We start from the raw sequence: 118662 nt of genomic DNA on the forward strand, positions 1-118662 counted from the left end.
AATATTGAAATACTTGCCCTCGGACGCGCCCTGGTTGTAACCGGGAGCCTTCCTTCCTAAGAATGAGCGCCTGAAGGGCCTTCGATGACGTCGCGGCTTGTGATTGGTCGCGTGAGCGGTCCAATGGGCGTCACACGACCAATCACAAGCCGCGACGTCATCTAAGGTCCTTCAAGCGCTGATTCTTAGGAAGGAAGGCTGCGGGTTAGAACCAGAGCGCGTCCGAGGGTGAGTATATTCCTAATAGGTATATACTCACCCTCGGACGCGCCCTGGTTCTAACCCGCAGCCTTCCTTCCTAAGAATCAGCGCTTGAAGGACCTTAGATGACATCGCGGCTTGTGATTGGTCGCGTGACGCCCATGTGATTGCTCACGTGACCAATCACAAGCCTTGACGTCATCGAAGGCCCTTCAGGCGCTCATTCTTAGGAAGGAAGGCTCCCGGTTACAACCAGGGCGCGTCCGAGGGTAAGTATTTCAAAATTTTTTATTTTGATTCTTTATTTTGCACATTAATATGGATCCCAGGGCCCGAAGGAGAGTTTCCTCTCCTTCAGACCCTGGGAACCATTAGAAACCCAATGCACTGCATTGGGTTTCGTGTTTCGGCCGACCCCGACTTTTCTATAGGATCGGCCGATTTCACTTGACCCGACTTTTGAAAAAGTCGGGTTTCGTGAAATCCGACCCGATCCTATAAAAACAAAAGTCGCTCAACCCTAGTTATAGCTGTTAAAAATATATTTCTTACCGATAGCGGTATTACTCTGAACCCATGACGGCACCACGGAGAGAGGGGATCCGCCCACCAAGGACAGGAAACCTACAGATAAAAAGGTGGTACCTCTCTCCCGCATCAGTTGTTTACTAGAGCATGATGGGAGCTTAACCCCTTAGCGACCGCCGATACGGCGGCCGCTAAGGGTACTTAAACCACAGCGCCGTTAATTAACGGTGCTGTGGAAAAAGTCAATAGCGCCCCCCAGAGGCCGATTTTGTCCGGGGTCTCGGCTTCCGGGGGTAGCCGAGACCCCAGAGAACATGATTCAGGGTTGTTTTAACCCACCCCGCATTTGCGATCGCCGGTAATTAACCGTTTACCGGCGATCGCAAAAAAAAAAAAAAAAAAAGCGATCTCTTTTTAATTTCTCTGTCCTCCAATGTGATCGCACATCGGAGGACAGAGAAAAGGGGTCCCAGGTGGCCCCCCAATACTCACCTAGCTCCCCCGATGCTCCTCGTGTCTCCCGATGGGCGCCGCCATCTTCAAAATGGCGGGCGCATGCGCAGTGCGCCCGCCACCGGGAAAATCTTTGGGGGTCTCGGCTGCCGGGGGTAGCCGAGACCCCAAAGAGCATGATCGGGGTCGGTTTTACCGACCCCTGTTTTGCGATCGCCGGTAATTAACTGTTTACCGGCGACCGCAAAAAAAAAAAAAAAGTAAAGTGTAATTCTCTGTCCTCTGATGTGATCGCACATCAGAGGACAGGGAAATAGGGGGATTCGGGGACCCTACAATACTCACCTGTGTCCCTGGATCCTCTTGCTGCTCCTCCTGGCCGCCGGCAGAAGAACATGGCGGACGCATGCCCAGTGCGCAGGAAAACAGCAGTTGGGGCTAAAATTAGGGTTAGGGGTAGGGTTAGGGTTAGGGGTAGGGTTAGGTTAGGGGTAGGGTTAGGTTAGGGGTAGTGTTAGGTTAGGGTTAGGGGTAGGGGTAGGGTTAGGTTAGGGGTAGTGTTAGGTTAGGGTTAGGGGTAGGGGTAGGGTTAGGTTAGGGGTAGGGTTAGGGGTAGTGTTAGGTTAGGGTTAGGGGTAGGGGTAGGGTTAGGTTAGGGGTAGGGTTAGGGCTAGGGTTAGGGCTAGGGTTAGGGCTAGGGTTAGGGCTAGGGTTAGGGCTAGGGTTGGGGCTAAATATAGGGTTTGGGTTGGGGCTAAATTTAGGGTTAGGGTTGGGGCTAAATTTAGGGTTAGGCTTCTTTCACACTTACGTCGGTACGGGGCCGTCGCAATGCGTCGGCCCGACATACCGACGCACGTTGTGAAAATTGTGCACAACGTGGGCAGTAGCTGTAGTTTTTCAACGCATCCGCTGCCCAATCTATGTCCTGGGGAGGAGGGGGCGGAGTTATGGCCACGCATGTGCGGTCAGAAATGGCGGATGCGACGTACAAAAAAACGTTTCATTGAACGTTTTTTTGTGCCGACGCTCCGCCAAAACACAACTGATCCAGTGCACGACGGACGCGACGTGTGGCCATCCGTCACGATCCATCGGCAATACAAGTCTATGGGCAAAAAACACATCCTGCGGGCACATTTGCAGGATCCGTTTCTTGTCCAAAACGACGGATTGCGACGGAATGCCAAACGACGCAAGTGTGAAAGTAGCCTTAGGGCTAGGGTTAGGGTTGGGGCTAAAGTTAGGGCTAGGGTTGGGGCTAAAGTTTAGGGTTAGAGCTGGGATTAGGGTTAGGGTTTGGATTAGGGTTGGTATTAGGGTTAGGGTTGGCATTAGGGTTACGCTTGGGATTAGGGTTAGGTTTGGGATTAGGGTTAAGGTTAGGGTTGTGATTAGGGGTGTATTGGGATTAGGGTTAGGTTTGAGGTTAGGGTTGAGATTAGGATTAGGGGTGTGTTGGATTTAGGGTTTTGATTAGGGTTATGGTTAGGGTTGACATTAGGGTTGTTTTGGGGTAAGGGTTGTGATTATGGTTAGGGTTAGTGATTAGGATTATGGATCAGGTTGGGATTAGGGTTAGGGGTGTGTTGGGGTTAGGGTTGGAGCTAGAATTGGGGGGTTTCCACTGTTTAGGTACATCAGGGGGTCTCCAAACACGACAGCCAATTTTGCGCTCAAAAAGTCAAATGGTGCTCCCTCCCTTCTGAGCTCTGCCGTGCGCCCAAACAGTGGGTTACCCCCACATATGGGGCATCAGCGTACTCGGGATAAATTGGACAACAACTTCTGGGGTCCAATTTCTCTTGTTACCCTTGTGAAAATAAAAACTTGGGGGCTACAATATCTTTTTTGTGGAAAAAAAAATATTTTTTATTTTCACGGCTCTGCATTATAAACTTCTGTGAAGCACTTGGGCATTCAAGGTTCTCACCACACATCTAGATAAGTTCCATGGGTGGTCTAGTTTCCAAAATGGGGTCACTTGTGGGGGATTTCTACTGTTTAGGCACATCAGGGGCTCTCCAAACGCGACATGGCATCCGATTTCAATTCCAGCCAATTCTACATTGAAAAAGTAAAACGGCACTCTTTCTCTTCAAAGCTCTGCGGTGCGCCCAAACAGTGGTTTACCCCCACATATTGGGTATCAGCATACTCAGGAGAAATTGCACAACAACTTTTGTGGTCTAATTTCTCCTGTTACCCTTGTGAAAATAAAAGTTTGTGGGCAAAAAGATCATTTTTGTAGAAAAAATGCGATTTTTTTTTTCACGGCTCTACATTATAAACTTCTGTGAAGCACATGGGGGTTCAAAGTGCTCACCACACATCTAGATAAGTTCCTTAAGGGGTCTAGTTTCCAAAATGGTGTCACTTGTGGGGAGTTTCCACTGTTTAGGCACATCAGGGGCTCTCTAAACGTGACATGGCGTCCGATCTCAATTCCAGCCAATTCTGCATTGAAAAAGTCAAACGGCGCTCCTTCACTTCTAAGTTCCGCGGTGCACCCAAAAAGTGGTTTACCCCCACATATGGGGTATTGGCGTATTCAGGAGAAATTGCATAACAAAATTTATGGTTAAATTTCTGTTTTTACACTTGTGAAAATAAAAAAAATGGTTCTGAATTAAGATGTTTGCAAAAAAAAGTTAAATGTTCATTTTTTCCTTCCACATTGTTTCAGTTCCTGTGAAGCACGTAAAGGGTTAATAAACTTCTTGAATGTGGTTTTGAGAACCTTGAGGGGTGTAGTTTTTAGAATGGTGTCACACTTCATTATTTTCTATCATATAGACCCCTCAAAATGACTTCAAATGTGATGTGGTCCCTAAAAAAAAATGGTGTTGTAAAAATGAGAAATTGCTGGTCAACTTTTAACCCTTATAACTCCCTAACAAAAAAAAAATTTTGTTTCCAAAATTGTGCTGATGTAAAGTAGACATGTGGGAAGTTATTTATTAACTATTTTTTTGTGACATATCTCTCTGATTTAAGGGCATAAAAATACAAAGTTTGAAAATTGCAAAATTTTAAAAATTTTCGCCATATTTCCGTTTTTTTCATAAATAATCGCAAGTAATATCAAAGAAATGTTACCACTAACATGAAGTACAGTATGTCACGAAAAAACAATCTCAGAATCAGCGGGATCCGTTGAAGCGTTCCAGAGTTATAACCTCATAAAGTGACAGTGGTCAGAATTGCAAAAATTGGCCTGGTCATTAAGTACCAAATTGGCTCTGTCACTAAGGGGTTAAAGAATAGAATCTAAGTTTATCATTACTTGAAGTCTTAATCGAGATACCGCGTGCTATTATTTAGGTATTTACCCTTGACATTTTATTAATGTGCACACCCATATGTGAAGGGAGGGACTGTACGGGTGCAGTCATGGGCTCAGAGAAATACCGTTATCGGTAAGAACTATATTTTTCTCTGACGCCCATGACGGCACCACGGAAAGAATTGCAGAGATTGTACATTCAGGGAGGGGCCACCGCTTCCAGAACCCTTTTACCAAAGGTAAGGTGCGAAGAGGAAATAAGGTCCAATCTATAGTGCTTACAGAATGTAGACGGTGAAGACCAGGTAGCGGCTCTACATATCTGATCAATGGAAGCTCCGGCCTTCTCCGCCCAGGAGGCTGCTACTGCTCTCGTTGAGTGTGCTTTGACATTTCCCGGGACAGGTACCCCACTTGGCGAGTATGACAGGTTGATGGTGTCCGTGATCCATCTTGCCAGAGTACCCTTGCAGGCCTTCTTCCCCTTCCGGGGACTCTGGAAGCATACCAAAAGAGAGCCATCCTCCCTACTTTCTCTGGTGGCTTCTATGTAATGCATCACACATCTCCTAACATTCAATGTATGTAAGGACTCTTCCTCGTTTTTGGGGGCTAGGGCAAAAGGAAGGGAGAGATATCTCTTGTGTCCTATGAAATCGGGATGTTACTTTTGGGAGGTAGGCCAGGTCTGTTTTAAGAACAACCCTATCATCCAGGAATTGAGTGAAAGGTGGGGTAGCAGATAGAGCTTGTATGTCGCTAACTTTACGTGCAGAGGTTCGAGCAACCAGCAGAGATGTTTTGAGGGATAAGATTTTTAATGGTACATCTGCCAAGGGTTCGAATGGAGGTTTAGTCAGAGCTTTAAGGACTAAATTTAAATCCCACTGAGGGGTGTTTTGTACAGGAAGAGGTCTGGATCTCCCGGCTGCTCTGATGAACCTGGAAACCCACAGATTCACTCCAAATCGTAGTTGAATAGAGCCCCCAACGCTGCTACATGGAATTTTAGGGTACTTGTGGCGAGACCTATTTCTAACCCCTTTTGTAGAAATTCTAGTATGGCATTAAGAGGGGGTCCGTCACCTATTTTGGCGCCTGAGGACGAGAGGAATTTTTTCCATATTTTCTCGTATTGTCTGGTCATAATCTGTTTTCTACTCTGTAGAAGGATAGTTACCAGCCCTGGAAAAAAAAACATTTTCTAATAGCTCCCTCTCAAATGCCAGGCTGTCAAGTGGAAACTTGCAACCTGCGGATGTTGAACTGGACCCTGGGAGAGGAGGTTTGGGAGATCCGGGAATACCCAGGGATCGGAGATAGACAATCTCATCATCCAGGAAAACCATGCCCTCTTCGGCCAGAACGGAGCTATTAATATTCCATGAGCCCCGTCTTTCCGAATCTTTCTCAGAACTGCTGGAATTAGAGCAATTGGGGGAAAGGCATACGTTAGCTGATGGTGCCAAGGAATCAGAAATGCATGCAGTGATACGGGACTACCTGATGGTGTTATGGAGCAAAAAGTGTCTACTTTTTTGTTTAAAGTTGTTGGCGAAGAGGTCTATGCTTGGTACCCCCCACCTTTGTGAGATCTGGATGAACACTGCCTGATTTAATTCCCATTCCCCTTTTTTTTTTTTAGGCGAGAACGACTCAGAAAATCCGCTCTGTAATTGTCTACCCCCTTTATATAAAGGCCTGATAGAGAGTGAAGATTGTTTTCGGCTATGTAGAAGATTGATGTGGTTACTTCCATCAGACTCAGAGCGGGTACCCCTTGGTGATTCAGGTGCGCTACCACTACTCTGTTGTCTGACATAACTCTGACATGGTGGGAGCGAAGGGAATCTAGGAACTCTAGGAGTGCAAACTTGACCGCAAGTAGTTCCTTCATGTTGGAATATACATTCTCCAGGCTCGGTGTCCCAGTCCCTTGAGCTAATAGGTCGTTCAGATGTGCCCCCCACCTGCTGGGGCTCGCGCCTGTAGTTACTACTTTTGAGACCGGGGTTACCCAGGGGACTCCTTGAGAGAGATTGTTTTGCGACATCCACCAATCTAGCGAGAGAGCCGTGTTTGGAGATAAACTGAACCAACCTTCTAAATTTCCTTCTAGAGAGACTTCTTCCGACAAAATTTGCCATTGAAGGTCCCTCCAATGAAGCGGAGCCCATTGGACTACAGGGATGCAAGCCGTCATGGATCCCAAGAGGGACATAGCTTGACGGAGAGTTATGAGGGGGGAATCCCTTATTCTGGATACTAGGCCCACCATCTTTTGCACTTTTTCTGATGGAAGGTGGCACTCCTGCAAAGTAAGACCCAGATACTCCTGGGATTTGGCAGGCCAACAGTCTGGATTTTGTTAAGTTTACTAACCAGCCCAGGTTTTTTAATGAGCACATGATTCTTTCTAGCTGACTTTCGCAATGTTGGGGAGAATTGCTGATTACCAGGAAGTCGTCGACATATGGCACTGCCAGGGTGTCTTGTCTCTCAGGTGGGCCATCACCTCTGCAACTAATTTGGTGAAGATTCGTGGAGCTATGGCTAGCCCGAAGGGAAGGGCTGAGAATTGAAAATTACATGTCACCCCCCCGATGAGGACTGCTATCCTGAGAAATTTTTGGTTGTCTTCGTGAATAGGGACGTGATAGTAGGTGTCCTTCAGATCCAGGACTGCCATAAAACAAAGTGGAAACAGCATTTTCTAATGCTAGTTGTCTTCCTCCGAAGACCTCAGTGATGTCATCATGAAGGAGGGACGAGGAAGTTTGTGAAATCTCAATTTTAGTCCTGATTTTATTATGTTCAAAATCCATGGGCTGCTGGTAATTTTCTCCCAGGCCGAGAGAAAGAGGGACAGTCTTCCCCCCACCTGGAGCAAACATTCATTGGGCGGGCTTTTTGTTGTCAGTGGGGCTCTTATTGAACAAAAATCCCTTGTTCTTGTTTCTCTTATCTTCCCATTTATCTTGGTTTTTCCCCGGCTTCCTCCAGAAGAACCTCTTGCTCCGAAAGGGCCTCTTATAGAAAGGAAACCCAAGGGAGGGAAATTATTTCTTTTTATCCCCTGCCTTCACTAAGATGTCATCTAAAGTGGGTCCGAATAAGAATTCTCCTTCACAGGGGATGGTACAAAATTTAGGTTTTGTTTGGAGATCCCCTGGCCAACATTTCAGCCAAAGGGCTCACCTGGCCGCATTAGAGAAAGCTGCTGACCTAGCAGCTAGTCTGATTGAATCAGTGGAGGCATCAGCTAAGGAAGCGGCAGCTCCTCGCATTACTGGCAAGGTGTTTAAGATTGAGTCCCGAGATGACCTATTTTTCAGCTGGATTTCTAGTTGGTCTAACCAGACCATTAGGGACCGGGATGTACATGCGGCGGCAACCGCCGGTTTTAGCCCTCCCCCAGCTGCTTCCCATGAACTTTTGAGAAAAGCATCTGCCTTTTTGTCCTTGGGGTCTTTCAGGACCCCCATGTCCTCAAATGTAAGGGCATATTTTTTGATGCCTTAGCGATGGCAACATCTAGTTTAGGGGCTTTTCCCCAGAAGGAGCAAGATTAGTCATCAAAAGGGTATTTTCTTTTTGGGGTTAGTAACGCTTTCCTTATAGGTTTTTTCCACTCCTTTTTAATCAATGCTAATATTTTCTCTTTAAGAGGAAATACTCTCCTCTTTTTTTGCTCGAGACCCCCAAACATAATGTCCTGTACTGATCTTTTTGGGTGAGTGTCTGCTAGCCCCATAGTGCTCCTAACTGCTTTCCCGAGGCTGTCTGTCTTTTCTAGAGGAAACCAGCTACGACCCCCAGAGGAAGAAGATGATGAAGAGGAAGAATTAGATGTATCCGAGTCCACATCTTCGCTATTCGTATCACTGGACTCAGGAGATGGGGGATCTGTGCCTGGTCTTTCTCCACTTCCTCCCCCCCCTTTAGTGATTTAAGGGTATGTGCACACTTTGCAGATTCCACTGCGGATTTTTCCGCAGCAGAATTCCTAAATCCGCAGTGAAAACCCGTCGCGGTTTTTACTGCGGATTTATCGCGGTTTTAACTGCGTTTTCTTCTGTGGATTTTCATCTGCAGTTTTCTATTGGAGCAGGTGAAAATCCGCAGAAAAGAAGTGACATGTTGCGGAATGTAATCCGCAGCGTTTCCGCGCGTTTTTTTCCGCATGTGCACTACGTTTTTTGTTTCCCATAGGTTTACATTGTTCTGCAAACTCATGGGAAACTGTTGCGGATCCGCAGCGGTCAAATCCGCTGCGGATCTGCAGCAAAATCCGCAAAGTGTGAATATAGGGGAAATTTCTAGCTCCACATAGAAAAAAATCCCATAAAAACAATCAGAGCAAGGATGTGGTCATAAAAATTGCTTTATTAATTACATAAAACTCAGACTATACCATACAATAACAAAAAATGCATATATATAAAAAAATGTATCACAATTATATATAAAAAAATGTATAAGTGCCTGTAGTTAACTGATGTCCATATATGTAAATCCTGTGTCCGTTATAACATGTCAATATGGCCCATAAAAAATACAAAAGATGAGAGGAAAAACAACTATGAAAAAAAGTGTCAGATAAAAGCAGAAATCTGCGATAATGGGAGTGTAAACGATACTCAATCTAATGTGCAAATAGTGCATATATGTGAAGCAACCAAACACTGCAAGCGGCAGCAAACAATAAAGTGCATGAGCCAATGGGCAATATAAGGGGACACTTACTATATATATAAATCCGATTCCAGGGACCACCAGTCACTATCCAGGGCACCCCGACGCGCGTTTCGGACGCACAATCCTTCGTCAGGATTGTGCGTCCGAAACGCGCGTCGGGGTGCCCTGGATAGTGACTGGTGGTCCCTGGAATCGGATTTATATATATAGTAAGTGTCCCCTTATATTGCCCATTGGCTCATGCACTTTATTGTTTGCTGCCGCTTGCAGTGTTTGGTTGCTTCACATATATGCACTATTTGCACATTAGATTGAGTATCGTTTACACTCCCATTATCGCAGATTTCTGCTTTTATCTGACACTTTTTTTCATAGTTGTTTTTCCTCTCATCTTTTGTATTTTTTATGGGCCATATTGACATGTTATAACGGACACAGGATTTACATATATGGACATCAGTTAACTACAGGCACTTATACATTTTTTTATATATAATTGTGATACATTTTTTTATATATATGCATTTTTTGTTATTGTATGGTATAGTCTGAGTTTTATGTAATTAATAAAGCAATTTTTATGACCACATCCTTGCTCTGATTGTTTTTATGGGATTTTTTTCTATGTGGAGCTAGAAATTTCCTCTTTATATGTAGTGTCCCACTGCGATACTTACACACTGGATGTCCTTGGGGTAGTTTTATTTATTTATTAATATATATATATATATATATATATATATATATATATATTTTGGTTAATTTTTACCCTGTGTGCACTAGTGTGTTTTTTAATTGTTATAAAAAAAGTGTGAATATAGCCTAAAAGTATCTTCCACCTGATTTTTTATCAGGGTTTTGAGGTCTTCTGCGAACCCGGGAAGCCCTTCGGACACGGTCTGTTGTATACATGTGCAACAAAGCCTCTTCTCCCATGTAGAAGGAAAATCCTCTCTACAAAGGGCGCATACTCTATGCTTAGATTTGCCTAAGCTTTTCTTCCCCTATAGTAAGGCTTCTTTCACACTTCCGTCGGTACGGGGCCATCACGAAGTGTCAGCGCGACATACTGATGGAAGTGTTTGCTTTCACTTCCGTCTGCGTTGCCGAGCAGGAAAGATCGTGAGAGCGATATTTCCTGCTGGGCATGCACAGTCTGAAACACTGGATGCGACGTACAGAAAAACGTTCCCTTGAACGTTTTTCTGTGACGAAGGGCTGCCAAAACCCGACGCATCCAGTGCACGACGGACGTGACGTGTGGCCATACGTTGCGATCCGTCGGCAATACAAGTCTATGGGAAAATGTAAATTTTTTTGCAGGATCCTGCATTTTCAAAAATCGACGGATTGTGGCGTAAGCAGTAAGACCGAAGTGTGAAAGAGGCCTAAGAAGAGCAGATATATATCCTTACTATCACTGACTTTCACGAAGATCACTTACCACCTTATGGACCCATAAATATCGGTTGGGGATGATCGGTGTCTGTCATCAGCTTATCCCTTGTGCCGGACGCTGTACTGGACTCCTTACTGTGTAGTGAATCTGAGCGTCCTTTACCGGTAACATCCTGGTGTCCTTTCTGCGGCCGTCGCTTTTGCTGTTGCTGCTGCGGTGGTGATAATCTAGATAGGGGTGATGCCTGTTCCAGGTCGCTCATGTTAGGGGAACGCTGGTTAAGCTCCATGAGAAGCGATGACCCGGTTTCTGCTTCCCCCTTTAATAGCGGTGATTCCCGCCCGCTTATTTGAACCCACGCATGCGCAGTAAGCGCTGCCCGCTCTCGTGAGACTGATCCCACGCATGCGGTGTCATGCACAGCACAAAATCGCGTCTAATCCCGTGCATGTGCAGATAACGCTGCCCACAAGATGGTGCCGCGCATCAGCACGCGTGCACACTGGTTCCCGGAACCCCCGGGCTTTCAGCTGGCAGACTGACGCTTGGGGGAAGAAACGCTGAATCCCCATCCATAGAGGGACCCCCCTTGGATGCTGCTGCTTCTTACCTGGAGAGGTGGCCGTGAACTCCTTGCCACCTCTCCTCGCACACCCTAGAGGCCCACTAGGCCCCAGCGGTGGCGCCTCGGGTCACCACAACAGCCGAGGCAGGGGGACCCCCGCTGCCTTAATAGGACTGATTGGTTCAGAACTCCCACGATGTTCATCCTCTGTAGGTAAGGACTTCTGTAGGTCTCCCATCAAGGACAGGAAACCAACTGAGGCGGGAGAGAGGTACCGCCTCTTTATCTGTAGGTTTCCTGTCCTTGGTGGGCGGATCCTGTCTCTCCGTGGTGCTGTCATGGGCGTCAGAGAAAAAACAGATACAACACAGCGTCCGAATGGGGCTTAACAGGACTAATAGTTTCCCATTCTGCCGATCAATTCAGGACCAGTGGAACAGTCACCGATCAACAAATTATCACCTGTAACATGGATAGCCGATAAATGGGTTGATCGGGGAAAATAAAGTTATCACTTCCCGGGTCGGATGGTACATTATTACTAAACTGTCACACCAAAAATGCATTTGAGAAACTTGGGAGATTGACTCTCTTGGTGGTACGACGCCATTGCTTGATATGACAACAGAACAATCTTTTTTCTGTGTGAACTTAACAGGAAAATGAAAGAAAAGAAAGATCTATTCAAATACATCTGAATTCTCTGCAACAAGTCTACAGAAAGTGTTTCAGCTCCTACGTGTGAATAAACCCGAACATTATGACAGCCAAGGCGCCCATATTGTTTCACATGACCTGCTACTTTGTGGACTACAGTAGAAGGTAAATGTACTGATGGGGAATCAAAAGTAAAGATGCCCATTTCACTCATTATGGATACATACAGCCTCATTCACACGTTAGAGACAAAATGGTACTGTGTCCTCAGGTGTATGATCTGTGCGTCCGTTTTTACAATCAGTGTCAATGTTTTTCACAGATGGATAAATTACAAACCTCTTATACTTTGCAGTATGAAATACAGATAGCACACACATCCATGCCACACAGCCAGTGAAAAAACAGCAACATGTGAATAACAGCATAGATTCAATTGGGCACGTGTTGTATCCATGAAAACAGACACCAGGAACAAATGAATGAGGCCTAACCTTGTAAATACTGTACTTATCTTCTACTGATCGTGAATCTCACCTGATCTGTTTAGCTCAGAGCTTCATTCTCAATTCTGAAAGCTTTTCATAAATGTAAAAACAACAAAAGTAGAGAAGAGACAACCAGTAAAACGAAGACCAGGTTCACACTGCCATATTCCAGCCTTATACCTATTGCACATCTCCTGACCCAAACATACAGCCTCAGTTAGGTGGTTATAAGTTTGGCTAGAAGTTAGAAGACCTGCAGGTTGTGTATATAGACTGCCAAATATGACCACCTGAACCCAGCCTAAGAATGTAGCTAGGGTTATGAGTATTGATGAGCGAATATCCTCGTTACTCGAGATTTCTCGAGCACGCTCGGGAGTCCTCCAAGTATTTATGACTGCTCGGAGATTTAGTTTTCATCGCGGCAGCTGAATGATTTACAGCTGATAGACAGCTTGATTATGTATGAGGATTCCCTAGCAACTAGGCAACCCCCACATGTACTCAGCCTGGCTAGTAGCTGTAAATGATTCTGCTGCCGCAATGAAAACTAAATCTCCAGTCATAAATACTCGGAGGACACCCGAGCGTGCTGGGGAAAACCCGAGCAACGAGTACACATGCTCATCACTAATAAGGAGTTTAACTCACGGGTAATACTATAATTATTTGCCTTATTACTTAGACAAACTGTAAAAAAAGTGACTATAGACTGTACCCGCCAGCTAAAAGTTCATTCAGCCACAACTTTTCTAATGACCGAGTAAAAGGGATATTTCCCTCCAAAAAAACAAGTTATCCCCCTTACCCATTAGATAGGGGATATCTTTTTGATCACTGGGGATCAGACCACAAGTACCCCCAGTGATGCAAAGATTCAGGCTTTAGTACCCAGAGAACATGGCTCTGTAGCCACATCTTGAATGGAGCAGAAGTGTGCATATGTGGCCCTGTGCTTCATTCGCTATGGGACAACCCAAGCGCTGTACTCAGAAGTCCAATAGGCAATTAATGGAGAGAGGGCCGGGACTGTAGCAGGTTCTGGGGGTTGTAAAGCCCTGATCCCTGCGGTAGGACTCCCAGCAAGTTATCCCTTATCCAACAGATGGGGAGGGGGGGAGGGGGGGGATAACTGTTTTTTGGGGGGGAATAAACCTTTTAAAGTTAGATAAAGAGGTTTACTATAAGTTATGAAAGACCTTGCATAACAAAATAAGTGAGACATAGGTATCATTTCTAATATTTTATTGTCATTAAAAAGTTAGTGTTTTATTTTCCAGTCAATATTCCTATAATTACAGGAAAAAAAATTCTATGGTTAAATAAGTTAGAAGACAAAAAAAAAAGGCAAACTGAATATTAAGTCTTCATTCATAATAATGAAATGCTATCAACAATGAATGAGATGGTTAATACTGATTCTTGGCTAATTAGCTCATTGCTACTGGAAAACTACCAATCGACCATGTAAAGTAGGAAAAGTAAAGACTGAATATCAGAATTCAAGGGGTTGTCCATCTTCTAGATAATCAGTGCACAGAGTGACTAATGGAGTATAGGAACATTACTGATACACAGGACCACAGTGATCACTGTGCTAAGAAGAATAGATGTTTGCAGCTCACCGGACAATATGAAAAAATTTGTAGCAAAGGGGCATGGTGACGTCTGAAAATGCGCGAGTTTGACGTGGAAAATAATGGTGTAAAGTAAGTCAGCTAACAATTGGCATAAGAGAATGTGTCAAACTTAAGGCAAGATAAACCAATATCGCACAATGGGCACCACTGGTACTACTGCACAACGTGTGACGCAGTCTAGTGCGGTTGGATTTATTTATTTTTTTTAAATCAGACAGCTCTCGGACCCATAAAGTAGAATGGCTGTATTCAACCATCCATTAAAGTTTATGGATCAGAGAGTAAAATCCATATATTACTCAATTTGTGATGAGAAAATGTGCTCAGGTAAGGCGTTATCTGAGCATGCTCAGGTGCTGAGTGACTTCGGTGTGCTTGAAAGAATATGTTCTAGTCCACGTGGCTGTTAGACAGCCACAACATATGCAGAGATTTCCTGCTTGTTAGGCAATCCTTGTATGTGTTGCAGCTGTCGAACAGCTGCGAGAAATGCAGCACCGGGGGCTCGAACATATTTTTCAAGCACGTTGCACCCGTGCATGCTCAGATAACACCTTATCCGAGCCATCATTGCTCAGAACATGTCCTATTGTGATCAGTTTGTGAATCAGACTCCGTCAATAAAGTCTATGGGGAAACGTATCAAACAAATGACAGACTTTATGCTTCAGAGATCCAGCTACGTTTCATCAGTTGTTAACTGACCTATTGTTAAGAATAAATGGATAAAGTTCAGTCTACTGCTAGACCGAAAAAGAAACTAGATGCTGTTGATATTTTTCACAATAAAAAAAATGATCTGCTTGGAAAAAAAAGAAGAAACTAGATGCAACTAGGATGACCCCTAAGAGGGGGGAAATCAGTCCAATTTTCTGAGATGGGAACACACACGTATGTCTGAATGTAGCCATACATAGTATTAGGAAACGTGGGCCGTAGCCTTCAGAAGTTTTGCACCATTTCCTTTCCTCTTTACCGTCCAAGCTCCGCCAATGTGATCCTACAAAAGGCTGCAAATGTTGAGACATGAAATACAGCCCCATACACCAGCTCCTTCCACTGACTGCCCAGGAAAGAAACCAGCACTGTCCCAACGCGCTTCAATGGTCGCTGATTGTGTGGGATCGCATGATAAGCCCCTCCATCAGTGACCCTTTACAGGATGGGAGTAGAGAGTCTGGGGATAAAAAGCAAAATGCACATGGCTTTGAACTTCTGAAGACTGTATTTTGGTAAATTGCTAATTTTCCATATGAAAAATATCCCTATTAGCCGTTCTCTTGTACGGACTATATGGTAAGTGGACAACCACCTACTTACTACAATTGTGTCCCATATATAGGTAAAAAGGCACGCCGCCCATAACAGGTTAATAACTTCTCTTCACATTACTGTCACATGTATGGCCGGCCTGACATTACAGCCTTGGCTTTATCTAGACATCTTATAAATGAAGACAAACTGCTTCCTAAGAGCAGGGCAGGCAGTCACAGCCCACCCATACTATGTAGGCATCACTAATGGAGAAATCTGCTGTGGATATTGCCCTCTAGTGGGGAGAAAAGTGAATGGTCGGTCAGTCAGATCACTACCAGAATTAGGCACATTAAAGAACAAAACTTTTAACATATACATTGTCCAAACATTTTTTGCTACAATTATCAGCACAGTGCATCTTCAGTATAGGCTGTATTGTATGTGGTATTACACCCATCAATAGAACAAGCATCCTTTAGGAGTTTTCAGTGATCCCAGCTGCATACCACCATTGCGAGTGATTTTGTAATACTCCTACATATTGCTTGCATAGTTATATTTCACTCTGCTGTAATACAGAAATAGATTTGTTGCCTGTAAGGAAACAGCCCTTGACAAAACAAACAAGAATCCATTGTGCAATACTTAAAGGGGCCGTCCAGGTGAAATGTTTTTTATTTTTTTTAAAAAAGGGTCAGAAGTCCTTCTCCATTGCTGTTCTGATGCTTTCTAGATCCCTGCTGCTCTCCAATTCCTGACCCCTTTCACACACAGGAAATGATCTGACTGTTGAGATGGGTCACCGCTGCAGCCAGTGATTGGCGGAGGTCACTTCCTGTGTGCGCAGAGGGAGCAGGAAGATTAGAGCAGCGTGACCCTGGTGATGGAAGAGGCAGTTGGTGACGGAAGTAGCATTTTTTTCAATAAAATATGTCCCCATGGATACCACCTTTAATATTAAGACGTTTTAAAAGTATAAAAATAAGAAAACACATTGGCTAAAAACAGTAGATTCTCATTAGCATGGTGTGACTATAGTTCCTATTCCTCCCATCATATCACAGAAATCTCAGGGGGGACGTCTACCACATTCAGCCATAGGTAGCATATTATAATAAAAGCACCGCCTTGGCCGATCCCCTTCTTATTTTTGCTGATAACCTATTAAAAAGCACAGTAAGGGGTCGAATTTAGAATTTGAAATATCAGTAAATGAAAATCACAAATATACGGCATATATAAACATCCAATCTGTTCAGTATCCAACCTGAAATAGACTTCCCTGTCCGGCCAACTGTGCCATCTATCTCCGTGGCACGCCGTACATTGCAGGGTGGCATTGCAAGTCATAATAAATATTTATAAAAAGAAATAAGAATTATTTCCTCCTAAGAAAAGGGTGTAAAACTGCAGCTACTGTACATTACTAATTTACAGTCTAGACTAAAATATAAATAAAAGCTCAAGCACAGAGCGGCCAAGTGCACAGAGAAGTGGCATCTGATCGGGCCGTGTAACCGGCACGTTTCCATAAGGGCACATATCACACACAGTGGTCTTCTCAATGATTTCCCTATAGCCCCTCATACTTATAACAATGCAGTCATTCTGACTTCAGCCAAGAAACCTTTGTGCTCAATAGACATTGTCACCTTTTGGTATATGCTATTGGCTGCATGCAGTGTGGTGGGCATCTATTGTGTACCCCTGATAATGCAGACTATCAAGACTTTACTTGCCAAAGACTCCTATGTCTCTGACCAATACCAATTGCATTCCCAGTAAAACAAAAGTCCCATCTATGGCTGAATTCAGACGCGTTTCATTGTCCGTATATGAACTACAGTCGACACAGTAGGTTTCCTCACCCAAACGCCTTCAGAGAGCTAGGAGGCCATTAGTTCAGATCGGGGGACCCACGTTAGACTTGGGCAATGTGCTCTATATATGGACCATGGACGTCTAACTTATGCCTTAAGCAAGGCCACAGAACAACTCCTAGCTTGCTCAAGTGAATCAAGTCACATCAGTGATGCAGAATGATCAGTGACCCGGCTGCTCAAAGCAGAGTGCCAGCTATATATTTGCCAGGCATTACCTATAGGAAATATTTACCGGCCAGTTATGTCCTTCTCTTTCAGACTGATATGTAACTAACCATACTAGGTCACTTATGATCAATGTCTTTAGATTTACTGCATTCTGGTAAGAGACTGAGGAGTCTGAATCCCACGACATAACCCAGCAGACGGTAGGCGCCCATACACCTTACACAGGGGTTGGCTGAAGGCTTGTTGGGGAGACTGCCATCTCTTCTCACTCCCCCATATACAAGAACGCTCAGGCAACAGAACAAAGGGATCAGCCACTGAAATTACCGTAAATAAGTCTGGTCCTTCTTTTCTCCAATCTGTCATGGCAGAGGTGGGCTGCAATAAGGTGCTAGACCAGACCCACAGAAAACAGCAGGTCTGAGGATTATTCTCTAACATGTACAGGGGGCCTTCATGCTGCTTCTACTCTTTGCCTCCACCATGCTTTAAACAGCAGCTTGGCTTCTAGGTCAAGTTGTATCAGTGCAATGAGAGCCAATTTCTATTACTTTAATAAAATGATTCCCCCATAGGATTAAACTGCCAATGAGAAACAGTTTAGCATGTAACATAGTAGAGGTCTACTTTAAGTTTTGTAAGGCCCTCTATTTTCCATTGGCATGCAGAGTCACCTGTACAGTAGATAATCTTCTACCTTTATTACATTTGGGAAGAAAACCTATTTTAAGAGGTCTAACTACTGAGATAATCAGTGTACGTGTCACTAAAAGCATAAGGGTCACTCCATCCAACGTCCTGTGACGCAGAGAGGACTTGTAGTGTATACTGGACACAACCTGGCCTGCTAGTAATCATCTTCTAAACTAATTATTGTGCCAAAAACAGAGTCGGCTCCAAGATTTAAAATCATCCAGTGAAACCTTAACCCTGGATTACGGACGTCTTCCATGTTACAAAGTGGTAAGTAGATTTCTCCTATAAAAGACAACTTTAATCTAGAAAAGTCACTAGGAAAAGAGGATTCCAGTGCCTTCTTAGAAAAGCTTCAGTCCCTGTACGTAGACTGGTGCCCGAGCTGTCTGTCATCATACGTGCTGTATCGCTTCACATGAATACGACGAACGCGGTCTCGAAGTTCAAAACCCTCATCATCTTCACTGTGAGATGCTTGGCTGCGTGTGCGGCTTGTGGCTTCCAGTAGAGAATTGTCAGGGACTCTGGGGGTCTCGTACAGCAGAACATTCAGGGTTTCTTCATAGATCCGTGCCTCAGGAAATTCAACCTGATCAGTGGGGGAAAAAAAAAAAAAAAAGAAACGTTAGGCTCTGGCGTCTCAATTCTTTACCAACCTATGTACATTTTTAGCCCGTTTTGAGATTCTGCCAAGCAGGTAGATCAGGTGGTCGCATGTACAATCACTTGATCTTTCCGGTCGATGACGTAAAAGCCAGGTTCTAAAGCAGCCGCTGCAGACAAAGCCTACTACAGTCACTGATGGGTTATAGGTATCTTTAGAATGGGTCATCAATATCCAAATAGTGGGTGTCCAACATCCGACACTAACACCTATCAGCTGTCACCAGCTCCAGCCAGATGTATACAGTGCAAGGCCCCGTCATACTGATTAGTGGCCGCTGCCAGGTACTGAATATTGGGTGCCTGTATACTCTGTATCAGGTTGCCACATGATTACATGTGTTGTATCCTCAGCCACTAATCTAGACATCATGTAATCATGCCAAGATCCCATACAAGGAAATCTAGGAAATCATGTCTAATTGTGGACAGGATCTAGGGCTGACCGCTGGATGCCATCCCGAATGTTACGCGATTCTAACAACTGCAGATGTATTTCCGGTATGGTCATTTCACAATTAAATATTGGACAAGCACAATCCCTACCACGCAGCGTTACATAGCGAGATTACGTCACAGGATAATGCTGGACCTTTGGAATTGTTAATACACTAGCAATTGTGGGATAAAGTTTCTTTTTAGGGGGCTTATTTTATTATCTTTTTTCCTACTGATGTTTTCTGCATTACTAATATTTGGGCAGTTTATTCCCTGAGTAATTGTGGACAAATGATCTGCTGTCGTAGATATCCAGGTTCCCCATCATGCATTTTATGATTTTGTGTCCTCGACTGTACCTTGCAAAAGTCTATCAAAAAATAAAAATTAAGCCATATGGTAAATGCCGTAAACATAAAAAGAATAAACGCCAGAATTGTGTATTCCCCTCCCTCCCATATCTCCCTAAAAATGAAATACAAACTGATCAAAAACGTTGCGAGTACCCAAGTTGGCATCAATAATGCAGTCCAGTTAGCCAAATGCGCAAAATTCAAGTCCTCATGCAACTATATTGACAGATAAATGAAAAATGTTACGAGTCACAGAAAATGGTGACACGAACAATTTTTTTCGTCTTTTACAAACGTCAGAATTTTTTTTTAGCGCTTCCATGAAAAAAAATAATCTATGCAAATTTATCCCTGTAATTGTACTGACCAGAAGAATCATGTTCCCAGGTCAGTTTTGTCATACAATGAATGTTGTAAAAAAAAGCACTAAAAACAATAGCAAAATTGTACTTTTAACCACTTTTTCCCCAGTTTTTATTTATATTGGTAAAATGCATGGTGTCAATCAAAGCAATATCTGTTGTAAAAAGCAAGCCCTCAGACGGCTATAGAGAGAGAAAAAAAAAAAGAAGTTATAGATCTTGGAAGAAGAAAGGAAAAAATAAAAGAGCAAAAACAGAAACTGGCTGAAAAGGCAAGAGGTTCATTGCAAAAAAAGTAATCCCCATGGTGGTATTGGGTAGACAGAAACCTTTACCTTGGTTTGCTTCTTTTCAGTGGCATAAACAATGGAGGTGCAGCAGACCTCTGCCAGCTTCCGTCCCTGACCGTAGAAGGACCAGCAGCAGATCTCGTCTCCAATCACGTCCTTCATAAATAAGACTCGCCCGTTGAAGCGGAGGGAAAGCTTGTCAAACAGCTCAATATTTTTCAGAAGGTTGTCGTCAGAGTTACTATAATAACATTCATTTAAAGGAAGAGAATGAACATTCGGTATCAATAAAGGATTAACACAAGTTTAGGGTCTATAGAAACAGCGTGGTCACTCTGCAGTTTCTTGATGCGTTTACATAAAAAAAAAAAAATCATTTTTTAGGCTATGTGCACATGCCCGGAATTGCCACGGAAATTTCCGCAGCAATTCCGCAACTGTACCGCGGGTAAAACGCATGTGGAATTGGCATGCGTTTTCTTGCTAAACACTACCATTTTACAAGCGAAATTAGCTTGCAGAATGCTAGCGTTTTCCAAGCGATCCGTAGCATTACAGTGAGGCCACGCCTGGATCAGACTGACTCGGGTATGGACAGTAGATGAGAATGACAGTAGAAATGGGAGAACGATTTGTAGAACTCCGGTCCATTAACCACGTCAGCACCCTGACTCCTGGACAGGAGGCCTGCGTAGCACCTTACCTCCCAGCATTCCCATCGCTTCTGTTGAGTAAATGTCCGATGACAATGATGATGCTGCACTAGCCCGGCTAATCAAAAGAATAGGAGGTTTGAAGGTCTCTCTTCCACTGGTCACACATTGCGGACATGCCATAAGGACACAAAGTCCAGCAAATCGATTCTCACATCTCTAATGGTCAGAATAAAACATGGAGGGCTACCAATTAGGATGGTTTTAATAAAAAATACTCTGATAGGGAAAGGTCAGACTTCTGTACAAACGCTATCTTTACTCAGAATACCTACCTTTAAATCCGTCATTACATAGTCTACTCTACCCATTAAGATGACTATTAGTGACAGATATGCAGATGGAAGGAGATAAAACAAATCTAAAGTTGTAACTCACCTGGTGTAGGAGTACTTATTGTTGCTTCTGTTATACTGGAGTTTCACCACAGGCTATGGGGAAAAACAACATATTACCATGACAAGATTATAAAATAAATACTTTTTGTTAAAAGCGCAGCTTTCACCAAATGTTGAGCTGGACACACAATATATACCGTAGTTACTACAGAGCAGAATACATCTGTGTATAATTTCTCCTCTCTGTTGCAGAGATATTATTCAAGTACTTCTACGCTTCACTCCTCAATACTTTTCTTACCCTCCCCCCCTCTTGTCTATTGTCAGTCTTGTATGTCTTCACTCCCTTTCAGATTGTTAGATATATAAGTAATTCGAATTTTATCATAAGTTGCTACATATTTATTATGCACTGCCCCTCTCCCCACACGCACTCATGTAGGAGGTTAGACCAGGAGACCAGAGCTGAGCCATTACAGCTCCCTCACTGAGAAACCTGCTCCAAGCTGTGGTGGGGGCGTGCTCTTTTCCTGCTGTGTTGCTGCCTGTTTCTGATTGATCAGCATCTAACAGGTGGAAGAAGGACATGCCCCTAGTAAAAAAGGATATATCACCAGCTTTGACTTAACAAAAATTAACTCATTAGGGGCCAAACACTAATTGCTAATAGCTCAGCAATGAACAGGCGAAATTAAAATAAAAAAATAAAAACATTTTATTCCACTCTGCAGCCACTATTACTTAACGGAGTCCAGTTCAACTTGAAAATTCAATCTGAGATGTAAGTATATAGTAGCCATCTACTCCATGCTCAGTATAATAAGCTTGATAGTGCCATTTCATTCTAAAAAGGATGGTAGCATAAGGCCCCGTCCCATGTTAAAAATAGGACTGAGATTAACAGTGTCTTACTATGGCCGACACCAGCAGAAGCCGAATCTAAGTGCTGACTTATACAATGCATCAGTGGGGTACGCACCTTGGCAGATGATTCAATCAACTTCTCTTCTTCTTTCTGAGATGTGATGATGGGGATATTACATACGGCTTCATATGACTCATTCTTGTCCTGAAAGAAGAAAAATGGAGACAATTAGAAGAAAAAATCTGTTGCATTGTTTCCAGACGTGTCTGTCCCACTACCCGATGCGATCCTAGGGACAGGAATAGGTCTACAAACAGCTGGTGCACGACTATGACATTTTCTATGGAGATGATTTCTAAAAGTTTCACGCAAACTTATATTTAGTTTGCAGATCTTCTAGTGACTGGTGCTTCATTTGCAAAATTTATGTGCTGGAAATGCAAGTTACAAAATCTCTCTTACCGCATAGAAAAGGCAAGGTCAGTGGTTTTATATAATCTAAGAAAATTGCTAGGCCCGGAGCAACAAGCCTTTGGGTCAAAACGTTCCACAATTTGCAATAACCTTTTTTGTAAGACTATCATTTTCCCAAAGCCAGAATAACAGGATCCCCAACAACAGCATTAAGAAACATATTTATGTACAATATAAATATACTAGAATTATGGAAATTTCCAGCCGTTTCAGTTCAAAACAACTAGAAATGTCCATCTGCCAAAACCATGTACTTTACACTACGCAGATATAATATAGTGTTCATAATAAAATAGATGGATCTTAATTATCGTGGTGTTGTGTCACAGTCCAGGGAGCATCATGAGTACTGTTGGTAGGGTTAGTAAGCTCCTTATGCCCATGTAAAAGCTCCCACCCTTACAAGAGGCCTCATTCCTTATCAGAACAGTGCAGTACTCCGAGCCCCCCATTATTATTACAAGCTAGGAAGATGTTGGCCTATAACTGGCTAGATATTGCTGTGGATCAGTTATTGGTCATTTTATGTAAAGGGACCAATAACTGATCTATAACTCTATCCTGAAGTAAGACAGTATGGTAGACCAGGGGTGTCTAGCCGTGCTCCCCAAATCCTATCATTTATGTAATGCATTCCTTTTTCAGGTATAAACCTCTTCTAGACATACAATAGTTTATTTAGGGTGAGAAAGGGCACCGGTGCTCAGGAAGGATATAATGGAACTAGAGAGAGTACAAAGGAGGGCAACAAAATTAATAAAGGGGATGGGAGAACTACAATACCCAGATAGATTAGCGAAATTAGGATTATTTAGTCTAGAAAAAAGACGACTGAGGGGCAATCTAATAACCATGTATAAGTATATAAGGGGACAATACAAATATCTCGCTGAGGATCTGTTTATACCAAGGAAGGTGACGGGCACAAGGGGGCATTCTTTGCGTCTGGAGGAGAGAAGGTTTTTCCACCAACATAGAAGAGGATTCTTTACTGTTAGGGCAGTGAGAATCTGGAATTGCTTGCCTGAGGAGGTGGTGATGGCGAACTCAGTCGAGGGGTTCAAGAGAGGCCTGGATGTCTTCCTGGAGCAGAACAATATTGTATCATACAATTATTAGGTTCTGTAGAAGGACGTAGATCTGGGGATTTATTATGATGGAATATAGGCTGAACTGGATGGACAAATGTCTTTTATTCGGACTCCCATGACAGCACACGAGAGAGGGGATCCGCCCTTAAGGAACAGGAAACCTACAGATACAAAAGGGCGGCACCTCTCCCCATGCATCAGTTGGTTTCCTGTTCCTGAAGGGACTGGATGCCTATAGAATCTACAGGAGTCCAGGCCGGCCGGACCGATTCTGGTGGCGAGGGGGTCTCCCACTTCGGCCGGTGCGGGTACCTGAAGTAGTCACGGTGGCCCTGGCAGGGCGGCACGGCGGTGACTAGACAGCGTGGAGCGGTCGCCAGGGGGTGTCCGGTCTCCGGGGCCAGCATATGGTAAGTCGCTCTTCCCGTGTGCTGTGGGTCTCTCTGTGCAGGGGGGGGCGCGGCAGCGTCTAGGGGGCGCCGATCGGAACGTAGCTGGCCGGCCTCGGCGTTCCACGATGGCTGCAGCGCTGACAGGAGCGCGGTAAGCTGTGGTGACGTCGGGGGGCGGAGCCGGCGACGACTTCCGGGTCGGTGAGCTCCTGCGCATGCGCAGGGGCTCCAAGTTGGCGGCGCCCACCGGAGATCATGGCGCAATCCCTCCTGAGCGACGATTGATCCCCCACAGCTGCGGGAGGGCGGGAAAATTAAACGAGCAAGCTGGGCAAGGTGCGCTGACCGAAGGAGGGGCTTTATAAGGCGGCTCCAGTGGCATGTTCCCGGGTTCTGGCTCCAATTTACTAAAAATGGATTCAGATCAGGATCAGCAGGTGGTGCTGCTGGAACAAGCATCCCAGAAACCCAAGGAGAAGGAACATGAAAAGAGGAGCGATGGTTCGGGCCGCAGAAGCTCCTCCAGACAGGGGTCTGGAGGATCAGCCAAAAAGGATCCCCCTCGTGTTTCGTTATTTCTGGGTGTGAACAGCCACTGGTAAGTGATCTTCGAGAAAGTTCACTTAGTGACTAGTCTCCCCTCATATGTCTTATGCAGGGAAGGAAAAACGTCAGTAAGGCGAAGCATAGGGAATGTGCCATCTGCGGGGTTCCCTTGCCTGACTCACACCCTAAAAAACTATGTGACCCCTGTATCCAGCAGACGGTGAGGTTCTGGAAGGAGGGGAGGGGGTATAGCATGTAGATTTACACTCTAGTCTACCTTACTTATCCCCGTAGGTAGCCGAAGAATCCTCCTCTATTACGGCCAGTCTCAAAGAGATGATTAGAATGGAGGTTAAGGAGTCCTTTAAAAACCTTTCACAGTCAGGAGGTTCTAGGCAGAGAACTGAGTGGGCATCTGATTCATCTGTGGAAAAGGACAAGTCTGAAGAATCGGACGATTCAGCAGCATCATCCTCCTCTTCGGAAGAAGACGCTGCTCGGTTTTGCCTACCCATAGAAAGAATAGACAAATTGGTAAAGGCGGTCAGAGGCACAATGGGTATATCGGAACCCAAGCCTCAACTATCCAAAGAACAAATGATGTTCAGTGGATTGGAGCAGAAAAAGCGCAGAGTGTTTCCTTTAAATGAGAAAATACAGGATCTTATTAATAGGGAGTGGAGAAAACCGGAGAGAAAAGGCTCCTTACCACCTGCGCAAAAACGTCGGTACCCTTTTGATGACCCAGCAGTAGGTAACTGGGAGAAAGCACCAAAGCTGGATGCAGCAATTGCCAAGGTTGCGAAACGATCTTCTCTCCCATTTGAGGATATGGGAACGCTTAAAGACCCCCTGGATAGGAAAGTAGATACCTTCCTAAAGGGGACCTGGGAAATGGCAGCTGGCTCCTTAAGACCTGCGGTAGCTTCAACCAGCACGGCAAGGTCAATGATGGTCTGGCTAGACCAGTTAGAGACCCAATTAAAACAAGGGGCCTCTAGAGAGTCCATACTCGCAGCATTACCTGTAATCCAGGAGGGGGCGGCTTTTTTATCGGACGCCTCAATTGACTCCGTAAAATTGGCAGCTAGAGCAGCAGGACTTTCTAATGCTGCAAGGAGAGCCCTATGGATGAAATGCTGGCCGGGGGATATGCAGGCAAAAACAAAGCTCTGCGCTATCCCTTGTAAAGGCGAGTATTTGTTTGGGCCTACCCTGGATGAACTCCTGGAGAAAGCAGGAGACGATAAGAAAAAGTTTCCCAACCTGTTCAATCCATACCGTCGTCCCTTCAACAAAAGAAGGTTCAACCGGGGAGGAAAGCGCACCTTTTCACCAGGGAGAGATCGTCCCAGATGGGAGAATAGGCGAAAACGAGGTACAGGTCTCATGTTTCGTCGTAACCAAACGGAAAACAAAAAACAAGACCAATGACTGGCAATTCCAGTGGGAGGGAGACTATTGCAATTCTCAGCAGAGTGGTCGAAAATTACAAACAGCGTTTGGATAAAAGACACTGTTTCCCATGGTCTCAAGCTGGAATTTGTTCATATTCCACAGGACAAATTTAGTTTAACACCCTGACGCTCATCTCCCACTGAACAATTCGCCCTAGAAGAAGAAGTGAGGACTCTTTGCTCCAAAAATGTTTTGGTAGAAGTGCCGTATTCTCAGGCAGGGAAAGGGTTTTACTCTCCCCTGTTCCTAATCCAGAAGCCTGATGAATCTTACAGGACCATTATAAATCTTAAGGGTCTCAATAAGTTTTTGGTGAAACATACTTTCAAAATGGAGTCCATTAATTCGGCAATAAAGATGCTTTTCAACAACTGTTTCATGATAGTAGTGGATTTGAAAGATGCCTACTATCATGTACCCATTCATGCTGATTTCCAACGATACCTGAGGGTAGCGATACTAATGGGGGGTAGGATTCAACATTTTCAATTCAGAGCGCTCCCCTTTGGGATCACCTCGGCACCTAGGGTGTTTACTAAAATAATTGCGGAAGTCATGGCGCATTTAAGAGAGTCAAATATTCTTATAGTCCCCTACTTAGACGATTTCCTCATTGTAGGTAACTCGGTAGATCATTGTCTGTCACAATGGGAGATTGCTAGAACCAAACTAGAACGGTTGGGTTGGATCATAAACTTTGAAAAATCGAAATTACAGCCCCTAAATGTTCAAAAATTCCTAGGGTTAATGTTGAATTCAGTGACACAGCAGTGTCTCCTCCCTATAGAGAAAATAGACCAAATTCAGAGTTTTGTATTAAGAGCAATCAATACACCTTCCATGACACTTAGGCAAGCAATGTCTCTACTTGGGTCACTCACATCTTGCATTCCAGCAGTTAAGTGGGCTCAGTTCCACACCAGGTCCCTACAAAAAGAAGTCCTGTTCCATGACAGAGCCTTAGGAGGCGCATTGAATGGAAAATTGACGTTGGGGCCGATAACATTGAATTCCCTTAGGTGGTGGCTAGATAAACGGAATCTATCAGCAGGGGTTCCCTGGATGGTAGATGTCACCCACGTGATAACCACAGATGCCAGCTCTTCAGGGTGGGGAGCCTATATGGGGGACATGGTGGTCCAGGGACAGTGGGAACCCTTCACAACATTCTCATCAAACCAAAGGGAGTTGTTGGCGGTTGAATTGGCTGTTAAAAAATTCCTCGTATATCTGCAGGGCCAGCACGTCAGAATTCTGTCGGACAACAGAGTGGCGGTCGCTTACATAAACCGGCAAGGGGGAACTCGTTCCGAAACTTTAATGCAGATCACGGGTCGGTTGTTCCAGGTGGCAGAGCTCAATTTTCTATCTTTGACAGCTCTTCACATCAAAGGAAAAGAAAATGTGGCAGCAGATTTCCTCAGCCGAAATGTGTTAAAACAGGGAGAATGGTCTCTCAACAAGGACATTTTCAAACTTATCGTCCGCAGATGGGGTCAACCAGTGGTGGATCTATTCGCCACCAGAAACAGAAAAGTAAAAAACTCTTTTGCTCCCTAAATCCCAGGGAGAATCCCCTGGCGGTGGACGCGTTTCTGATAAAATGGGATTTTCCACTGGCCTATGCTTTCCCACCACTGAACCTGATACCTCTGGTGGTGAGGAAAATCAGGGAGGATCGAGCGAAAGTCATCCTTATCGCCCCCTTTTGGCCCAGAAGAACCTGGTTTGCCTGGCTCAAGACAATGTCCGTAGCGGTCCCCTGGGTACTGCCAGAGATCCCGAACTTGCTTTCTCAGGGACCGATCTCCCATCCACAAGTGGCGGCGCTCCATTTAACGGCATGGAGTTTGAACGGTCACTATTAGTGGGGAAAGGCTTCTCTCCAAACTTAGTAGAGACACTCCTTAAAGAGTAGAAAGCAAATAACTACGAGAATCTACTGTAGGACTTGGAGAAAGTTCTTGACTTGTTCAAAATTTAATATCCAAGACGGGGTGCCAATACAACAAATCTTAGAGTTCCTACAAAAGGGGTTCGAGTTAAAACTCTCTCCTAGTACCCTTAGAGTACAGGTCTCAGCTTTGGGTGCCCTGTTTTCCTGTAATATAGCTAATAACTACTGGATAGCGAGGTTTATGAAGGCAGTTAGTAGATCTACACCACTGCATAAAGACAGAACAGTTCCATGGGATTTAAATTTAGTTCTGTCCTCTCTCACTAAACCCCCCTTTGAACCTCTGCAGGAGGCCTCGATCAAAATGTTGACACTCAAAACAGCCTTCCTGATTGCCATAACCTCAGCTCGCAGGATAGGGGATATACAGGCGCTTTCCAGAGCTCCTCCATACACTGAAATCTTGTCAGACAGAGTAGTCCTTAGACCAGACCCAGCATATCTACCAAAGGTGGCGACACGTTTCCATAGATCACAGGAGATAGTTTTGCCGTCCTTTATTCCTAATCCCTCTGATCCTAAAGAGCAGGAGCTTCATACGTTAGACGTCAGGAGATCTCTTCTTCAGTATATTTCAGCTACTGATAATTGGAAGAAAGATGGGGCACTGCTTCTTTCCTTCCAAGGTCCAAGGAAAGGGTTTAGAGTATCAAAATATTTACTGGCTAAATGGATTAGGGAAACTCTCTCTCTAGCTTATACAGCAGGTGGGGGGCCAGCTCCGCAGAATCTAAAGGCACATTCCACCCGGGCCATGGCGTCATCCTGGGCGGAAAGATCTGGAGTGTCAGTGGAGCAGATATGTAAGGCGGCCACATGGTCATCCCCTTCCACTTTCTTTAAACACTATCGGTTGGATTTGGGGTCCTCCTCTGATCTTTCCTTTGGGTTAAGGGTGCTACAATCTATAGTCCCTCCCTAAGGTAGCTTACATCTCTGTAAATCTCTCGTGTGCTGTCATGGGAGTCCGAATAAAGCATTAAGCTACTTACTGGTAGCGGCATTTTTCGGAGGCCCATGACAGCACCCTTAGTTCCCTCCCTAATCACGTGGGGGTAGCACTTCCTGATATGTATATAGCGTAATATGTAAATCTCACGTATGGTGTCTTATTACAATAATGGGTTATTTTGTTTCAAAATGTATATAATGTATATAATGTATTTGTGTACCACTAACCGCGGCAGTCCTCTCAGGCTCTGAAATACAACTGATGCATGGGGAGAGGTGCCGCCCTTTTGTATCTGTAGGTTTCCTGTTCCTTAAGGGCGGATTCCCTCTCTCGTGTGCTGTCATGGGCCTCCGAAAAATGCCGCTACCAGTAAGTAGCTTAATGCTTTTTTGGCCTTACTAACTATGTTACTATGTTAAATATCTAACCAGTTATAGGCCAACATTCTCCTAGCTAGAAATACATGTAGAATGCACAATGCAACAGGGGAGTCCTAATCAACTCCCTCTTGGGTTCTGGATAGATCCGAGTATTGCAGGAGACATTGCCAGATCACAAGGATGAGGCGGGCATCATCCTGACCTCAAGGGGGGGAATACTGCATCCCACCTAGCTCCTATATTACAAAGGACACTAGTTTTATAAACCCTATGCAGGAGATATAAGTGAGAATCTAGGACTTTCAGATCATTTAGGAATTCAATGGAAAATGGCAATCCACTGGTTATCCGTCAGGGGTTCTACATCTTTTCCCCCCCATTTTTTTTGTTTGTAAAGGGAATTTATTCAACCTTATCCACCCGTTTGCTCTTGAGCGACAGCTACGCAGGAGCAGAGGAGGGGAGTTGTGAAGTCCTTACTGCACGGAGCCAAAAGCACTTTAGCCTTAGAGACTGACCAGATAGCACCTTAAGGAGCAGCACATGGCAGAATAAAGGTTGTGTTACACAAAATGGTATACGTAATCACACACTCCTCTATGGAGCACCGTCAGGGAACTTCAGGGCCAAAACTTCTGAAAGTGTTTCTTTACCAAGTGATTTCAGACACCAGCGAAAGCCATGTGACATACAAGTGACATCTGTATACTCCTACACTCCTCATTTTATATCCCTCACCAACTGCAATGAATGAATCATGTTACCAGACCGTCATTCCCCTTTCATTCTGACAAACTTATGAAAAGTGCTTTGATCCTGATCTCTCATAAAATCTGAATGTCTAGTATCCGATACTGACGTCAAAAAGGAGGGAGATCAGTTCTTTTAATGGATCAACACATTGAAGATCATAAAACACATAGAAGTAATAAAAGCAAAGAGATCACAGGGCAAGCAGTGAGTTCGTGCATTCACTCACCTGTAATGCTGCCTGGCACTTGTCTACTAAGCCCTGGATGAGATAATATTTGGCTTCTGCCATTAATTCCTTGATCTCATGTCTGTTCTTTGGAAGTGCAATGGTGTCATCTCGAAGATAGTTTAATATGCTCCCAAAATGCTTTCCGCAGCGGTCAATAAGAATCCAGCCTGGAACGAGAGAGCCACGAATTAAAGGGCATGTTCACCCACACAAACCATTTTGCACTCGGCCCATCAGTGCACACACAATTCTGCGGTGTTCAGCTCTCCCAACTGTTTCAGCGTCTGGACAGATCTTGGTCCGGCGACTTGTATCCTGGTGGCTGTATTCTGCCAAATAATCAGCTAACTTAAGAAAGACCAACTTTATAATAAAGATCCATGCAGCAAGGTGCCACCTGCAGCTCTGCTGCCATGCTAGGCGACCATACCAGATGTGAGGATGTGTCTTATGATGACCAGAGGGGGGAAAAGTAAGAATAAGGCACGAAGAATTATGAGAAATTCATAACAGTCCTTTGCAGTACAAACTGACAATACGGTCCATTAACCAGTAGAAATACATGCACCTTTACTGTAAGGGTATGTGCACACATTGAGTGTTATTTCTGCATCATTTCTGCAGCTCTTGGCAGAAAAAAAATGCAGTTTTTTACTTATTTGAGTAAAGTCAATGGTGAAAAATGCAGGGACAAAAACACGCTGCGGATTATTTTTCTGCATCAAATCTGCAATACAAAAATAAGCAACGTGTGCATGACACATCAGGTTTCTCATTCACTTTGCTGGTATCAGGATTGCTTCATTTTATTCTAGAAAATCTGCAACGTGTGCACAAGTCCTAATATGGCATATCTGGAATTATAGAGTTAACATGTAAATGTACAATTGATATGTAATAGACGTCTCATTTTTCAGACTTCTCCTTTCTTAGTATAAAAATGTTAACTTATTTTGAATTCTTTCTTCTTAGAAGGGTCCATTAGTGACAAGCTTATCAGTAGTATTATATGCCGTAAGGGTTTATTCAGGACTTTGAAGGCATATGCTTAGGATAGGTCAACAGCATCAGGATCGGTGAGAGTCCAATCCCAGTACCCTCCACCAACCAGCTGTTATCTGTTCTCACAGAAGTAAATGGGAGGTAAAGTGTCGTACCTGAGAAAGGATCACTACACAGAATGCGAAGCTGGGATCTTCCATCTCCATATACTGTTGGATTGCCACAGCCAAATGACCTGTTGACAGCAGTTTGGCAATGTGTTCATCTCCCACCAAACCGATATTAAAAACCTATCCTAATAATAGGTCAGGAATATCAAAGTCCTGTACAACCCCTTTAATGCGCCATGACAGACAAATGCATCATGCAGCATGTCAGGGTATTTGGAGCAGGTTCAGGAGCTTTGCAATATCTCCACCGAGGGCAGATGCCGGCTATGCCATTATATAGCTGTCTTTGGCCTGTAGGAGAAGCGGTCGGCACACCCGCCCTGACCACCCTAACTTCCACTCCCATGACGTTATCTCAGGGTGCCATGGTTTGCCATGACAGCCTGGAGTCTACTGAAGGGCCCCCGTACCAATCATGCTAATTCCAACATTACGCTGGGCATCAAAAGATCATCATTTTTACTATATGCAACAATTTTGGGTAAGGATCTTAAAACAAAAAAAAAAAAAAAAAAAAAAAGTACAATCTTTAAAAATATAAAATTAATCTAATTAGAAAACTGTGAAAAGAGGAAATAAATCGTAATTCCAGAATTGTGGAGTTATTTGGGTCACCGCAAGACTGAGAAAAAAAAAAAAAAAAAGGGGGAAAGGTGACAAGCTTGCCAAGCATAACCAGTGAGAGTGAGTGAGAGATTACATACACACACACATATACATACATATTATATACATATTATATATATATATATATATATATATATATATATATATATATATATATATATATATATATATATATATATATATATATAGGGCGGGGGGGGTGAAAAAATAGACTACATTCTCATCCACAGAGTATTTACATGCTTTGTGGTACGTTTCTGTGGTCAATAACACTCCCAAGAAACGTTGTAAATTTTGTCTGGATTCTATTACTCATCCATTCATACATTATTACATGCTATATGTTATACCGGTAGTATATGAAGGTCATGATTTCTCCTATAAGGAAGCAAGTCTTTATACAGAGGCTGGACAGACATCAGTCCGAGATGGTTTGGTGAATCCTGTATTGAGCAGGGGGTTGGACATGATGACCCTTGAGGTCCTTTCTACTCTAACATGCTATAATATAACACTGAAAAAAGCGATGAAAATTTTTTGGGCATTCAATTACTCATCCATAGAGTATTAAGTGATTTGTGGTACATAACGGTAGTATTAAACTATAAAAACAAACAAACAAAAACTGTCTGCTGCAGATGACCAGTTTCTTTAAATTCAAAATAAACTTTGTTTCAAGAGACCTAGCACTTAGAAAATGTGTAAGGCATGCGGATGTGCTGATCATGGGGCATGCATATGCCGAGGAGCAGGTGTGATGCCTGTTGCTGGAATATGCCCATCCGTAAGGCTATGTGCACACGTTCAGGAATTCATGCAGAAAATTCCTGAGAATTCCGGACATTTTCTGCATGAAATCCGCAAGAAAACCGCATGCGTTTTTGCCGCGGTTTTTTCCGGACACTTCCCAATGCATTTTGGAGTGGGAAATCCGCAAAAAAAACGCAAAAAGATAGAGCATGTCCGGATTTTGTGCGGTATGCGTTTTTTATGCGGAAAAAAACGCATCATGTGCACAAAACATGCGGAATTCATTCTAAATGATGGGATGCTTATTGTATGCGTTTTTTTTGCGGTTTTATAGCGTTTTTATCGGGAAAAACCGCTAAAAAACCGCAACGTGTGAACACAGCCTAAAACATGTTTTTGTCCTTCTTTGCAGTGAGGCATGGTACTAGAGCAGTGTGAATAGGTAGTCTGTTGGATAGCAGATAATGCTTCCAGCATGCTTGGCAGCAACAACCAGTCTTCCACACGGTCCAGTCTCACCAGCCAACAGTCTGGATCACCCTGTTCCTCCTCCCTCCCACCATGTTGAGTCCCTAGAGACCAGTGACCCCACAGTAGGACACTGAGGAGCAATTTACAACATCACTTTTTGAATGTGGCCTCTTATCCTGCATGTTCCAAAAGGGAAAGGAGGAGATTCTTTTTAATGATGCACAAAACTTAGAGCAGCCATGGCCACAATAGGACAATGGGAAACAGCAAATGTTGTCTAAGGAGGAAGATGATCAGGAGACAGTTGCCAATAAGTCAGGTCACCAACTCAGGAGGACCAGAGTGCAGTGGTGGATGGCGAAGTCACCATCCTAACTGGGAATCTGGAATGCAGAGCAAGGCCAGCAGCGCTGAGCAGGAGGGATAGGCATCACTGAAACAGGCAGTGGGCTGACCAGAGGGAGAAGGCAGGCAACTGTTACGCAAGACACCGACACTCCTGTATTTCTCTAAAGATTTAGGTGTTCCCCAGTCTGGGACTTTTTTTTTTAAAGAGTTTTGAGACAAAACAAAAATTGTCAGGCCAAGATCAGAAGGTGCCTGACCAGTAAGAGCCTAACTACTACCAGCATGATCAGGCACGTTATCGAAGCACCCGACTCCGACCACATGGGTCCACGATTGGTGCCACCACTGCCTCTTCCCCTGTGTTAGGTGCTTCCTAATCCCCCGTCAATGACACTGGCACAGATGCCTCCCACCCTGTACCTGTCCTTACACTTTCTGATGCACCATCATCAGGCACTTCCAAATCCTTGTCCTAGGCATAGAGTTTAGCTATCCCTACCCAGGTCTTGGAATGAAAGAGAAACTTTTCAGCCACCCACAGGCCCGAATGCTAAACCGGCACATTTCTAGACTGCTTGCTATGGAAATGATGCAGTTTAGGCTGGTTGACAAGGAAGATATCCACTGACTCATGGGGGCAGACGTCCCTCAGTACTTGGTTCCCAGCTGCTAATTTTTCTCACAGTGTGGCGTCCCCGCTTTGTAGCATCACGTTCCAGGAACATCACCCGTGTCCTTACCAACGCGATTACTGGGATTGTCCACTTAACGACCAAAACGTGGACAAGCACTTGTGGCTGGGGATGCTAAGGCACACTGGATGAATATTGTGGAGGCCGGGCCCAGAGTTCCACCATGGCATGGCACGTATGCTCCCGACGTCGAGGATTGCTGGCCCTACTTCTATCAGTGTTTCCTCCACCTCATACATCAGTTCTTGCACCCCCTCTTGATCCTCCATCTCCAATGTGTTCTCAGAGCAAGTCATCCACATCAGCCGGAAGCTCGGCAGCACTGCCTCAGCGAAGAGGCAACAGGATTTGCTGGCGCTAATTTGTCTAGGGACAAACCGCACACCGTGGCAGAGTTACTTAAAAGGTATAACAGCAGACAGATCTGTGTTTTTTTTTTGCCACTGAACCTCCAACCAGGCATGATCGTGTGTGATAATGGGCATAACCTGGTGACAGCTGTGAAACTTGGCAAGTTTACACACATATCATGAATGGCACATTTGCTCAACGGTTTCTGAAAACATACCCAGATTACCTGGAGCTTCTGGTTAAGGTACGCCCATTTACGCTACTTGGTTACAGCTGCCGTCACTGTCAGTTAAACAGTCACTGCTCACAATTAAACATGAAGCTATGCATGCCAACTAGGTGGAGATGGAGGAAAACATGAGATTGGGAGACACTTCCCAGCCCAGCATCATCTCAACTGCTTAGTGGATTGGGTAACAATGAGGAGGTGGAGGTCATCATGGTGGAGACCAGGAGATTGTGGTTGTAGGGAGCTTGGCACATATCACTGACTTTATGCACCGCTGCCTTTCCTGTGACCCTCACGTTATATTTAACTTGCCCCCCCCCCACAATAAAAAAGGAGAGAAAAAAAAAAAGTACTAGTTGATCACCCTTCTAGACACGCGTTACTTTACATCTCTCCTTCCTGAGGTGGAGATCTCATAAAATGGTGGTATACCAGAAGGCTGTTGTGGGAAGATATGTTGAAAAAATTCCCATGAGAACGCTAGCGGCAGGGGGCAAGCTTCCTCCTTGTCCAATCAAGGAGGAGAGGCAAGGAAGCCTGGGCCAATTTCATGATCATCCCAGCGTCCAGGGCCTGACTGCCATGTATTTTTGACAAGGAGGGAAAAGTTTTTAAAGATGGTCAAGCAATACCTGGCCAACCAAACCAACGTACTCCTTAATTCCTCTGTGCCCTTTAACTATTGGATCTTAAAGCTGGACACCTGGCATTAGCTGTTCCTCTGTACCTTGGACGTGTTTTGCTGCCCTGCCGCCAGCGTCTTGTCTGGTTTTTAGTGCCGCTGGGGGAGGTGCGGGTGCTCACTCTGATAAGGATGAACAAAGCTTGGATTAGCCCCAACTTTTCCACACCACCAATGACAGCAGCAGTGTTTTTAATCTTCAGTATTTGAATAAAGCCCCCAGTTGATGAATTTAAGGGTCTATGGATGACCCTGCTTATAATTTGTTTCCTGGATTTGCACTTTTTGTAAAGCTTTTAAGTGTAGGAGTAACACAACTATACTTCGTTCAGCATATTTGAATGAAGTACTACAGTTGGTGCCTTCAAGGGTGTATGGATGACCTGGCTTGTAATTTTTGGCATAGCCTTGATGAGTTTAGGAGAACCACTACATGACAATTTGAACAGCATGTGTATAAGGCCTACCTTTACGTCTAATACAGGGTGTATCAGTACGTCTTCCACAACATTTTGCCATTTGTGGTGTGTGAACAGGTTCCTACAGACTTGTTCAATGTGCAAGTAGCCCATGTGTTTCTGGTTCTATAATTGTTCCCTTGTTTCTACAAGACTAGAGAGTCCACCACTCCTTATGGGTCATTTGCATCAAAGCTGTTCCATCCAGCATGTCCACATGGATATTCTGTCTCTGAACCCTGCTTATACAGGTACTATACAGATGATCAGGTTTTTAAATCCATCAGATAGGGATTATATACATTAGGTAGGACTGCTCTATATGGGTATACCTTGACGATTGGTGGAGAAGCTTAGTATACATTTTTTTTGCAAAAAACGTATCAACTAAATACCCTGTTTTTTCCATCTTTTGACTAGCACTTGCTTATTACTGTGATTTTTTTTTTTTACAACAGAGTATTTTTGACCTCACTGTGCTCTCGTGTAAATAAGTCATTAAACAGGAAAGAATGTTTCTTAACATTTTTTTCTCCGTAAACTCCAATTTTTTGTCAATTTTGAATGTATTGTCAGTCCTTAAAGTGGAGCAAAAGTGTGACACCTTTGTTCTCAGCAATGATCTGGAAGTCAGAAATGCTTCCAGGAGTCTTCCCCATCTTGTTCTCCTTCCATTCAGCACTTTTTCCATCCATTTCAACATTTTCCCTGCCCCCCAGACCTCCTTGTAGGGTCTGCAAGAAAAATGCTTGATTACGATTATACTCAAAACGAGTATCCGAGCATTTTAGTGCTCACTCATCTCTAGTTACAAGTCTTGGAAAATGGTAACATCAATTTCTTTTTTTGCCACTGAAATTGAATAGTCCACACATATCTGGTACCGTCATAATCGTACTGAAATGGAGACTCATGCTGTCAGGTCATTTCTACTACACAATTAACACTGTAAAAATAAAATCCCCCCCTCATCCATCCCCCCCCAAAAAAAAAAACCTGCGTGAATTGCATTTTTCACCATTTCAAGCACTTGAAACTTTCTGCCATTTTGCTTACTCTGTATAGTGGTGTGTTGACAGTAAAAAAAAAAAGAAAAAGTGATGGCGATTTGAAAAAGGGGAGGAAAAAATTTCACTCCAATGAACTGTAATTTTGGGGGGGAAGTTGACAGCAAGTTATTTAGTCTACTACACATCAAAGAGCAAATGAAGCATTACACAGTGCACATGCCCACATTAAAGAGATTAAAAGGGTGTTTTACTAGAATGATGTTGATGACTTATCCTTAGGAACCCCAGACCTGTGGGGGTCCAACACCATGGAGAGAACTTCACCAGCCATTATCAGCTTCAGATGCAAAGCTAAATATCCCGGGTCCATGAAGCGCTCAGTGGCCGCCGACAGAGACTGCAAATCAGTTCTTATTGAAATGAATGAAGCTGATCTGCAGTATCCAGGTGCTTATCAGTAGCTGGAGCAGTGGTTAGCACCACAACCCTTTACATCTGGCTACCATCAGAGCTGAAATTGATTAGTTGCTGGGTGTTAGACCCCCACTATTCTGATGAGCTATCCTAAAGATAGGTGAGCATAGCTAACTGTTAGTGGCCTCTGCATAATAATGTCAATCAGTTCCAAATTAATTTTAATAGCAGTTGAACTGTAGTAACCTAGCAGTGACCATTGAACAGCTGATGGAGCTGATAGGGTACCAGGTATCGGACCCCCACATATCTGATATTGATGACCTATCCCAAGTGAGGTCATCGATATCACAATAGTGAAACAACCCTTTAATGAATTGGTTGTCACTAGTGATGAGCGAGAGTGCTCGGATAACACCTTATCCAAGAATGCTCGCACATCAGTGGTTGCCACATCTTCATGAGGGAATAAAGCTGTTTGTAGGGTTCCAATGACAGACCTATATTAACGTCTTTAAGATGTAAAATTCTTGTATGTGTAATAAAAGGCAGCTAGTGCTATTGTATAGGTGGAAAACAGGCAGGAAGCAGGTTAAAGAAGACTATACGTAGCTCTGAAATATGAAGAATAATATATGCAGTAAAAATCCACTGGATGATTATGTAGCATAACTGGTCAAGCAATCATGGATGCCACTATTCTTTCTATGTTCCATGTAGCTCACATTCTAGTTTTCCTCAGATCCAGCCCTCATAGAACGTCAAGTGCATGTTCTGAGACTTCCCTATAGTACAGAGAAACAATCACCTGCCCCTATCTGTACACCAGTATGGAAAGAATCTCACCTTCTTTATCGGTCAGCACCTCCATGCGGCCACTGAACATTGCCTTGAGCATAGTGTCATGTCTTGTGAGGACCTGCACCGTGGTGTAGTACAAGGATCCACCCACGTTCAACCGAACATATTTATTTCCAAGGCAGCCCCCTTTAAAGCTGTATGTTTTAGGTTTAGCCCCTGAAGTGGGGCACATTGCTGTCAGACAAGTGTCGCCAGACATCTCTCGTAAGTAGACGATGACTCTGCACACAGTGGGCTTCACGTGTGCCGCCGTGGTGGGAGGGTGCGTGAGGAACACACACCCCAGTAAGCAGGAAAGTGGAGCCTGCTAACTTATCCAAATTTCTGCAAAGAAAAAAAACAAAACAAAAGAAAGGCTGTTACCACAACTTGTGAAAATCTTGAAAAGAGGCTGTCCCAACTTAAGGGATAACTATATGGTGGCTGAGGTCCCCATGCAGCGATGCACACCATCGTGTCTACGGCATATTATCAGCTGTGTATAAGGCTTACAGTTGTATGAAAAAGTTTGGGCACCCCTATTAATCTTAAGCTTAAAGTTTTATAAAAATTGTTTTTTTTGCAACAGCTATTTCAGTTTCATATATCTAATAACTGTTGGACACAGTAATGTTTCTGCCTTGAAATGAGGTTTATTGTACTAACAGAAAATGTGCAATCTGCATTCAAACAAAATTTGACAGGTGCATAAGTATGGGCACCCTTATTTTCTTGTTTTAAATACTCCTACCTACTTTTTACTGACTTACTAAAGCACTTTTTTTGGTTTTCTAACCTCATTGAGCTTTGAACTTCATAGCCAGGTGTATGCAATCATGAGAAAAGCTACTTAAAGTGGCCACTTGCAAGTTGTTCTCCTGTTTGAATCTCCTCTGAAGAGTGGCATCATGGGCTCCTCAAAACAACTGTCTAATGATCTGAAAACAAAGATTATTCAACATAGTTGTTCAGGGGAAGGATACAAAAAGCTGTCTCAGAGATTTAACCTGTCAATTTCCACTGTGAGGAACATAGTAAGGAAATGGAAGAACACAGGTACAGTTCTTGTTAAGGCCAGAAGTGGCAGGCCAAGAAAAACATCAGAAAGGCAGAGAAGAAGAATGGTGAGATCAGTCAAGGACAATCCTCAGACCACCTCCAGAGAGCTGCAGCATCAACTTGCTGCAGATGGTGTCACTGTGCATCGGTCAACTATACAACGCACTTTGCCCAAGGAGAAGCTGTATGGGAGAGTGATGCGAAAGAAGCCGTTTCTGCAAGCACGCCACAAACAGAGTTGGCTGAGGTATGCAAAAGCACATTTGGAGACGCCAATTTCTTTTTGGAAGAAGGTCCTGTGGACTGATGAAACCAAGATTGAGTTGTTTGGTCTTACAAAAAGGCGTTATGCATGGCGGCCAAAACACACAGCATTCCAAGAAAAACACTTGCTACCCACAGTAAAATTTGGTGGAGGTTCCATCATGCTTTGGGGCTGTGTGGCCAATGCCAGCACCGGGAATCTTATAAAAGTTGAGGGACGCATGGATTCCTCTCAGTATCAGCAGATTCTTGACAATAATGTTCATGAATCAGTGACAAAGTTGAAGCTACGCAGGGGATGGATCTTTCAGCAAGACAATGATCCAAAACACCGCTCCAAATCTACTCAGGCATTCATGCAGAGGAACAATTACACTGTTCTGGAACGGCCATCCCAGTCCCCAGACCTGAATATCATTGAACATCTGTGGGATCATTTGAAGAGGGCTGTCCATGCTCGGCGACCATCAAACTTAACTGAACTGGAATTGTTTTGTAAAGAGAAATGGTCAAAAATACCTTCATCCAGGATCCAGGAACTCATTAAAAGCTACAGGAAGCGACTAGAGGCTGTTATTTTTGCAAAAGGAAGATCTACTAAATATTAATGTCACTTTTCTGGTGTGGTGCCCATACTTATGCACCTGTCAAATTTAGTTTGAATGCAGATTGCACATTTTCTGTTAGTACAATAAACCTCATTTCAAGGCAGAAACATTACTGCGTCCAACAGTCATTAGATATATGAAACTGAAATAGCTGTTGCAAAAAAACAATTTTTATAAAACATTAAGCTTAAGATTAATAGGGGTGCCCAAACCTTTTCATATAACTGTACCTGCCATTGTAATCATGAGACTGATCACAAGTCAACTGTACAGAACAGGAAAGGTGAATCTGACAAAAGGCCTGTGGGCAGTGTAAAAACTGAAAGATTTCTGCTATTTTAGATAGATTTTTTTAATATTTTAACATAAGAACCTGATGTAAATTCCTTGTAATAGTATCTAATGTGTGAATGGGGACATATTTTTTCTATTTTCCCCATCCCTTTATGGAGTTGTGGTTGTTAAAATTAATCTGTCACTAGATTTTTGCTACCTCATCTGAGAGCAGCATAATGTAGGAAAAGAGACCCTGAATCCAGCTATGTATCACTTCCGGTAGTTTACTGGGTGCAGCAGTTGTGACACAGGTTTTAGATGCAGCAGGATAGGAAAGGGTTCTTTACAGTTACTGCAGTCAGAATGTGGAATGCCGACCACAGAAGAGAGCAAAAACTGATTCCCTTTAAGGCCATGTGCACACGTTCAGGTTTTTTCGAGTTTTTTTCGCGCTAAAAACGCTATAAAAACTCATTAAAAACGCATACATAATGCATTCTATCATTTAGAATGCATTCTGCATGTTTTGTGCACATGGATGCGTTTTTTTCCGCAAAAAAAACGCATCGCGGTAAAAAAAATGAGCATGTTCATTATTTTTGCGGATTTTCCGCGTTTTTCCCGCAATTCTATGCATTTGGGAAAAAAAGCACCAAAAACGCGTCAAAAACGCATTAAAATCGTGGTAAAAACGCATGCGGATTTCTGGCAGAAATGTCCGGTTTTTGTCAGGAAAATTTCTGCAAGAAATCCTGACGTGTGCACATACCCTAAGGCTATGTGCACACGTTCAGGATTTCTTGCAGAAAATTCCTGAGAATTCCGGACATTTTCTGCAAGAAATCCGCAAGAAAACCGAGTGCGTTTTTGCCGCGGTTTTTTCCGGACACTTCCCAATGCATTTTGGAGTGGGAAATCCGCAAAAAAAAACGGAAAATTAATGAACATGCTGCGTTTTTTGCCGTGATGCGTTTTTTTTCGCGGAAAAAAACGCATCATGTGCACAAAACATGCGGAATTCATTCTAAATATCGGGAAAAACTGCGAAAAAACCGCAACGTGTGCACACAGCCTAAAAGCTAAGGTCAGAACACTGATCAGAGCATCTTCCGAACTACATCTAGTCTCTGTGCTGTGTCTGGATGCTCCCTTTTCTCTGCAGGAAAACTGATAGAAAAGCAGAATCATTAGCCTTCATGGTCGGTGATCTAATTTCCTTTATGTTCCTGTAGGACGTACCTCGTGCTAAAATTGAGCTTTGGAAATAACAGAGCATATTATCCTTCATCCTGTTTCCGTCAATTTTATGTGGATGAGTAAGAACAACACTGAGTAAAGCAGGCGATATCTCTAAGAAAAGCTTGAATGCTGAGCTCATGTAATCCTATTGCTGTGGATGTATGAGGAAATATACAGAAACAACCTACACAGAAATTATCCGAAGTGATCCTTTACAGCTGGGGTGGGGAACATTTAGTGTCGTCCTGCCCCGTTTTTGCCTGCTGGTCCTTTAATTTTTCAAAAGTGCTATCAGTGTCAGCATGCCCTTTGTGGGAGGAGACGACACATTCTGCACTCCTCTCCCACTCACGCCATTGCAGCCAATCTGATCTCAACCAGCTCTTGTGGGTGCGGGGCTAGCTGTAGTCTAAAAATGTGCTCCCATCTCCAAGGCTGCCGTCACACTAGCAGTATCTGGTCAGTATTTTAAATCAGTATTTGTAAGTCAAAACCAGTAGTGGAACAATTAGAGGAAAAGTATAATAGAAACATATGCACCACTTCTGCTTTTATCATCCACTCCTGGTTTTGGCTTGCAAATACTGATGCAAAATACTGACCAAATACTGCTAGTGTGATGGCAGCCCAAGGGTGAGTTTACATCAGATGTATATCCAGCGGTCCTGGCATCTCCCATGTGATGTATGCTGCTGTATAAGTGTCTGCTATGTGATGCATAAATCACATAGCAGAAGAAGCAGGAGGCGAAACGTGCGTCGGGGTGAGGGGACACCGCGGGCATCAGGTAATATACTGGCTTACTGTATTATACTACATTTGTTTTCACACTAGTACTACGGAGGAGGTTGTGTCTGGCCACAGGTCTACTGATTAGGAGTTTGCCAGACTTAGTGAATAGGGGCCACTGTGCCATATTATATTGCAGTTATTGCAGTGTTGTCTGGATACTATAATCTTGGCCTTATTATGTGACTGTATAACTGCCTTGCTGTGGATATCATTTTAGATTTGATATATGTTCATAAACGTCTTCTTAATGCAGTTGAGTTATACTCTAATACCTACTATTGGGTTACTAGGAATTTAATTATCTTAGTGAGTATAGAAACATATACGATATATCCTTGCGCTTAGGTGTCCCCTACGGTATTCTTTGCTTTTATATTATGTCAATTTTAAAACATATCAATAAACATTGGTTTTAGATATTTATTTGGGACCTCTTAATCTCGCGTATAATTACGTGGGATTAGTTGTGATATTGTTGTGAAGTGCCCTGGTATTATAGGAGACAGATGTTGAATCAGTGATGTGTATACAGCAAAGTACCATTGTCTCCTACATGATGTACATACGTCAGCCTCAGTGTCTCCTATGTGACGTATTTACAGCAGAGTCTCAGTGAGAATTGGCAGCACTGGTGGAGCGTGGTCATATGGGGTGTTCGGTGGTCCCAGGCTATTGTGACAGCCTCCGGGAAATCCCATCCCAGGCTGGTGCGGCTGATGCAGCTGTAGTGCTCTGTGGTGCGGGGCTGCACCGGCATTTTGTGAAAGTCCGGCGGCCCTAGTACATCCATTTTCTGGAAATATGGCCACCGGGGGGCAGCGCATGCTTAGACTGAGATCTCAGCAAAGAGATCTCATCCAGAGATCTTGTCTCCCGTGATCTCAATCTGAACATGCACCGCCCCTGGCGGCAATTTTCCTGGAGGCCACTGCATCACAACAATGGATGTTCGGGGGGCCTCCAGGCTTTCACAAAATACCGGTGGAGCCCACTCGCACCAACGCTGAACCTGCTGCACCAGCCTGGGAAGGGAGTGTGATCATCAGACCGGGAACACTGCAGAATTGCCCGACTCCTGCTGTCGCCACAGTATTTGTACGCGTTTTTGACGCATTTTTTTCCCGGAGCTTCCCAATGCATTAAATAGCGGGAATAATGCGAAAAATAAGCAGAATTAATGAACATGCTGCGTTTTTTTATTGCGATGCACTTTTTTTTGCAGAAAAAACGCATCGTGTGCACAAAAATTGCAGAACGCATTATAATTGATGGGATGCATATATATGCAATTTAATGCGTTTTTATAGTAAAAAACGCGAAAAAAACGCAACGTGTGCACACAACCTTATAGTCCAAAAAATAGGGGTAAATGAGGTATCGCTGTAATCGTACTGACCAAAAGAATAAAGTGCCTTATCAATTTTACGACACGTAGAATGTCATAAACCTCTCTCCAAATTCTTAAATTGCTGTTTTTTGTTCATTCTAACTTCCAAAAATCAGAATAGAAAGTGATCAAAAAAAGTTATGTGCCTAAAAATGGTACCAATAAAAGTCAACTCTTCTTGCAAAAAAAAAAAAAAAAAAACCCTCATGACTTATCGGCAGAAATATGGAAAAATTGTAATTCTCAAAATATGGCAATGCAAAAAAAAAAAAAAAGCATCTTTTAGTGTGTGAAAGCAGAAATATATATCTGGTATTGCAGTAAATCGCACCAACCCAAAGAATAAAGCTGTCTAATCACTTATACCACACATGGAACATAAAAAATTAAATAAACGAATTCTTGACTTGCTGTTTTTTCCACTCTGCCTCCCAAGGATGGCAGGAAGGCTTGGCTCACATTTATAATGCGCTCTAAACCGAGTGCTTACACTGGGCTTCTGTATAAATCTCTGAAATACGTGAATCAGACGGAACCCCCGGAAGAAGATTCCCTGTAATGAGTCAGATGGAGGCACTTTGGAAGTTTTCTGGCCTGTAAGCTGGTGGCATCCGTCTTTGTGGGCATGCATAAAAGCGTGACACGCCACCGTTTTGTGCACTTCTGAAAAGGACACAGCTGAACAGTAGTCAGATGGAGTCCAGAGTAACCCTGCTGCCTCATTATAGTGATTGGATTCCTCGGGGGCTTCATGTGAATCAGGTCACTCAGAGATTTCGATGGAAACTCCAAAGTAAGTGCTCAGCGTAGAGCACAGGATAAATGTGATGCTAAATGTTATGTAAAATATTCCCCAAAAAACCTTCAACTCAAATCCATAAAAAAAAGCAAGTCCCCACTCAGATCTGTCATCTAACGGAAATATTGGGGTTTCCACATCACTGGTAGCACAAAGTCTGGAAAAGCGTTATGGCTCCTCATATACGCCGATCCAGAGCATCCCAGACATGCTCATTGGGTGACATGCCTGATGAGTATGGTGGCCATGCAAGAACTGGGATGTTTTCAGCTTCCAGGAACAATATGCCATTCTTAAGGCACAGAGATACCATGATGAGATCCTGAGGCCCATTGTTGTGCCCAGGGCAGTGGAGTCGGGTGTGCATTTTGGTGGAGTCTGTATAAAACGGACTGAGTCCAAAAATATATAATACATTGGGTACTGCAGTACAATGCAGGATGCGCTGAATATTTTTTTTATAAGAATCTGGGAAAGTTATGTAATCTATATATATATATATATAATGGTCTAAGGGTTTTTCCGTCTGTCTGTCTGTCCTGGAAATCCCGCGTCTCTGATTCGGCCTCGACCAATCAGCAATGGGCACAGTATCGATGTAGATGTCATAATGGTTGCCATGGCGACGACAATGTCAAAGGTTGCCTTGACCAATCAGCGACGGGCACAGTCTGCCGCGAATTCTGGAATCATCATTGTCCATATACTACGGGGACATGCATATTCTAGAATACCCGATGCGTTAGAATCGGGCCACAATCTAGTGTCTTATAAATGTCTGCTCTATTCCTGATCTAAGGATCTCAGCTTTGAGTTGAGATGAATCTGTGATGCACTTTATGTGAAAAAGTAGCGAAACAGGTATGAGGGAGTTGGAATCAGGGAAAATGAGGAGTAGGAGTGGGAGATTCCGCTTAGCGACTCCACAGCCTTGGTTGTGCCATTCATCCATGACCATCACCTCATGTTGCAATGATCCCTACACAATTCCTGGAAGCTGAAAACATTCCAGTTCTTGCATGGCCAACAACCTAATCGACTATGCGAAAGGAGATGTTACACTGTGTGAGGCCAATGGTGGTCACACCAGATACTAACTGGTTTTCTACCTCACCTCCCCACCTAATCCTGAAAAACAGCATATTTTAGAGTGGCCTTTAATTATGGCCAGCCTAAGGCAATCCTGTGCAATAATCCTGCTGATGGATTATCTTGGCAAACAAGAAGTGCTCACTAACAGATTTAGACAAATTTGTGAAAAACTATTTGAGAGAAAGAGTACCGTAATTTTGTGTACCTAGATAAGTCTTCGATCTTTGAGTTCAGCTCATGAAGGGAACAAGGAATGTATACATCAGTAAACAAAATTGTATTTATACATTTGCAAAAAGTAAATAAAATAAAATGGATGCTTCATGTCAGACTAAAAAAAATGCAATGAAAAAACGGAACCATTTCTAGGTTATATGTACAGTTGCGGTAAACTAAGTGGTTGTATTGGTCACCTGCACATTAGGTGAATGAATACAAAAACAACTCTATAGCAGTGACAACACCACAGTGCCTTGCAAAAGTATTCGGCCCCCTGGAACTTTTCAACCTTTTCCTACACCTCGTGCTTCAAACATAAAGATACCAAATGTAAATTTTTGGTGAAGAATCAACAAATAGAACACAATTGTGAAGTTGAACGAAATTTATTGGTTATTTTACATTTTTGTGGAAAATCAAAAACTGAAAAGTGGGGCGTGCAATATTATTCGGCTCCTTTACTTTCAGTGCAGCAAACTCACTCCAGAAGTTCATTGTGAATCTCTGAATGATCCAATGTTGTCCTAAATGCCTAATGATGCACAGAGAGAATCAGGAAGACCAAGGAACACAACAGGCAGGTCCGTGATACTGTTGTGGAGACGTTTAACGCCGGATTTGGATACAAAATGATTTCCAAAACTTTAAACATCCCAAGAAGCACTGTGCAAGCGATCATATTGAAATGGAAGGAGTATCATACCACTGCAAATGTACCAAGACCCGGCCGTCCCTCTAAACTTTCATCTCAAACAAGGAGAAGACTGATCAGAGATGCAGCCAAGAGGCCCATGATCACTCTGGATGAACTGCAGAGATCTACAGCGGAGGTGGGACAGTCTGTCCATAGAACAACAATCAGTCGTACACTGCACAAATCTGGCCTTTATGGAAGAGTGGCAAGAAGAAAGCCATTTCTCAAAGATATCCATAAAAAGTGTTTAACCCCTTCATGACCCAGCCTATTTTGACCTTAAAGACCTTGCCGTTTTTTGCAATTCTGACCAGTGTCCCTTTATGAGGTAATAACTCAGGAACGCTTCAATGGATCCTAGCGGTTCTGAGAATGTTTTTTCGTGACATATTGGGCTTCATGTTATTGGTAAATTTAGGTCAATAAATTCTGTGTTTATTTGTGATAAAAACGGAAATTTGGCGAAAATTTTGAAAATTTCGCAATTTTCACATTTTGAATTTTTATTCTGTTAAACCAGAGAGTTATGTGACACAAAATAGTTAATAAATAACATTTCCCACATGTTTACTTTACATCAGCACAATTTTGGAAACAAAATTTTTTTTTGCTAGGAAGTTATAAGGGTTAAAATTTGACCAGCGATTTCTCATTTTTACAACGAAATTTACAAAACCATTTTTTTTAGGGACCACCTCACATTTGAAGTCAGTTTGAGGGGTCTATATGGCTGAAAATACCCAAAAGTGACACCATTCTAAAAACTGCACCCCTCAAGGTGCACAAAACCACATTCAAGAAGTTTATTAACCCTTCAGGTGCTTCACAGCAGCAGAAGCAAAATGGAAGGAAAAAATGAACATTTAACTTTTTAGTCACAAAAATGATTTTTCAGCAACAATTTTTTTATTTTCCCAATGGTAAAAGGAGAAACTGAACCACGAAAGTTGTTGTCCAATTTGTCCTGAGTACGCTGATAACTCATATGTGGGGGTAAACCACTGTTTGGGCGCACGGCAAGGCTTGGAAGGGAAGGAGCGCCATTTGACTTTTTGAATGAAAAATTGGCTGCACTCTTTAGCGGACACCATGTCACGTTTGGAGAGCCCCCGTGTGCCTAAAAATTGGAGCTCCCCCACAAGTGACCCCATTTTGGAAACTAGACGCCCCAAGGAACTTATCTACATGCATAGTGAGCCCTTTAAACCCCCAGGTGCTTCACAAATTGATCCGTAAAAATGAAAAAGTACTTTTTTTTCACAAAAAAAATTCTTTTACCCTCAATTTTTTCATTTTCACATGGACAACAGGATAAAATGGATCCTAAAATTTGTTGGGCAATTTCTCCTGAGTACATTGATACCTCACATGTGGAGATAAACCACTGTTTGGGCACATGGTAAGGCTCGGAAGGGAAGGAGCGCCATTTGACTTTTTGAATGGAAAATTAGCTCCAATTGTTAGCGGACACCATGTCGCGTTTGGAGAGCCCGTGTGCCTATGCATTGGAGCTCCCCCACAAGTGACCCCATTTTGGAAACTAGACCCCCCAAGGAACTTATCTAGATGCATACTGAGCACTTTAAACCCCCAGGTGCTTCACAGAAGTTTATAATGCAGAGCCATGAAAATAAAAAATAATTTTTCTTTTCTCAAAAATGATTTTTTAGCCTGGAATTTCCTATTTTGCCAATGGTAATAGGAGAAATTGGACCACAAATGTTGTTGTCCAGTTTGTCCTGAGTACGCAGATACCCCATATGTTGGGGTAAACCACTGTTTGGGCGCACGGCAGGGCTCAGAAGGGAAGGCACGCCATTTGGCTTTTTAAATGGAAAATTAGCTCCAATCATTAGCGGACACCATGTCGCGTTTGGAGAGCCCCTGTGTGCCTAAACATTGGAGATCCCCCACAAATGACCCCATTTTGGAAACTAGACCCCCAAAGGAACTAATCTAGATGTGTGGTGAGCACTTTGAACCCTCAAGTGCTTCACAGAAGTTTATAACGCAGAGCCATGAAAATTGAAAAAAAAAATTCTTTTCTCAAAAATGATGTTTTAGCCCGCTATTTTTTATTTTCCCAAGGGTAACAGGAGAAATTTGACCCCAAAAGTTGTTGTCCAGTTTCTCCTGAGTACGCTGATACCCCATATGTGGGGGTAAACCACTGTTTAGGCACATGCTGGGGCTCGGAAGTGAAGTAGTGACGTTTTGAAATGCAGACTTTGATGGAATGCTCTGCGGGCGTCACATTGCGTTTGCAGAGCCCCTGGTGTGCCTAAACAGTAGAAACCCCACACAAGTGACACCATTTTAGAAACTAGACCCCGCAAGGAACTTATCTAGATATGTGGTGAGCACTTTGAACTCCCAAGTGTTTCACAGACGTTTACAATGCAGAGCCGTGAAAATAAAAAATAATTTTTCTTTCCTCAAAAATGATGTTTTAGCAAGCATTTTTTTATTTTCACAAGGGTAACAGGAGAAATTGGACCCCAGTAATTGTTGCGCAGTTTGTCCTGAGTATGCTGGTACCCCATATGTGGGGGTAAACCACTGTTTGGGCGCACGTCGGGGCTCGGAATTGAGGGAGCACCATTTGACTTTATGATGAATACAAGATTGGCTGAAATCAATGGTGGCGCCATGTTGCGTTTGGAGACCCCTGATGTGCCTAAACAGTGGAAACCCCTCAATTCTAACTCCAACACTAACCCCAACACACCCCTAACCCTAATCCCAACTGTAGCCATAACCCTAATCACACCCCTAACCACAACCCTAATTCCAACCCTAACCCTAAGGCTATGTGCCCACGTTGCGGATTCGTGTGAGATTTTTCAGCATCATTTTTGAAAAATCCGCGGGTAAAGGGCACTGCGTTTTACCTGCGGATTTACCGTGGATTTCCAGTGTTTTTTTGTGCGGATTTCACCTGTGGATTCCTATTGAGGAACAGGTGTAAAACGCTGCGGAATCCGCACAAAGAATTGACATGCTGCGGAAAATACAACGCAGCATTTCCGCGTGGTATTTTCCGCACCATGGGCACAGCGGATTTGGTTTTCCATATGTTTACATGGAACTGCAAACCTGATGGAACACTGCTGCGGATCCGCAGCAAAATCCGCACCGTGTGCACATAGCCTAATTCTAAAGGTATGTGCACACGCTGCGGAAAACGCTGCGGATCCGCAGCAGTTTCCCATGAGTTTACAGTTCAATGTAAACCTATGGGAAACAAAAATCGCTGTACACATGCTGCGGAAAAACTGCACGGAAACGCAGCGGTTTACATTCCACAGCATGTCACTTCTTTCTGCGGATTCCGCAGCGGTTTTACAACTGCTCCAATAGAAAATCGCAGCTGTAAAACCGCAGTGAAATGCGCAGAAAAACCGCGATAAATCCGCGATAAATCCACAGCGGTTTAGCACTGCGGATTTATCAAATCCGCAGCGGAAAAATCCGCAGAGGAACAGAATACGTGTGCACATACCGAAGCCCTAACCCTAACCCTACCCCTATTCTAACCTTAGTGTAAAAAAAAAAAAAATTCTTTATTTTTTTATTGTCCCTACCTATGGGTGTGACAAAGGGGGGGTCATTTACTATTTTTTTTTATTTTGATCACTGAGATATAACCTATCTCAGTGATCAAAACTCACTTTGGAACGAATCTGCCGGCCGGCAGATTCGGCGGGCGCACTGCACATGCGCCCGCCATTTTGGAAGATGGCGGCGCCCAGGAAAGAAGACGGACGGATCCCGGGAGGTAAGTATAAGGGGGGGGGGGGGGGGTGGGGGAAGATCAGAGCACGGGGGGAGCGTCGGAGCACGGTGGGGGGGGGTGTGTGTGGATCGGAGCATGGGGGGGGTGGATTGGAGCACGGGGTGGGGGATCGCTGTGCAGGGGGGTGGATCGGAGCACGGGGGGGGAATCGGAGCACGGGGGTGGATCGCTGTGCAGGGGGGGGGGTGATCGGAGCACGGGGGGAGCGGACAGAAGGACGGTGGGGTGGGGTGGGTGCACATAAGTGTTTCCAGCCATGGCCGATGATATTGCAGCATCGGCCATGGCTGGATTGTAATATTTCACCAGTTTTTTACGTGAAATATTACAAATCGCTGATTGGCAGTTTCACTTTCAACAGCCAATCAGAGCGATCATAGCCACGGGGGGGTGAAGCCACCCCCCCTGGGCTAAACTACCACTCCCCCTGTCCCTGCAGGCCGGGTGAAATTGGAGTTAACCCTTTCATCGGATCTGCAAGGACGCGATCTTTCTGTGACACAGCATATGTATCATAGGTCGGATTGGCACCGACTTTCATGACGCATACGCTGTGTCACAGGTCGGGAAGGGGTTAAAGTTTGCAACAAGCCACCTGGGAGACACACCAAACATGTGGAAGAAGGTGCTCTGGTCAGATGAAACCAAAATCGAACTTTTTGGCAACAATGCCAAACGATATGTTTGGCGTAAAGGCAACACAGCTCATCACCCTGAACACACCATCCCCACTGTCAAACATGGTCGTGGCAGCATCATGGTTTGGGCCTGCTTTTCTTCAGCAGGGACAGGGAAGATGGTTAAAATTGATGGGAAGATGGAGCCAAATACAGGACCATTCTTGAAGAAAACCTGCTGTAGTCTGAAAAAGACCTGAAACTGGGATGGAGATTTGTCTTCCAACAAGACAATGATCCCAAACATAAAGCAAAATCTACAATGGAATGGTTCACAAAAAAATGTATCCAGGTGTTAGAATGGCCAAGTCAAAGTCCAGACATCAATCCAATCGAGAATCTGCGGAAAGAGCTGAAAACTGCTGTTCACAAACAATCGCCATCAAACCTCACTGAGCTCGAGTTGTTTGCCAAGGAAGAATGGGCAAGAATTTCAGTCTCTCGATGAACAAAACTGATAGAGACATACCCCAAGCGACTTGCAGCTGTAATCGCAGCAAAAGGTGGCGTAACAAAGTATTAAGTTAAAGGGGCCGAATAATATTGCACGCCCCACTTTTCAGTTTTTGAATTTCCACAAAAATTTGAAATAACCAATAAATTTCGTTCAACTGCACAATTGTGTTCCACTTGTTGTCGATTCTTTACCAAAAATTTACATTTGGTATCTTTATGTTTGAAGTATGATATGTGGGAAAAGGTTGAAAAGTTCCAGGGAGCCGAATACTTTCGCAAGGCACTGTAAGAATAGTGATACAAGGCAAAGTGCCTTTCATTACATTCAGTTAAAGATGCAAGTGACCAAACAATTAATTAAGAGGAGGCTACGAGTTATATTTAGGTAGAGGCATAATTATACTCAAATTCATGTAAACAAATAGAACAAGATAGTCATAAAGTGCCTGTGTGTATATAGAAAAAATGTTGCTAATAGTTTAAATCAATAGCCAATAAAGTGCAATAGATACCACAATTCACACATAGCATACCGATAGTTGGTATACGCTGCAGATAGAGACCACATTGGATAAAGTGCATAATATGCAGATATTACCTGGGTTGCCAGCTAAGTTAAAGCAAATGATTGATGATCTCCCACAGCAACCCGCGTTTTGACAATTCTTCTTCCGGGGGCGTGCTCACATGGGGAGTCTCATGGTTACTTAACCCCTTAGCGACCGCCGATACGCCTTTTAACGGCGGCCGCTAAGGGTACTTAAACCACAGCGCCGTTAACGGCGCTGTGGAAAAAGTAAATAGCACCCCCCAGAGTCGGATTTTCTCGAGGGTCTCGGCTGCCGGGGGTAGCCGAGACCCCAGAGAACATGATTCGGGGGATTTTCTACCGACCCCGCATTTGCGATCGCCGGTAATTAACCGTTTACCGGCGACCGCAAAAAAAATAAAAAATCAAAGTGTAATTCTCTGTCCTCTGATGTGATCGCACATCAGAGGACAGAGAAATAGGGGGATTCGGGGACCCTATTATACTTACCGGTGTCCCTGGATCCTCCTGCTGCTCCTCCTGGTCTTCTTGGCAAAAGAAAATGGCGGGCGCATGCCGGCCGGCAGGAGAAGAGCAGTTGGGGCTAAAATTAGGGCTAGGGTTAGGGCTAAATTCAGGGTTAGGGTTCTTTCACACTTACATCGGTACGGGGCCGTCGCAATGCGTCGGCCCGACATACCGACGCACGTTGTGAAAATTGTGCACAACGTGGGCAGCGGATGTAGTTTTTCAACGCATCCGCTGCCCAATCTATGTCCTGGGGAGGAGGGGGCGGAGTTACGGCCACGCATGCGCGGTCAGAAATGGCGGACGCGATGTACAAAAAAACGTTACATTGAACGTTTTTTGTACCGACAGTCCACCAAAACACAACTGATCCAGTGAACGACGGACGCGACGTGTGGCCATCCGTCACGATCCGTCGGCAATACAAGTCTATGGGCAAAAAAACGCATCCTGCGGGCACATTTGGAGGATCCGTTTTTTTGTCCAAAACGACGGATTGCGACGGATGCCAAACGATGCAAGTGTGAAAGTAGCCTTAGGGCTAGGGGCTAAAGTTAGAGTTAGATTTGGGGTTAGGGTTTGGATTAGAGTTGGTATTAGGGTTAGGGTTGGCATTAGGGTTACGCTTGGGATTAGGGTTAGGTTTGGGATTAGGGTTAAGGTTAGGGGTGTATTGGGATTAGGGTTAGGTTTGAGGTTAGGGTTGAGATTAGGATTAGGGGTGTGTTGGATTTAGGGTTTTGATTAGGGTTATGGTTAGGGTTGTTTTGGGGTAAGGGTTGTGATTATCGTTAGGGTTAGTGATTAGGATTATGGATCGGGTTGGGATTAGGGTTAGGGGTGTGTTGGGGTTAGGGTTGGAGCTAGAATTAGGGGGGTTTCCACTGTTTAGGTACATCAGGGGGTCTCCAGACACGACAGCCAATTCTGCGCTCAAAAAGTCAAATGGTGCTTCCTCCCTTCTGAGCTCTGCCGTGCGCCCAAACAGTGGGTTACCCCCACATATAGGGCATCAGCGTACTCGGGATAAACTGGACAACAACTTTTGGGGTCCAATTTCTCCTGTTGCCCTTGTGAAAATAAAAACTTGGGGGCTACAAAATCTTTTTTGTGGAAAAAAAATATTTTTTTTATTTTCACAACTCTGCATTCTAAACTTCCGTGAAGCACTTGGGCATTCAAAGTTCTCACCACACATCTAGATAAGTTCCTTGGGGGGTCTAGTTTCCAAAATGGGGTCACTTGTGGGGCGTTACTACTGTTTAGATACATCAGGGGCTCTGCAAACGCAATATAACGCCCACAGACCATTCTATCTAAGTCTGCATTCCACAATAGTGCTCCTTCCCTTCCGAGCTCTGCCATGCGCCCAAACAATGGGGCATCAGCATACTCAGGAGAAATTGGACCCCAAAAGTTGTTGTCCAATTTATCCCGTTACCCTTGTGAAAATAAAAATTTGGGGGCAAAAAGATCATTTTTGTAGAAAAAATGCGATTTTTTATTTTCACGGCTCAACGTTATAAACTTCTGTGAAGCACATGGGGGTTCAAAGTGCTCACCACACATCTAGATAAGTTCCTTAAGGGGTCTAGTTTACAAAATGGTGTCACTTGTGGGGGGGGTTTCCACTGTTTAGGCACATCAGGGGCTCTCTAAACGTGACATGGCGTCCGATCTCAATTCCAGCCAATTCTGCATTGAAAAAGTCAAACGGCGCTCCTTCACTTCCAAGTTCTGCGGTGCGCCCAAACAGTGGTTTACCCCCACATATGGGGTATTGGCGTATTCAGGAGAAATTGCATAACAAAATTTATGGTTACATTTCTGTTTTTACACTTGTGAAAATAAAAAAAATGGTTCTGAATTAAGATGTTTGCAAAAAAAAGTTAAATGTTCATTTTTTCCTTCCACATTGTTTCAGTTCCTGTGAAGCACGTAAAGGGTTAATAAACTTCTTGAATGTGGTTTTGAGAACCTTGAGGGGTGTAGTTTTTAGAATGGTGTCACACTTCGTTATTTTCTATCATATTGACCCCTCAAAATGACTTCAAATGTGATGTGGTCCCTAAAAAAAAAAAAGCATTAAGCTACTTACTGGTAGCGGCATTTTTCGGAGGCCCATGACAGCACACGAGAGAGGGGATCCGCCCTTAAGGAACAGGAAACCTACAGATACAAAAGGGCGGCACCTCTCCCCATGCATCAGTTGTATTTCAGAGCCTGAGAGGACTGCCGCGGTTAGTGGTACACAAATATACATTATATACATTTTAAAACAAAATAACCCATTATTGTAATAAGACACCATACGTGAGATTTACATATTACGCTATATACATATCAGGAAGTGCTACCCCCACGTGATTAGGGAGGGAACTAAGGGTGCTGTCATGGGCCTCCGAAAAATGCCGCTACCAGTAAGTAGCTTAATGCTTTATTCGGACTCCCATGACAGCACACGAGAGATTTACAGAGATGTAAGCTACCTTAGGGAGGGACTATAGATTGTAGCACCCTTAACCCAAAGGAAAGATCAGAGGAGGACCCCAAATCCAACCGATAGTGTTTAAAGAAAGTGGAAGGGGATGACCATGTGGCCGCCTTACATATCTGCTCCACTGACACTCCAGATCTTTCCGCCCAGGATGACGCCATGGCCCGGGTGGAATGTGCCTTTAGATTCTGCGGAGCTGGCCCCCCACCTGCTGTATAAGCTAGAGAGATAGTTTCCCTAATCCATTTAGCCAGTAAATATTTTGATACTCTAAACCCTTTCCTTGGACCTTGGAAGGAAAGAAGCAGTGCCCCATCTTTCTTCCAATTATCAGTAGCTGAAATATACTGAAGAAGAGATCTCCTGACGTCTAACGTATGAAGCTCCTGCTCTTTAGGATCAGAGGGATTAGGAATAAAGGACGGCAAAACTATCTCCTGTGATCTATGGAAACGTGTCGCCACCTTTGGTAGATATGCTGGGTCTGGTCTAAGGACTACTCTGTCTGACAAGATTTCAGTGTATGGAGGAGCTCTGGAAAGCGCCTGTATATCCCCTATCCTGCGAGCTGAGGTTATGGCAATCAGGAAGGCTGTTTTGAGTGTCAACATTTTGATCGAGGCCTCCTGCAGAGGTTCAAAGGGGGGTTTAGTGAGAGAGGACAGAACTAAATTTAAATCCCATGGAACTGTTCTGTCTTTATGCAGTGGTGTAGATCTACTAACTGCCTTCATAAACCTCGCTATCCAGTAGTTATTAGCTATATTACAGGAAAACAGGGCACCCAAAGCTGAGACCTGTACTCTAAGGGTACTAGGAGAGAGTTTTAACTCGAACCCCTTTTGTAGGAACTCTAAGATTTGTTGTATTGGCACCCCGTCTTGGATATTAAATTTTGAACAAGTCAAGAACTTTCTCCAAGTCCTACAGTAGATTCTCGTAGTTATTTGCTTTCTACTCTTTAAGGAGTGTCTCTACTAAGTTTGGAGAGAAGCCTTTCCCCACTAATAGTGACCGTTCAAACTCCATGCCGTTAAATGGAGCGCCGCCACTTGTGGATGGGAGATCGGTCCCTGAGAAAGCAAGTTCGGGATCTCTGGCAGTACCCAGGGGACCGCTACGGACATTGTCTTGAGCCAGGCAAACCAGGTTCTTCTGGGCCAAAAGGGGGCGATAAGGATGACTTTCGCTCGATCCTCCCTGATTTTCCTCACCACCAGAGGTATCAGGTTCAGTGGTGGGAAAGCATAGGCCAGTGGAAAATCCCATTTTATCAGAAACGCGTCCACCGCCAGGGGATTCTCCCTGGGATTTAGGGAGCAAAAGAGTTTTTTACTTTTCTGTTTCTGGTGGCGAATAGATCCACCACTGGTTGACCCCATCTGCGGACGATAAGTTTGAAAATGTCCTTGTTGAGAGACCATTCTCCCTGTTTTAACACATTTCGGCTGAGGAAATCTGCTGCCACATTTTCTTTTCCTTTGATGTGAAGAGCTGTCAAAGATAGAAAATTGAGCTCTGCCACCTGGAACAACCGACCCGTGATCTGCATTAAAGTTTCGGAACGAGTTCCCCCTTGCCGGTTTATGTAAGCGACCGCCACTCTGTTGTCCGACAGAATTCTGACGTGCTGGCCCTGCAGATATACGAGGAATTTTTTAACAGCCAATTCAACCGCCAACAACTCCCTTTGGTTTGATGAGAATGTTGTGAAGGGTTCCCACTGTCCCTGGACCACCATGTCCCCCATATAGGCTCCCCACCCTGAAGAGCTGGCATCTGTGGTTATCACGTGGGTGACATCTACCATCCAGGGAACCCCTGCTGATAGATTCCGTTTATCTAGCCACCACCTAAGGGAATTCAATGTTATCGGCCCCAACGTCAATTTTCCATTCAATGCGCCTCCTAAGGCTCTGTCATGGAACAGGACTTCTTTTTGTAGGGACCTGGTGTGGAACTGAGCCCACTTAACTGCTGGAATGCAAGATGTGAGTGACCCAAGTAGAGACATTGCTTGCCTAAGTGTCATGGAAGGTGTATTGATTGCTCTTAATACAAAACTCTGAATTTGGTCTATTTTCTCTATAGGGAGGAGACACTGCTGTGTCACTGAATTCAACATTAACCCTAGGAATTTTTGAACATTTAGGGGCTGTAATTTCGATTTTTCAAAGTTTATGATCCAACCCAACCGTTCTAGTTTGGTTCTAGCAATCTCCCATTGTGACAGACAATGATCTACCGAGTTACCTACAATGAGGAAATCGTCTAAGTAGGGGACTATAAGAATATTTGACTCTCTTAAATGCGCCATGACTTCCGCAATTATTTTAGTAAACACCCTAGGTGCCGAGGTGATCCCAAAGGGGAGCGCTCTGAATTGAAAATGTTGAATCCTACCCCCCATTAGTATCGCTACCCTCAGGTATCGTTGGAAATCAGCATGAATGGGTACATGATAGTAGGCATCTTTCAAATCCACTACTATCATGAAACAGTTGTTGAAAAGCATCTTTATTGCCGAATTAATGGACTCCATTTTGAAAGTATGTTTCACCAAAAACTTATTGAGACCCTTAAGATTTATAATGGTCCTGTAAGATTCATCAGGCTTCTGGATTAGGAACAGGGGAGAGTAAAACCCTTTCCCTGCCTGAGAATACGGCACTTCTACCAAAACATTTTTGGAGCAAAGAGTCCTCACTTCTTCTTCTAGGGCGAATTGTTCAGTGGGAGATGAGCGTCAGGGTGTTAAACTAAATTTGTCCTGTGGAATATGAACAAATTCCAGCTTGAGACCATGGGAAACAGTGTCTTTTATCCAAACGCTGTTTGTAATTTTCGACCACTCTGCTGAGAATTGCAATAGTCTCCCTCCCACTGGAATTGCCAGTCATTGGTCTTGTTTTTTGTTTTCCGTTTGGTTACGACGAAACATGAGACCTGTACCTCGTTTTCGCCTATTCTCCCATCTGGGACGATCTCTCCCTGGTGAAAAGGTGCGCTTTCCTCCCCGGTTGAACCTTCTTTTGTTGAAGGGACGACGGTATGGATTGAACAGGTTGGGAAACTTTTTCTTATCGTCTCCTGCTTTCTCCAGGAGTTCATCCAGGGTAGGCCCAAACAAATACTCGCCTTTACAAGGGATAGCGCAGAGCTTTGTTTTTGCCTGCATATCCCCCGGCCAGCATTTCAGCCATAGGGCTCTCCTTGCAGCATTAGAAAGTCCTGCTGCTCTAGCTGCCAATTTTACGGAGTCAATTGAGGCGTCCGATAAAAAAGCCGCCCCCTCCTGGATTACAGGTAATGCTGCGAGTATGGACTCTCTAGAGGCCCCTTGTTTTAATTGGGTCTCTAACTGGTCTAGCCAGACCATCATTGACCTTGCCGTGCTGGTTGAAGCTACCGCAGGTCTTAAGGAGCCAGCTGCCATTTCCCAGGTCCCCTTTAGGAAGGTATCTACTTTCCTATCCAGGGGGTCTTTAAGCGTTCCCATATCCTCAAATGGGAGAGAAGATCGTTTCGCAACCTTGGCAATTGCTGCATCCAGCTTTGGTGCTTTCTCCCAGTTACCTACTGCTGGGTCATCAAAAGGGTACCGACGTTTTTGCGCAGGTGGTAAGGAGCCTTTTCTCTCCGGTTTTCTCCACTCCCTATTAATAAGATCCTGTATTTTCTCATTTAAAGGAAACACTCTGCGCTTTTTCTGCTCCAATCCACTGAACATCATTTGTTCTTTGGATAGTTGAGGCTTGGGTTCCGATATACCCATTGTGCCTCTGACCGCCTTTACCAATTTGTCTATTCTTTCTATGGGTAGGCAAAACCGAGCAGCGTCTTCTTCCGAAGAGGAGGATGATGCTGCTGAATCGTCCGATTCTTCAGACTTGTCCTTTTCCACAGATGAATCAGATGCCCACTCAGTTCTCTGCCTAGAACCTCCTGACTGTGAAAGGTTTTTAAAGGACTCCTTAACCTCCATTCTAATCATCTCTTTGAGACTGGCCGTAATAGAGGAGGATTCTTCGGCTACCTACGGGGATAAGTAAGGTAGACTAGAGTGTAAATCTACATGCTATACCCCCTCCCCTCCTTCCAGAACCTCACCGTCTGCTGGATACAGGGGTCACATAGTTTTTTAGGGTGTGAGTCAGGCAAGGGAATCCCGCAGATGGCACATTCCCTATGCTTCGCCTTACTGACGTTTTTCCTTCCCTGCATAAGACATATGAGGGGAGACTAGTCACTAAGTGAACTTTCTCGAAGATCACTTACCAGTGGCTGTTCACACCCAGAAATAACGAAACACGAGGGGGATCCTTTTTGGCTGATCCTCCAGACCCCTGTCTGGAGGAGCTTCTGCGGCCCGAACCATCGCTCCTCTTTTCATGTTCCTTCTCCTTGGGTTTCTGGGATGCTTGTTCCAGCAGCACCACCTGCTGATCCTGATCCGAATCCATTTTTAGTAAATTGGAGCCAGAACCCGGGAACATGCCGCTGGAGCCGCCTTATAAAGCCCCTCCTTCGGTCAACGCACCTTGCCCAGCTTGCTCGTTTAATTTTCCTGCCCTCCTGCAGCTGTGGGGGATCAATCGTCGCTCAGGAGGGATTGCGGCATGATCTCCGGTGGGCGCCGCCATCTTGGAGCCCCTGCGCATGCGCAGGAGCTCACCGACCCGGAAGTCGTCGCCGGCTCCGCCCCCCGACGTCACCACAGCTTACAGCGCTCCTGTCAGCGCTGCAGCCATCGTGGAACGCCGAGGCCGGCCAGCTATGTTCCGATCGGCGCCCCCTAGACGCTGCCGCGCCCCCCCTGCACAGAGAGACCCACAGCACACGGGAAGAGCGACTTACCATATGCTGGCCCCGGAGACCGGACACCCCCTGGCGACCGCTCCACGCTGTCTAGTCACCGCCGTGCCGCCCTGCCAGGGCCACCGTGACTACTTCAGGTACCCGCACCGGCCGAAGTGGGAGACCCCCTCGCCACCAGAATCGGTCCGGCCGGCCTGGACTCCTGTAGATTCTATAGGCATCCAGTCCCTTCAGGAACAGGAAACCAACTGATGCATGGGGAGAGGTGCCGCCCTTTTGTATCTGTAGGTTTCCTGTTCCTTAAGGGCGGATCCCCTCTCTCGTGTGCTGTCATGGGAGTCCGAATAAATGGTGTTGTAAAAATGAGAAATTGCTGGTCAACTTTTAACCCTTATAACTCCCTAACAAAAAAAAATTTTGATTCCAAAATTGTGCTGATGTAAAGTAGACATGTGGGAAATGTTATTTATTAACTATTTCTTGTGACATATCTCTCCGATTTAAGGGCATAAAAATAAAAATTTTGAAAATTGCAAAATTTTAACCATATTTCCGTTTTTTTCATAAATAATCGCAAGTAATATCGAAGAAATGTTACCACTAACATGAAGTACAATACGTCACGAAAAAACAATCTCAGAATCAGCGGGATCCGTTGAAGCGTTCCAGAGTTATAACCTCAAAGTGACAGTGGTCAGCATTGCAAAAATTGGCTCGGTCATTAAGTACCAAATTGGCTCTGTCACTAAGGGGTTAATACGCCTGTGGAGCAATCTAAGGCTGCCTATGCTGACACGAGATGTCAATGTGAAGCGGAGGCTAATCCCCATGGTGACCAAACCCACCCCATCAAGGCCATGTTCACTATGACGATTAGTGCAGGGAATCCTCGAGTCGTCACCACAGCAAGGGACCCCCCACTTCCAGCTGTGCATTCCACCCGGCCGAGGCGGAAGTCAACACTACCATCTGGAGCCAGGAGCAGGATCGTCCAGCGTAATGCCAGTGGCGCATGCGCGCAGCCCAGCGACCAATGAAGTGGAGTAGCAGTAATCTAGATGGAGTTAAGTCTCTATTGATGACGTGTGATTGCTGAAAATAGTGATAGACGAAATATGCAAAAAAAGCAAAAGGAAAACCAATGATGAGTATATGGGACACATCTAAATATATTAGGATAAGGAAAGAACACAGGCGATTACATAAGGTGGTGGTGCATTTTTTTAGTCTGACATAAGATATCCGTTTTATTTAATTTACTTTTTCCAAATGTATAAATAAAATCTTGTTTATTGTTGCATACATTTTTTGTTCCCTGTTCTTCGGATTCTGATAAGTATTTCAGTGTAATTTCAGCCTACTGGTTCAGATCTCTACAACAGTCACAGTCTCTCATGCGGCCCCTCGGAAAAATAAATTGGCCACCCCTGGTATCCATAATACTGAAATCTCACTATTTATGAGAGGGAAGGGAAAACTATCATAACGGTGTATCAGAACTTGTTTTCATCAGAAACCCCCTTTATCACTTATCCACAGGACAGGTGATCAGTGGTATCCCAACAGCAGAATGGGACAACTAGGCTATGTTCACACGTCGCATTTTTTGATGTGTTTTTCATACAAATTTTAGCTGCGTTTAAGGCTGTGTGCACACGTAGCAGATTTTTCGCTATAAAAACGCATACATTACGCATCCCATAATTTAGAATGCATTCCGCAATTTTTGTGCACATGATGCGCTTTTTTCCACGAAAAAAACGCATCGCAGTAAAAAACGCAGCATATTCATTAAATTTGCGGATTTTTTGCGGATTTCCCACTATATTATTGGATCGGGAACCTCCGGAAAAATCCGCAAAAAAAGCGGTAAAAACGCATGCAGATTTCTTGCAGAAAATGTCCTGTTTTGCTCAGGAAACTTCTGCAAGAAATCCTGAACGTGTGCACATAGTCTTACAGTACCAGCAAAGTGTGAGAATTCAAAAATATCATGCACACAGCTTGGTTTTTTTGTCTTCAGTATTTTGTGCAAAACCTTGGGTTTTGCACATTGCAGCATGTCACTTCTTTCAGCATTTTTCACCCATTGAAAGCAATGGGTGGAGCAAAAAAACACTGAAAAAATGCAGGTATTGGGTTTTGCTGCATTTTTTGTCTCAACACATTATGAATAGGGATGAGCGAATATACTCGTTACTTGAGTGTCCTCCGAGTATTTTTTATTGCTCGGAGATTTAGTTTTCCTCACCGCAGCTGAATGATTTACATCTGATAGCCAGCTTGATTACATGTGGGGGTTGCCTGGTGGCTAGGGAACCCCCACATGTACTTATGCTGGCTAACAGATGTAAATCATTCAGCTGCGGCAAGAAAAACAATCTCCGAGCACTAAAAAATACTCGGAGGACACCCGATCGTGCTCGAGAAATCTCGAGTAACGAGTATATTCGCTCATCACTAATTATGAAGTAGAATCAGAGAAATGTCTCATGGAAAAAAAACGCAGCAAAAAACGCAACGTGTGAAGATAGCCTTATCCCTTTTAGAATTGAGCAGCAGTACACATGCTCAGTCTGAGCTCCATTCTTGCCCTAAGGGGCTGCTGAGCGCTCTGCTTTTTTCATTGAAAATTAACAGAGCAGTGTTCGGGCATCCAACCAGCTGCTCCAATTTGTAACGGGAACAGAATTTCCCAGTTTTGCCAATCGGTGCAGGACCCAGCGCTCACACACTCACTGATCAGCAAGTTATCACTTGTTATATAGTTAGGTGATAACTTGTTTTCATTGCACAACCTCTTTATAGGGACTGTCAGCACACAATGACTATTTAAAACAAGCACAGGCACTCTGTGCATCATGGAGGCTCACATATAAGTACTCCTCCCCATCTACTTGTTTTTATTCTCCATCTCTGCCTTCACTCTATTTTGATTGACAGCTCTGACTTTATAGAACCATAGATGGAAAACAACTAGATGGGAAACAACTAGATGGGAAGATGCACTTAAATGTTTGGCCGCACCAAGGGTGCATTGAGCCCCTGTGATTGCTTTGAACATTCATTCTGCGCGGACAGAGTTCCTTAAAGGCCGGAATCACACTATAGCGAGATACGGCCGAGTCTCGCAGGTTAAAACCAAGCTCTGGCACTACGGCGCGTGCAGCCACACAGCAATACATGGAGCCGCATGCTCTGCTCCGGAGTGCCGGTGCCAGAACTTGTTTTTAACCTGCGAGACTCGGCCGTATCTCGCGTATGTGTGATCCCGGCCTAAGGCCCTACAGCCGTTTGGCCGACAGCTCTCTCCTGACTATCACAAACACAGGAGCGCTTCGCCAAACATTGTGCTCTTTATTAGAGAGCAGATGTCAGGGTACTCTAGGCGGCACAAGAGGAGGATCAACAATTGGAATTCTAACATGCTGGAGCCTTCCCTTTCCTCACAAAGAATGGAAGGAAAATCGCGAGGCCCCAATACACATCAGATTGTGGCTGAACCTGGCAGCTTTAGTGCAACCAGTAGAACAGACAGTGCAGCAAGGATGGAGGTGCTGCAGGGAGGACGTCCATATTCACAATACTGTGTGCACAGAAATCATGAACCTCAATGCAGCAGCGCCGCTCTCGTCATGTCTGTAGTGAGGCGGCTAGAACGGAGTTGCTGCAGTGAGTTCCGATTCATGAACACTGACTGGCATTTTGCGTGGCAGCCTTAATGAAGGGTCAGCTGGTTGTGCAGGGTTATTTTTTTTTTTTGCAATAAATAAAATTAGCATTTCTATCATCGCTTTTCGTAATATAAAAGAGTCACAAACAGCGTCGATTGTTCAGCTTTCAGAGAATTCGCCCGTATATACATGAGTTTCGACCAGCACCACCATTTTGAAAAGTGGGCCGAGCTTCACAGGTAGGGGTGTGACCGTGACGGAGCGGAGCCGACAGATTCATCATTTACATTACAAAAGTGGCACAGATTACGACAAACATCCTCTAGTAACTCCGTACATGTCGATAATTGCTGGTGTAATTTGTGATGCAAATTATGATGACTGTCGGCTGCGCTCCGCCTCTCCATGTGAAGCCCCGCCCACTGCAGAATAGATAAAAATATAAAAGTAAAAAAAATTGATGTACAATTTTTGATGTGTGCTCCATTAAAAACGTCAGCAACAACCAAAAAAAGCATTACAAGTCTGCAGTCACCCCCCCCCCCCCCCCCCGCATGCACCCTGTGTGCTGAGGGGATTCAACGGTTTCTGAGCTGGGAAGGTGGGGAATGTAGGTGTTATGCATACTGCTGGTCACTGGACAGACGCGTCTCTAGATGAGGAGCGGCATCCATCAATACAAGTGTATGGAGCAACGTCGCGCCCACTGGCCGGGAGTATGTATAACGCATACGTGCCCACCGATCCCGGCTCAAAAATCACTGAATCCACAGTGCACTCGCTGCAGGATTCAGAAGTCTGTAGTCACTGCAGACGTATCGATTTGGACCGGATAACTCCTTTAGCAATATATTAATTCCTATTCAAGAAAAAAAAAACAAAAAACACTCCTGTAATGTCGGTATGCCCGGGCCCCATTATCCCCCCTGTAATGTCGGTATGCCCGGGCCCCATTATCCCCCCTGTAATGTCGGTATGCCCGGGCCCCATTATCCCCCCTGTAATGTCGGTATGCCCGGGCCCCATTATCCCCCCTGTAATGTCGGTATGCCCGGGCCCCATTATCCCCCCTGTAATGTCGGTATGCCCGGGCCCCATTATCCCCCCTGTAATGTCGGTATGCCCGGGCCCCATTATCCCCCCTGTAATGTCGGTATGCCCGGGCCCCATTATCCCCCCTGTAATGTCGGTATGCCCGGGCCCCATTATCCCCCCTGTAATGTCGGTATGCCCGGGCCCCATTATCCCCCCTGTAATGTCGGTATGCCCGGGCCCCATTATCCCCCCTGTAATGTCGGTATGCCCGGGCCCCATTATCCCCCCTGTAATGTCGGTATGCCCGGGCCCCATTATCCCCCCTGTAATGTCGGTATGCCCGGGCCCCATTATCCCCCCTGTAATGTCGGTATGCCCGGGCCCCATTATCCCCCCTGTAATGTCGGTATGCCCGGGCCCCATTATCCCCCCTGTAATGTCGGTATGCCCGGGCCCCATTATCCCCCCTGTAATGTCGGTATGCCCGGGCCCCATTATCCCCCCTGTAATGTCGGTATGCCCGGGCCCCATTATCCCCCCTGTAATGTCGGTATGCCCGGGCCCCATTATCCCCCCTGTAATGTCGGTATGCCCGGGCCCCATTATCCCCCCTGTAATGTCGGTATGCCCGGGCCCCATTATCCCCCCTGTAATGTCGGTATGCCCGGGCCCCATTATCCCCCCTGTAATGTCGGTATGCCCGGGCCCCATTATCCCCCCTGTAATGTCGGTATGCCCGGGCCCCATTATCCCCCCTGTAATGTCGGTATGCCCGGGCCCCATTATCCCCCCTGTAATGTCGGTATGCCCGGGCCCCATTATCCCCCCTGTAATGTCGGTATGCCCGGGCCCCATTATCCCCCCTGTAATGTCGGTATGCCCGGGCCCCATTATCCCCCCTGTAATGTCGGTATTCCCGGGCCCCATTATCCCCCCTGTAATGTCGGTATTCCCGGGCCCCATTATCCCCCCTGTAATGTCGGTATTCCCGGGCCCCATTATCCCCCCTGTAATGTCGGTATTCCCGGGCCCCATTATCCCCCCTGTAATGTCGGTATTCCCGGGCCCCATTATCCCCCCTGTAATGTCGGTATTCCCGGGCCCCATTATCCCCCCTGTAATGTCGGTATTCCCGGGCCCCATTATCCCCCCTGTAATGTCGGTATTCCCGGGCCCCATTATCCCCCCTGTAATGTCGGTATTCCCGGGCCCCATTATCCCCCCTGTAATGTCGGTATTCCCGGGCCCCATTATCCCCCCTGTAATGTCGGTATTCCCGGGCCCCATTATCCCCCCTGTAATGTCGGTATTCCCGGGCCCCATTATCCCCCCTGTAATGTCGGTATTCCCGGGCCCCATTATCCCCCCTGTAATGTCGGTATTCCCGGGCCCCATTATCCCCCCTGTAATGTCGGTATTCCCGGGCCCCATTATCCCCCCTGTAATGTCGGTATTCCCGGGCCCCATTATCCCCCCTGTAATGTCGGTATTCCCGGGCCCCATTATCCCCCCTGTAATGTCGGTATTCCCGGGCCCCATTATCCCCCCTGTAATGTCGGTATTCCCGGGCCCCATTATCCCCCCTGTAATGTCGGTATTCCCGGGCCCCATTATCCCCCCTGTAATGTCGGTATTCCCGGGCCCCATTATCCCCCCTGTAATGTCGGTATTCCCGGGCCCCATTATCCCCCCTGTAATGTCGGTATTCCCGGGCCCCATTATCCCCCCTGTAATGTCGGTATTCCCGGGCCCCATTATCCCCCCTGTAATGTCGGTATTCCCGGGCCCCATTATCCCCCCTGTAATGTCGGTATTCCCGGGCCCCATTATCCCCCCTGTAATGTCGGTATTCCCGGGCCCCATTATCCCCCCTGTAATGTCGGTATTCCCGGGCCCCATTATCCCCCCTGTAATGTCGGTATTCCCGGGCCCCATTATCCCCCCTGTAATGTCGGTATTCCCGGGCCCCATTATCCCCCCTGTAATGTCGGTATTCCCGGGCCCCATTATCCCCCCTGTAATGTCGGTATTCCCGGGCCCCATTATCCCCCCTGTAATGTCGGTATTCCCGGGCCCCATTATCCCCCCTGTAATGTCAGTATTCCCGGGCCCCATTATCCCCCCTGTAATGTCAGTATTCCCGGGCCCCATTATCCCCCCTGTAATGTCGGTATTCCCGGGCCCCATTATCCCCCCTGTAATGTCGGTATTCCCGGGCCCCATTATCCCCCCTGTAATGTCGGTATTCCCGGGCCCCATTATCCCCCCTGTAATGTCGGTATTCCCGGGCCCCATTATCCCCCCTGTAATGTCAGTATTCCCGGGCCCCATTATCCCCCCTGTAATGTCAGTATTCCCGGGCCCCATTATCCCCCCTGTAATGTCAGTATTCCCGGGCCCCATTATCCCCCCTGTAATGTCGGTATTCCCGGGCCCCATTATCCCCCCTGTAATGTCAGTATTCCCGGGCCCCATTATCCCCCCTGTAATGTCGGTATTCCCGGGCCCCATTATCCCCCCTGTAATGTCGGTATTCCCGGGCCCCATTATCCCCCCTGTAATGTCAGTATTCCCGGGCCCCATTATCCCCCCTGTAATGTCAGTATTCCCGGGCCCCATTATCCCCCCTGTAATGTCGGTATTCCCGGGCCCCATTATCCCCCCTGTAATGTCGGTATTCCCGGGCCCCATTATCCCCCCTGTAATGTCAGTATTCCCGGGCCCCATTATCCCCCCTGTAATGTCAGTATTCCCGGGCCCCATTATCCCCCCTGTAATGTCGGTATTCCCGGGCCCCATTATCCCCCCTGTAATGTCGGTATTCCCGGGCCCCATTATCCCCCCTGTAATGTCAGTATTCCTGGGCCCGATTATCCCTCACAGCATTAGCCCCCATTACGCAGCCTCATACAAGTGGCAGCAGCCATTTCCCTGTGCACACCTCCAACATGCAGCCCCCATATAGTAAGATCATTCATGTTTCTTTGCCCCCATAATAACCCATCCCTCTCACCCCTAGTCCTGCGTCCTGTCCTCACACGGCTCCATGGTGCAGCCGCCTCACCACAACGCTGCTTCCTGGTATCGGGTCTACTCTGCAGTTGCGCCGGAATAGATGAGGCCCCGCCTCTTCCGGTGACGTCATCAAGTCACAGGCGCAGCTCGGTTCTCTCTAATACAAGATGGCAGTTGTCGGAGAATCCTTCCGCCTCGTCTCTATGGTACCAGGAGTGCATTCCCGGAAGTGACGTCAGTAAACACTAGCCGGCTGTCTCCGTGGCAGCCGGGGTCGGAGAGGAAGCGGTGCGGTGTGTGACAGCTGTGAGACAAGGTAACATGGAGGCCGGCGGCGCCGCACTGCTGTTCTCTGTTATCAGCCATTTGGGGCAGGGAGCTGGTAACCGTAGTGTTCTTTACTGGGATTGATAACTGGTTGTCCTGGAACCAGATGAGATGTATTGTCTCTTAGGGGGTCTCCCCACCTGAAACATGTCACGGCGTAGCCACCGGCGACAGATGCGGGTCCGTGGGCTGCGTCCATATCTCCCATAGCTGTGACTGCAGTCTGCACATGCGCGGAGTGCGCCAGGTGCCCCCGGTGAGGAGGGATGTGTCCAGGACACCGAGTCTTCAGACAGGAGTCTATGAGACAGTATCCTGTGGATGTGACCTAATTGTCTAAGGTGGAACACCCCTTTAGGCTACAGTTGTTGCCAAAAGTATTGACACCCCTGCAATTCTGTCTGATAATACTCAGTTTCTTCCTGAAAATGATTGCAATCACAGATTCTTTGGTATTATCATCTTCATTTAATTTGTCTTAAATGAAAAAAACACAAAACGAATTGTCCTAAAGCCAAATTGGATGTAATTCCACACCAAACATAAAAAAGGGGGTGGACAAAAGTATTGGCACTGTTCGAAAAATTTGTGTAATTAACTGTAACTTACCTGTGGCACCTAACAGGTGTTGGCAATAACTAAATCACACTTGCAGCCAGTTGACATGGATTAAAGTTAACCTCTGTCCTGTGTCCTTGTGTGTACCACATTGAGCTTGGAGAAAAGAAAGAAGACCAAAGAACTGTCTGAGGACTTGAGAAACCAAATTGTGAGGAAGCATGAGCAATCTCAAGGCTACAAGTCCATCTCCAAAGACCTGAATGTTCCTGTGTCTACCGTGCGCAGTGTCATCAAGAAGTTTAAAGCCCATGGTACTGTGGCTAACCTCCCTAGATGTGGACGGAAAAGAAAAATTGACAAGAGATTTCAACGCAAGATTGTGCGGATGTTGGATAAAGAACCTCGACTAACATCCAAACAAGTTCAAGCTGCCCTGCAGTCCGAGGGTACAACAGTGTCAACCCGTACTATCCATCAGCGTCTGAATGAAATGGTAGGAGACCCAGGAATGTATGGTAGGAGACCCAGGAAGACCCCACTTCTTACCCCAAGACATAAAAAAGCCAGGCTGGAGTTTGCCAAAACTTACCTGGTAATTTGCTACAATGTATTGTTGTGTGTAAGATGTATCCGGCCAGAGCAGAGGCGTAGCTAGGGTTTTTGTTCAGGGGGCGAAACTTCTCAGTGGGCCCCTAACCAGATAACTTTGCTTACAACTGGGTGAAGCACCCTAATACTGGAGAAGAACCTCAGCAGATGACCGCGCTGTTGCTAAAAATAATCACTATACAAAGACCAACATAGATATTACCGCCATATGGTCAGTGATAAATATCAGTCCTATAGAACATATAGAGATCACTGCACAGTTATAGATGGTGACTTACAGCTAATGTTCTTTCTGCTGGAGAATTTAACTTTTTCCGTCTTTTCCATCTGGCCCAGACCGACATGACTTCTTCCAGCCAGAACTCGGCTGCAAAGAAAACAACAGACACATTTCACTTCTCATATTTTCAGCACTGTCCCCAGTGGGACTATTCCCAACCTGCGCAATCTCTTCATCCTGCTGATACCCCAATATACCCCCATAGGCAGACTTTATATAGTATAATGCACCCCCATAGGCAGACTTTCTAGTATAATGCACCCCCATAGGCAGACTTTCTAGTATAATGCACCCCCATAGACAGACTCTCTAGTATAATGCACCCCCATTGGCAGACTATATAGTGTAATTCACCCACCATAGGCAGACTCTCTATTGTATAATGCACTCCCATAGGCAGACTCTTCAGTATAGTGCACCCCCATAGGCAGACTCTCTATTGTATAATGCACTCCCATAGGCAGACTCTAGTATAACTCACTCCCCATAGGCAGACTCTCTAGTATAATGCACTGTAACGGGGTCTACTGTGCTGTAGTACCTCTTTCAGCACCCCCCGTGTTTCAGGAGGTCCACTCTGCTTTTGCTGGATTCTGAATGAAGGACGCTGGCTGGAATTCCTTGATTACGTGAGTGCATATAAAAGCTGACTGCTACTCCACGTATTTCCAGTCTAAAAGAACACACTTTATTCAGAGCACACAGAATATTTAACACAGATACACAGGGCAGGCCAATAGAAAAAGCAGGCCAGACATACATTACAATAGCTGCAGGGGGCCGGAGCCTGCTGATATTTACTGTGGGATTTACAAAGGTGGGGGGAGAACAGAAGGGGGATATCGTGTCCTCTCTGCCCATGGGCGCAGCCTGTGGACTGATGCATTTCACATGGAACCTATTATACATAATATATACTGCATAACATATTCTTGGTGCTAGGGATTCTGTAACATGCACCCCATAGGCAGCCTCTATAGCGTAATGCACTCATATAGGCAGACTCTATAGTATAATGCGCTGCCCATAGGCAGACTCTATATAATATAAGGCACCCCCAAACAAAAACAAAAAAATTAAATATAATACTCACCCGAGTCACCTCTCCTCCTCGTTCCTCCGCTGCTCCGACCGCCCGCACAGCTCCATACAGTGGGTGCTGAGTAGTAACATCATTGCACCCGCTTTCAGTGTCTGCATCAGGAACGTCAGACGCCGAGAGGGGGATGATGGGAGAGGGAGTGCAATTCTCCCTCTCTCATCAATGCAGTCCGCTGAATTGGCATCCTGCCAATACAGTTGTGCTTGTGATGACGGGCACCCCCACCTTCTCACGGACCCCATAGCAGCCGGTTGGCAGAGCAGGGAAATCAAGTCTCCCTGTTCTGCCACAGAATGTAACTGTATAGGCGCGCTGTGCACATTGATACAGTTACAGTAGGGTAGATCTGGTAGAGCCCCCTCAGAGCATGAGGCCCTGGGCGATCACCCCCTCTGCCCCCAGTAGCTACGCTACTGGGCCAGAGTCCGGACTATCCGCGTCACTTAGGATTGTTCATACTTGAATTTTGCTATAGACATCTCATGTCATGTTTTACTTCACAGCAGCAATGGCTAAAGACTCGCTATCTGAGGCCGGGTTCCACTTTGACGAACTCAACAAACTCCGCATCTTGGATCCAGATGTCTCTCAGCAAACAACAGAACTGAAGGAGGAATGCAGGGAGTTTGTAGAAAGTAAGTCACTGTCTTGACCTTTTTTTTTCCAAGAACTTTGCTTGATGATTGGGAGTTGAATCAGTAATTCCACCCTGAGTAAAGCCCCCGTCACACAAAGCGAGATCGCTAGCGAGATCGCTGCTGAGTCACAAGTTTTGTGACGCAACAGCGACCTCAGTAGCGATCTCGCTATGTGTGACACGTAGCAGCGACCAGGCCCCTGCTGTGAGATCGCTGGTCGTGTTGGAATGGCCTGGACCTTTTTTTGATCGTTGAGGTCCCGCTGGGTAGCACACATCGCTGTGTTTGACACCTTACCAACGACCTCATGACAGGACGTCCCTCATTGAGGTCTGTTAATCGTCATGAAATAGCTGCCATGTGACATCGTTGTACAGGTCGCCGCATCGCTGCTGCGTCGTTGGGGAGATCTCACAGTTTGACATCTCACCAGCGACCACATAGCGACGCAGCAACGATTCCTGACAGGTCGTATCGTTGTCAGGATCGCTTTAGCGTCGCTAAGTGTGATGGGGCCTTAAGTAAACCTTGGTCTTGCACAGGCGCGAGAGTTTGTTGGGCTATGTGCTTGACGCAGGACTTGATATTCACATCCACAGCAGGAGGACAACATGTAGCAGGAGATAGGAGGGGCAGGCGCAGCTGCAATGACCCCATCAGACCAGAAAACAGTTTGGAGAGCACTGAAACCCACCAGAAGCACATGATGGGAATCCTGGTATAAATGGACCAACTGGATGTTTAGAAAGGGTTGTGTAGAAGTAAATACCTGGAAAATTCTGTAAAACTGTCTAATTTTTAAAGGGGTGTGGGTTCATAGGAAAAGGGTGTTAGCATGCAACAAACAATGTGCCAAAACGTTGGCAAAAATTCTACCAAGGAGTAAGGAAACTAATAGATGGTGTAAACTTAACGTCTCATTGTTTCATCTTTTTCCCCCACAAATCCAACTTTGTAACATATCTTATCAAATAAATCTGCCTTTTTTCTCCTCCTGGACTGATCATTCATTCTGAAAATTTACAGGTAAAATCTGTCTTCAGTGAATACAAACTCTCATTACTGAGATAGGAGATGGCAGTTTGTGCTCATAAAGTTCTTTGGAGAACTGGAACTGTCGTTTCAGGAGAACTTGAAGCAGAAAATCTGTCTCTAGCTCCTTCCTTCTTCTCCCTTTTCATAGAATTTTTTTTAAAAGCACCAGCTGTCATGTGCACATGAAAAAAAAATCAGGGCATGCAGAAACTGTGAGCCACAGCTCAACAAGATCAGCAATTCCAGTATGCCCCGATTTTCTCATGTGCAAATAAGAGCCGAAACATTGGAAACATTTTTATGAATCCGAAGTAAACCATTTCGTTCAGCATAACTATTTTTCTCCTTTGTGTGCTGAAGTATTGTACATGATATTTCGAAGTGAAACATACCTGGCTGAAGTCACACAACCAGCATGGATCCGGCGCTGGCTGTGCATCGGGCAGCATGGATCCGGCGCTGGCTGTGCATCGGGCAGCATGGATCCGGCGCTGGCTGTACATCGGGCAGCATGGATCCGGCGCTGGCTGTGCATCGGGCAGCATGGATCCGGCGCTGGCTGTGCATCGGGCAGCATGGATCCGGCGCTGGCTGTGCATCGGGCAGCATGGATCCGGCGCTGGCTGTGCATCGGGCAGCATGGATCCGGCGCTGGCTGTGCATCGGGCAGCATGGATCCGGCGCTGGCTGTGCATCGGGCAGCATGGATCCGGCGCTGGCTGTGCATCGGGCAGCATGGATCCGCTGTCGAGCTACCTTTTAAGCCTCTTGTCAGTCATTATGGGTTATGCTGGTTGCATCTTTAGACTTTCTAGTGTAAGTTCTCTCCACCTATTTGTTAACCAAAATTTTGGCGCATTTCTTGGAAGATGACATTACATGTTCCAGTGAAGCCATGCTCCTTGTCAGATGAATTCTAGGAAGCCCCTAATACACATTATAAAGGCATTTAGCAAGTAAATCCTCCCCCCCTATATTCACAAGGGTGAATGTACTGAGATGGTATCACAATGTACAACTGCACTCGAGTTTCTGATTTATATTCTTTGGGCACGACACAAGTATATCCTGTGACACGAGCCTCTTTTTTTGTATTTCAGAAATAGGTGATTTTCAAAAAATAGTAGGCGGTTTAATAGAACTAGTGGATCAGCTGGCTAAAGAAACCGAGAGTGAGAAAATGAAGGTAAGAGCCTATCAGACTTGTACCAGCCGTACGTAGATTAACCATAGCGTGGTGCCGCAGCTCGGAGCGCAGACGGGCATAAACATCAGCACTAAAATATGAGATCATCAGTCTGTTCTCAGCGTCAGTGGAGATCCGGAATCACAGGTGAAGGTTTCCAACATCTGCTGCCTGAATAAAACATGAGATAATCTGCTGTGGCCTCTGAATTCCCACACAGGCCACGTAATGCTGGATGTACTGAAGAAACTCCTATGTAAATGTTAATTCTGAAAGTAAAATACACGGTTACTATTCATTCATTCCTGATCATCGGCTCGTTCTCCGGCTACGTTCTGGAAGCAACCTACATGGCTTGTTTTTTTTAACTTTTTTTTCCCCATCCAGTGCAGTCAAAGCTCCTCTCACCTTTTGAAAGCTTTTTCGAGAACGCACAGGTCTCAGGTTAGTGGCTGCTCCCGCCAGAATGAGGCAGATGGGCCAACAGTGGAGTATGTACGGGGGCCTCTCTAGTTTTTCCTGACAGATAATGTAGTGGGGAGAGAAGTTTCAATGGATGACCCTTTTCTTCAGCCCCGATATAAATTCCTCCAGCGGCAGCTCATCAGCGACTCTCACAGCAGAACACTGGAGCACTCGGCTGTCTCTGGGGGTCCCATTAAGAATGGACGGAGCGGCAGTGCACGTGATCGATTACGGCACAGCTAACACCAGGCTCTTCAGAGCTCTGGCTCTGGGGATCGGTGGGGGTCCCAGAGGTCGGACTCCATCGATTGGGAAGTTATCCCTGAATCCCTTAGATAGGGGATAACTTCAAAACTTGTGAATGCTCCTTTAAGAAGGCCAATTTACATCTTTTGTTTTGACCATTAGGCCATTGGAGCCCGTAATCTGTTAAAATCCATTGCCAAGCAGCGAGAAGCCCAGCAACAGCAGCTGCAGGCGCTGATCGCAGAGAAGAAGATGCAGCTCGAAAGGTAAGACCTCCGCAGCAGCGTATATAATTTGATGTTGTGGTCATCACTACATGCACTGGTCTATACTGGGCTTGAAAGTCTGAACAGGCAGAGCTGCAGTGCAAAGTGCAAGGGGGAGATGCTGCAGTGCAAATTGCAAGGGGGAGATGCTGCAGTGTAAGGGGGGGGGAGATGCTGCAGTGCAAGGGGGGAGATGCTGTAGTGCAAGGAGGAGATGCTGCAGTGCAAAGTGCAAGTGGGGAGATGCTGCAGTATGAAGTGCAAGTGGGAGATGCGGCAGTGCAAGGGGGAGATGCCGCAGTCAGATCTCTGAAGAGAGGAGGGTCAGAAAACCCAATATGCAGAGCTACCGAGCTGCTGTAATGGGAAACTTTGTGGCGTTTCTTGCTTTCACTGCAACTGTGTCTCTAGGAATAGCTACAAGGCCTTGAGCAGCTGTATGAATCGGATGGGTACCTGGGAGCCGCCTTACCATCCTTCTATTGAATAAAGCCTGCATGCCCACCAGTTCCAGAGTGCGTATTGACAGTGGGCACCGTCAGCCTGGCGACAGCTGCTGGATGTATTCCAGCAGCATAAAGTATTAATGGCCTTCGGCTTTCACGACTGCCCGTCATAGTCTGATAAAAAAAAGCTCAAAGGGCAGTTTTGGCATTTTGTGGGTCATAAGATAACATACTTGGTCGGTTATAATGCAACAGCCTCCGACTCAACAGATTAACCCTAACTTGAAAAAGGCTCAAAATAATAACATGATAGTATGACATTAAATATTTAATCCAGTGTAAAATAAGGTAGACCATTAAACATAATGGGCCTTGATGCTCATAACAACCAATCACAATGCAGCTGTTATTTATTTTTTTTTTCTGAGCAATTTAATAAATTAAAGCAGAGAAACCAGTTCTTCTGTTAGGTACCTTTAGTAAATGTAAGGGTTAAAGGGTTCTCACTGCTATAGGGGAAGCATGTAACGAAATTGGGACCTTCATAATAGTCCATGTATTTCTTCTCCTAGCAATATAAATCCCTATTGACCCCCCCTAAATGAGCTTCGATCAGTTTTTTTTTCTTTTAAAGCACTGCATAATGGGGCCAACACTATTTACTATGGGATGTCATAAAAGCTCCTGTAGACAGGGCTGTGGAGTCAGTAAGCCAAACCTCCCGACTCCACAGCCCTTCCCGTAGAGGTAACATGTAGGTGCGTATTTCAGAAATACAGCAAATTATCCTCTGTTTTCTTTTTTTTTTCAGGTATCGAATAGAATATGAGGCTCTATGTAAAGTAGAAGCAGAACAGAATGAATTCATAGACCAGTTCATCCTACAGAAGTGACGCTTGGTACATTTCATGGAAGCCTCTCCTGGACACGTCACATAGAGACCATTTTCCCTAGACCCATGTGGCGATCTCTCTCCTTATGAGGACACAATTAGTAAAAGGCGTTCAGATTTCATTGTTTGGAGCCTCTTGTCCGGAGCAGTCTCCCCTCCATGGCCGAGCAGCTCTGAAAATCATCATATGTTACAGAATTGATTTTGTACAAATAGTTTTCTTGTTAATGCAGAGTGTAAATGGGCACGACCTTCTCATATTCCTTTCTGGTTTTGATCCGTGGATTATCATGGGGGGTCAGACCTGCACTAACACAGAAAGTCATTAATTTATAAAGTACTTCAATAGCTGAAACTGGTCTCAGGTCTCATTCAGACATCAATGATTTTCCTCATACAGAAAAAAAACACTCTCCGTGTTCCATCACTGGTTTTAATCCGTTTCATCCATGTTTGGGCAGAGTGTGAGGTTTTGCCATCCGTTTTTCTTGGCCAAAAAAAAAGTTTTTTTCAAGCTTCTTGTAATAGTCTGTAAAAAATCGTACAGCACATGGACCCATAGACTTGCATTGTCGAGTCCGTTCCCAGACTCGGATCAAAATTGGACATGTCTCCATGATTGTGTGCGGACCACTCGGTATGAAGAAATACACAGACACGTGAACAGCCCCAAAGACGATAATAGGTATGAGTCCTATCCATGATAAAACTTGTATGAGAAAAACTGACGTCTGAATGAGGACCTAGGCTGGGTTCCATAAGTCCAGCAGTAACCGCTCTCCATTTTCAGTCCATAAATTTACTATCCTAGGAATAGAAAGCCCTACTATTCCCTCTAATGGGAGACCCCATTGCCATCAGTGTTTTACCACTATTATTACAACTATCACATTGGGGGGAAACAATGTACTAGACAAGATAATCCATATTATGTGTGACCATCACTGTTCGATTAGGAGGGAAATACACCTTGGGTGGCCATACACATTAGATGAATGTCGCCCAGAGCCACCCATTTTGGATTGACATTAAAACCATCCAGTACGTATAGTGGTATCCCAATTCCTCATTGAAGATGCTTGATTTTTTTTTTTTTATCACCAGAAGTAAGCGGCTTTCTTCTTTCTCCCCTTGAGGACATACACATTTGCGGCTGGCTATAGAGGGTTGAATGCGATAGCTGAATAGGCATTTTTTTGTTGATGGTTGACAGGTATCTAAAGAGTATGGGCGGCTGTAGGCTACTTTACGCACGTTATTTTGTCACATTAACAGCAAATCCACCCCGCAGCCCCGATGTGCGAACGTAGCCTTAAAGTAGCCATACACATTAGATGGCTGTTGGCCGTACGATGCTACGGCTGACCGCCATCTGCCATTCAGACAAGCGCTCCTGTATTTTCTATGACCGGTATGTCACCTTGTGGATTACTTCCAGGAGAACAAAGCGATCAGCAGTCCATAATCGGACACGTGTGATTCACATCGCCACCGGTCGTCAGGCTGCCCCATACCCAGTTGACCGTTGGCTAAACCCATCGCTAGGGGCAGGTTCTGGCCAACATTAGTCTGTGTATGGAGGCCTTTAGCTTTATCAAAGATCGGAGGAAGAGGATAGCTTCCAATCATTGTCTGGTTAGTGTCTGTTAGTTCCTTGCCTTTCTTGTGTCACATTCCACCCTTCCATTAGACAAGCATTGTCACAGTGACATTTCTATGTAGGGTCCTTGCCAGTGTTATACATGTATTTTTCAATAGGTGAAATCCGCAGTGGAAATCAAAAGCATTTTCCCCAAACAATTGACAAACGGCAGATGTGGTATCCAGCGTGGCATGAATTCCTGCCATGTTGGGTGTGGATCAGGTTTGTTCCGTAAAACTGCTGTGGATTTTCATTTGCAGCTACAACTAAATCTAGCGTTCCTGATGGTGTGAATTCTGGATGTTTTTATATTCACCATCTGTTACAAGGCGCAGCTCCCGAAAAATATAATCCAGTTACAGCAGAGCGGTCCGGACCCTCCAATGTTCTCCTTGCTGTCACATGTAGTTATATGTATGTAGCAATCTTATTCTTCGGCTCTTGTTGAAGCCACAGTTTTCTTCCATGTGATCAGCCTCCTGACGCAAACTATTTCACAGATCCTGTATAGGTACAAAGGGAAATATTAGAATTGCTCAGGAAGCAAGAATTCTCCCAAATACTCCGAATACACATATCTGAATACTTTGTCAACATTTCAAGACGACGTGAGCGAAATCTCACTGACTCATTTCATGCCACGAGAGCAAGTCAGATATTACAGGTTTATTAACATTGCGTTCCCCACTTGCCCTGTACATCATTGTTCTTGGGATATTTATATATATATATGCATTTTATTTCTTATTTTCAGACATATAATAATCTTATTTTGATGTGTTTTTCATTTCTTTTTTTTTATGCCAGTGTGCAGATTTGTGTTCCTGCTTGCATATTACATAGGTTTGGAAGCAGAACTGTTTGCATTGCATTTATAGTTATTAACCTTTTCCCTACTGCAGAGTTTCTGAAGTCCTTCTCCACCCAATAAGTTATATTTTTAGAATTTCCTTAGTATTACATAGGAGATAATTATGGCCGGCGCAGCAGTTATTCTCTCTGTAAAATATCATGAAATCATTACCTTTTGAGGGACCTGGAATTGGAGAAACCGTGTTTTTTTTTTTTTTTTTTTCCCCCTGTCCCCTTTAGAAAAACCCATGGCTCATGTCAATACATGGCTAAGATAACAAATGTCAAAACCGGCAAATATGTCCTAATAATCAACTAATTGTTACACAGCATTTCAATATAACACCTGACATATGGTTCCAGAATGACACAGAGAGAATCTGCATTTATTAATTCAGAAAAAGTAAAATTAAACAAGGATACCTCAAAAAAGGGACACAATGTATAATCGATATAATCCTAGTAACAGTGTGAGGAAAAAAAAGACAATGCTAAACAGATATATGGTCTACTATTTCCCCGGATAAAGCAAGCTCTGCTGCACATATGGCCCAGCTCGCATGGATGGTATGAATAAAATTACTATACCTTAAATAAAGAAGAGCTGCTGTATATGATGTCCCTGCACCCATAAGTGCGTTTCGCCCAGCTTTTTCAGGGGACCGTCTTTTTTTTTTTTAACTTTAAAAAAATGTTCTGAATTAGTAAATGTATATTTTTTATATATGATCATTTTTTCATTCTGGAACCATTATTGTGGCATCCAGGTGGTGCGTTTAAGATGATAAATGGACAGGAGAGTCCACGTTAGAGCCGCCTTCACATTTGCGCTAGATTACCGTAATTTGCAATTCAAACCTGCTCACTTTTTGTATTTTGTAATAGAGTGCCTTATGTGCAATATTTTATTTTATAAAATTACATGGTTGAAATAAAACGCTTGTGCTGGTTTTGTGTTTAACCGTTTAATATCTGCATTCTCTTTTGGATTTTTTTTTTACAGTTTTATTAATTTGATCAGACTATGTGCAATAAGATGATATGTGTGTACAGAAAAACAAGTTTAATTGAATTACATTCCTGGGAGGCTAGTCTGCGAGTTACAGATGAACTGTGAAAACTTGACAAATGATTCATTTAAACAGAACATTGCTTACAGGAGTTATCCAGGATTTTTAGCATATTTGTATACTAAACGGAACTAACATTCTGGTAGTTTCTAACCATCTGCTTGTTCTGCATCGGGATGATCTCTACCAGTACAGCCACCAAATTTCCTGCTTCATGTCACCTCTCATCAGCAGAGCGGTTCTTCCTCTTCTGGTCTGCTCTATTGCCGAGGCGTCACCGCAGACGTCATGCTGATTGACAGCTGGATCCCTGGAATTAGGCAGCGGAGAGCCAGCTGTCAATCAGCATGACTTCAGCAGAGACAACCGTTCAACAGAATGGAAGAGAAGATGCTGCTCTGGTGAAGCAGATGGAATGATAGTTGGAGCGGTCTGTGACTGCTCTGAGCCAGCAAATATCCCTGACGTTTAGAACGGGCAGATGGTTAGCAACTACCTGACTGTAAGTTCTTTAACCTAAATGCAAAAAGTAACAAAAGTTGTAAAGAGTCATTGTCTGATTAAGTTTTTGTGCTACATGTTTTTTTTCTTTAATTTTGCCACTTTTGCTTTTCTTATTTGCCACCGGAAACATCCAGTTTTGATCCAAGTGATGGATCAAACGCACCCATTCACATCAATGGGTCCGTGAAAGAAAGAAAATGGACCCAAAAATTGTTGTAAAGTTTTCTCTGAATACCCCATATGTTGTGGAAAACTACTATTTGGGCGCACAGCAGGGCTCTGAAGGGAACAAGCGACTTTTTGGAGCACAGACTTTGATGCAATGGTCTGTGCGCACCATGTGACGTTTGGAGAACCCCTGATATGCCTAAACAGTGTTAACCCCCCACATGTGACCCTATTTTGGAAACTAAACTCCCACCACCCCAAAGGAATTTATCTAGCTGTCTGGTCAGCACCTTGAACACCCCCCCCCAGATGCTTCACAGAAATTTATAACATTGAACCGTGAAAAATGATGTAAAATGTATCTATGTACAGTCATGGCCAAAAGTATTGACACCCCTGCAATTCTGTCAGATAACTCAGTTTCTTCCTGAAAATGATTGAAAACACAAATTATTTGGTATTATTATCTTCATTTAATTTATCTTAAATGAAAAAGCACAAAAAGAATTGTCCTAAAGCCAAACTGGATATAATTCCACACCAAACATAAAACGGGGTGGACAAAAGTATTGGCACTGTTTGAAAAATCATGTGATGCTTCTCTAATTTGTGTAATTAACAGCACCTGTAACTTACCTGTGGCACCTAACAGGTGTTGGCAATAGCTAAATCACACTTGCAGCCAGTTGACATGGATTAAAGTTGACTCAACCTCTGTCCTGTGTCCTTGTGTGTACCACATTGAGCATGGAGAAAAGAAAGAAGACCAAAGAACTGTCTGAGGACTTGTGAGGAAGCATGAGCAATCTCAAGGCTACAAGTCCATCTCCAAAGACCTGAATGTTCCTGTGTCTACCGTGCGCAGTGTCATCAAGAAGTTTAAAGCCCATGGCACTGTGGCTAACCTCCCTAGATGTGGACGGAAAAGAAAAATTGACATTTCAAAGCAAGATTGTGCGGATGTTGGATAAAGAACCTCGACTAACATCCAAACAAGTTCAAGCTGCACTACAGTCCGAGGGTACAAACGTGTCATCCCGTACTATCCGTCGGCGTCTGAATGAATAGGGACTGTATGGTAGGAGACCCAGGAAGACCCCACTTCTTACCCCGAGACATAAAAAAGCCAGGCTGGAGTTTGCCAAAACTTACCTGAAAAGGCCTAAAATGCTTTGGAAGAATGTTCTCTGGTCAGATGAGACAAAAGTAGAGCTTTTTGGGCAAAGGCATCAACATAGAGTTTACAGGAAAAAAAAGAGGCATTCAAAGAAAAGAACACGGTCCCTACAGTCAAACATGGCAGAGGCTCCCTGATGTTTTGGGGTTGCTTTGCTGCCTCTGGCACTGGACTGCTTGACCGTGTGCATGGCATTATGAAGTCTGAAGACTACCAACAAATTTTGCAGCATAATGTAGGACCCAGTGTGAGAAAGCTGGGTCTCCCTCAGAGGTCATGGGTCTTCCAGCAGGACAATGACCCAAAACACACTTTAAAAAGCACTAGAAAATGGTTTGAGAGAAAGCACTGGAGACTTCTAAGGTGGCAGCAATGAGTCCAGACCTGAATCCCATAGAACACCAGTGGAGAGATCTAAAAATGGCAGTTTGGAGAAGGCGCCCTTCAAATATCAGGGACCTGGAGCAGTTTGCCAAAGAAGAATGGTCTAAAATTCCAGCAGAGCATTGTAAAAAACTCATTGATGGTTACCGGAAGCGGTTGGTCGCAGTTATTTTGGCTAAAGGTTGTGCAACCAAGTATTAGGCTGAGGGTGCCAATACTTTTGTCTGGCCCATTTTTGGAGTTTTGTGTGAAATGATCAATGTTTTGCTTTTTGCTTCATTCTCTTTTGTGTTTTTTTCACTTAAGACAAATTAAATGAAGATAATACCAAATTTGTGTTTGCAATCATTTTCAGGAAGAAACTGAGTATTATCTGACAGAATTGCAGGGGTGTCAATACTTTTGGCCATGACTGTAGAGGTAAAAACGTTATCCAGCATTGGGTGCAGCAACTCCCAAACAATTTTCCCACTTACCCCCAAGACAGGGGACAGGGGCATTCAATCTGAATGTCTTTCCCTTCGTTGACCCTAAATCTGTGGGTGTACCCTGAGGTACTCTCGCACAGCTTGTACAGATTAATTCCATACCTGGTCCTCTGACTGGGCAGTTACTGATGGAATTTTAGCCTCCCTTTGAAATGAACCAGAGATTCATCTATACAGGTGCCCCTCTGGGGTGTGCACGCCTCTGCAAATTTTCTGCTGAAGTGTTCAACCACCGGCCAAATTTTATATAGACTGTCAAAGTTTGAATTGTCTCAGGGAGGACCCTGCGCATTATCACTATAATGCAAAACATTTTTGGATCATTTCAAATCATGTCCTTGTCTTTGCCATGCAGAATACCGGTGTACTGTAGAGAATATCAGTACTCCAGTATTGCAGAAGCTCTGGTTTTCAGATTATGCCCATATGCAGCACAATTCCTCAAAATGTCGCTGCTGCATTTACAGGGGTCCATCTGGTGTATGATTTTGGGTAAAAAAAATTGAAGGGCATACAAATTTGTCTAGGCCACCAAAAGCTTTATTATTTCCTCCCCGAAAAATAATTTGAGAAAGTAAATTTCAGTGAGGCCAGTAGAGTCACATTATATTCCCGAGCTGCCCATGAAATCTGGATTAACAGGCTAATAATTTTCTGGGGGTGGAATCCATATGGGATCGATAGCTGTTTCCTCCCGCTTTTCTTTTATTGACCGCTCTGGCTTCATAGGACCAGAGAAAGGTGAAGATAGATGGAAAACAAGCAGGTGGGAAGGTGTATGTAAATATTTGGCCCTGCTGTGAAGCACCGAGCACCTGTACTTGATTTGAACAGTCATTATGTGCCGACAGAGTCCCTTTAAAATATCGCCATTCTCAGCAGCACATTGTCCTGTTATAAGGAGGCGGCATATCGCTATTCTCAGCAGCACACTGTCCTCTGTGAGAAGGAGGCGGCATATCGCTATTCTCAGCAGCACACTGTCCTCTGTCAGGAGGCGGCATATCGCTATTCTCAGCAGCACATTGTCCTCTGTGAGAAGGAGGCGGCAGATCGCTATTCTCAGCAGCACATTGTCCTCTGATAAGGAGGCGGCGTATCGCTATTCTCAGCAGCACATTGTCCTCTGATAAGGAGGCGGCGTATCGCTATTCTCAGCAGCACATTGTCCTCTGATAAGGATGCGGCGTATCGCTATTCTCAGCAGCACATTCTCCTCTAATAAGGAAGCGGCGTATTGCTATTCTCAGCAGCACATTGTCCTCTGATAAGGACGCGGCGTATCGCTATTCTCAGCAGCACACTGTCCTCTGTGAGGAGGCGGCGGTATCACTATTCTCAGCAGCACATTGTCCTCTGTGAGAAGGAGGCGGCATATCGCTATTCTCAGCAGCACATTGTCCTCTGATAAGGAGGTGGCGGTATCACTATTCTCAACAGCACATTGTCCTCTGATAAGGAGGCGGCGTATCGCTATTCTCAGCAGCACATTGTCCTCTGATAAGGATGCGGCGTATCGCTATTCTCAGCAGCACATTGTCCTCTGTAATAAGGAGGGAGAGTATCGCTATTCTCAGCAGCACATTGTCCTCTGTAATAAGGAGGGAGAGTATCGCTATTCTCAGCAGCACATTGTCCTCTGATAAGGATGCGGCGTATCGCTATTCTCAGCAGCACATTGTCCTCTGTAATAAGGAGGGAGAGTATCGCTATTCTCAGCAGCACATTGTCCTCTGTAATAAGGAGGCAGCATATCGCCATTCTCAGCAGCACATTGTCCTCTGTAATAATGAGGCAGCATATCGCTATTCTCAGCAGCACTGTAGAGAAGAATGGCAGCCTATCTGCACATAATGTATTAGTGATTCTTGTGCGCTGATTACGCTCAGCCTGTTTACACAAGCCATTAAACAACTGACGGTAAGCAAACAAGCAGCTGCTCAGCAGTCATTTACTGATGCAAGTCAGGTGGTATAAACCCACCTTTACAAACCGTGGCCCTCTTGGCTCCAGGCGCCCAAATAATATTTACTGTCTGGTCTTGATGATCTACTGAAACAGATATGAATCCTGCTGACCAAATACAAGGGACCGAAACTTTCGAGAACTACATGATAAAATATTTGAAAAATACATTTTTTATTTAGTAAACTGTATGAAAGATTAAGTGATTTTTTTCCCCCCAATATTTGTAAATATATATATAAAAAAAATTAAAAAGTTTACTAACCTGGAGTCCAAAACATACGGTACATAGTAGAGCAAAACAAAGTACGGTAATCACATACAATTTTCAGTCTTTTTGAAAAATTTTGTAATATAGGAAATTGTCACTTGCTGGTGTTCTACAGATCTCCCCTAAACATGTGGTCCGCCAATGTCTGGAATGAAAAGCACAAATTAAGGGTCTGTAGCTCATCATATTAAGCCCAAATTCACATGGGCACTGAATTCTGCAGACCGGTCATCCCTGCAAATTGTGGACATGACTGGCTCCCCATACAGCACCATGTGCTTGTCCACATAGCTTATGTCCGAAACCTGCAAAACAGGATTTGGGCGTATGTGCTAATGGGGCCATTGACTTTAATGATGCTGACGGAGTGCATAATTTTCAGCCATACACACCTAGGTGGGCAGGAAGATCTAGTATCCTTGCTGTAGACAACTAGGTGTATTCGGCCAAAAATGGATGTACGAAAGAGCACACTGACTGTCTGAATCAGTAAAGTCAATGGCACCATTAGCGCATACACCCACATCGTTTTTTTTTTTTTTTAGAAGTGGGGGGTTGGGGGGTTCAGCTGTAAGTCCTGACGCAGCCACTAAATGAGGAGCAAACGCTTTGTGAAAGTAGCCTCAAAGATAACCCGCTGCTGCCAGTGGCCATCAAATGTGTATGGGGGGCTTTAGTGGTCCAGTCCTTTCAGCCAATCAGAAGTCTCCCAGCTTTTTCTTACAGCAAACATTTTCAGATACAGCAACTGCACGTCTTGTTTCCTAAAATTTTGCACCAGTGTCTACAGAGGTTTCAGAACATTACAGAGAGCATGCAGATGGGAAGAGGCCATAAAAATGGAAATCTCAGTTTCTCTTGCTTCATCCATTGCAATCTTTTCCCTTTTTTATGGACTCACATTAGCATTGTGTAAACAAGACCCAATAGATAAGAACATGGTCATGTAAAGGCCCCTTCACATTAAGCGACGCTGCAGCGATACAGACAACGATCCGGATCGCTGCAGCGTCGCTGTTTGGTTGCTGGAGAGCTGTCACACAGACCGCTCTCCAGCGACCAACGATGCCGGTAACCAGGGTAAACATCGGGTTACTAAGCGCAGGGCCGCGCTTAGTAACCCGATGTTTACCCTGGTTACCATCCTAAAAGTAAAAAAAACAAACAGTACATACTTACCTAACGCTGTCTGTCCCCGGCGCTCTGCTTCTCTGCACTCCTCCTGTACTGGCTGTGAGCACAGCGGCCGGAAAGCAGAGCGGTGACGTCACCGCTCTGCTTTCCGGCTGACCGACGCTCACAGCCAGTACACAGGAGGAGTGCAGAGCACAGCGCCGGGGACAGACAGCGGTAGGCAAGTATGTAGTGTTTGTTTTTTTAACTTTTAGGATGGTAACCAGGGTAAACATCGGGTTACTAAGCGCGGCCCTGCGCTTAGTTACCCGATGTTTACCCTGGTTACCAGTGAAGACATCGCTGGATCGGTGTCACACACGCCGATCCAGCGATGTCCACGGGAGATCCAGCGACGAAATAAAGTTCTGGACTTTGTTCAGCGACCAACGATGGCACAGCAGGGGCCTGATCGTTGGTCGCTGTCACACATAGCGATTTCCTTAACGATATCATTGCAACGTCACCAAAAGCAACGATATCGTTATGTGTGAAGGTACCTTAACTGAACAATCATTATCAGAGATAACTTTATCCGTTATCTTTGTCCTTCACCCGTTATCATATTGCAATAAGACTTTGGCACAGACAGACAAAACTTAAAAATGGCAATCAAAAGACAATTTTCCATTATTCATATTGTTACACTCGATCGCACTTCTCTCCTATCGCATACTAACATACGGCCAACAGCCATGATTTTAGATGGCCAAGACTAGGACAGCATCAAAACAAAACAGAGAAAATGTCATTAACAACCTTGATTGGAAAACGATTTTCATGCTTTGGCCTAATGGAGAATTGTATCTATGGACATTCACGTGTAAAGTAGGACCATTTGTGACATTTTTCTTATTTTACATAGGTGAACACCAGATGTTAGTCCAACTAAAAAGAAAAATTAAAAACAGTAAAAGTGATTTCATTTAGGAGCATCACCGTCCATAATTCTCCAACATTAGGTTGTATTAAGATGCTTTATCTTCCAGTCTTCCATTGTCTTTACTTTCTCTTCCGCTTTTCTTCTTTAGAATATCGAGGACTGAACAACATGGTGAGCAGGATGAGCAGCGGGATCACCAGGTATGGGGAGTAAATGGATACCAGGGTTAGACGCTCCTGCTGGCTTGGAGAATCTACTTGGCTTGTTTTTGGGAAGTCACCATAAAGAAGCTGTGCAAGAATGGGAAAAACTGTAGTGGCTACATGGGATGAGTAGACAATGGCAGGAATTCGGATCCAGCGACATCCCCCTGAATATGGAAGCAGGAGAAATAGAATTAGTCTGACTCTTCACTGATAAAAGCTTGTAATACTCATGGTTATCAGTTCAAAGGCCGAACGTGATTACTGACGGCCCAACGTCCAAGGAGCAGAGAAGAAAGAGCATTCCCAGAACAAACCAAAGGAAAGCAAGGCATGGACTAAACACTGAGAAATTACGGGGGCTAGCCAACTCATTTAATGTTTTATATAAAGATGGTATAAAACAAGAATATATAAACAATATTCACCCATTTTCCTCTAACGATCCAACACTAATGCTTGGGCAATCTTCCGAGTCTGTGTGCGCCTGCACCGGTCACATACTAATCGCTTGTAATCAGTGGCCTCAGCAGTCACATGTAGCAGTACTGGCATCGCGGCTCTCATTGCCTAGCGGTGATGCCAGTGATTAAGCACCTGGCTCCTGTGGCCAGTGATTGCCTGTGACTGACCACTTGTAAAATTAGACTGGGAGGACGACTACCATAGGATTGGATTGCAGGTAGTTGCTTCAAATCAATTCGTAGGACCCAGTCCAGCAGCCAAGTCGGTGTTCTGTGCCGTCCGATGGGAACAGAGAACCTCCTCCTAACTTCTGACATCCATAGCTCTTATTCTGATTAGCCGGCCTAATGACACATGCATCAGGCCACACGATAATATCACGCCAGGCAGGCCAATAAAATTTTTTAAAAAAAGCTCGGGGCACTCTATGGCAAGAGACAGTTCGCAGGGCTCCTGTCCGAAGGCCACAGATTACAGACCTTGCCCTAATTAATTTGCTGCAACTCTGTGGTTTAAAGGGAACGTGTGACTTGTCTCATACTGATCTAGCCATAACCACCGGCCGGCACGTCAACCGATACATCGGCTCTGGAATGTTGGGGAATCTCAGAGAAAAATATCCCACAATCGAGCAGCCAGACTCAGATTCATCCTGATCGTGGGTCTGGGCAGCGCGAACTGACTGACAAGTTTCCATGTAAATCATTCTAAATCCACAGTTTAATCCTGAGAAACCCCTTAAAGGGTGGTACATGACTAAGAATAAACCCCCAAACATGGTCTTTTATGAAGCTGATCTGCAGACACCCGTAGTGTGGTTTCTGGAAGAAAGTAGCCATGAGTTCTCTAATCCCGAACAACGCGTTTTAGATTTGTAGGGGTATATTCACATGAAAAGCCGAGATCTGCAGCTTATTGTATGGGTATTACTCTAGTGAAAATGTGACTTCTCTGCAAAGAATCTGCATGAATACTAGGAATGCTCCAGATTACATCTGCGGTACAGTCATTATTCTGCACAGATTATTTCCACAGCACACGTACCTTCACCTGCATTGCTCTAAATTTTGGCCTCATCAAGGCACAGAATAGGAATCGTTCCCACCATGGGTGAGCATCGTCTTAGGATAACTTCAGGACATTAAGTGACTGGATCATACCCACCTTTCAAGAAAGCATATGCAGCCACAAAGAAGAATGGAAGCTGCAAGATGGCTTCACAATATACAAAGCTCTTAAACCATGGTGGGGGGTTCATCATCAGGTGGTCTTTAAAGGTGACAGCATACCATTTCATCACATCAAGCAGCTGAAAAACAAAGTGGCACAAACATTTTTAATATGAACAAATCTTGCCTGTAGTTTCTGAGCATTATGAAATGTCATAAGCTTTGACCAGTGAGGGTCCGGGCTGCTGAGACCCTCATTGATTGCTGAAATTAAGGTGACAAATCACCTGGATAATTGCAATGTCCCTTCAAAAGGATAGGAGGCCACAGGTTCATATCAATGAAGGTCTCAGCACCCGGACCCCACTGATGAAAGACTCTCACATGCCGGAGCTTTTTATAATTACGGTAGATTGGTGAGGGTCCGAGTATTGGTGCCACCCCCACAAGCTGATGAGGCGGTGGTGCTCAGTCTACAGGTTGCAGGCTCGCTCGTCCTTGAATGTTCCATGATTTTTTTTTTTAACCACCTGTGCTAGATAAACTAGATATTGCAGCGCTGTTCCATTAAAGTGAATAAGAAAACAATGTGTCACCTCTGAGAAAAGTACCAGCCAACCGGCACGTTGCTGTAACCGGGCGCCGCAGCCTTTTCCGAAAGCTGATCAGCGGTGGTAACGATAGCCGGACCCCAACTATAGAACACTGAATGACCAAATTCTAAAGGCTGGATGTTCCCTTTAAGTGTTCCAGGCAGTGAGCGGCCGGCAGAGATCGCACCTGGCTTCTTCTAAAGGTACCTTCACACTCAGCAACTTTACAACGAGAACGACAACGATCCGTGACGTTGCAGCATCCTGGATAGCGATCTCATTGTGCTTGACACGCAGCAGCAATCTGGATCCCGCTGTGCCATCGCTGGTCGGAGCTAGAAGTCCAGAACTTTATTTCGTCGTCAGGTCGGCGTGTATCGTCATGTTTGACATCAAAAGCAACGATGCCAGCAACGTTTTACATGGAGCTAACAACCAGCGAGAACGATAAGTGAGTCGCCGTTACATCACTGGATCGCTCCTGCATCGTTCTGGAGTTGCTGTGTTTGACGTCTCTACAGCGACCTAAACAGTGACGCTGCAGCGATCGGCTCGTTGTCTATATCGCTGCAGCGTCACTGAGTGTGACGGTACCTTTAGACACGTACAGGACACGCTCCATACACGGGCAAGCTCCTCTGATCATACGCTGCCCATGGAACACTGCAGAACGGCCCAGCGAGTACCGGGGGCGTCCGGCTCAGAATATGGGGCAATTGTGAAGAACTGGGGTCAGACCTGCAGACCTCCACGTGCTCTGACCCAGTCATGTGACGTAGCGCCCACCAAAGAGTGCAGCCATGACGCGCTATGGGGCACTAGGGTTAGACTCACACACAGCAGATTGGCTGCAGAAACGTTTTAGAACCTTTTTCTTCATCAGACAACAGGAAACCGCGTCCAGGACTGTCTACAGCAAACGGGACCCTCGTGAATCCCCCCAAGTAAGTGAGGAGCCGCTGCTGCGCTGTTAACCCTTCATTATAGGAGAGGAGCGGCTGCTGCGCTGTTAACCCTTCATTATAGGTGAAGAGCTGCTGCGCTGTTAACCCTTCATTATAGGAGAGGAGCCGCTGCTGCGCTGTTAACCCTTCATTATAGGAGAGGAGCCGCTGCTGCGCTGTTAACCCTTCATTATAGGTGAAGAGCTGCTGCGCTGTTAACCCTTCATTATAGGAGAGGAGCCGCTGCTGCGCTGTTAACCCTTCATTATAGGTGAAGAGCTGCTGCGCTGTTAACCCTTCATTATAGGTGAGGAGCCGCTGCTGTGCTGTTAACCCTTCATTATAGGTGAAGAGCTGCTGCGCTGTTAACCCTTCATTATAGGTGAAGAGCTGCTGCGCTGTTAACCCTTCATTATAGGTGAAGAGCTGCTGCGCTGTTAACCCTTCATTATAGGTGAAGAGCTGCTGCGCTGTTAACCCTTCATTATAGGTGAAGAGCTGCTGCGCTGTTAACCCTTCATTATAGGTGAAGAGCTGCTGCGCTGTTAACCCTTCATTATAGGTGAAGAGCTGCTGCGCTGTTAACCCTTCATTATAGGTGAAGAGCTGCTGCGCTGTTAACCCTTCATTATAGGTGAAGAGCTGCTGCGCTGTTAACCCTTCATTATAGGTGAAGAGCTGCTGCTGCGCTGTTAACCCTTCATTATAGGTGAAGAGCTGCTGCTGCGCTGTTAACCCTTCATTATAGGAGAGGAGCCGCTGCTGCGCTGTTAACCCTTCATTATAGGTGAAGAGCTGCTGCGCTGTTAACCCTTCATTATAGGTGAAGAGCTGCTGCGCTGTTAACCCTTCATTATAGGTGAAGAGCTGCTGCGCTGTTAACCCTTCATTATAGGTGAAGAGCTGCTGCGCTGTTAACCCTTCATTATAGGTGAAGAGCTGCTGCGCTGTTAACCCTTCATTATAGGTGAAGAGCTGCTGCGCTGTTAACCCTTCATTATAGGTGAAGAGCTGCTGCGCTGTTAACCCTTCATTATAGGTGAAGAGCTGCTGCGCTGTTAACCCTTCATTATAGGTGAAGAGCTGCTGCGCTGTTAACCCTTCATTATAGGAGAGGAGCCGCTGCTGCGCTGTTAACCCTTCATTATAGGTGAAGAGCTGCTGCGCTGTTAACCCTTCATTATAGGTGAGGAGCCGCTGCTGTGCTGTTAACCCTTCATTATAGGTGAAGAGCTGCTGCGCTGTTAACCCTTCATTATAGGTGAGGAGCCGCTGCTGTGCTGTTAACCCTTCATTATAGGTGAAGAGCTGCTGCGCTGTTAACCCTTCATTATAGGTGAGGAGCCGCTGCTGTGCTGTTAACCCTTCATTATAGGTGAGGAGCCGCTGCTGCGCTGTTAACCCTTCATTAAAGGTGAGGAGCCGCTGCTGCGCTGTTAACCCTTCATTATAGGTGAGGAGCCGCTGCTGCGCTGTTAACCCTTCATTATAGGTGAGGAGCCGCTGCTGCGCTGTTAACCCTTCATTATACGTGAGGAGCCGCTGCTGTGCTGTTAACCCTTCAATATAGGTGAGGAGCCGCTGCTGCTCCTCCATTAACTCTTCACTGGCTGCTGCTGTGCCATTAACCCTTCATTATAGGCGAGGAGCTGCTGCTGCACTGTTAACCCTTCACTGTGGGTGCGTTCTCCAATCACTGCCCCACGCACCATTGCTGCAGTGTAATGTGACTCCGTTCACCACACACAAGAACAATGGCGGCGTCCGCCAGCAGCATCACTGGTAACCCGGAGATATTATGCACCAAGTGCCGCCATAATGGAGCAGTTGCTCCCGGCAATCAGTCGGGTTTCCCCTTTCCTCTCACAGCGGTGTTGCTGAATCCCCCATTGTAGTGTGTGGGCCCCTGGTAACCAGCACTGGGGAATGAGCCGCACAGTCCACACCGCCCGGACACTCACCTGCTGCGGGTACCAGCCGGCGGGCAGGACGGGCTGCAGGTCCACCAACAGGGTGATGGGGATGTGGGAGAAGAAGTAGAGGAAGAACAGCAGCTCCAGCAGGCGGGTGACGGAGGCCATGGTGTCCGGGGAGCAGCGCCGAGCAGACGGCGGGCACAGCTGTCACCGCGCACACCACACTGCGAGCTCCGCCTACTGCCACTACCGGCCAATCACAGCACAGCTCGTCAGATCACATGGCAATGGGAGGAAAAAACAACGTGTACGTCTATCTTAACCCCTTAGTGACAGAGCCAATTTGGTACTTAATGACCAGGCCAATTTTTGCAATTCTGACCACTGTCACTTTATGAGGTTATAACTCTGGAACGCTTCAACGGATCCCGCTGATTCTGAGACTGTTTTTTTGTGACATATTGTACTTCATGTTAGTGGTAACATTTCTTCAATATTACTTGCGATTATTTATGAAAAAAACGGAAATATGGCGAAAATTTTTAAAATTTTGCAATTTTCAAACTTTGTATTTTTATGCCCTTAAATCAGAGATATGTCACGAAAAGTAGTTAATAAATAACATTTCCCACATGTCTACTTTACATATGCACAATTTTGGAAACAAAATTTTTTTTTGTTAGGGAGTTATAAGGGTTAAAAGTTGACCAGCAATTTCTCATTTTTACAACACCATTTTTTTTAGGGACCACATCACATTTGAAGTCATTTTGAGGGGTCTATATGATAGAAAATAATGAAGTGTGACACCATTCTAAAAACTACACCCCCTTAAGGTGCTCAAAACCACATTCAAGAAGTTTATTAACCCTTTACGTGCTTCACAGGAACTGAAACAATGTGGAAGGAAAAAATGAACATTTAACTTTTTTTTGCAAACATCTTAATTCAGAACCATTTTTTTTATTTTCACAAGTGTAAAAACAGAAATGTAACCATAAATTTTGTTATGCAATTTCTCCTGAATACGCCGATACCCCATATGTGGGGGTAAACCACTGTTAGGGCGCACCGCAGAACTTAGAAGTGAAGGAGTGCCGTTTGACTTTTTCAATGCAGAATTGGCTGGAATTGAGATTGGACGCCATGTCACGTTTAGAGAGCCCCTGATGTACCTAAACAGTGGAAACCCCCCACAAGTGACACCATTTTGGAAACTAGACCCCTTAAGGAACTTATCTAGATGTGTGGTGAGCACTTTGAACCCCCAAGTGCTTCACAGAAGTTTATAACGTAGAACCGTGAAAATAAAAAAATCACTTTTGTTTACACAAAAATGATCTTTTCGCCCACAAATTCTTATTTTCACAAGGGTAACAGGAGAAATTAGACCACAAAAGTTGTTGTGCGATTTCTCCTGAATACGTCGATACCCCATATGTAAGGGTAAACCACTGTTAGGGCGCACCGCAGAGCATGGAAGTGAAGGAGTGCCGTTTTACTTTTTCAATGTAGAATTGGCTGGAATTGAGATTGGACACCATGTCGCGTTTGCAGAGCCCCTGATGTGCCTAAACAGTGGAAACCCCCCACAAGTGACCCCATTTTGGAAACTAGACCCCTTAAGGAACATATCTAGATGTGTGATGAGCACTTTGAACCCCCATGTGCTTCACAGAAGTTTATAATGTAGAGCCGTGAAAATAAAAAATAAATTTTTTTTTCCACAAAAAAGATTTTTTAGCCCCCAAGTTTTTATTTTCACAAGGGTAACAAGAGAAACTGGACACCAAAAATTGTTGTCCAATTTGTCCTGAGTATGATGGTACCCCATATGTGGGGGTAAACCACTGTTTGGGCGCACGGCAGAGCTCGGAAGGGAAGGAGCGCCTTTTTGGAATGCAGACTTTGATAGAATGGTCTGTGGGCATTATGTTGCGATTGCAGAGCCCCTGATGTACCTAAACTGTAGTAACCCCACACAAGTGACCCCATTTTGGAAACTAGACCCCCCAAGGAACTTATCTAGATGTGTGGTGAGAACTTTGAATGCCCAAGTGCTTCACAGAAGTTTAGAATGCAGAGTCGTGAAAATAAAAAATATTTTTTTTTTCACAAAAAAGATATTGTAGCCCCCAAGTTTTTATTTTCACAAGGGTAACAAGAGAAATTGGACCCCAGAAGTTGTTGTCCAATTTATCCCGAGTACGCTGATGCCCCATATGTGGGGGTAACCCACTGTTTGGGTGCACGGCAGAGCTCAGAAGGGAGGGAGCACCATTTGACTTTTTGAGTGCAAAATTGGCTGTCGTGTTTGGAGACCCCCTGATGTACCTAAACAGTGGAAACCCCCCAATTCTAGCTCCAACCCTAACCCCAACACACCCCTAACCCTAATCCCAACCTGATCCATAATCCTAATCACTAACCCTAACCATAATCACAACCCTTACCCCAAAACAACCCTAATGTCAACCCTAACCATAACCCTAATCAAAACCCTAAATCTAACACACCCCTAATCCTAATCTCAACCCTAACCTCAAACCTAACCCTAATCCCAATACACCCCTAATCACAACCCTAACCTTAACCCTAATCCCAAACCTAACCCTAATCCCAAGCGTAACCCTAATGCCAACCCTAACCCTAATACCAACCCAAATCCAAACCCTAACCCTAATCCCAGCTCTAACCCTAACTTTAGCCCCAACCCTAGCCCTAACTGTAGCCCCAACCCTAACCCTAGCCCTAAGGCTACTTTCACACTTGCGTCGTTTGGCATTCCGTCGCAATCCGTCGTTTTGGACAAGAAACGGATCCTGCAAATGTGCCCGCAGGATGTGTTTTTTGCCCATAGACTTGTATTGCCGAAGGATCGTGACAGATGGCCACACGTCGCGTCCGTCGTGCACTGGATCAGTTGTGTTTTGGCGGACCGTCGGCACAAAAAAACGTTCAATGAAACGCTTTTTTGTACGTCGCATCCGCCATTTCTGACCGCGCATGCGTGGCCGTAACTCCGCCCCCTCCTCCCCAGGACATAGATTGGGCAGCGGATGCGTTGAAAAACTATAGCTGCTGCCCACGTTGTGCACAATTTTCACAACGTGCGTCGGTATGTCGGGCCGACGCATTGCGACGGCTGTTATGATTAGGCAATTCAGTACCACAGTGAACATAGAGGTCAGAGCACATACAGTGATCTGACAATAATCCAAAAACATAGAACGAGCTCTGAGACGTGGGAACTCTGTTGACCGCAATCCCTAATCCTATCCAACAACACTAGAGGCAGCCGTGGATTGCGCCTAACGCTACCTTTGCAACTCGGCACAGCCTGAGAAACTAGCTAGCCTGAAGATAGAAAATAAGCCTACCTTGCCTCAGAGAAATACCCCAAAGGAAAAGGCAGCCCCCCACATATAATGACTGTGAGTAAGATGAAAAGACAAACGTAGAGATGAAATAGATTTATGTTGTGAGTTCTGTTTTTGGGCTCCCTCTGGTGGTTACTGATGGTACTGGGTGACTTGTCTTTCCTGGGTTTCTGGGTTCCACCTGTTCCATCAGCATATGGGAGTTTCCTATTTAACCTGGCTTTGCTGGCATTTCCTCGCCGGTTATCAATGTATCCAGTGTGTCTTGTTACCTCTGCTCCCTGCTCCTAGAACCTTCTGGACAAGCTAAGTTTGGATTTTCCTGTTTTGTGTTTTGCTTAATTTGGTTTTTAGTCCAGCCTGCAGATATGTGTTTCTCTGCTGCTGGTTGCTCTAGTGGGCTGAAATTGCTTTTCATGTACCATGAGTTGGCACATGAGTTCAAGTAATTTCAGGATGGTTTTTTGAAGGGTTTTTCGCTGACCGCGCAGTTCACTTTTGTATCCTCTGCTATCTAGCTTTAGCGGGCCTCATTTTGCTGAAACTGTTTTCATACTACGTATGTGCTTTCCTCTCATTTCACCGTCATTATATGTGGGGGGCTGCTATTTGCTGTGGGGTATTTCTCTGGAGGCAAGAGAGGTCTGTGTTTCTTCTGATAGGGGAAGTTAGATCTTCGGCTGGAGCGAGACGTCTAGGATCATCGTAGGCACGTTCCCCGGCTACTTTTATTTGTGTGTTAGGTTCAGGGTCGCGGTCAGCTCAGGTTCCATCGCCCTAGAGCTTGTTTGTATCTGTGCTTGTCCTTTTTGTGATCCCCTGCCATTGGGATCATGACAGATTTAGCAAAGTGAGGCCCGACTTTCTGAACAGAGCGAGGATAGGAAAGGTAACTTTGCGGTCAACACAAAACCCTAAAAACCACGCAAAGGGGGCAAAAAGACCCTCCGTACCGAACTAACAGCACGGAGGTACACCCTCTGCGTCCCAGAGCTTCCAGCAAACAAATAGATAAGCTGGACAGAAGAAAAGCAAACAAAATAGCAAAGGAAAACTTAGCTATGTAGAGCAGCAGGCCACAGGAACGATCCAGGAGGAAAACAAGTCCAATACTGGAACATTGACAGGAAGCCAGGATCAAAGCACTAGGTGGAGTTAAGTAGAGCAGCACCTAATGACCTCACCACATCACCTGAGGGAGGAAACTCAGAAGCCGCAGTACCACTTCCCTCCACCAACGGAAGCTTACAGAGAGAATCAGCCGAAGTACCACTTGTGACCACAGGAGGGAGCTCTGCCACAGAATTCACAACAGACGGCCCCGTACCGACGTAAGTGTGAAAGAAGCCTAACCCTAAATTTAGCCCCAACCCTAACCCTAAATTTAGCCCCAACCCTAGCCCTAACCCTACCCCTAACCCTAATCTTAGCCCCAACTGCTGTTCTCCTGCCGGCAGATGGAGACAGATGGCGGGCGCACTGGGCATGCGTCCGCCATGTTCTTCTGCCGGCGGCCAGGAGGAGCAGCAAGAGGATCCAGGGACACAGGTGAGTATTGTAGGGTCCCCGAATCCCCCTATTTCTCTGTCCTCTGATGTGCGATCACATCAGAGGACAGAGAATTACACTTTAATTTTTTTTTTTTTTTTTGCGGTCGCCGGTAAACAGTTAATTACCGGCGATCGCAAAACAGGGGTCGGTAAAACCGACCCCGATCATGCTCTTTGGGGTCTCGGCTACCCCCGGCAGCAGAGACCCCAAAGATTCTCACGGTGCCGGCCGGCGGGCGCACTGCGCATGCGCCCGCCATTTTGAAGATAGCGGCGCCCACCGGGAGACACAAGGAGCATCGGGGGAGCTAGGTGAATATTGGGGGGCCACCTGGGACCCCTTTTCTCTGTCCTCCGATGTGCGATCACATCGGAGGACAGAGAAATTAAAAAGAGATCGCGTTTTGTTTTTTTTTGCGATCGCCGGTAAACGGTTAATTACCGGCGATCGCAAATGCGGGGTGGGTTAAAAACCCCCCGAATCATGTTCTCTGGGGTCTCGGCTACCCCCGGCAGCCGAGACCCCGGAGAAAATCGGCCTCTGGGGTGCGCTATTGACTTTTTCCACAGCGCCGTTAATTAACGGCGCTGTGGTTTAAATACCCTTAGCGGCCGCCGTTAAAAGGCGTATCGGCAGTCGCTAAGGGGTTAAAGGTAATGTGATACATTACATAGCCCCCATAACATACCAGTGCCCCCACAACACAACGGTCCCATAACATACCAATGCCCCGACATTACCAGAGCGCCCCCATAACAATGCCTCTCACACCAGTGTCCCATAACATAACAGTGCCCCCAATGTCAGTGCCCCATAACATAAGTGCCCCCACAACACAACGGTCCCATAACATAACATACCAGTGCCCCCATGCCAGAGCACCACTCAAAACAGTGCCCCCACATTACTAGAGCGCCCCCATAACAATGCCCCTCACACCAATGTCCCATAACAAGTGCCCCACAATGCCTGTGCTCCTATTACAATGCCCCCACAACACCAGAGCTACCCACATCAGTATACCATAACGTAACTGTGCCTCCACATCAAAGCTCCCCCATAAAAATGCCTTCACACCAGTGTACCATAACAGCGCCCTAATGTCAGTGCCCCCCAATGTCAGAGAGCCACATAACAGTGCCCCCATGACCCCAATGACTCCATTACAATGCCTCCAACACCAGAGTGCCCCATAGCAGTGCCCTCACAATGCTGCCCCATAACAGTGCCCCCATGACCCCAATGCTTCCATTACAATGCCCCCCAACCAGAGTGCCCCATAGCAGTGCCCTCACAATGCTGCCACATAACAGTGCCCCCATAACAATAATGCTTCCATTACAATGCCCCCCAACACCAGAGTGCCCCATAGCAGTGCCCTCACAATGCTGCCACATAACAGTGCCCCCATGACCCCAATGCTTCCATTACAATGCCCCCCAACCAGAATGCCCCATAGCAGTGCCCTCACAATGCTGCCACATAACAGTGCCCCCATAACAATAATGCTTCCATTACAATGCCCCCCAACACCAGAGTGCCCCATAGCAGTGCCCTCACAATGCTGCCACATAACAGTGCCCCCATGACCCCAATGCTTCCATTACAATGCCCCCCAACCAGAATGCCCCATAGCAGTGCCCTCACAATGCTGCCACATAACAGTGCCCCCATAACAATAATGCTTCCATTACAATGCCCCCAACAACAGAGTGCCCCATAGCAGTGCCCTCATAATGCTGCCCCATAACATAATAGTGCCCCTATTCATATGTTCAGTCTGTTGAGCGCCATTCAGATCTCCAAAGCACCAAGCAGTGAGAAGTCAGCGACTATTCTTCAGGTGTTTATAGCTTGGAAGAAGCGAGATACTTTTCTAATTGAAAAAAAAAAAAAAAACACCCGGGAGACATTTGGGCTCCAATTGAGCATTTTCACCTCAAAAACAAATTGATTGCTGTCAGCAGGATTTTGCTCAGTAGAGTGCAGACACTATCAGGTTGGCACCATCGAGCTGCAGACAATTTTTTTTTTCCTTCGGCAAAATGGCGTCACTTGCGCAGTAACATCTGTTGGTAAGAGATAGATGCTGCAGAGCAGGCGCCATTTTGCTGGATGTAAAAAATTTTTTTCTAAGCTCAAAATATTCTATGCAGCAAGTGAAATGGGGGGCAGGTCAGTGAGGGATCAGTGACCTGTCAGAAGCCATACACAGGCCGCCCCGAAGCCCGAGCCTATCATTAACTCAAAAGTGAAAATAAGGATTAAACAACAACCACAAGACGGATTTCATCACCCAAGGTATCATTGTAATCAGTATAATGGCGCCGACCTGACACTGCCTGTAGGTTACTGTGCACAATCCTGCGGACAGGTTCCCTTTGATAGATTTTAAAAATAAAAATATCACACAAAAATTTACAGAAAACACCAAAGAAAAACATAAAAAAAAAAAAAACATTTTTGCCCACCTGAAAAAATTGTGTAAAAATTCCCTTAGGATTTAGCTGCACTTGCTTGTTCCAGCAATCAGCAAGTGACCTCATATGTGGACTGGATTTTTAACCTTTAGGCCGGGGTCACACTTGCAATGTGAGAAACTTGCATCAATACCCGGCACTCGGGACTGGAGTGTGCAGCTGAATGCTCCAGTCCCGAGTGCCGGGCCTTGATGCGGGTTTCTCGCATTGAACTCGCAAGTGTGACCCTGGCCTTAGGCTGCTTTGACACCTCAGTTTTTTGCTGTCAGTCACAATCCGGCGAATTTTGAAAAAAACGGATCTGGCAAAACTTGCCACCAGGTCTGTTTTGTTCTCATAGACTTGTATTAGCAATGGATGGCCTCACATTTCATCCATTTCCGAAAATTGTTTTTCCGGCGGCTAGAGAAAACGGACATAGTAACATTTTTTGTGTCCGTCGTTTGCTAGAATGGAAGCCTATGGAGCCGGATCCATCAATTGACGGAATCCGGTGACGGATTCCATTTTTTTTTTTTTTAACGGAGCATGCTCCGATTTTTTTTTTAGGATCAAATTAGCTTGATCAGCTAGTCGGATCCGTTGAAAAAACGGATCCATCACATGAGTTTTTCACAGTCTGCGACGGATCCGTTTTTTTACACATTTGACAGATTGTGACTGATGGCAAAAAACTGATGTGTGAAAGCAGCCGTAGCCTGATGTGGTGCCAGATGAAAATTTATCCAAGGCTATGTGCACATGTTGAGTATTTGGATGCAGAAACTTCTGCATTATTTCTGCATCTCTTGGTAGAAAAATGCACGTTTTTGCTACGTTTCCGAAGCGTTTTTTTCGCCTGTTTTTCTAGTGTTTTTGGACAGCAATGAATGTTACAGAGATAGATAATAGATATAGATAAATAAAATTGCACAACACCCATATAAATTGCACCCTGTGGAACTTATTGGACAGCTTTTTCTGATCAAATAAATGTGGCCCTGGCCTCTTTGGGCACTGCAGTCGTGCTCGTACTGTTTTGCACTGATATCTGCACGAACACTTAGGCCGCCGTCACACTAGGCGTACGAAAATACGGTCCGTCTTTTACGGCCGTAATACGCAGAAATATTCCCAAAACAGTAATCCGTATGTCATCTGTAGGCAGGGTGTGGCAGTGTATTTTGCGCATGTCATCCTCCGTACGTAATCCGTATGGCATCCGTACTGCAAGACTTTCTCGCCGGCTTGCAATACGGACATACAATGGATCCATGGGCTCAAATATTCATTAAAACATATATACAGATATATACATATACAAACCAGGGATTCAAGCTTCAGGAGGCTAATTTGCATATTCCAGGTGCCTTCTGGGAGAAGCGAAGTCTCCCTAAGCTAGAAGATCGTTGGGTACAGCCGGGACCAGCTGCTTCGAAAGCATCACCAAACCAGGGATTCAAGCTTCAGGAGGCTAATTTGCATATTCCAGGTGCCTTCTGGGAGAAGCGAAGTCTCCCTAAGCTAGAAGATCGTTGGGTACAGCCGGGACCAGCTGCTTCGAAAGCATCACCAAACCAGGGATTCAAGCTTCAGGAGGCTAATTTGCATATTCCAGGTGCCTTCTGGGAGAAGCGAAGTCTCCCTAAGCTAGAAGATCGTTGGGTACAGCCGGGACCAGCTGCTTCGAAAGCATCACCAAATTTTTGCCTGTAGGACATTATTGCAAGAGAGCTTGGCTGAGTAGATTACACAAGAAGGAAAACACACAGCAAGTCAGCAGGATCTAGGAGCAACATGGCAGATGTGACAACCTACATGGTGAGCTGCAGCATGTGCTACATGTTCACAGATCGACCAGAAGAAGAATCCAATTTCACCTGTCAGAAGTGTAGACTAGTGGCCCTTTTAGAAGAAAAGGTGCGGGGTCTGGAAGAAAGAATAGCAACTTTGAAACTCATCAAAGAGAATGAAGACTTTCTAGACAGAACAGAAGCATCTCTACTGGTCACAGAAGGTGCAAAAAGTGTCAGAGAACCTCCAAAAGCAGATGAGTGGAAGCATGTGACCAAAAGAAGCAAGAAGACCATGGAGAAATCACCAACCACACAACTGAAGAACCGATATCAAATCTTTGTAGAGGATGAAGATGGCACACCCAAGAATGAAGCAATACCAGCAAGCAAAAAAGAAAAGGGCACACAGCAACAAGTGACAGCAAAAAGTACAGCCAAGAAGCAACGAAGAGTGGTGGTGGTGGGAGACTCACTACTGAGAGGCACAGAAGCAGCCATCTGCAGACCGGACATAACTGCAAGAGAAGTATGCTGCCTTCCAGGTGCGATGATCAAGGATGTGACCGATAGGATACCAAAGCTCTTCAGCTCCAAGGACGTCCACCCATTTCTTCTGATACATGTTGGCACCAATGACACGGCAAGGAAGGACCTACCGACAATCTGCAAGGACTTTGAAGAGTTGGGGAAGAAAGTAAAGGAACTGGATGCACAGGTAGTTTTTTCTTCTATCCTTCCAGTAGACGGGCATGGCACCAGGAGATGGAACAGGATCCTTGATGCAAACAACTGGCTAAGACGATGGTGCAGACAACAAGGATTCGGATTCCTGGACCACGGTGTGAATTACTTGTACGATGGACTCCTCGCCAGAGACGGACTACACCTCAACAAACCTGGGAAACACACATTCGCCAGAAGACTCGCTACACTCATCAGGAGGGCGTTAAACTAGAAGAAGAGGGGACGGGAAGAAAAACATTAGACTCGAACAAAGACGACCCAGGAAAACATACTCAGAAGGGAGGTAAGAACATTTCTAAAACAATCCACAGTGAGGAGATTGGAACAAAACAAAATCCTCTGAACTGCATGCTCGCAAACGCCAGAAGCCTGACAAACAAGATGGAAGAACTAGAAGCAGAAATATCTACAGGTAACTTTGACATAGTGGGAATAACCGAGACATGGTTAGATGAAAGCTATGACTGGGCAGTTAACTTACAGGGTTACAGTCTGTTTAGAAAGGATCGTAAAAATCGGAGAGGAGGAGGGGTTTGTCTCTATGTAAAGTCTTGTCTAAAGTCCACTTTAAGGGAGGATATTAGCGAAGGGAATGAGGATGTCGAGTCCATATGGGTTGAAATTCATGGAGGGAAAAATGGTAACAAAATTCTCATTGGGGTCTGTTACAAACCCCCAAATATAACAGAAACCATGGAAAGTCTACTTCTAAAGCAGATAGATGAAGCTGCAACCCATAATGAGGTCCTGGTTATGGGGGACTTTAACTACCCGGATATTAACTGGGAAACAGAAACCTGTGAAACCCATAAAGGCAACAGGTTTCTGCTAATAACCAAGAAAAATTATCTTTCACAATTGGTGCAGAATCCAACCAGAGGAGCAGCACTTTTAGACCTAATACTATCTAATAGACCTGACAGAATAACAAATCTGCAGGTGGTTAGGCATTTAGGAAATAGCGACCACAATATTGTGCAGTTTCACCTGTCTTTCACTAGGGGGACTTGTCAGGGAGTCACAAAAACATTGAACTTTAGGAAGGCAAAGTTTGAACAGCTTAGAGATGCCCTTAATCTGGTAGACTGGGACAATATCCTCAGAAATGAGAATACAGATAATAAATGGGAAATGTTTAAGAACATCCTAAATAGGCAGTGTAAGCGGTTTATACCTTGTGGGAATAAAAGAACTAGAAATAGGAAAAACCCAATGTGGCTAAACAAAGAAGTAAGACAGGCAATTAACAGTAAAAAGAAAGCATTTGCACTACTAAAGCAGGATGGCACCATTGAAGCTCTAAAAAACTATAGGGAGAAAAATACTTTATCTAAAAAACTAATTAAAGCTGCCAAAAAGGAAACAGAGAAGCACATTGCTAAGGAGAGTAAAACTAATCCCAAACTGTTCTTCAACTATATCAATAGTAAAAGAATAAAAACTGAAAATGTAGGCCCCTTAAAAAATAGTGAGGAAAGAATGGTTGTAGATGACAAGGAAAAAGCTAACATATTAAACACCTTCTTCTCCACGGTATTCACGGTGGAAAATGAAATGCTAGGTGAAATCCCAAGAAACAATGAAAACCCTATATTAAGGGTCGCCAATCTAACCCAAGAAGAGGTGCGAAACCGGCTAAATAAGATTAAAATAGATAAATCTCCGGGTCCGGATGGCATACACCCACGAGTACTAAGAGAACTAAGTAATGTAATAGATAAACCATTATTTCTTATTTTTAGGGACTCTATAGCGACAGGGTCTGTTCCGCAGGACTGGCGCATAGCAAATGTGGTGCCAATATTCAAAAAGGGCTCTAAAAGTGAACCTGGAAATTATAGGCCAGTAAGTCTAACCTCTATTGTTGGTAAAATATTTGAAGGGTTTCTGAGGGATGTTATTCTGGATTATCTCAATGAGAATAACTGTTTAACTCCATATCAGCATGGGTTTATGAGAAATCGCTCCTGTCAAACCAATCTAATCAGTTTTTATGAAGAGGTAAGCTATAGGCTGGACCACGGTGAGTCATTGGACGTGGTATATCTCGATTTTTCCAAAGCGTTTGATACCGTGCCGCACAAGAGGTTGGTACACAAAATGAGAATGCTTGGTCTGGGGGAAAATGTGTGTAAATGGGTTAGTAACTGGCTTAGTGATAGAAAGCAGAGGGTGGTTATAAATGGTATAGTCTCTAACTGGGTCGCTGTGACCAGTGGGGTACCGCAGGGGTCGGTATTGGGACCTGTTCTCTTCAACATATTCATTAATGATCTGGTAGAAGGTTTACACAGTAAAATATCGATATTTGCAGATGATACAAAACTATGTAAAGCAGTTAATACAAGAGAAGATAGTATTCTGCTACAGATGGATCTGGATAAGTTGGAAACTTGGGCTGAAAGGTGGCAGATGAGGTTTAACAATGATAAATGTAAGGTTATACACATGGGAAGAGGGAATCAATATCACCATTACACACTGAACGGGAAACCACTGGGTAAATCTGACAGGGAGAAGGACTTGGGGATCCTAGTTAATGATAAACTTACCTGGAGCAGCCAGTGCCAGGCAGCAGCTGCCAAGGCAAACAGGATCATGGGGTGCATTAAAAGAGGTCTGGATACACATGATGAGAGCATTATACTGCCTCTGTACAAATCCCTAGTTAGACCGCACATGGAGTACTGTGTCCAGTTTTGGGCACCGGTGCTCAGGAAGGATATAATGGAACTAGAGAGAGTACAAAGGAGGGCAACAAAATTAATAAAGGGGATGGGAGAACTACAATACCCAGATAGATTAGCGAAATTAGGATTATTTAGTCTAGAAAAAAGACGACTGAGGGGCGATCTAATAACCATGTATAAGTATATAAGGGGACAATACAAATATCTCGCTGAGGATCTGTTTATACCAAGGAAGATGACGGGCACAAGGGGGCATTCTTTGCGTCTGGAGGAGAGAAGGTTTTTCCACCAACATAGAAGAGGATTCTTTACTGTTAGGGCAGTGAGAATCTGGAATTGCTTGCCTGAGGAGGTGGTGATGGCGAACTCAGTCGAGGGGTTCAAGAGAGGCCTGGATGTCTTCCTGGAGCAGAACAATATTGTATCATACAATTATTAGGTTCTGTAGAAGGACGTAGATCTGGGTATTTATTATAATGGAATATAGGCTGAACTGGATGGACAAATGTCTTTTTTCGGCCTTACTAACTATGTTACTATGTTACTATGTTACATATGCGTAGTACTCAGCAATGTGGGCATCATATCCCTGTTAAAAAAAAGAATTAAAATAAAAATTAGTTATATACTCACCCTTTGTTGGCCCCTGGATCCAGGAAGTGTTTACCGACGCTCCTCGCGCGCTGCGGTCTCAAGAGTGCATTGCGGTCTCGCGAGATGATGACGTAGCGGTCTCGCGAGACGTCGTCTACGTCATCATTTCGCGAGATCGCAATGCAGGGACCGGTTACTAGAGCGTCGCGAGGAGCGGGAAAGGCGCCGGAAGGTGAGTATATGATGATTTTTTATTTTTTTTTATTATTATTTTTAACATTAGATCTTTTTACTATTGCTGCTGCATAGCCATCATCAATAGTAAAAAAGTTGGTCACACAGGGTTAATAGCAGCGTTAATGGAGTGCGTTACACCGCGGCATAACGCGGTCCATTAACGCTGCCATTAACCCTCTGTGAGCGCTGAGCGGGCACTGACTGCGGGGAGGAAGGAGCGGCCATGTTGCTGCCGGACTGTGCCCATCGCTGATTGGTCATGGCAAAGGTCATGGGCGTTTTGCCACGACCAATCAGCGACTTGTATTTCCATGACCGTCAGAGGCCGCGACCAATGAATATCCTTGACAGAAAGAAAGACAGACAGACGTAACCCATAGACAATTGAATTACCGGCTTTTCTGCTATCTCCTTCCCAAAGCCAACATGATATGAGACATGGTTTACATACAGTAAACCTTTTCATATACCTTTTTTTTGCATATTCCTCACTACTGTTAGTAGTGTGTATGCAAAATTTGGGCGCCCTAGCTGGTAAAATGAAGGGTTAAATCGCGGAAAAAACTGGCGTGGGCTCCCGCGCAATTTTCTCCGCCAGAGTGGTAAAGCCAGTGACTGAGGGCAGATATTAATAGCCTGGAGAGGGACCATGGATATTGCCCCCAGCCACTCCAGAAAAGGCACATCTGTAAGATGCCCCTAGTCTGGCACTTGGCCACTCTCTTCCCACTCCTGTGTAGCCGTGGGATATGGGGTAATAAAGGGTTAATGTCACTTTGCTATTGTAAGGTGACATTAAGCCAGGTTAATAATGGAGAGGTGTCAATAAGACACATATCCATTATTAATCCTATAGTAATAAAGGGTTACTAATACACACAAACATTACGAAAAAAGTATTTTAATGAAATAAAGACACAGGGTGTTGTAATAGTTTATTATATTCTCAATCCAATTGAAGACCCTTGTCACCTGAAACGTTGTTGTTTTTTTATTTTAACTTTATCCCATACCTTCCGTCGTTCAGTCTTGTCCCACGCTGTAAATCCATCTGAAGGGGTTGAATCATTTTACAAGCAGGAGCCTGCTAATGCAGCCGCCCCTGCCTGTAAAAATCTGGGGAATGAATGGAAAGCAGGGGAACGTAGCTACCTAGACTTGCGGTGCTGCGCCCCCTGCTGGTATAACCTCAGATGAACTCGAGCGCGAGAAAATATTCAGAAAAATTCCCACGCAGGGGCGGCTGCATTAGCAGGCTCCTGCTTGTAAAATTATTTAACCCCTTCAGATGGATTTACAGCGTGGGACAAGACTGAAAGACGGAAGGTATGGAATATTGTTGGTTTTTTATTTTAACTTTGTTTCAGGTGACAAGGGTCTTCAATTGGATTGAGAGTATAATAAACTATTACAACACCCTGTGTCTTTATTTCATTAAATTACTTTTTTCATAATGTTTGTGTGTATTAACCCTTTATTACTGTAGGATTAATAATGGATAGGTGCCTTATTGACACCTCTCCATTATTAACCTGGCTTAATGTCACCTTACAATAGCAAGGTGACATTAACCCTTTATCACCCCATATCCCACTGCTACACAGGAGTGGGAAGAGAGTGGCCAAGTGCCAGAATAGGCGCATCTTACAGATGTGCCATGTGCCTTTTCTGGGGTGGCTGGGGGCAGATGTTTTTAGATGGGGGGGGGGGGGCAATAACCATGGTCCCTCTCTAGGTTATTAATATCTGCCCTGAGTCACTGGCTTTACCACTCTGGCGGAGAAAATTGCGCGGGAGCCCACGCCAGTTTTTTTTCCGCGATTTAACCCTTTATTTTACCAGCTAGAGCGCCCAAATTTTGCACACACACTACTAACAGTAGTGAGGAATATGCAAAAAAAAGGGATATGTAAAGGTTTACTGTATGTAAACCATGCCTCATATCCTGTCGGGTTTGGGAAGGAGATAGCAAAAGCCGGCAATTGAATTACCGGCTTTTCTGCTATTTAGTGCTGTATGAAATATATATATATATATATATATACATGTCTCACTGAGATATATATATATATATATATATATATACACACACACACACATACCCCTATACTATGTGTTGACATTTATCTTAGCTATTCTAGTCTAACCTGTCAGTGTGATTTTACTGTACACCGCACTGAATTGCTGACTTTTCTATAGACCACCGCTGCGTATTTTGTCGCAAGTCACACTGTTGGTCCATGTGTAACCCGTATTTTTCTCGCCCCCTTTGACTTTCATTGGCGGATTTTTTGCAGAATACGCTGACAAACGCAGCATGCTGTGATTGTTTACGGCCGTAGAAGACCGTATAATACGGATACGTAAAATACGGCAGATAGGAGCTGGGCCATAGAGAATCATTGTACCGTGTGCAATCCGTATTTTCTATTTGCGCAAAACTCGCCAGTGTGACGCCGGCCTTACAATTATTATAAATATATAAGCCTGCTAATATATCAAAGTGACAATTATCAGTCCAGATCATCGTCAAACTCATGGTTCATGGTCACTGACTGGACTTTGACTTCACAATAGCAGCCTCTTATGCAGTTAGTGATGCGAGTCTTTGCAGATTACTAATGTTAAGAATGTCATATTATGTCATATTACATCACTATTGTGAAAAATCAAGATTACATTAATGTGCTGCTCAAAGTTGACATTTGGACTGCAGTATGGGTAAAGGGTCATTTATCAAACATGGCAAAATGTGATTAAACCTGTTTAATGGTTAACACGCTTCTCGTCCTGCATTTAAGTAGTTGCTCAGGCACAATAAGTCTATTAAGTCTATGTGCACACGGTGTGTTTTCGTGGCGGTTTTTCCACTCGGAAATGGGCTAAATCTGCTACGGAATTCTTATGCCAGCTAATTCAATGACAATCCTGAAGTGTTGTGCACATGATCAGTAACTCTCTTCGAGTATTTGCAGCGAGTTTTATTCTGCAGCATGCCAATTCTTTGTGTGGATTTTTAGCCTTTTTCACCCATTGAAAAAAATGTTTGCAGATTAGTGCGCATGCGCAGCCGCACTATGTCCCAGAAGTATTTCGCTGTGTTCTGGGACATAGTGCGGCTGCGCACTAATGCTTTTCGACTTTGCCCACAGTTGGGCAAAGCATACAGCGCGTGCGCAAGGCAAGATTGCATTGCGCACGCGTGAACTACGGAGGAAACAGACTCATATTCAAGATAATATTGCAGCCAGCGGGAAAGGAAGGGGTGAATGAAAGGAGAGAAAACACCGCCCATCTGACTGGGCATAGAGCCCGCCAAATTCAGGTGACAGTGTCCCTTTAAGTTTCCTGTTCACTATTGATTTAACACCTTCATTAAAAAAAAAAAAAGTCTGCAGCCTCTGAAGTATGAATTATGATGTTCTGCAGCAGTTTAGACATAAAACCGTATCACACACACACACTACAGCCACTGAAGAACTGCCAATTTTCCAGGGCAGAGAGTACTTCATGCCAGCCATTAAGTGGACTTCCTGTTTGGGTTCGGATGCCAAATACAGTTTGTTGAAAGACTGCAGCGCAGCCAATCAACAAGCTTGTAGGATGTGGGAACTTCCAGAGCCAACTCAGTCATGCCACGTATTGGCATAGCTGTGATTGGCCGGCGCACCACATGACCCGGCCTTTATCAACACCGGATCATGGGTTGCGCAGCCATTCTATTCTCAGGATGGTGCAGTGTTCTAGTGAAATTTTCTGTTGGGCACTTTCTCTTCTCTGCTGTGCATTTTTTGGGGGTGCAAAAAATGAGGAGAGTATCAAATTGGGGAAGTGGCCGTGGTGCTGCTGGTGTAGCTGCTGCAGGGAGAGGATGTGGTTGTTCTGTTCCTGCTACGTTCCTGTGGAGACACGGGGGTCAGTGGGTGCTCTCGTCCGCTGGCTCGAGATTGCATGTTCCAAGGTTTATCCCACTGAACGCACGGTCTACTTTTCCCGTGGGCATAATACTACTCAGACAACATAGGAGTAAGGTAAAACAGTGTAGGAATACTTTATTCAACCACCAACAGACAATAACATAAAATAGTCCCAGCAAAATACCCGAGTTGGTAGAAAATGATAGAGTCTCATCCTTCAGGTGACTCGCCCAGATTTGAGCAGTTACAACTTCCTGGCTTCCTGGGCTAACTACCTCGACCTGTGGAACACCGTATTTGGCAGGCACCCACAAAGAGGAGGTAATAACAAGCTTGGGAATCTGATAGTCCATTGAGGCATGTGGCCAGGTGACCAGAGGGTCATAATCTGGTTTCTCTGAATGTCTCCATCGAGCCAGGTGACCGGTGGACCCCAATCCTGACTTCCTTAAAAGCATCCATGAGTTGATGGTCAATAGAGTAGATCTGTATTTCTCCAACTAGGGCCGAGGTCCGTTAAGCTGGCATCCTGTAGACTGTAAAATCTGTGTTCCTACATAAGGATATAGGTTCCTTTTTATACCTACATTTGAGGTTCAGGACATCATCCAGAGGTTGGGGGGGGGGGGGGGGGAGGTGAGGTTAAACTCATTACCTGACTGTTTTTATAGAGTTCCTACATAAGGATATAGGTTCCTTTTTACACCTACATTTGAGGTTCAGGACAACATCCAGAGGTTGGGGGGGGGGGGGGATTGAGATTAAACTCAAGTATTTAGTCAATCTGCATAGTTCGTCCTTCACTGTTTTGCAGGTCAACAAGCTACATGGCCTGGTGCAATGGGTAATCACCATATTAGCAAACATTGATTGTTCAATGACCCTGCGTCCCTGTCCTCGAAAGATAGCAGTACAATAAACTGTAGAAGCTGATAGAGGCAAACAGCAGCCTTTCATCAATTTCAAGAATCAATAGAACAGTGTATGGTTCCTGACCCACCGAAGAAAAATACTATTAAATAGTCAATGTTCAGACAACAGCCTATGTCTCCTGGGCTACTGACCATAGACATCTTGCATAATTAAGATTAAATGCTGTGTCGTCACAGCTCCCAAATGAAACACCTTCCTCTGGTGCACGGAGGCGACATGCTTGAATGGTGAGGCCAGAATATTGAGGCGGTTTTAGATTGGATGGCTGAGAGTGTCTCAGGTCATTGGCATTGTCTTCCTTCTGGTCCACTGCTGAAAGCACAGAGTTTGCCAACTGCAGACCATGTGCATCAGTTTAAGGGTATGTGCGCACATCAGGATTGCATCAGGATTTTGTCAGGATTTTTCATCAGTATTTGTAGCCAAAACCAGGAGTGGAACAATTAGAGGAAAAGTATAATAGAAACATATGCACCACTTCTGCATTTATCACCCACTCCTGGTTTTGGCTACAAATACTGATGAAAAATCCTGACAAAATCCTGATGCAATCCTGACGTGTGCACATACCCTTACACCTCACTCCCTTTCAAATCAACCAGTTTGAATCCCAAGTCTTGTAGCAGTCACTTCTGATTTTTGGGGACTCCGCTGGCTGTTTTTCCATGGCCATCCACCTGGCCCTGCCCCACATGTGGAAGATAATGAGTTCACTGATTTGAGGATTAGTACATGGAAGGGCTAAGTGCTGACAAGAGACAGGTGGTCTGCATGCTGTGCCTGAGCATCTCCACACTATCCCATAGAAGCGTTCAGTTGTCCATCACAAATACTGGAGAGAAAGAAAGTATCCACCTACCTACGCATGAGCCCTGGTCCTCGATGACAGCATTTAAAAATTCCTGGCCTTTGAAATGCTGCCATTTTCAGCTGGTAGAAACAGAGTTTTAAAAAGCACTGATGGTGGTGGCTGTCCCAGAGTATGTGCTTCCCAACTGTCACGGCTTTTCCAGGTGAGCCATCTATGCCCTGCGCACACGTTGCGGACAAAATCAGGTGTGCACTGCGCACAGTGGCAAGGTCCACATAACCACTGATGCATGGACCAGAAAGCACGGGCAGGAATGTTATATTTCCCAGCTGCCCACTGGGTAAATATAGAGGTGACTGGGCCTTAGGCAGAACACGTTTTGTGGCGCATGTCCCACCACCACGGAGGATTGCTGGAGGTTTCTCTGTCCATGTTGCCTCCTCCTACTCTGCTTCCTCCACCACCTCTTCATCCGGTCAACGTAACACATACACCAACAACTTTAGCACAGCCAGCGAGAAACGACAGCAGGCTTTTCTGAAAATTTTTTGGGTGAAAGGTCCCATATCGCGCATAAACTGTGAACCGGGATCAAACAACAGATCGACGAGTTGTAGATGCGGCAGAACCTCAAGCCCAGCCTGGTGGTGTATGTGTGGTGAAATTTCATAGCAGCTCTGGGCCTAGCTGATTTGACCCACATCCCTTGCCTGGGGCGTCTGCAGAATTTGGTGATGCCAAAGCTGCTGTTGAAAGTGCTGGCCGTCTGTGCACACTAATGGCATTCTCACCCTGCTGCTGCTGCTCACCTTCCCATCCACCGCATCATATGCACCATTCCCACAAGTCAGAACTCCACCTCGCATTTGCTGGAGAGACTATATGAGCAGCAACAGGCAATAGTGGAGTTTCAGCTGCAGAACGCACGGGTGAAGCACCCTATGGAACAACACCATTTCATCACCAATGAGTGGGTCTCCATGCGTGAAACGTGTGCTGCGTTGCCCTGCTTCGAGTACTTAAACATGGCCAGTGATGATGCAGTCATCAGTGTTCCTATCCCGCTTCTAAGCCTACTTGAAAAAACGCTTCAGGTGATGATTGATGGGGTGGTGACACAGGAGGAACAGGAACCATTTGCAACACTGTCAGGTCAGTCATCCACACATGGCTTGGATGGTGGCATTCTGTACCAAATAGCGGCCAAGTACACAACTGTCCAGCCACAAGACAGTTTTAAAGGATGAAGAGGAACAGTGTTCATAGCAGAGTGCCACTCAAATCAGCTCACAGGAGTCAATGCTGCTTGGCTGGGGGGATACAGAGGACCCAGACAATACATCTCCCACCGAGAACAGCTTGGCACACATGGACATACATGCTGATGTGCCTGCGCAGTGACCGCAGAGTTGCCCAGATTGTTACTAGTGCCGATTACTGTGTGTCCACCCTGCTGTATCCCGCTACAAAGACAACTTACCATCCTTATTAGGGCTCATACTCACTTGTGTGAAATACGGCTGAGTCTCACATGGCAACGCGGCTCTGCCGCCAGAACTTGGGAGCGGAGCGTGCAGCTCCATGTATTGCTGTGCAGCCGCACGCTCCGCTCTGGAGTGCCGGCGGCAGAGCCGGATATTAACCTGCGAGACTCGGCCGTATTTCAATCAAGTGAGTATGAGCCCTTACTGTCACTGGTGCGGGATTGGAAAATGTGGGAATACAAGCGCACGCTAGTAGACACACTACTACAATAGTCCCACTTGATAGCAGAGGCACAGTGGAAGAACAAAGCAGGAGAAGGTTGCCAATGCATCTGGGGAATCGGCACCACCTCGGAAGGAAGGGTTGGCATGACCGTATTAGCAGGAGGCAGCGTTTCAACAACATGGTGGAAGGGTACGTGTCCACATACCGCCACATACTGAGTGATGGGTCTGCCCCATTTTACTTCCAGGTCTCCAAATTGGACACATGGCCTAAGCATGCCCTTTATGCCTTGGAGGTGCTGGCCTGCCCTGCGGAAAATGTACTATCTGAACATGTAATGTGCTCAAAAAAGAAAAAGGACAGCACTTCTAAAAATTATACAATGATCTAATGCCTCTCGGCAAAAATATATATAAGTCTATGTGTACAAGTTGCGGATTGGGGTGCAGAATTTTCCGCACAAAATCTGCATCTCCTGGCAGAAAACGCAAGTGCAGATTTGCCACGGATTTTGTGCATTTTTGTTGCGGAATTGATGTGGATTTTGTGCGTTTTTACCCCTGCGGATTTCTATAATGAAAGGGATCAGAAACACTGCAGTTCCGCACAAAAGAAGTAGCAAGCTACTTCTTTTGATCCGCAGCTGTTTTCATGCAGATTTTTCCACACCATTAGCACAGCATTTTTTTCTATTGATTTACATTGTACTGTAAATCACTTTGCGGAACTGCAGCGTTTCTGAGCGGAAAAATCATCTGCATATCCGCACTAATTCCGCATCGTGCAGACAGCCTAACTGAACATGAGGTTCTTAGTTCTGGTCAGACTGTATGAAGCCCACTGACACGTCACTGCAAACCTCATAGCGGGTCCTACCGCCCTAATGGAGTGGAGCCGTGCGCCGACCACCGCCACAGCGGCAATGCACCAGCAGGGCACACGGCCTGGTGCCCCACAGCACCCGTGCTACAAGACTGAGTCCATATGACTCCAGACCACGCTGCCCCACCGGCACAAAACCGCAGCAACAATGGCTGCCACACAGCACCCACACCAATTGAAAGGAGTAATGAAACTCGCCTTCCTCCAGCTCTTCAGTGAGAGCAAAAATGGGCTAGACCCCTTAGGCCGGCGTCACACTTGCGAGTTTTACAGACGTAAGAGCGCAGAAACTACGTCCGTAAAACTCGCAAAAAATACGGCACAATTATTCTCTATGCCCCTGCTCCTATCTGCCGTATTAAACTGATCAGTATTATACGGCTTTCTACGGCCGTAGAAAATCGCAGCATGTTGCGTTTGTCACCGTATTGCGCAAATAAAACGTCAATGAAAGTCTATGGAAGCCCCAAAAATACGGATTACACACGGACCAGCAGTGTGACTTGCGAGAAATACGCAGCGCTGTTAGAGAGAAAAGCCGGCAATTCAGTGCGGTGTACAGTAAAATCACACTGACAGCTGACATTAGAATAGGTAGAATAAATGTGTACACATATAATAGGTATATATATATATATATTATATATATATGTGTCAGGGAGACACATACAGTGGGGCAAAAAAGCAGTCAGTCAGCAATAGTGCAAGTTCCACCACTTAAAAAGATGAGAGGCGTCTGTAATTTACATCATAGGTAGACCGCAACTATGGGAGACAAACTGAGAAAAAAAAATCCAGAAAATCACATTGTCTGTTTTTTTATCATTTTTTTTGCATATTATGGTGGAAAATAAGTATTTGGTCAGAAACAAAATTTCATCTCAATACTTTGTAATATATCCTTTGTTGGCAATGACAGAGGTCAAACGTTTTCTGTAAGTCTTCACAAGGTTGCCACACACTGTTGTTGGTATGTTGGCCCATTCCTCCATGCAGATCTCCTCTAGAGCAGTGATGTTTTTGGCTTTTCGCTTGGCAACACGGACTTTCAACTCCCTCCAAAGGTTTTCTATAGGGTTGAGATCTGGAGACTGGCTAGGCCACTCCAGAACCTTGAAATGCTTCTTACGAAGCCACTCCTTCGTTGCTCTGGCGGTGTGCTTTGGATCATTGTCATGTTGAAAGACCCAGCCACGTTTCATCTTCAATGCCCTTGCTGATGGAAGGAGGTTTGCACTCAAAATCTCAAGATACATGGCCCCATTCATTCTTTCATGTACCCGGATCAGTCGTCCTGGCCCCTTTGCAGAGAAACAGCCCCAAAGCATGATGTTTCCACCACCATGCTTTACAGTAGGTATGGTGTTTGATGGATGCAACTCAGTATTCTTTTTCCTCCAAACACGACAAGTTGTGTTTCTACCAAACAGTTCCAGTTTGGTTTCATCAGACCATAGGACATTCTCCCAATACTCCTCTGGATCATCCAAATGCTCTCTAGCAAACTTCAGACGGGCCCGGACATGTACTGGCTTAAGCAGTGGGACACGTCTGGCACTGCAGGATCTGAGTCCATGGTGGTGTAGTGTGTTACTTATGGTAGGCCTTGTTACATTGGTCCCAGCTCTCTGCAGTTCATTCACTAGGTCCCCCCGCGTGGTTCTGGGATTTTTGCTCACCGTTCTTGTGATCATTCTGACCCCCACGGGGTGGGATTTTGCGTGGAGCCCCAGATCGAGGGAGATTATCAGTGGTCTTGTGTGTCTTCCATCTTCTAATTATTGCTCCCACTGTTGATTTCTTCACTCCAAGCTGGTTGGCTATTGCAGATTCAGTCTTCCCAGCCTGGTGCAGGGCTACAATTTTGTTTCTGGTGTCCTTTGACAGCTCTTTGGTCTTCACCATAGTGAAGTTTGGAGTCAGACTGTTTGAGGGTGTGCACAGGTGTCTTTTTATACTGATAACAAGTTTAAACAGGTGCCATTACTACAGGTAATGAGTGGAGGAAAGAGGAGACTCTTAAAGAAGAAGTTACAGGTCTGTGAGAGCCAGAAATCTTGATTGTTTGTTTCTGACCAAATACTTATTTTCTACCATAATATGCAAATAAAATGATAAAAAAACAGACAATGTGATTTTCTGGATTTTTTTTTCTCAGTTTGTCTCCCATAGTTGAGGTCTACCTATGATGTAAATTACAGACGCCTCTCATCTTTTTAAGTGGTGGAACTTGCACTATTGCTGACTGACTAAATACTTTTTTGCCCCACTGTATATGTATATATATTATTTCATCCAGCGCGATATAGCAGAAAGCCGGTAATTCAATTACCAGCTTTTGCTATCTCCTTCCTAAACCCGACATGATATGAGACCTGGTTTACATACAGTAAACCATCTCATATCCCCCTTTTTTTTCTGCATATTCCACACTACTAATGTTAGTAGTGTGTATGTGCAAAATTTGTCCGTTCTAGCTAGTAAATTAAGGGGTTAAATGGCGGAAAAAATTGGCGTGGGCTCCCGCACAATTTTCTCCGCCAGAGTAGTAAAGCCAGTGACTGAGGGCAGATATTAATAGCCTGGAGAGGGTCCACGGTTATTGGCCCCCCCTGGCTAAAAACATCTGCCCCCAGCCACCCCAGAAAAGGCACATCTGGAAGATGCGCCTATTCTGGCACTTGGCCACTCTCTTCCCATTCCCGTGTAGCGGTGGGATATGGGGTAATGAAGGGTTAATGCCACCTTGCTATTGTAAGGTGACATTAAGCCAAATTAATAATGGAGAGGCGTAAATTATGACACCTATCCATTATTAATCCAATACTAGTAAAGGGTTAAAAAAAACACACATTATTAAAAATTAATTTAATGAAAAAAATCACAAAGGTTGTTGTATTAATTTATTCTACTCTCAATCCACTCACTGAAGACCCTCGATCTGTAAATCCAAAAAAAAATAATAAACCAAGAATATACATACCTTCCGAGGATCTGTAAGGTCCAACGATGTAAATCCATCTGAAGGGGTTAAAATATTTTGCAGGCAGGAGTTCTGCTAATGCAGCGCTACTCCTGCCTGCAAAACCCCAGCGAATGAAGGTAAAGTAGGTCAATGACCTATATTTAGCTTCATTTGCGGTGAGGCGCCCTCTGCTGGCTGTTCCTAGATCGTGGGAACTTTCCTAGAAAGCTCCTAGGCTCGAGATCATAAGAGGGCGCCCTCTGCTGGTTGTCACACCGCCGGTGTGAATCCTGGATAGCACTACACATCTCTCCCCCAGGTACTGGTACTAGTTGCACCTCTTTTTGTCTGCACCGCACCTTGGTAGATTCCTTATTGTCTGCATCGCACCTTGATAGACTCCTTATTGTCATAGGATCCAGCGGCAATAATATGGGTTAATTGTTCAGCAGTGAGGGTAATGCCACTAGGCATCTGAGAGGAAACAAAGGGGCAATAGCTTGTTACAAGAGATTTCCCTTACATATCCATAACTTTTTGCCCTTTTGTTTATATTCCTCCACAATAACCCTATATACCAATACTGCTGTTATAAGGAAAACTAGCACTTTAGGATGTCTTTAGTATTTTTGTACATACTCTATAATTAGCTGCGGACATTTATGTGCAATAATGGTTTACATATAGTGTTGAACCTGAGATTTATACTTACCTAGTGATGGGGAATATATAGCCAGCTATAAAGATACGGCTTTTCACTTTTTTTGGGGGGGAGAAGTTGAGCATTACTAGATAACACTGTATTTTTGAAATCACAATAATGAGGTATTTTTTTCTGGTATATCAATATGTGAGCTATATTATTGTGTTGAGATAACGTTCTCTGGCTATTTATGCTGCAATATATTCCTTGGATCCCGGTGTTGTCCCTTTCTGTGATATACTCTTGCTATGTGTGTAATTTTTAACTGAATTTAAATAAACTTTATTATTTTTTATATTAAGGATCTCTTTGGTATTTCTATCCTAATAGGATTGGAAATTGTGAAAAAAAATTGGATTAATGAAGTGCCTTATTACGGTATACTTGTTGGACTATATTGGTTAAACTAACTATATATATATATATATATATATATATATATATATATATAGACAGTATATGTTTTGTTTTTTTAACACATGGATCCCTTGTATAGCCGTATGTCGGTTTTGCAAGCCTGCGATAAAAACACGCATTTCGGCTGCCATACGGATTACATACGGTGGATGCCATGCGCAAAAAACGGTGACACACCCTGCCTACGGAGGAGCTACGGACCACTATTTTGGGGACTTTTCAGCGTATTACGGCCGTAATATACGGACCGTATTTTCATACGCTGTGTGTGACGCCGGCCTTACTTTGCAGTCTCCTGCTAATTAAAATCACCTGTGCCAAACTGTCTGAACTTGTGTTTGTTTAGCGCAACAGGGGGGGTTGATGAGAGACAGGTGCAGCCGCCTGTCCATAGCCAACATGGGCAAGCTCACATTCATTACAATGAACTAGACAGATTCCACAGGACTTGTCTGTACCTTTGGCTGACTAGAGAAGTATACCAGCCACACACAGCCATTGCTATACTCCACCAGTTTGTTTGTTCTTTTTGCCATTTCCAATGTTTTGGAGCCTCCCCATTTAAAAAAAATAAATAAATCAAAAACAGTGTTGGCTACCTCCTACTCCGCCTTACACCTACGCGTTCACCTCCTCCACTTGGACTTCTGCCTCCTAGTTTTTTTTTTTATTCTGTTAAGTTCTTTCCCTAAACAAACAAAAAAATAGTGTTGGCTACCTCCTCTGCCTTTTTCCACCTACGCCACCACATCCACCTTCTGGTTTCAGATTGTCGTAAGTGACATCACTGGAATCCGGGTCTATCTTTACATTATGCTGCTCTCAGAATAGGTGGAAAAAAAACTGGTGTCAGATTCCCTTTAAAACTCATCTGTAGCTGTATTCCATGGTGTGATATTTATCAGACGAAAGTCTTGCTCCTCCATTCAGTGACTTCAGCTATAGGGTCAGAACAAGTAAAACCATACATATGAAAGGGAATCTATCCATAGAATCAACCCTCCTAAGCCATCTATCTGTGCATGCAGATCATAGAAAAGTTCAAAAAAATGATACCTTGTTATCTGTGATCCATTGTTTTATTCGAGAGTCATCCATGTTTTTGTTAATATGTAAATGAGTTGTTTAGGTCTATGGGCCGGACACTGCTCTCCTCGAGAATCTGCCTGCGGCGCGGTTTAAAGTGTGAGACATGTAATGACAGAATCTGCTCTCTTGATCTACATGTCTCACACTGTCTGAAGAACCCAAGCACCATTAGGGCACGTCTCTGTGCCGTTGG

General features: G+C 45.0%; 3 protein-coding genes across 4 annotated transcripts; 1 reads left to right on the forward strand and 2 right to left on the reverse strand.

Annotated features, from left to right (window-relative positions):
- Positions 1-13503: 13503 nt before the first annotated feature.
- Positions 13504-67787, reverse strand: TNFAIP1 (TNF alpha induced protein 1). The gene is made up of 7 exons (XM_069761290.1): positions 67670-67787; positions 38224-38562; positions 30171-30340; positions 22056-22145; positions 21117-21169; positions 20071-20266; positions 13504-18508 (listed from the first exon to the last, which is right to left on the reverse strand). The coding sequence occupies exons 2-7, from the start codon at positions 38435-38437 to the stop codon at positions 18272-18274; spliced, it is 960 nt and encodes a 319-aa protein (XP_069617391.1). The 5' UTR covers positions 38438-38562; positions 67670-67787; the 3' UTR covers positions 13504-18271.
- Positions 67788-67850: 63 nt separating this feature from the next.
- On the forward strand, positions 67851-79168 carry IFT20 (intraflagellar transport 20). 2 transcript variants are annotated; one of them, XM_069761292.1, is made up of 5 exons: positions 67851-67987; positions 71054-71185; positions 73324-73409; positions 74283-74386; positions 75644-79168. In XM_069761292.1, the coding sequence occupies exons 2-5, from the start codon at positions 71059-71061 to the stop codon at positions 75723-75725; spliced, it is 399 nt and encodes a 132-aa protein (XP_069617393.1). In that variant the 5' UTR covers positions 67851-67987; positions 71054-71058; the 3' UTR covers positions 75726-79168. The 2 variants fall into 2 exon arrangements, with proteins under 2 accessions (XP_069617393.1, XP_069617394.1); XM_069761293.1 differs by having other exon boundaries at positions 67887-67987; positions 71057-71185; positions 75644-76074.
- Positions 79169-84129: 4961 nt separating this feature from the next.
- TMEM97 (transmembrane protein 97) lies at positions 84130-91824 on the reverse strand. The gene is made up of 3 exons (XM_069761291.1): positions 91637-91824; positions 88134-88278; positions 84130-86671 (listed from the first exon to the last, which is right to left on the reverse strand). The coding sequence occupies exons 1-3, from the start codon at positions 91754-91756 to the stop codon at positions 86421-86423; spliced, it is 516 nt and encodes a 171-aa protein (XP_069617392.1). The 5' UTR covers positions 91757-91824; the 3' UTR covers positions 84130-86420.
- Between the last annotated feature and the right edge of the window lie 26838 nt (positions 91825-118662).

This window comes from Ranitomeya imitator, chromosome 3 (genome assembly GCF_032444005.1).
Source record: "Ranitomeya imitator isolate aRanImi1 chromosome 3, aRanImi1.pri, whole genome shotgun sequence".
In the NCBI taxonomy this organism is placed as follows: Eukaryota; Metazoa; Chordata; class Amphibia; order Anura; family Dendrobatidae; genus Ranitomeya; species Ranitomeya imitator.

Bases quoted from the DNA above. Each gene is read 5' to 3' on its own strand.
- IFT20 (XM_069761292.1), top strand. From the start codon at position 71,059: ATGGCTAAAGACTCGCTATCTGAGGCCGGGTTCCACTTTGACGAACTC. The intron at 71,186-73,323 runs GTAAGTCACTGT...TTTGTATTTCAG, and splicing joins ATGCAGGGAGTTTGTAGAAA to AAATAGGTGATTTTCAAAAA. The intron at 74,387-75,643 runs GTAAGACCTCCG...TTTTTTTTTCAG, and splicing joins AAGAAGATGCAGCTCGAAAG to GTATCGAATAGAATATGAGG.
- TMEM97 (XM_069761291.1), bottom strand. From the start codon at position 91,756: ATGGCCTCCGTCACCCGCCTGCTGGAGCTGCTGTTCTTCCTCTACTTC. The intron at 88,279-91,636 runs GTGAGTGTCCGG...TTTGTTTTTCAG, and splicing joins CCGGCTGGTACCCGCAGCAG to CTGCTTGATGTGATGAAATG. The intron at 86,672-88,133 runs GTGGGTATGATC...TTCCATATTCAG, and splicing joins TGCATATGCTTTCTTGAAAG to GGGGATGTCGCTGGATCCGA.
- TNFAIP1 (XM_069761290.1), bottom strand. From the start codon at position 38,437: ATGTCTGGCGACACTTGTCTGACAGCAATGTGCCCCACTTCAGGGGCT. The intron at 20,267-21,116 runs GTGAGTTACAAC...ATGTTATTATAG, and splicing joins AATAAGTACTCCTACACCAG to TAACTCTGACGACAACCTTC. The intron at 18,509-20,070 runs GTAAAGGTTTCT...CCCACTGATCAG, and splicing joins CTGAAAAGAAGCAAACCAAG to GTTGAATTTCCTGAGGCACG.